This window comes from Chironomus tepperi, unplaced genomic scaffold (genome assembly GCF_022539635.2).
Source record: "Chironomus tepperi strain 1889 unplaced genomic scaffold, CSIRO-AGI_Ctep_v1 contig_171, whole genome shotgun sequence".
NCBI lineage: Eukaryota > Metazoa > Arthropoda > Insecta > Diptera > Chironomidae > Chironomus > Chironomus tepperi.
The window spans coordinates 1-118,213 of record NW_027226293.1 but is presented as its reverse complement, the minus strand read 5'-3'; the positions used below and the strand labels follow the sequence as shown (position 1 = coordinate 118,213).

General features: G+C 32.0%; 3 protein-coding genes and 1 long non-coding RNA gene across 4 annotated transcripts; 1 reads left to right on the top strand and 3 right to left on the bottom strand.

Annotated features, from left to right (window-relative positions):
- The first annotated feature begins 586 nt into the window (after positions 1 to 586).
- LOC139088860 (endoribonuclease Arlr-like) lies at positions 587 to 6,458 on the top strand. Its single transcript, XM_070638180.1, has 5 exons — positions 587 to 742; positions 2,714 to 3,635; positions 4,270 to 4,437; positions 4,512 to 4,773; positions 5,401 to 6,458. Exons 1-5 carry the CDS (start codon positions 691 to 693, stop codon positions 5,632 to 5,634), a joined length of 1,638 nt encoding a protein of 545 aa, XP_070494281.1. The 5' UTR covers positions 587 to 690; the 3' UTR covers positions 5,635 to 6,458.
- Positions 6,459 to 8,120: 1,662 nt separating this feature from the next.
- raskol (Ras GTPase-activating protein raskol) lies at positions 8,121 to 34,524 on the bottom strand. Its single transcript, XM_070638227.1, has 10 exons — positions 33,207 to 34,524; positions 28,713 to 29,770; positions 15,879 to 15,987; positions 14,109 to 14,260; positions 12,683 to 14,040; positions 12,261 to 12,617; positions 10,792 to 12,021; positions 10,117 to 10,288; positions 9,846 to 10,047; positions 8,121 to 9,177 (listed from the first exon to the last, which is right to left on the bottom strand). The coding sequence occupies exons 2-10, from the start codon at positions 29,635 to 29,637 to the stop codon at positions 8,940 to 8,942; spliced, it is 4,743 nt and encodes a 1,580-aa protein (XP_070494328.1). The 5' UTR covers positions 29,638 to 29,770; positions 33,207 to 34,524; the 3' UTR covers positions 8,121 to 8,939.
- Positions 34,525 to 48,039: 13,515 nt separating this feature from the next.
- LOC139088890 (uncharacterized) lies at positions 48,040 to 87,235 on the bottom strand. Its single transcript, XR_011544262.1, has 3 exons — positions 86,836 to 87,235; positions 60,069 to 60,472; positions 48,040 to 48,086 (listed from the first exon to the last, which is right to left on the bottom strand). It is a non-coding gene; the product is annotated as an uncharacterized lncRNA (long non-coding RNA).
- Positions 87,236 to 99,594: 12,359 nt separating this feature from the next.
- LOC139088852 (BOS complex subunit NOMO1) lies at positions 99,595 to 104,394 on the bottom strand. Its single transcript, XM_070638169.1, has 4 exons — positions 104,152 to 104,394; positions 102,441 to 104,064; positions 101,126 to 102,069; positions 99,595 to 101,057 (listed from the first exon to the last, which is right to left on the bottom strand). Exons 1-4 carry the CDS (start codon positions 104,289 to 104,291, stop codon positions 100,178 to 100,180), a joined length of 3,588 nt encoding a protein of 1,195 aa, XP_070494270.1. The 5' UTR covers positions 104,292 to 104,394; the 3' UTR covers positions 99,595 to 100,177.
- Between the last annotated feature and the right edge of the window lie 13,819 nt (positions 104,395 to 118,213).

Below are 118,213 nucleotides of genomic sequence, written 5' to 3'. Positions count from 1 at the left end.
ATGACGCTTATATCAGATTATTGTCTCTAGCCTACAAAGGGAGCCTGTGAGCAACTGCGTTTCCACTGCAAATCCCGATGGTCACAAATTGAAATGTTGCCATAACGGCGTCGAGGCGGTAGTATACTTAGAACTTAGTGGCAGTGACTTGGCGAAAACAATCGGATTTATGCAGTGACTGCTACTTGATTCTTAGTATACTGACACATTTCAAAATGTGCCGACCGGGTATGATCGGAAAAAGGACAGGTGAAAAAACTTCCCATGAAGAGTCTCGAACCCATGACCGCTAGGTCGGTATCATAATTAAGTCCCAAAGTACGAAACCATTCCGCAACCGAGCCACTTCGACTCACCTTGGTAATAAACCTCGATCAAAACTGCTCAAATTATACGGTTTATGGAATTTCCAAATATTTTGGGCTGCACACAGATTAGTAATCTGCGACACAAAGGTTGCCCACAATTAGTCCACTCTAATCTCTCCCAGACATTCCGTCAAAACAACCACAAACTCTCTCACTAAATACCTGAATTAAGTGACAAAAAAAAAAAAAAATATCAGCAATTATGTGAATTAAAAGTTTCTCCGATCTCAGTCAGGAGAGAAACTTCGAGTAGCAAACGTCGAGTTTCATAGCTTTCGGCTTATCAACTAAAATAATAAGCAACAAAAAATATTTAAAAAAAATGAAAATTTCACTATTTATTTTCATTTTTGTCATCTTCTGTGTGCATTCAAGTGAGTATTGTGACTTTTCATCCCTAATCAACGACATCCGTAATTCATATTTATTGATATGGATACGAAGTACATCTTTTTTTTAATAATTCATCTTTTTCGCGACACGAAAAAAAAATCCGTAGTGCTTTTTATGTCGAGGCTCTCATGAATATGTGAGTGAGTGTCAAGAGGTTATTTGTTTTGAATCCCCAAGTAAGTGCGATACTGCGTTGATCTCACAGAGGTCATCAATCATTTTCATGAGATGAATACGTAAAAAAATCAGACTGAAATATATACGGAATAAAAGTGAGGGCATAAGTTTGATGATGTATTGCGGGATGGTGGATTTGAGGCGTGGATTTTTTTGTATGTTGAGTTTTTTGACTTTGAATCTGAATTTTTGAGTGCTTTAAGAAATGTTTGAATTGAAAATTCGAATTTTAGAGCTTACCTTAGTTAGTTATGGCTTCCTGATGCTTAGCATTGAGAGATTTAAGTAATTTAGGCACAATTAAACTGTTTTAATGCAGAATAATCACTAGAAAAGTAGTAAATTCAATTAAATACATTATTTTAAGAATATTTTACTCAAACTGTAAACAAAGGGGTACGAAACTACATTCGTTGAATTTTAACGAATATGATTTGAATCTCAAATGACCGTTAAATTGATATTTGATGTTAAATGCAAATTTAACTGAGGAAACTGAGTTTTTCAAGCAATTCATCAGCATTTTACTTACTTTCTGGGTTGGGGCGCACGTTGGTCCTTTGCTGTTGGTCAAAATTCAGTTCTATCTTTCTGTCAGTTCGGAATGTTAAGCACTTTACCGTTCTCAGCAACATTTTTCATCAAATATCCTCAAAAACGTCTCCCATCTCTCAAAAATAGTCTAATATATTCCTTAAAAACCTCTTAAATCCCATAAAAAGATTTTCTTCAATCGATTTCATCCACAATGCTTATTTAGCATAAATAATAATACAAAAAACAGAATTTATTGGAACTCACCGAAGAAAAAGAAATCACTTAGAACAACAAGAGCAGACATTCAACTCTGGGTTAAACGTTAAAGCCAACCTTTTTTCTCTTTTTGCCCATGATGAAAATATTAAAACAATTTTCTACATGTAATGGCATTGAAAATATGTGGGATCGTACACAGAATCACGTGCTCAATCAATCAAACCTTTCACTCAATTTAACACGAACAATTTGATTTTATTTTGGAATTGCTTACGCTAATTTGTTATTTCATAAATTCATTGATCTTATTATATTTGATGTCTTTTGCTTTACATGTGTCTTATAAGGTAGAATGAGATATTAATGATGTAGAGATGAATCTGCATGATATTCAGAATTTTTTCAATTTGAAATGCTAATCGGATTGAGTATGAAATCTGTCAAGAATGGATAATTGAGATTGTTTTCTTTAAGTGGCGTCAGGTGGGAGGTCAGGAGCATTGAATTGAAGAATCAGGGGACTAGGAAGCTTCAACCAACATTCGAAACCCATCTCTGAAGTCTTCCTACAGCAGCACAATGCAAGGAACCGTAGTTTCAGTCATTATAATGTGTCAAAATAAGCCATTATGGTGCCTAGTTTCGTATCTTACCGTTAATAGAGCGACAAAGCCCTGCCTAAGCGAATACAGCATATTAATCGACTTCATTCCCTCAAATCACATAAATTTCAAGAGCAACAATCCAAATGCATCCAAAATAATCCAAAATTCACTATCCAAATTCAACTTGTGCTGATTATCAAGAATCAAATCACCAAATATCTCTAGGGACTATCAAATATTAGTCATTCCACCTCATTACTCTCATATTCTCATTACAATGTCCGTGCAAATAATTTTTGATGAATTTCTATACTAATTTCAACAAAAATTCATTATTGTAGCTCCTAGTTACGTAACGTTAATTATAAAGTCAATCTAAATTATGTTTTAATTAACATTTTATCTGATTTTAAGGCCACCAGCAATTTGGTCGTCAACAACAACCAAATATTCATTCATTGAGTTATTCAAATTCTGATTTTGATCCTGCGCCGCCTATGCGAACAACTCCAACAACAACAACGACTACTACAGAGGAGCCAGAATCTACGACAAAAAAGAAGGGGGGATTTTTCAGTGGAATTTCTGGATTTTTCAAAGGAAATAAGGATAAGGACAAGGATAAGACTACTACGACTACTACTACAACAACAAAGAAGCCTGTAACGACAACAATTACAACTACCAAGAAACCAGCAGCCGTTACAACACCAACTGCAGCTCCTACAACTGCTAAAATTGCAACTCCTCCAGCAGTTACTACAACTACAACCCAAAAGCCAATTCCAACAACAGCAAAGGCTGTCGTTCCTCAACAACCTCAACAACCAGTGACTCCACCAAAACAAAATGTTCCACCAACTCCCTCAACACCAACAAAGTCCACAGTAAAGGATGAATTTCCACCTTTACCAGGTGTAACTGGTCGTCCTCAACAGCCACCAACACCACCACAAAGATTTCCAATTCCAACAAGTACAGCTAAATCAACAATAAAGGATGATTTTCCACCATTGCCAGGTCGTCCACAACAGCCTGGAGTTCCAACATCATCAACACCCGCCGTTCCAAATGCATGGAATGTTAAGCCACAAATACCAACTGATAAGCCAGTTAGCTTTTTCACTCAACCACCACCAACGACTACAACGAGACGACCACAAATTCATACACAAGGATCAAAAGATACAAGTGATTCAAAAGTAACTGATGCTGAATTGTTAACATTATCTGATTCATTGTTTAGCAAGGACATATATAATCCGTTTAAATTCGTTACTGTGAATTATCAAGGTCGTACACAATCAAGTGCCACTACAGATGAAGCATCACAACCGTAAGTTCTTCCTATATAACTCAATTAAATTTTATAGAATTGGTAGAGCATTGGAAGGGATATTATTAGAGTTTATTGTCGTACAACAAAAAATCTCGGTCAGTTAACGTCTATGGTGAATTTTCTCTTATGGGAAATGATGTGTTGATGATGTTTGCAATGAATTTTTGTGGTTTTATCATTGGATTTTGATGTTTTTTGTTGATAAAACAGTAGATGAAGTTTATTTTGTGGTTTTATTGAAATATTGAGTGAGTTGGGCAGTAATTTGTTGTTTAATTGATGTAATTCTTACCTTATATGATGGATATATTGAATTTATGGCTTGGAATTCACTAAAAGGTTTGAAATTATTGAAAATTATTCAATTTTGATTGAATGTAAACAATGCGTTTTCTGCATCATTTGACGAAGAAAATTTGAATCTCAACAATCCGTTAAATATTTATTGCCTTTCAAAATTGACTTTTCGATGAAATTCCAATGATTACTTTGATTTCTACCATAAAATATTGATGTACATAAACTTCAAATCCAATAACCATCCACAAACTCAATTAAATCCCATTGAATACCGATCATCATCAGATTAAAATTAATTCTACATTCCACCTCATTCTTTCCAATTTCACAGATTACTGCAAATCGATGAGAAATTATACAGTGTGAATACAGTTGAAAAAATGAAATTGATGTTCAACAATTATGAGCAGGACACGTCAATTAATGAATATGTCACACCAATTGAAAGGAAAGAGGAAAATGATTTTATCGATGCGGTTCTACTAACGCCTGTTATGAGGTTTCTATTCAATTTATTTTCAGAATTGACTTTTTAAAATAGACATTAATGCCACCATACACAATTACTTTTAGACATACGATGAACTTTTTAACCCAAAAAGGAGTTGTTACAGCTGATCCAGCAACACATAAGGAACTTTTGAAGACAATATGGTTTGGAATGTATTCGAGAGGTCATGGAAAGATAAGTAGTTCTGGATTTGAGCATGTATTCATGTCAGAAGTCAAGGATGGTAATGTGATTGGATTACATAACTACATTTATTTGGCTGAGGAGGAGAAGTCAAGGGATGTTGACTACAAAGGATGGCTTAAGAAAATTGATTTAGGAAATGTAAGGATGGATGTGTAGATGGAATTGAGATTTTGGGTATTTTGGGAGTCTTTATCATATTGGAAAAGTCGTTGATCAGTGGTGTGCAACCTTTTATATTTCGCGGGACACCATAGTGGTAAGCCTGGACCAAAACCGCACACGGGCATTTTCTGAAATTTTTGACGGCATACTAGTGTTTCGCGGCACACAGATTGCCCACCACTGTCATAGATTGACAGATTGACCCTTAATTGGAATCGAACCCATGTTATCTTGATAGAAAAGGGCTGCAGACCATTGATCTGATGTCTAGACAATGGTTTTATGACAAGTCGATCTATTTATGGCTTCATGCTCCTGATTCGATTGATATCCATTACCACGTGTGTCACTTTTGGCGGGAAAATCCAAAAAGCTCCTCTTTATCAAGCTTTTCTATCCAAAAATCTGCCAATATCACCAAAAAGTCAAAGATTGAACCAAATTCTACCCTTTAAAGTGCGAACGATGCAAAAACTCTTAAAGACATCCTTAAACAATCCCAAAATTGTATCTAAAATCTCAATTCCTTAACATTTTTTTATTTCTTCTTATGACTCTGTTGCTCACAATCTCTACATTTTTTTTATATCTTTTTATAAACAGAAAGGACAAATCGCAAAGATTCGTTTTGCCTTGAATGGCCTTGATAAACCATCAAATTCGTTATTCATCGGTACATCACCGGAATTGGAACTTGCTTTATATACCGTATGCTTTGAATTGAGAGCAGATCAAGAGTGTCGAATGGCTTACGGCGGTAAAGATTTTAATATTGTCACGCATACGTTCAGATATAGAGGAACGAATTACATTGGAAGTGCTTATCCTGAAATTTAGATATGAAATGAATTGAATTGTGGGGGTTGGGGGGATTGAAGGTTGAAATGTGGTGCTTTTGGAAGATTTTTTTTTTGATTGAATTGAGAGGTAAGGATGTGAATATTGAGGTAGATTGTTCTGATAGTTGGAGGAGTCATGACTTTTGATGACTTTTTGTCTGACTAAAATGATTCTGCATTTTTGATTTAATCTGAGCACATCTTGTTAGGAATCGTTCATTTATGGTAGGAGCGTATCCAATCTCTCTGGACAATCTACGTCAATCCTTGCTTCTCAGTAAATAGTTACCATGACTTCTTAATGTAAGTCTTCATAATTTAAAATACTCAAAATTTTAGGAGAAAGAATCAACAAAATTCAACAAAAGCATTACAATTCAACATTGAATCACTTTTGGTCTGTTGTTTGGTTTATTCTAGTAAATACTCTAGACTCTGCGGCATACTGCAATGGTTGGCCATACTTAGGTCAGAGCTTGAAGAAGACTCGGATTTTGTGTGGAACTCTAACAGACAAAGAACATGCCTTTACGATACAGAATGACAATTACTGTACCGAAAAGTGGTCTCTTTGTCTGCCAGGGGAAAAGTCGACTTTGGTCGACTCGACTCCATTTACAATTCTAGTCGACTTCGAGCTCTGACTTTGGCTATACTCTAATGAAGTGAGCTTGACCTAATCGAACTCTTGTGTACTTTTTGAATCTCGAAATTGAATCTCAATCCTTATTAGAGTTCCTAATATCCTAAACAGATAAAGAACACGCTCAAATAGGTCCCGCGATGTCATTATGAAAGTATACTAGCATGGTTATTGTCTGTTCAGGCTTTCCATCTTCCTCACTAACACAAAAATTGTGCATTCTCTTTTTGACATCTTGAAGACCACATTTTCACGAATTTTAGATGTGCAGGACTGCAGTCTTAGGCTGTATCTTATAGTTCGTCCAAGACTGCAGAATTTTTTTTTGTCTGGAAGCATGAAGTTTGGGATCAATCTTAGTTTTTATCAAGCTTATATCCAATCTGAGTTCATAAAAATTTGTTCAAAATTACGTTTTTAACTGTCTGCTTACTAAAGCTTATATTGCTTCAAAGATACACCAAGCAACCAATATTTACACTCTTCCAACCCCCACTGAAATTCAAAAATAAGATAAAAGACATTTTGCATTTTTAATTTTTTGATGTGTCTGCATGTATTGTACTCTGCACTTTATTTTTCATGCATTTTTTGCGCAAAAAAAAACTCGACAATATGTAATAATAATAAGAATAATAATTTTTTTCTTCATAGATTATACAAATCTGCATTAATAATACTCGCATTTTTGTTTATTAATTTTTTTTATCTTCCATTTTTCTCAATAATTAAATATCTAACAAAAAAATAAGGAAATTATTGAAGAAAATAATAATAAAAAACAGTGAATTTTTAAAGACTAAAAAAGATTTTTAATATAAAAAAAATTATTTAAATTTTCTACATTCAATCAAATTGCTACAAATTTTATAAATTACAGTGACAGCGACTTCCTTTTTTTGTATTGCGACGAGATTTTACTGATTATACATTTTTTTATGCTCAGCACTTCTACTATTAGTTAAGTTTATTTGTTAAGAAAATTTTACAAAGTGATTTTTTTTTTGGCTGTCAAGAAGCAATCGAGACCCAATTTGCACAGTTTGGCAGCGAAAAAATATAAAATTTTATAATTTAGGGGGTCTTAGGTTGAAATAATTGAGGTTTTGATGATTTTTTGCTATTTTTTTTGGATTTCTGTAAAAATTTATAATTCAAATTTAAACTTTTTTGTCATGATGAAGCTTTGGTAGCCAACACAACCCTTCAAAAGGTCTAAATTATAGCTTCAACAAGCATAAAACCATAAATTATCTTTAAACCTCAATTTTTCAATCTCAAGACCCCCCAAAAATTTTAACTATTTATAAGAATTTAATATATTATATTCATATATTCATGAAGTATTTGCTTTTAAGTTTCTTTCAATTATTTCTTTTTTGTTTCTTTTTACTATGAAATAGAAATTTGTTCTTTGGTCGATAAGGAAAAGCTCAAGACTGACATAAAGTTTTTTATTCTTTTTTTATAGAAATTGTTATTATTATTTTGTATGGGGATTGATTTTTGATTATTATTATTTAGTCATGACATGACCTTGCTGAGATGATTGTTTTTGGAAGGTCAATGGACTGCAGAGCTTTAAGTCGATTCGAATTTTGGATGGAGTTGAGTCGATTTGAGTCGACATTTTCATTAAGTCGAGCCATTTGAGTTGACATTTTCATGGAGTCGAGCATTTGAGTCGACAATTATACTACGAGCTCTGCAATTGACAGATGTATTGGACCTTTTGGATTGTAATTGAGCACTATAGTTGGATTAGGATGAGATTGAATAAGATGAAAGCTACAATTTTGTAGAAAACTGGACCTAATCCTCCATTTCTAATTAGAGAACCTTGAATCAGAGCAGGATATGTATACGAGGTATTCCTAGTTATTATATGCGTCGAACTGGCTCGGTGGTGTAGTGGTTTAGTTCATTGGGACTTATTTAGTATACACCAACCAAGTTGTTATGGGTTCGAGTCTCAACATGAGAAACTAATCTCAATGTCCTCTTTCAAATTCTACAAACTGGAAACGTGGCTCAAAACCATCTTATGAAGACTACAGGCACTAATGTTATGAATCTTAAGGTCCAAAGAGCAAGCCTACTAAATGTTAGAATAGCTTTGAAGAGGAAATGCCTATGAACCATATGTCATGTGCAATTTTGTTCCAATGCTCTTAATGAAGTGTGTTTAACCTAAGAGAGCACCTTCTCCATCAAGCAAGGCCAATAATCAATCATATTTCATAATACCAAAGATCTAAGGCTCCTCCCAACAATCTCATTCCCCTGGGTCAGACAATTCTTTTGTCATTCCACATAATGCACTAAAATACAAAACTTATGAACCGGATTTCTATAAGCCTTAAAATTAAATACATTTTATATCATGTCAGTGGTCTAAGTAAGTTACAAGATGGAAAGGAGAAAGAAATAAAATTTATGGTTCTTTTTTTGGGGGAATTTTGGTGAATAATTTGTTATGAATTTAAATGTACATTGCAGTAAAGAATTCATGAATTATTTATCAACTCTATTTCAGCTTGTTTTTTTAAAAATTTTTGGCATTTTTTCCTGGTTCCACAAAATTAACATTAATTCTTGTCGTCATCTACACTTAATTAACTACTTAAACATTTGTGAATTTATCTCTTTTCATATATATTTTAAAAATTGGTCGTGTCATCATCCTCCGTTACAGCCAACACTTGTTTCTCGGTGAAAGTTCCATTTTTCATCTCATATCGATTTCTTAAGCATGTCAATTCGGATAATAGACGATTATTGGCAGCATCTAGCTCTGCAATTTGTTGACCTTGTGCCTCGATAACGCGTTGCTTGTGATTTATTATTAGAGACATTTTGTATTGTTCACGTCGAAGTTCCTCTTCCATTGCCAGCAATCTAGAATGTAGAATGATAAAAAAGGGAAATGGAAAATTAGTGGTTTTTCGGTGAATTTTCTTTAAAGAGTCATTATGGAGGAATTGAAGGGCTTTTTATGGTATTTAAAATGAAAGAAAATTAAATTCCATTGTAACGGTTTTCCAGAATTCAAAATTTTCTAAGAAAATTTTTCCTCACTTCAAAAAGTTTTTCTCAAATAATTTCAAAAAGAAGCCAACCTGGATCAAATTGAGTAGATTTTCTGGTAGAAAAACATGGCAAAATTAATGTCGCATTCAAATTTTCCTTGATATTTCCTTATCTTAAGAAAAATCCACATTTCAATGTAATTTACCAAGACAACAAGCGTCTTGACACAAATTGGATGAAGCACTTTAGCAAAAATTTTATTTAAAAAAAATCAAGCACTTCTAGTGATTTTGCAAAACAAAAAACACATTATCAAGGTCAATGATGTTTACACTTTTTTTGATAGAAATCATTTTAATTTAATTCCAACTCTTAACCCAGACCTTCTTGGAAGTTTCTTAAGATATCATATTAAAATCATGGTAAGGCATTGCACGTACCATTTTTTTTTTTTTTGGAAATAAAAATATTTTCATTTCAATTCCTCTTGAAACGTAAATAGCAACCAAAATACTTGTGGAAAAAAAATAACATACCTTGATATAATACTTCTAATTTTATTGTCACTCTGGTTCGCTAATGCGTCAATACTATCGCTCGTCTCCTTTAACTCAGATTCTTCCAATTTTTGACGTAAAATATCAACACTCGATTGTAATCGATGAATTTCTTTCTCGCATTGTTCGATTGACGATTTGTTCATGTTACGACGTCGTTTGCCTTCTTTATGATGATGAACTGTGAAGATAAACATATTTTTTACGTATATTAAATTTTTCCCTTACGGAATTTCTTTCTATTTCTTACCTTCTGTATCACTTGAACTGTCTGATAATGTCCTTGCCGACTCAACACTAAGACGACGCTCATATCGATTGTTGAAATATGCCAACTGATTATTGTTATTATTGTTGATGTTGGGAATATTATTGTTATTATTATTATGATGATTGTCGTAAATTCCATCATCACGTTTATACTGCAAAAGGGTAAGAATAGGAAACATGTAGAATGCGTATAATTTGATCAAAATTGTAAGTTGATTATGATGTATGCGGATCTATTTTTATGATGGCATGTGGTGGAATTGAGTAGAGCTTAACTACATTTGACTTTGCTATATTGTTGGCAATACTGTAAATAGTGCTGAATTCAGCTTTGCTGAGTAGAACTGAATTCAGCTCAGCTGAATAGTAGTGAATTAATTTCAGCAGAATTCAGCTAATTTATCAAACACTGAATTCAGTCCAGCAGCATGAATGCTGAATTCAGATGAATAGCAACGAATTCAGCTAAGCTGAACAATGTTGAATTCAGTTCTGCTGAGTTCAGCTAATTTGCCAAACACTGAATTCAGCTCAGCTGAACGGCGCTGAATTCAGCTCCGCTGAATAAACTGTATTCTTTATAGCCACCACAATACAGTCCTTAAGATACCTCAACTAACAAACCCACAATAATAAACATGACTCATTTCCTTACCTGAACAAGTGGATTTGTTCTTGGCATTCGATTACTGCCCATTCTACGTCCATTAAGCGATGATGTATCGATGACACCCGGCACGTTTGTCGATGATGATACTAAATTATTATTATTTAATACATTTTGTCTCTCATCAATTGTTATCCTCTCCTCACTACTTGATGGTGTCAGCGATGAACTCTTTGCATCAATATTATTGCCATTTTGTAGTTGATAAAGTGGATTCTTGAACGCGAGTGGTGGATTGACTGAATATTTTGGACTTATATAACCGTATTTTCCATTTAATTTTGTAGGACGTGTTGTTGTGCTTGCGTTACTTGATGAACTTGAATTTTGAATTTTCGCATTAAAGAACTCAATATTTTGCTGAATAATTGACTGTCCATTTACACTTTGGTGGCCATTTGATGAAATAATCACATTTTCAATTGGACTGGAACTCTGTGATTGCGTTTGAATTGATTGATATCCAGACGAATGACCAATTGAGACATTACTACCTTTTGCCTTTAAATTTGGATGATGATGGATACCATGTGGATCCTGTTGTTTTTGTTGTCGCTGTTCCATCTCCTCACTATATTTAATTAAGTCATCAAAATCTTCGAGATCACGTGGCATATTACTATTTGGTGATTCATATGATGATGAACCAGCTTCGGTATGTGGTATGCCTAAATTCAATGCATTTGTACGTTGAATATGATGTTGTTGTTGCTGTTGCTGAATATGATAATATTGATTCTGTGATCGATCACTTATTAAACTCAATTGTGAGCCATTTAATTGACGTCCATTTGTGTATACGGATGGTTGAGCTTTTGCATTTGCTGTTGTCAATAAGCCTTGATGCATACGTGGTGTTGGACTCTTTCTTGAGAATGGATTACTCGGATCAAGTCCAATTTGTATGATATTAGTCTCATCATTTTGAATTTGTTGATTATTTCTTGGCAGTGTACTTGCTCGCATCGATGATGATGCCGGACTCTTTGGCTCATTACGAGCCAAACTGCTTGTAATTTGATAATAATTATCACGTTTAGTGCTAGTTATATTATGATGTTGAATACTGTTTGTATTATTATTATTCATGATTGAATTGTTATGAAGATGAGATGATTGGATACTTGATGTTGAATGTGAATGCTGGAGTGGATTGAAGCTCATTTTTTGTTGTTCACCGTTTAGGAGGGAGTAGACAGTTGGATCGTTGTAGCAAAACTAAAAAAAATGGTAAAAATAAAGTCAGAAGATTCTCAAATATGTTCTTAATATCTATAGGATTTGAACCTCTGACAATCGTCATTTTCTTGTCATTTTCAAATTAACATGAATTTAAAATTGACAAACCCCGATTTTAAACCCTTCTATTTTACTTTACTTCGCTGGCCGTATAGATCAAATGTGATCCATGGAAACCCTCAACCCTTTAAACCTTTCTACATCCAATAAATACTTACAATATTTTTCTGCAATGAATTTGGTGTCAATACACCACGAATAATTCCTCGTTCGGGATTTGGTTGACATGGTAGTCCATGTAATGAGCTCATCGATGGTTGTCGTCCATTCAACTTGTCCATTGATTGGAAATTCTGTTCCGATAAGTGCCGTTGGTAATTATTCTCCGTTGATTCTTTAATTTGACTAACACGATCGAGTATTGATGTCAATTGTGTCATTTCATTTTGCTTTTGTGGTGGTAATTTTGGGAGATTCTCGGTGAGAAGTGAGTGTAAGACTGACAGTTGTTTGCCTTGGTCGATGTAGCCTGACCATTCAAGGATTGTATCGGTGTGATTGAGTTCTGAGCGTGTCTAAAATTGGAAATGAAATTGATTAATTAATGGACTTAAAGATGTCATAGATTAAAGCTACTCACCGAAATCTTATTAAGGAAGTCCTTCATACGAGGAGCTTCCTGCTCAAGGAAATCATTCAAGAATTCCATAAAATTCTCCTTGCCCTGGAATCTCGTAAAGTTTGCAAGTGTCTGAAGTGTCTTAGCGACAAGTGTCAAGTTTCTTGTCGCACGTTGTGATGGCAATTCATTCGTAATATTGAATAGACTCGGCGATAAAATAGCAGGACAAAGGAATCTTAAGAATATACTTGCTGATATTAAATTATCAGCCATGTCCTCACGATTTATGTTTAATAAACGTTCACGGAAGGTGGCAAAGCACTCCCGAAGTTGTGATGGAAATTGTCGATGACTGTCGTAAATAGCATTCCATGCAAGCTTAACAGCACTCCTCAAGGACTGTTGTTGACGTGATAGAGAGCCACTTGCCTTTAGTGGATCAACTTCACAATCACGTTCTGATGTAATTATTTCAGTTATTGGTGACGAGAGTGTATCCTGAAGGTATTGTTCACCGGTTAATTTAAGGAAAGCTTCCATACTCTTTGTGGCTAGAGAATTTCCACGGAATGTCAACCGTTGATCACCGACACGAAGTAAATCGAGTGTTATAATTTCTGTTAAAAATTCAGCTGCCATGCCTTGATGATGCATAAATAGTACTAAAGCCTGTCCAATATCCTCTTTGGCTTTAACTCCAATCACTGGCTCTAAACATTCACAAATTTTTTTGTAATGCTCCTTAAGATATGCTTGAAATGGTGAATATACATCTATTGGTAGAATATCAATGCTTTGGAATCGACACTTAATCCTCAATGTTGGTATTGGTTCCTTTGTTGAATTTTTACTTAAACTATCATGCTTATCGGCTATAATTGGATACCAATCTTCCGAAAATGTTCGACTTGTGACTTCATGTATTGGAATTTTAACAGTACCAACCAGTACATGCTTATCACGTTTCTTCTTCTTTTCACATTCACGAAATACGTTGACATAAATGACATTAATTTCGGGTATATCCGGAAAATCAAAATGTTCACCCCAAAATAATAAATCGGTTCGTAATTTCACCGATGTACGTCCGTAAAGTGTCTTATCGAGACATATCTCACAAAAATATTTTTTCTTTGGTGGCAGTGCTTTCGCCTCATAAATCCACATTTTTAATGAGTTGTCTGTTCGTCGTATACCTTCAGCATTTGGTTGAATTGATTTTCTTAGACTATAAATCCATAGGTCACGTTCTTGACGTGATCCACAGCTGTAATAGCGTTCACCACGTGGTCCTCCACGAACTTGAAAACAATGACGTCGTCCGAGCACGGATGAATGAACGGGTGCGACTCCTACTGCTCCAATTACTGATAAATCTGTTGTGGATTAAAAGGGAAATTTGATTATCCAATGAATTTATTAAGTAATGAATTGCTAGACTCACCGATTGTCGACATTACAGCATGATTGGATAACAGACTCTCATGCGATCGTGATCCACGAATTCCTCCACCGCTTCCATTGCCTCGTTTCGTTCTCTCCAATTTTGTCACCGATTTTGTGCGTTTTAATGGATTTGATCTAAACGAGCTCAGACTGTTAATTATATATGGTAGGCATAAAAAGAAGAAGAAAAAAAAGTGGCGGATGGGGGGAAATGGAAATTAGAATGTTAATTGAGTTTATGATAAATGTGCAATAAAAATGTGAATTGAAAATTGATTTTTGAAGAACTATATTAAATGCTATTTACAAAACAAAACGTTACATACTAATTTTACTTGCTACTACTTGAGGACGAAGACTTTATTTTTATGGTATATGGAAATGTAGTTTTATTGTACAATATGATTTTATTGCAATGATTGGAAGTATTGTAGCGTCTATAAATAGTTGGTGAGTTTGAAAATCTGAATAATCAGCTTTGGTTCGAAAAGAGCAACATCGGCTCTGGATCTACTACAGTTCCAGAAGTCATATGACGTGAAAAAGTCAAAGAACAGTGAACCTAGGACAGGGCTTCTTTTGGTTAAACCAGATTTTGCTGAATTCGACTCGAAGGCAGAGTCACACGTCTGTCTATCAACACTTTTTCCGAATTCTTAAGACCGTGTGCCTTTCGGGAATACGTTATAAACTTCTGAATGATTAATTAACAGAAAATATGTCTATTTAGATTATTAGAAGAATGGTTCTTGTGTGGGATTCGATCCAATATTCTGCGAATCCTTCTTATGTGTTTCTACAACTGAGCTACCACAAGATTTTAGCTTTGTGACTAAATTTAATCTACAAAGAAAAAGGCGACCAGGAGCTCCAAAAGCTACTTGGCGCAGAACAGTAATGAAAGAATGTCAGCTCAACGTGCGGACAGAGAATTTGTACAAACTAGATGACATAGCCAGCAACAGAGTCAGATGGAAAGCCTTCTGTTGTATCCTAAGCTCCACATAGGAACATGGTTGCAGTAAATGTGACAAAATTCTTATATCTATTTGAAAAAGTTCGATTGATTGGATTATTTCAATGAAATTGTTGGAAGTTTCCAAACTAGCTGCATACTTTGGTAGCTAATGCATCTTGTATGATTGAACACTTTGAAAGTCAGCATATGATTTCTCGTTAATGAGGGTATCAAGCAGTCTTATCGCGGTATGAGCCCAATCGGACACATATTTTATATGCTGAATTACATCGTCAATAAGTCTCAGTTACTTAATAATCATGCAAAAGTGATTTCTACTAAATTATGCTCTTAAAGGTTGAATTAGTTACAATGTATTATGAGGTGTCATGCTATCTAAAAATTGGTATTTTACTTCTTCGAGATATACTGCATCTCAACTAATTCGCCATAAAATTATCAATAATTCTACACAAATTACAAACTCATTATCATCAATTTCAAGTCCAAAACTACACAATCATATACCAAAAAAATTACTTCGTTTTGTTAAAAAATTCTTCAAATCAATTTTCTTTTTACTTCAAATTCCAAAAAATTATAATGAACGTGCGTGATCATGTGCTCGATTAATTTTTTCACCCATAATTAATGTATTCCATCCAAAACAAAACAAAAAATACAAAAATAATTGTAAATGCCTCACACATTAAAACCACCCCGAATTGAGTCATTCCACAACTTTTTTATTTATTTAAATTTAAACTTAACCTAGAAATTTGTCACGAAAATGGAAAATTTGTCACCTACCGTTTTGAGAAAAATATTGTGAATCGTGAGGCTGATGATTCAGGTTTTTGAGTAAGCATCGGTGTGCTGGGTGCTGATCCGCGTCGGCATGCTTTCTCGTAAGATGTGTCTGTAAAAAAAAGGAATTAAAATTAGTAAAAATTGACAAAATTTTTGGTATTTTAGATGAGAAAAGATAAATTTAATTAGGATGTCAACTGGCTAGTGGCTGTTATAGACAGAAGAATGATCGTCGCACATTAACAGTATTCTTAGTAAAACATGATGGTATTTTAAATAAATTGTTCAGCAGGAAGGGACAGTTAATTAATTTTTATTCTTTATTTTATTTCTTGCTCTTTCTAATTTTGTCATTTATTGGAATGGATGAGGAGACTTTCTGTTATTTATAGTCACGAATGTGTTTGCTACACATTTATTTTAATGATGTAAATTAATCAATCTTCCTTCTATTCGTTTTGTTGTTCATAACGTATAAATTATTTTGATGAGTTTTGGGGGCATTTAAGGATGAGTGGCTGGCTGTTTATGATAGATTGGTAATATTTTGATAGTTTTATTCCAGTTTTATTGCATATTAAAAATTTTTTAATTGTTTGTTTTATGTAAAATTATATTTTTGAATATATTGTGTAAATTAATGAGCTGGACTCGCTCAATATGTTGTTGTTCAACCTTTGCCATGCTATAGAATTTTATGGTTTTATTAGTTTATTAAAATATGCTTTTAAACTCGAGAATTATTCAAAAAACTTTTCGAAGTGAGAAAAAAAAATCTGAAAAATGTTGAATTTTAGAAAACCGTTAAATTTTGCTCAGAAATTGATCAAAGTTAATTGAAATTTTAATATTTAATAAAAATGCGCATTAAATTCCCAAAATTTAAATTCAAATTTTTCAACCAAATCTCTCTCAAGACTACCGGAAGAAAAAGGGAATCGACAGGAGTATTTATTACACCAAATAAAGATTAATCAAGACGATGACTTCAGCTTCTGTTCGTCTATTTTTATTATAAAATTAGGAAGTCAAAAAAAGACATTTTAATTTGATAATGAAAATCATTCAATTTAAGATGAATCGAGTCAATTAAAATTGAGTTGTTTTTAATTTTTGATGACTTTAATGGGAAGAAATGTTAACTTTTGTCTTGACTCTGATGGAATTGAATTGATTGTGAATTATTTTTATTAATTGTAGGAGATTATCTGTTAATTTTGATGAATTTAAATTAACTTAAACTGGATTATAAAGAGAAAGATTTGAATAAAATAACAAAATGATTTAATTGCACAACTTGAACTGCATTTTAAATAGACTATTGTGAACAAATACGGAACTTTAAATTCGATTGATGTTAATCCGACAAAATCCCATCACAATACCTAACACTCAATGAATTTTTGATTAATATTCGCAATAGAAACCATTAACAGTAATTGAATTTTGTTTCCTTAATTATAATACTCGATTGTTTGGCTGCAAAAAGTTATGAATCGTTTAGTTCATAATTAAAGAGATTTTAACGGAAATTTTGAATTTAAATTGTGTCAAACTTTTGTATTTTTTGCAAATTTTTCAATGCTTAATCAACTAGATCGGTGATTTATTGTCTAGCATGAACTACTCTATTGTATTTTAATTACGAAACTAGATTACTGCAGATTATATTCTTTTAATACGATTTAAATATCATAACTCGTCCGTTAATTTAAATTCAAATTTAATTTGACCGTTAATTATATTCAAAATACCGTAAATAACAATTTAATTGAGTTATGCTGAATGATTCTTAACTAGACGTTTATGACCATCAAAGTGAATTAGACCATTAGCCATATGGCTCATCACATGAACTTTTATCATTTAAAATTTATATAATTTTCTTAAAATTGCCAAGTCACATTTCGTGACTTTCCGTCTTAAAAGCGCCTGACTGTATTGTTGTCTCTAAAAAAAATTATTAAAAATTCAACACTTCAAGGCCGAAACTAAATTAGCATGCATTATATACTGTAGAACATATGTATGATAAGCATTTTACATTTTTTCGTCACATTATTTTATTTTACATGAATTTTTTTCAAACATTCTAATTTTTTTCTTATTATTCCCCGAAAAACACATTAAATTGTTCAAGAATTTCAAGTATTTTTTTATATACGACCAAAAAAATAATAAAAACATCACTTTTTTCATAATTCTTGTTCGTTTTTTGAGCAACAAAAAAAATTGCACACTTCACATCATAATTGGTTTTTCATTCAAGACGGAGACCAAAGAAGAAGAGAATTTGAGGACAAAAGAAGGAGCCAAAAAAGAATCAGGGCATAAACAGGTAAAAATTTAAATTTCTAACACGCAAAAAAGGTTTTTTTCTAAACAATTGCCAAAAAAAATAAGATTATCTTAAGTGCCATAGCATATTCAGGATTTTTTCTAATATAATCATCATGTACAGCTCCCTTTAGCATCCTTATTTGACCTTCTCGCATGAATCATCAATGTCACATTTTACTGCGTGTGAAACAATTTTAACCCTTCTTACTCTTTTTTTCACATTTTTTTTTATTCACCAAACCCTCAACACAAAAAAAAAATTGCATATAAATTTCATTAATAAATTATTGTGACGTTCTTTTTTATTCATATTCATTCGCGCTTATGTGATAACTCCATTTGTGAAGAACTATTTTCTTATGCTAATATGCTTAGATGAATTAGGAAGGAGACAACCGGCATGTACACAGCATGAATGCTACAGTTTGTAAATGGGGTCAATTTTGGATTTGTGGATAAGGCGCATTTATGGTTTTTAACGGATTTTGATATAGTTTTGCATATTTCTATGTGATTTAGGAATCAAAAAGTTCAAAACAAAATTTCAAAAATTTTAACGGTTTTTTGAATTTAAAATTTTTGGCTTCCACCTCGAAAAGTTTTTTGCGATTTTTGAGCTAGTGTTTCATTCATTTTCGATTATTTTTTCATAAAATTGTTTAAAAAAGTGGCAAGACTATTTTCAAATATCATTTGAGTTGTTCACATGTAACATAACCTCAAAAATTACAAAAGCCAAATGTAACCAAACATTCTTTGAACTGTTTCAAAACATAAAACTGATTGTTTAAATGACACCCTATCCCTAAATCTAATAATCCAATAATTACTCGATAATATTCATCCAATAAATTTCTTATAGTTCACTGACTCAGCCAATAAGTCATAAACCGATGAATCTCTTACAAAATCTTAAATTTTCCAAGAAATTATGCTATAAAGTCGTCTCTTTTCTAATTTTAAACATGAATCAGCCCGAATGGTCAACATATGTGTGACAGTTGAACAACAAACTTAATGCGTCTTCATCTTTCTTCTTCATTTCCCTCAATTTTTAGCCTTTCCTTCCCATTAGGTTGAATTTTTTATTTCTTTATGCAATTCACTTTCATTTACTCGTCATTTTTCCAAATCACTGAATCTAATCATTATTAAAATGATGATGGTAGGAAGAGTAAGGAACAACTTTCTCCATAGACGCAAAAAAGAGTAGTTTAAGAGCAGGAAAAGAATAAGTTTTGAACAGGCTTTAAAGAACCGCATGCACATAATAAAAACCTGAAAGAAAACCCTTTCATCTTCTTTTGTTGTTGACTCAGATGAATAAGAAGCACAACAAAAAAAATTATATGTATCTGGGCTGTAAACGGGAACAGAGAGAAATATGCAGTCACACAGTATAAAGTGAAATCAACACATTCCAAGATGTCCACAACAAGACAAGCAGACATCCCTTTATCTTAGTCAGTTATGTTCTCATCATCTCCTCTACGTATGCCTTGATTGTCATTGTTTTGAGGTCATAAATAATGAATGCCATCATAAGATTATTTCTTTACATAATAATAACAATAATAATCGTGATCGCATGATGTTGATATAATCAAACATGTCCATTTTTCGTAATAGTAAATGATCCACATCTGCCTTGGATTCCCTTTTTTGTCAATTAATTACTTCTTTACCAGCATAATTGTCAAAACTGTCAAAAACTCTCAAATCTACCGCAATGTGCTTCTATTTTAGAATTTTGTGTTAATCTCCTCCCGGCATGTCCATACAGCAGATGTAAACAACTGGATGTTTCACAAATTACAGATCAAATGTGGCTATAAAGATACACATAATGTGTACATCTAATGACTTTTCGAAACGAAAACATCGCGTACATATTGGGAACTGCTAATTTTATCCAGCCTCAAGCTGCAAAAAAAATTTGTGATTATATGCCACATGGTGACCACATTTTTTTTTTGTCTTTTCGATCATAAACTTTTTTTTTATTAATTAATATTATTTTTCTCTAAAAATCCGCTATTGTTAATTTTTTTTGGAAGTGCTGGTTAAAGAGAATCGAATTTTGATAGTCAATATACGGTACTAATTAGCCTTCTATAGAACAATATTCATTTTTGAACGGGAGTTTATGGGAATTTTGTGGTTTGCATTGTTCTATAGCTGGATTAGTAAATGTGTTTGAGTTCAATTGAGTTATTGGAAGCGCAGTTTTGAGGAATGAGAAATTAACGGGTTTTTAAAATTTGAATAAATAAAATGGTGGATTTTGTCACCTCGAAAAGTTTTTTTGGCCTAATTAGCTATAGAATAAGGTATTTGTGAGTTTAAATGATTAGAAATATTCAAAAAAGTGGCAAGAATCGATTGATCATAGTCTAGAAGAAGTTAAAGGTCAACTTTTATAAAAATTTGACCCAAATTCACAAATTTTCTACTAAAATTCCCAAAATAAATCAAAAAAACCATATTGCAGCATAATTACTGCTAAAAAGATAAGCACAGGCATAAAATGAAACATATTCATCGACATTGTGACCGATGTTGCTTGCAATAAGGTCCGGAAATCGAAAAAAAAAAAATGTTATTTAATGTGTCCGGCTATTGTTATTGTTTTTCTCTCTCCTCTTCATCCACATATTTACATACATTTCTAGTTAACTGGATCTCGAAGCAGTTAATTAACTGGCAGTGTCTAAATATCGATATGCACATCAATTAGCAGCATTTGTGTGTCAGATGTTTTTGTATTCGGGAGTGAGGAACAAATATATCACTGATATTGTATTGCGAAATAGGAAGACAAAATGCTGACGTGATTTGTAAATTATTTAAAAAGTTTTTTTTTTCGACTTTATTGTTTCTTCTTTTTAGAGCTGGCTAACAGACACGGTCGATTACAAATTTGTGATAGTGTATGCGATGTGAAAATTATATCTGTAAAAATGGCAGTTGATGTTCGGCTGACTCAATAGTCATTAATTAGCTTTTAATTTATTACTTTTTCTATATTTTTCTTTGTGAGACTTAATATAATTACTTTTGTTCATTAGGTGGATGGATTAGAGTGAACTTATCGTAAATTTTTAGGTTATGTTGGCAGATTTCATGTTATTTGCTAGCTTAAGTTGACAATTTAAATAAAAATCATTCGAAATTTAACGAATATTATCATTTTGAATCTGAAGATAACAAAATTCAAGATGGCGAATTTTTCTCACTTCAGAAAGTAATTTGCATTAAATTAACACAAAAAGTAAGCTTTACTAAAATATTAAGATGTAAATCTATCCAAAAAAGTGGCAAGCATCAAGTCAAATAACTCTCATACTTTGATTGATTAAAATTCATTAAAAAACATAAATCATAGTAATCCGGTCATTTGCTCGGCTGAGCAAAATCATTTGCAAATCAATTAAGTATTCACAGTCTTTATCATCTGGTCAATTACAGACAATTTCTCAGTTAGTAACCTCTTTCAATACTGCGAAACGACACATTTCATAAATGTCAACAATTAACACAATGTATGTCCACTCACACTTGATACATAAAATCAACAGAATCGGCACAAATTTCCTTTCATCTCAATTGAATGCAAGTTTAAAAGACAAATAAACAAAAGACAGCGACATACATAAATATTTCATGTACATAAATAACACATCATGTGTGAATGACATAGTGTCGAGCGTGAAAGTTGGCAACAAAGCCATACACATCTATATGTGATTAGTTCATCAGCTTCTGCTTATCTCGCATCGACAAAATAATCAAATTGACCATGCTGTACATCGCAATTTCGTTTTATGATTGTTGATCGTATCGACAACGTTGTTGCTTCTTTTCAATATAGAATGGATTAATTTACCATTTATTTGCTTAACTACTGGCTATTGATTGCGCAGATTTATGAATATTAGCTTCCTCAACTTTCCCCTTAATTTTCTAATTTTTTAGATGAGAAAGCAACAATTTTTGTTGTTCATTAATCGAGTATTCATTGTAGAAACAATTTGCATAACTCATACACATTATCTAAACGACCACAACGGTCGGATCCAATCGACACATTTCTTCTTTGTTTGTCAACAGATTAACTTACAATTATAAAGTTAAAAGATATTACGGCAATCATTTTAGTTATACATTATTAAGTTTACTAGCTGTCGAGACGGTGAGCATACAGATATGAGATATGCTGAATATGTGTCCATATACAGAGAAAGTTTTTTGTCTCTTTTTTTGCTCAGCATAAATTAATGTGCTATTAATAACTGTAGCGATTTCTTTGCATGGGATCATAAAGTGAATGAGAACTGGATGTGTCTGGATGGAATAAAAGGAGATTTTGATGGAATTTTGCAAAAAAAAAAAAAATAAATTTTATTTCGAATCTCCAAAAAACACTTCTTGTGAGAGGGGGGGATTCGAACCTTCGCCCCTTTGGGCATGAAATTGATATCAAACGATTGCTTATGCAATCGTCTATATCTCAATTTTTTTGAACATATACATTTCGCTAATTTACTAATTTAAATACATCCAAATTCAATAGAAACTCCAAGTCACCATTTTTCACACTAAATATATTGCGTTAATCATCATTTAATCGAAAATTTCTTTTTACTTTAACTCTTATTTTCATCTAAAAGAGAATTCGCAATGTTCGTTGAACGTTAAACTGAATAAAATGGCAATAAAGTCCAATGATTATCATCTATGATCTATTCAATGAACGTTATAGAATTATATACTGCAGTGAAAATTTTCACTTTACATCTTTCGACTTAATAAATTTATTAAGTCCATGTTGGGAGAATTGTTTATGCGGAGAAACAGATCGGACGGAATGAGATGAGATATTCTCATTCATTATACATTCAGAAACATATTTTTATTTTATTATTCAATCAAGAATGTAAATAAAAATTATTTAATTCGGTCCTTTATAACCGTGAAATTTCTTTGACTATTGAAACTAATTTTTTAATTTTTTTTTTTTTCATAAGAAGTTTAAGATTTGTAAGAATTGATTTTGTTAGGAATGTTGAAATGTTTGTTTATGTTAATGTAGCGCTCTTTTTGAGTAAATTCTATGAATTATGTCCAGTTTTACAACGAGAAATTTAAATTTTTAACAATTTTTTTGTTTTTGTCTCCACTTCGAAAAGTAATTTTAAAAATTCTCAAGCTACAGACACAATAATGTTAAAAGTTACATAAATTAAGCAAATAGACGATGGCAACGATAGTTTGAAACAACTTTTAGAAGTTTTAACTTCTTTATTTACTTAAAATAACAAATTTTCAAAATTAGTCCGCCATTTTGAATTTTCAACTATATTTTTACAAGCTCATAATCCCAGCCAACCAAACCTTGAACTCAGCAAATCAATACCCTTCTAAAACTCGCTCAATAAAAGTGTTTTCTTGACAAATAATACAAATTCCATTGCGTAAACCTTTAGCTCGGCACCATATCGAATCTAATTATAAGACACAAAATATACATGTTGGTATTAAGTTTGAAATTTTTGCCCAACACAAAAGGCTGAATTTGATTCCAGCTTCTATAAGTACAGGTATGACAGCCTCCAAAACCTCTAAACAAGTTCACCAGCATGAAAAATGTGAAATCAGAAAAAAGAGCGAGTAAGTTTGAATGACGAAGTGAAGGAAAATAAATAGAAAAAAAAATTTTGTCATGAGTGACAGGCAGTAACAATAATAACAATAATAATCCTTATTTTTCATCCATATGCTCAATATCACTCTTCTTTTTTATGTCGTTTTACTTTCAATGGTTCCATCCAAAATTAAATAATACGATATACATTTTTTGATGGACATGTAAGAGACCGCGCTTAATTTAGGTTTCATTCAACATAATCTCATCAAATGCGTATATTTCGTCTGTAATTTAATCAAAATAATTCCCATTTTTATTCTGTCGCTTCTTCTACGTTCTTTTTTCTATTTTATTTCTAAATTTTATATGCTTGGTATGAATAGAATAATTAGAAGTATATCAAGGTGTAGATGAAGATGGAATTTAGCTTTTTTTTTGAAGTACGGGAAGAAGGTATTGTAATTGTTATGGTTATTAAATAGCTTATTTGTTGATTGGATAATAAGTATTTAAGGGAGATGAAATTGAGTTTTTGTGGAATTTAGCTGGATGGAGTTCTATTCTTGGATGGTAAGCTGGAGAATATTTTATTTTTTTCTGTCAATATGGATCAAAAAGTGCCGTCAGGGGGTCATTAAGGTAGCTATAAGGATTGTTGTCAATGAGGTCATGACGCTGTATTCAAATGGAATGATCGTAGTTGAAGTTCATTAGAAGTTGATAGTTCGATTCCTTCATTCAAATGGTTTTGTGTATCCGAAGAATATTAGTTGGTTTGAGTCTAGATCTCATGAGATTACTCTGCTAGTAACGATGTAAAAGTGCGATGCTGGGAATTAGAGACGACAGTAGTAATCTAAAGACAAGATCCAGGTTTCGACGAAAATGTCAATGCGGCAATGATTTGATTTATATTGTCAATTTATCCAAATTCCAATGCAACTGAGTTAAATACATATTTAAAGAATTGATAAAATGCAATTTCTTAACATGGTTCGAATCCTATCCATGGAACACTATAAATAATTTCTAATGTTCGTAACTTATTTTATATCATTCGTCTTTTTTGTTATTTTTTTTTATCAAAATAATATTTTTGTTTCAAATTAGAACTCACAATCACCTCCAACTCAGCTCCTTTCTACTCTACTCTCAATATTTTTCATGATTTCATTTTCTCATGATCTATTTAAAGACATTTCGTCACATTAATTTAACAACATTTTTAACAGTTTCACTAATTTCTATTCTCACTCTAAAAAAAAAATTTTATATTTTTATATTTCACCCAAACAAAAGAAAAAACGAATAAGAACAAGAAGAAGAATGTCGACGACTGCATTTCATTTTCAATAGAATAAGAATAAAATTGTGTAAAGAGATGAAGAAGAACGAAAGAAGCATCAACAACAATGACAAGTTTCATCTTAATCTCATCTCATATGTTATTCTTATAACTCATAAAGTTGCATGCATTGAAACCCTTCTCCTTGAGTCAAACTCGACACACAATTTCTTGTATCTTTACATCTTCATGTAAGTGTCTCATTAATTGAAAATTACTATTGTTGAAATATATAAAGTTGTTCGTTATGTATGATGGAAAATTAGATTGGGACGTTTATTATTAGACATGATTGCATGTTGAAGATGGAATATTTTTTCGATCATGGTGTCAAATTATGGAACCAGATGGTGAGTTATTGTCTTATTTTTACATTTTTTTCTGCTCAACTGAATTCTGACTTGTGCAATTGCCTGATTAAAATGTGAAATATTTAAGAATGAATGGTTTTGGACATGTCAAACGGTAAAATTGTTTAATGTGTGACCAACGGAACGGTAAAATGGGAGGTTTTTCGGTGAAGTTTGGAATTTAAATTAGGAGGTAGTTTGTGACGCATTTTAAAGGAGATTTTAGAAGGAAATTTAGAAAAAAAAAAATAAAAAGGTAATCATATACTCAGATATGAATCAGATTTTCAATTAAAATGTATTATGAGATTTGAACTTGCACTTTATGATGATTATTATTATTTTACTAAATTTCCATATTGTGTTGTTCTACAAAAGACATATTTGAATTATTATTTCTAGGATGTATATTAAAACATGAATTTATATAAGATAACATGGAATCTCACTGTCTTTTAGTTAAAGTCCTAGAGAAAATCAGAATTTTCAATTCAAGCAACATTCTACAGAATTTATATACTTTTTTCCACGAATATATAAACTCTTCAAAAATAATTCAATTCAGTAAGGTACCAGCCAATTCAGGTAGATCAATCGCCATAAACAGCAATAAATTTTAGTAATAAATTTGTCAACGTTCTCAATTTTCTAGGAAGTCTTATAAATCATGAGAAAGAATTTTTTTTAATTTTTGTCAACGAACATTCGGTCAAAATGTCCCAAACATCAATGTCGTCCCTCCCTTTCTTTAGAAAATTTCACTTAATTTCTACCATTTGCGACAATAAAATTCAAATTTGTGTGACTTCTCCATATCTCATGGAAATAGTTTTGAATAAATTAACAATAATTTCTTATTTTTGTTCGGACGATTAAAATTAAAGAAATGTGAAATGAGAGACGAAAAAAAAGGAACAAAAGTAAGGGACAGAGGTCTGAAAAACATTATAATTGATTTTCATTTCACTGCAAATGGGATATGCACACATAATAACAATAATAATACGATAATGATGAATAGGGAGATCCCAAAAAAAAAAAAAAAATAGTAGAAAGGTCCTCTCTTCTGTTTACGATTGTTGATGATGATGTAATTTACCGGCTAAACGGAAATAATTGTACGTTAGAGCTATGCATCAATGAGAGAAGAAGAAGACTTAAAAATTGGTCAAATGCAACGAGGGGTGAACATTTAGTTCTAAAAAAAAAAATCATCTATTGTTTATAAGTGGCACTTGAAAACATCTCTAATTGATCCTTTCGTTATTGTGATGCTTGATGCACTAAGATGATTATTGGGACCCTTGTGAATGAAAAATCTCGGATTTTTTTGCTCTTGGTGTGCATGCTGTAGAGTTTAAGCTAATTTATACGAATAAGGATACAGAGTTGTCACTTTGACTGATTTTGAACATTATAATGTCTTTTTATATCATTTTTGTTTATTACATCTCAAAATTACAAAGAATTTTAAAAAAAGTTCAGAGTTCGAATCTCTTTGAATCCTCAATATAAATTCATTCGGTTTTTTTCTAATTGTATTTCTTTTTTGGCACCAAAAATGCTCAGCTTTTATTTTTTTAACATTCCAATTCCTAACTTGCCGCTGAGATCCAAAACACATTTCTTATACTTTTAATCCAGCATGCTATACACAGCATAAAAAAAAGTATGATGCATCTCGAAAGAATTCTATTCAAAGCATAGGAGAGTGGAAAATGAGGAGATAAGTATCATCGTCAGCAAAGCAACGGGAATGAAGAAGAGATTCAACGAGCTAATGGAAAGAAACTCGATAAATGCAATGCCATAAAAGTTCAAAACACATTCGTGTGTATGTTAAAGAAATTAGTGTGAAAAATTGAATGGATGCTGATTGGGTTTGGAATGGATTAAGACGCTTTTTGGTATTTCAAAAATTTAACGGTTTTTTGGAATTTAAAATTATTTTTCTCACTTCGAAAAGTTTTTATTGATTTTTGAGGACCAGCAGGCAATGCTACTCAAATTTCAATGTTATTCAGCATGAGAAAAGTGGCAACGATCATCTGCTCATGATTCTAACAGTCACAATTGCCTATTTCATCAGTATTCTCAATATTAATCTAGTCAGTCACACAAACCAAACTAAAACATTCTCAAATAGAAGAAAAAAATCCAATTCCATTATGAAATTTATCACACTACCATAGATGGAACGTCCAATTCTACACGGTAAAGTTCAATATTTGTCTTCATTTTATGACGTTTAATACTCCGACATTATAAGCATGAGAGTCTGGTTGTTGTGGATCTTTACGGTACTATTAAAAATATTTATGGAAATTTCATTCATGCTGTTATGGATTGACGCGATTATTTATCTTTTCTATTTCATTTGATGGACTTTCTTCTTCTTCCCATAATCCCACCAACACATCAAACATTCCATAAGGCAGCACAACAGCAAGAACGAAAATGAAAATCAATTTCATCTTCATCCTCTGCATTTTTTTTTTTGTCTGATTAGAGATTGTTGATCTTCTTCATATTTATTCTCATCTTTTAATGTGAGGGTGTCGTGTGTACATACATTAAATTATGCATTCATGGGTTCTTTTACTTCCATCTATGGAACCGTCTTTTAACTCAGTATTTTAAAGTAGACAGAGAAGTAAGAAGAAGATAAATGGTTAAAAAACATATCGGATTACAAATGAAGAAAACATCTTTTCATGCTGACAATGTGAATTGACGGTTGAGAATGCTTGTTTTTGCTGGGTCTGTTTAGTGAGTTGAGAGTGTTTATGGACATAAATGTTTGGGAATTTGAAGGGAAATTGGATGATTCAGATTCGATTTGTAAATTCAGATTTTGTAAGGATTCGAACCAACTTCTAAGTTGTGAATTGATTGACATTTGGTGTACCAAGCGAAACATCAATGCCCTAAAGACTATGCTGTGCCAAACTCAGTATGAACAGCAAAATCATAACTTAATATCTTCAAAAATCCTAAAAATCACAAAAAGCATAAAGCCACTACCCAAATACAATGACAAAAAACTCATTACAACCACTTAATCCCCTTTTCCCAACCACATCAAAGAGAGCCCTCAAAGTCAAAACTCAAAAGGACATATTTATTAAGTTTGATAAAGTAGTTCTTCTTACCAGAATGTACGTCATCATCGTCATCATTGTCCTTATTATGATTATTATGATTTGCATTATTATTATTTTTCTCGCAACTATCCGACGACGATATATCAAGTGGTTCACGTAAGAACAGCTCCTTCATCAAATCATCACAATTTTCAGCCTTAATATACAATTCGAGTCTCTCAACAGTCAAGTCATAAACATTTACCGGTAGACTCTCATTTGAATGCTCAACACATTTTGACGTCAGCGATTTGAGTAGCGAATTGTTACGTGATAATTTTGTTGAATGTGTACGCCGGATGAAGCTCAATGATTTCTTTGGCGATGCAGTTGGCTTATGTTCATGTGGAAATAGAGCCGATGAATCTGAGAGTGATGTATAGTTGATTGACGATGATATTTTTGGTGTTGACTTGAGAATGAATGAATTTTTTGGTGGAAATGTTTGCGGCTGTGTTTCTTTTACCGGTAATGTCTTTGATTTTTCCTTTATTGGACTGGTTATTGTTACTGTTATGGGCAACGCTGGCTCAACAATTTCTTTACATTTTACAATTTCCTTTATAGGTGTTGAGGATGTAATATTTTTGGTCTTGGTACGTTTATGATTTGCATGAACTTCTAAATTACTATCGTCTATATTTACACTACCATTCAGTACAATACCATAACGTTTTAATCGATTACTATCATCTGATGTGTAATTTGATTTCTCTCTTAACATCTCGGAACTCTCAATTGAGTCATTAAGACTCCAATCACATGAATATCCACTCAAATTTGGATTATAAATATTTTCATTTGACTTTTTAACATCATCATCATCCTCACGTGATGTCAAGTCTTCCGTTGATAATGCGACATAAAATGTCGATCGACGACGTGATGAATCATCGCCGAATGTTTGGTCAGCTGTCTGTAGTATCAGTGCCATTATAATTTCCTTTAATCACTAATAATAAGCGTGTTTGCAACCTTCTTATCAGCCTTCTACTTTTTTATTATTTCTCCTTACATTCAGTTAAGTTTATTTTTGTCAGTCGTGATATCAATGCTTACGCTGTTATCTGTAAGTAATTTTACTGTTGAATGAAAGAAATCGCGCTGTATTAGAACGGAATGGGTCGCTTGTCATAAATACACATGTTCTTTCACTGCTCTCGTGTGTGTATTATTTATTATCAGCAGCAATAATATTATGTATGTATGTCTGCTCATGGCTTATCACATCAACAGACTATCCATCCATACATGACATGTATATTTACTTATTTGTTTGATGTACAGCAAAACATATTACTTGCAATAATTCATCAGAAATTCTACAACAGACTTGCATATTTTTTTTACTGTTAGTTTGGGACTTTATGACGATGGGATGGCCATAAATTTATTTTTGCTACTTTTTTGAAGTAAAATTAAGTGGAAAGTCATTTAAATTTGTGAGAAAATTGATGCTTTGAAGATGAAAACTTTTTGAAGTGAGAAAATAGGAAGAAACATTTGAATTTCAAAAAGTCGTTAAATTTGAACATGTGCTTTAAAGTAAAAATTGATTTATTATTAGTTTTGTCTATTTAATTGCGACAAATCTAACAATTTTGGTTGCTTGCCACTTTTTTCTATCTGAAATCATCATCAGTAGCAATCAATAACAATAAATTTAGTCAAATTTAAGCGAAAAACTTTTCGAGGTGAGAAAAAAAAACATTTGAATTCCAAAAATTCGTTAAATTTTTCAATTATGCGTCTTGGGCAGTCAATACATAATTTATTACTTCCTGTCATTTCAATTCATTTTGTTTATTAGATGCCAGATGTAAATGAAGATAATTATTCATGTAAAGCAAAAAAAAAGAGGCAAAAAAAAGCCAGCAGTGCAGTCTAAAAAAGGGTTGATGATGTTTATTGCAATGCTCTCATAATGCATCATATTTAATCATTAAATTGATGAAGAAATGTCAAATCAAATATTGTTAAGTAACTATTCGATAAGGTTAATCAACTGTTAATAATAATCCATCAAAAATTGACAATAAAGCTATGTTCAACATGCATAAAATTTGCATCATTTAAGGGGACCTATCAATGACTTAATTTCAGTCAATGCAAATGGAATCAATGTCATGAATTTACAATTATGATACCACTCGAATGAATGTGAGTCTAACGATCAGAAGCACTTCAACACAGCATGAGAATGCATGCATGCTGCAACATATAACCCCTTTTTAGTATTATTGTTCTTAAGCTCCGGATCTCCCTCTATAGCCTCTTTAAATATATGATCATAAAATTTCATCATGATCCTTTTTTTTCTATTTTTATTATATTTGAGAATAAAGTCATAAAAATTTATGAAAACCAAAAAAATTGATTATGCATTCTATTGAGACATTGGAACTGACTGATGTGAATATTTATTCATCCCATGGTTATTGAAATTTCATTCATAGATTTTTTTTTTGCTTTACTGCTGTGGCATTTTTGTTATTTGTTAGGTCGATGGATAATGATTGTTTTATATCTAAAACTACAAATTGGCAGCTGGCATTGACTGCCTTATTTTAATCTCGATATTTTATTAAAATTTCTTTTATTGCGTGCAACAACAATATTTTTTTTATTACACTTTCTTGTGTGCGTAAAGACAGACAATAAAATGTGTATAAGCTACAATGATGTGATTTTTAATGTAAAAATCCTTATTTATAGCTTTTTGAGTTTTTTTTTTGCTTCTTTTTATCTTACATTACTTCTTCTTGTGTTTATTGCACTTAGATGTGTATATTGTTTCTGCCCATATGCATTTTTTATTGCATTTTATGAGAAGTCTTTAAAAGTTATTTTTATCGTTGTAATTTTATTGCTTCTGATTTTTTGAGATCAGATAAAGAATATGACAGATAGAATTTATTTTGGAGATATGAGGAATGTAGGAATTTATATTGTTGATTTTGCAACGAATCATTTAAGGATGATAAGAAGATTTGTTAAAATAAGAAGGAAAATCTAAGTTCGAATCTTTTACAATTCATAAGTTTTCACTACGGGAGCGTTGTCTGTTTTTTTTTTGCTTTATATTAGTCATGTATTCTATTTTTCTCAAAGATTTTACTGATTATTGACAAACCGAAATCAGCAATAAAGCTGTCATTTAAAGGAAGCCATGGATCAAAGCTGATCTGTGTCTTCAATATTTTTTGAACTTTAAAAAGATCAACATTCAATCAAAATAATAAAAGTTATGAAAGGAAGAAAGGTTTTATCGCTTATAAACCAGAAGTTCGAATCTCAGTAAATTAATATTTCTTATAATCGCCACTTACAACTCGATTCTTTTTGCAAAAATTTACTTTTTTTTACACTCAAATAATCTCTCCCATGCGGCGCAAATGAACAAAGCTCCGTCACGGAACCCTTAAGACTCCATTGAACCTCTTTTATTAATACCAAATGGAAGCCGCTACCGTTTGTCGTTCATATGACTGCCAAATTTAGGCGGCTTCTATTTTGCGTTAATAAAAGAGGTTTAGCGGCGCCCTACAAGCTTCCTGATTTAGCCTTCTTCATTTGTGTCGCTCGGGTTCCTAACCTCCAAACTCTCCTCCAATTCTCAAACCCACCAAAATCACCAATTTTCCACACATTCGTCCAAAAAAAGTAATTCAACCCCAAAATGACATTGAAGCCAAAAACTCATAATCAACTAAGGAAATGAAACAAGTTTCACACATTTCATACCAAATATCTTGATAAACTGCATAATGATAAGAAATTGCAGCTGTATAAGTGATCACTTGACGTTGTTTGATGGATCATCGATACAGTTTTGGTAAGGCTTGATAAAAAGATATTTGATTAATCGATTTTCAGTGGAAAGTGGTGAAATTGGATTGTCTCTGTGGACTTAATGATAAGAAGAATGAGAATAAGGCTGCATTGGAAGTGGTGAATTTGGATTGTCTGTAGACTTAATGATAAGTAAATTAAGGCTGAAACTGCAGCTGGCCTTGGATTTTGCAGCAATAAAAAAATAAAAATTCTTGAGAATCGAACCAAAAAATTGAAGATTTTTTCCCATAAAGTCATTGAAAGTGGAATTTACAGTTCGATCAAGGTCCACTTTTATTGCTCATTGACTCTAAAGAAATCAGCAAAATTGAGCACTTTAAAGCCTCTTGTTCACTCCTATTGTTCCTCGATTTCCGTTCTTCTTTTCATCTTCTTAGGCAGCAAAAATTTTTTTCTTAGTCATAAAGCTAATTTTCTCAATTTTTCTCATCGTCGTCGTCATCATAGAAGCAATAAAAATTTTTATGACTTTTCATTCAATTAAAATAGCAGCAAAAAGTAAAAATAATATTTTTCTACGGATTCCCTTGCAAATTTCTGTTGTTTACATAAGAATGCAGCCTGAGCATGCATATGTATGTATGTGTGTGTGTACATCAAACAAATCATTGTCCCATTCGTCATAGTTAATCATAAAAATTAAATTACCGTTGAATTTTCTCAGTCAAAAATCAATGAATCAATTCCAAAATAATCATGTTCCTGCTTTTTATTTTCGCGCTTTAAAAATTCTTCACACTTATTTTTTTGTGTGTGCTCCAGCGTCGAAAAAAAGGCACGGCAAAAAAAATTAAGCCTCGTAGTAACTCAAGTTGAGTTCAGAAGGTAAATAAACACAACGAGGCACAACAAAGGCACAACACAACACCAGCGAAACGATATGTTTTCTTCGTTTTATTCCTTTAACCAATTCAAATTCAAAACCGGATTCACAAGTTAGTTCTCTTGATCGTTTTTCTTGTGTTTTTGCGTCTATACCGAAATAAAAAATATCAACACAATTGAGTCTTTTTGGAATGTTTTTTTATTTGTGTCGCTGCACTTAATGTTTTGAGATAATTTTCTGTGTTTGTGGGATTTTTCAATGTTTTTTGGATATGAAAAATGTCCGTTAAAATTTTTTGAATTTTTTCTTCGTTTGAATCTTAAAAGTTCGTTAGAATTTGGATTATTTTTCGTTGAATCAAATTTTCAAATCTAAGAAGTCCTTTAAAATTTGAATCTTTCTTCGTCAAAATTTCGTTCAAATTTTTTCAAATCTCAAAAGTCCGTTAAAGTTTGAATTTTAAAAATTCGTTAATTATTCAATAAAATAATATTATTTATTTTTTTAACTAGAGAGCACAAACACTCGACCTTTAAATCGTCACCTTTGTATCACAATTCTTGACGGTAAACCAACACTAGTTGCTGAACATTTTAAGTCGTGATTCAACTTTATTTTTTTGTCATTTAAATATTTCTTTCTCTTCCCAATTATGCTGCATTATCTCACATTATGTTCATTGCGTTTACTCATAATTAGCTTGATATTTTCAATTTTCACATTTAATATATATTTTTCTTTGTGGGTGATTTGTTGTTCAAATGTCGTACCCAACCAGATTACAATTTGACCCTTTTTAACGATCACTTTACGATTATTTCATATTCTACGTGTGTATTCACTTCCACTATACTGATTTATTTTTTACAACAACAACAAAAAAAAAAACATTAAATTTTATATGCAGTCAGCAGAATTGATGAATTATTAATTACACTTAGTATCACGCAATAAATATATTTTAATATAAACTTTTTATCGATCTTTTTTCCGTATTTTACAGTTCTTTTTTTTTGTTACTAAAATAATAAAAAGTTACAAACGCGAATGAACAAAAAAAAAACAAAAGAATTTCAAAATCTTTTTAAGAATCAGGCAGAAATTCAAGTCACACGAAGACGTAACGTCCACTCGACTCGAGATGTATTTCAAGACTAAAATAAAAAACTTTTTCTATTCCTTCTTTCTACTTTAATTATCGTATTATTTACTACATATGTGTGTGTGACACAAGCACATGTGTCCACATAGACATAAGAAATTTATGTGTTGTGGCAATTGCATTTATTTGTATGTATTGTGTGTTGTGTCACATGGTCACATGGTCACACGAATGTTGTACGTTGTAGCATTTAAAGAACCAAAACTAATTTTTTTTACTTCTTTTTTTTGTTGCTGATAAAATAAGGAAGAGCAACAACAAAAAGAAGAAGACGGAAGGATCTTTGAAGAGAAAAAAATAATATTTTAATAATAGTGAATTGTATATAGGCAGGACATGGAAAGGAAGAGAGCTAATAGAAATGTAGGAAGTGATCGTATTATTGATGTTGTTGCTGTTCTTTTTTGTGGATGAATATAAAATGAGATTTGGTTTGGAATTCTTTTAGGGAATTTAAAGGAATTTTGAAAATTTGCAAAAAAAGGATAAAAAAGCGCAGGTTTATTTTTAGAATTGCAAAGACATATTTATGATAGGAATTGAACCTTTGATTATCAGAATTAATTAGCAATATTTGTTATTTTTAAGTACTGAACATTGGCAAAATTGCTTTATTATTGAACAATTTGCTATATTTTAATATAACTTCTAACGAATATTGTATAAAAGTTGTGGATTTATAGCAAAAAGCTAGTAAAATGTTTAAATTGAATCAAATATTCAACAAATAAAAAAAAACTCAATTTTATTTTAAAAAATACCAAAAAAGTTTGACTATTAAATATATCTCCGATGAAAAACTCGCCATAAATCTCTTAAAGAATCGAACCTATTACTTCATCGCAATTTCATTAAATCCCAAACTTCATTCTTACTCCTCATTTAACATTTCCCATTACCCATCTCACAAATCCATTCAATTTCTAAACGTGACATTTTAAAATAATAACAAATCTCTCAAAAACCTTCTGCATATTTAAACAAATCGAGCATATGCATTCAAATTGCAGCAGCAAAAAAATAATGCCACGACCTTCCGCGACAGTTAAGAGAACCTCGTTTACATATCTCATACATACTCACGATGATTTGCATAAATTAATGACTGATTTTGATTCGTCTTGATTAAATGAAAAATACGTGAAGAAATGCGAGGAGGAATTGTGCAGCATTAGCGCGCCGCAGCATATGACGATGTAACAAAAGAAAGTGAAATGTTTTTCTTTTATGTCATAGAATTTCTATTGCAAGCGCAGTTGTTGACGGGATTTTATTTTCATTATTTTTTTTCCAATGAAGATCGGCTGCAAATGCTCATTTTTGCTTGAGCGTGAAGACGTGATGTGATGTAGAATTGTCGTGGATTGTCTGTTGTATTGGAATTATTGTTGTAATATATGAGGAAATTGGCTATAGATTTGGGGGCAATTTTTGAACCTTTCTTGCTAATGTGTAGCAAAGAGAGGCTATTAGAAAAGACAGCATAAGTTAACAGTTTTTGAATTGTATAATTGTCATAATCCAAAGAAAGAAGATCAAATAATTCCAGGAATGTAAGTTTACAATAGAAAAGAACTTAAAAGTACTTAACATTCCGAATTAGCTGAAGTTCATCAAGCATAGGATCTGCTTTAGGCATTCTTTTCGCGCGGCAGTGGACTTAAGTACGCCATAGTCAAGGAAGTAGATAAGGAGTAATTGTCATGATGTAATAAAAGGAAATTTGGCTCCTTTTGGGCCCAGTAGAAGTAATGTCATCAAAAAAGTGGTTCGAATCCCACTTTAGGAGCCCAATACTTCTTAGAGGGATTACAAGGAACTATTCGTGATCAAGAATTGAACCTAAACTGGACCATTTTAGCAGTAAACTTGCCAAATGAAATGAGGTCATGTAGGCGGGAAGAATCCTTATAAGAAGCTGGATGTTAAAAGAGACAGCAATGAAGTCTAGTCCTGGTAATGTCTAATAATATAGCAAGTATTATAATCAGCTTAAGACGCAATGCAAGGGAATTCATGGATAAACAACTGTTTTGTAAGGTCTGCAAAAAGAAAGCAAGCTGCTGGAATCTAGAACTAGCAAATCTTTGATTAAATTTAATTTCCAGAAATTTAGATTCCTTCCCAAAACCTGTTTCTTGTAATTATTATGTAATCCAGAAGTATCAGATTACAATCCTGATAAAATTACATCAAAAATAAGCCACAAAACTAGTTCAAAATCCTTCAAAACTAAACGCAGCCTCAAAACTAGTTCGAACAGCAACATTGTAATAGGAAAGTGATCTCCATAAATCATAAAAATGTTGCTTTCCATTCATTTCATATTTCATAAATCTCATTGTAAGGAACAGAAAAAAAATCATAAATTATTAATTACCAACTTATGGACACATTTCTTCTCATTCCTCTGGTTCCATTCAATGTGTTGTAATAAATATCATAAAATAATCCTATTATGACTCTTTTTTTACATCACATAAAAAGGGATGTGCATTGCTCCAGGTAATGCAATGCACATAAGAGAGAAAAGTATAATTAAAAAGCAACATCGTCCATAAATTGGGATGCAAACAATGGAAAGGATGAAAGGAATCCTTTCTCTTTTTTTTGTTCATAATATCGTACAGCATACGAGAAAGTAAAGGACGATTCTTAAGAAGCTGAACGAATCTATGTCATGGGACCCTTATTTAAAACCAAAATAAGCATGTATAGACATACAATAAAGACCGAGATCTTTCCCGCAGCGGAGAAATTGCATAATAATTTGCTTATTAGGATGTTCTTTTCGTCAACATCCAATTCCTTACTTTTTTACTAATTTTAAAAGAAATGAGAACGTCTCGACATGGATAAATTGACAATTTCCAGTGAAATAGTTCCGGATCTATCGACATGGGGTCCATTTCACTCAGATTACATGAGAGAATCTCTTTACGGTTCAACAGTCTTCAATTGTTGAGCTATTTTTCATGTACATACTTATGGAACAATGAAACACATCTAAAAAAAATTGGATTTTAAGTTACTTGTTTTGTTTGTGTGTCGTCGGAAGGGAAACGAAAAAAAAAGTGATGAAAAATTAGCTTAAAAATTAAATTGACATTACTTCTACTTCTTCCTTTATGAACTTTAAGATTTATTTTTTTATTGCAGACTTTTTTTTTTGTGAGATTTTTAGGTAAATTATTTTTTTTTTGTGCAAGAATTTTGTATAGGGGTCAGTTTTAAGTTGTGATTTATTGTTTATTTTCGTGCATGACTGAAAGTTTGCATATGTTTTGGTCTTATTGAAGTTAATCTGTTGATTTTTGAACAATTTTATGCAAAATTAGTGAGAATGTTGCTTTCTTTGTGAGATAATTTGTGATTTAAAATGCATTTTACATGTCATTACATATGGCTTACACATTGCTACACATGGGCTTACTCATCGTTTTGCAATGATATCTACTACTATGGGAATCATAAATGAAAATATTTATATCATATGGATTGATATGTAATTCATGTGTACTAATGTGTAATTTACATGTAACAATGTGTAATCTATATGTAACGATGTGTACTTTCATTATGTCCATCATATGTGACAATTTGTTCATACACAATAATATCGACATATTTAATGAAAATGCGGACGTCATAAAGATTGATATGTATTTCATATGTATCAACTTGTACTTCAAATGTAAAAATGTGTACTTCATAAATAATGTGAATACTTCATATGTCTCAATATGTACTTTATACACTGCCAAATATGTATTTTATACCTCCTTCTATTCTATTTACATTCCTGAATGCGTTCATTTTACATATTGATATGTAATCTTCATTTGTTTGATATGTACTTCCTTTATTTGATATGTACTTCATTTACTTGATATGTACTTCTTTTATTTGATTTCCTTCTTTCAAACCTTCAAAAATTTCGCAAAAAATTCAACAAAAAATTAAATTTCCCAATTTTAAAAATCAGTTATTTCCAAGAAACAACCATTTGTCATCCCTATCAGGATTAACATCATAACTTCCCATTGCCAAAAAAAGATTCTATTTTTATTTACATCGCAAACTTCCTTTTTTTCGTCCTATTATTCTATTAAAAGCTGAAAAACTTCACGCAGTTACTATTTTTGTTGTCGACGCGAAAATTGTTATTATTTTGCCATTAAATCATCATTATTAATTGATTTATTGAACTCTCTCTCTCTCGATTCCCCCTTGTAGCTAAGCTATTGTATGTGCAATTTTCTCTTCCTTACTCCGTAGTTCTTGTGACAGCAGTGTGAAGTACTGTAATTGGATATGTCTTCTATTTCCTATTGTGATTTTAAAATGTACTAACAGAAGGAATCGTTTAAAAAAAGGTGAGAAATAGATGCAGCAGTAACTGTCACATTTCGCACATTTGAACGGCATGAATAATTTAGAAAGACTTTCTACGGTTGATGGTCCTGACAGGGATTTTTAATCCTTTTCACCGTCAATTATTGTGTCCGATTTACTTCCTTTAAAAAGTAACATAAACGAAATTTGACAATTATTCACGCAACATAAAATGTGCGATTATGCTTCTTACTTCCATAAACATTTCATCCTTCTTCCTGCATTCCTTTTTTTTATGATACGGAGAAAGGTTTAAGGATATTTTTAATGATGAGATTTCTCATGCATTTAAAACCCGTTCTATATTCTTCATCCAGTTGCCTTTCTCCTATATCCTTTCACCATGGTCAATTGTTTATTTATTGAAGTCGTCTACTTTCTACATCTTATTGTAATTTTAATTCCCATATTGCAGTTTACTATTGTGATTAAAAATCATTTCTCCTTGTCTTTTTTATGTGCTGGATTTGGGAGAAATTGTGGTTTTTTGTTTACGTTTTGACTTTTGGTTCTTTGAGAAGCGTTAAAGGATTTTTTAGTGAGAATGTTGAGTTTTAAGATTTAATATTGATTGTAGCTTACTCTTGCCACTTTTTTGTTGTTAATTAGTTTAAAAAGAACTAGATTAAATTAAATTTAGACAGTTTAAATTGAAAAAAACTTTTCGAAGTGAGAAATTTTTGCACCAAAACTTTTGAATTTTTCAAAAACCGTTAAAAATTATTCTTTCATTTTGATGACATTTTTGACTTTAATTTTGATATTAAAGTCAATTCTGATTGAATTTCATGAAATTTACAGCCAATAAAATGCGCTTAATGCTCGACAACCTCAATCTGCCTCTCAAACTTCCCCTTAATACTTTCAGCATCTGCATTTTATTATATTATTTTTGCTCCTCATCTCATTTTTTACACTAAAAAATAATAATTACATATTTTAGCAATAAAAAAACCAGAAATTCCTTTAAACGTTCAAACACGATCACATAAATGCACGCATATGGACGAAAATAAAAATATTCACATTTCATGAGTCATCTGGCATGCAAGCAGCCTCCATAACTGCAGGATTCATTTCCGATAGCAATCAAGCATCATCGTCACGAAGGAGAGAGCAGAAGAGAAGGACTAAAAATAGAAAATTTATTGCATCCAAAATGGACAAAGAGAAAAAATGTAGGAGAACCGCAAATTGTTATTGTTCCATAGCAATTTTTCATTGCCAAAAATGATATTGAATAAGGAATATTGTTGCCTTTGAGTTTTTAAATGGAAAGGATGGTTGGAATACGTGAGATGTCAATAATTGTGAGGTTTTAGAGGTATGAGTGGTTGCAGTTGGTGGATTTGGAGCATATTGAGGAGTTTGGATGAGGTTTATGATGAATTTAGCTGGATTTTGATAGGAATTGATCAGTTGCAAGTTAGTAAGGACCGATTCTCAGACACAACATGGCATGGTATGGCAAAATATATGCTCATCACTAGTATCATGCAATTTTATACCTGGCACGTCAAATATTGTCCTATTGCATGCTTATACTGTTCCATACAGTGGTTCAACTATGCAATAACATATATGCACCCAGCATAAAATTGAATTCCAGACCAACATGTCTTTGAGTCTAGATTCGGTAGAATCCGGTATCAAGCCAAGCTACCGTCACATCTGAATTTCATCGAATCTGGACAATGACAAGAGTCATACCGGATTGGAACCCGATCTTTCATTATTTCTACACCTGGTATCTTCCAGGTTACCATGACTGTACCAAACAACTCGGTGTCAGAAGGATATTTTGGCGGAAAGTAGAAATTAAGGCGATTCAGCCTAGACAACAGCAATTATTGAGTCTAAAATATCCAAAATCCACGGCCCACAATGACAATAGAAAAGAAATTGCATCCAGAAACCCAAAATTTTTGCTTTGTAATTCGATCTATAAATATTTTCAATATTTAGCACATCCAATCCCTCACAAATCTTTATCTCAAAAAACTGTAAATTCAGTCAAATCGGCCCAGATCCTCCCAAAATAACAGCACAATAAAATGATATTTCAGTCAATTGTGCCTATAAAGAGGAGCAAAAAAAGCAAAAAAAGACAATGAAAAAAGAAATGTTTTTATTTTTTCTGTGGTTATTTCCATTTTTATGTGTTTTTAGGTAGGAATGAAAAAAAGAAAGAAATTTATGCATCATTCAATGAATTTTGAGGTTTGCTACACCTGTCTTGCATCTGGTTTAATTTCTTATTTTTTTTTCGGGTTCTCTTTCCCATTTCTACTTCTTGTTCCAACTCGTAGAACATGAACCATAAATTAAAAATGCATACAAAATTTTTAATTCATTTAACTTCATGAATTATTCTGGAATGTAATTTGAATTTTTTAAAAGAACTAAAAATTCCCTCATTTTGCAGATAGAAATTGTAAAAAAGGACTCAAATTTCATGTTGTGAATCCTTTGAGCATTCCGGTTTTTTGTATATTCTAAATGCATCTGAATTGTGAACGATAATTGTTATTATTATTCCTTAAAAAACCTCAAAGTAAATAAATTCCAATAAAAACGAGAATATTCTTTGGGTGTAATTTTGAATGAGAGGTAATCATGGGCTGTAGATTGGCTGGATGGCTGACAATCAGGCTGATAAACAAATAAGCAAGTAGGCTAGCAAAGAATCTACTTGAATTTATCATGATATGACATTTATCATGACATACCAAGTTAGAATTGACAATTCATTTGCCTAAAAACCGTTAAAATTTGAATTCATAATTTTAAAATTTTGAAAACGGCTAAAATTTTTGAATCACAAATCACCAAATTTTGTTCAAATTTTTGAAAAACCATTGAAATTTTGAATCACAAATCACCAAATTTTACTTCGTTTTTCCAAATTTTTGTAAATTATTGTAAATTTTGAATCATAAGTCGTAAAACTTTGTTCAAATTTTTGAAAAACGTTGCAATTTTGATTGAAGATTTACAAAAGTTTGTTCAATTTCTTCAAACTTTTGAAAAACGTTGAAAATTTGGAATCACAAATCGACAAAAATTCATCTTTTGAAAACAAAAATTTGAGTCAAAAATCACAAAATTTCAAATTTATTGAAAACCGTTAAAATTTGAATCTGAAAAATCCGTTAAATTTTTGAAAACCGTTGAAATTTGTCAATTTTTCAAATTTCCCAAATTTTGAAAACCGTTGGAATGTGAGTCAAAAATCACATAAATTCGTTCAAGTTTTTGAAAACCGTTAAAATTTGAATCTGAAAAATCCGTTAAAAAATCAATAAATTTTTATTGTGATTTAAAAGCAAGTTATTGCAATACAAATGCTGCTCATTCCCAACAAAATGCGCACAAGTCATTCAATCCCATTTCTCCAGGACTTTTTCATAATTTTTCAATTGCCAGTTCAGTTCAAAAGATGGAATTTTTAATTTTTTCAACACTTTTCATTGTTGTTGTGCTGCTGCTGCTGCTCACTTTAATTAAATGTATTGAAAGTGATATAAGGGAAATAACATAAAAAAGACGGTTTGAATTAATTATCATCAGCAACATCTCTCGAGTCAACAAGTTTCAGTTTACATGAAGTAAAAAAATAGTTAAAATTCATTGACGCGTAAAAATCATTTCTTTAAGCATGTCTAGGCTCGTTTATGAGAGAATTTATTGAAGCAATGAACAAGGTTCAGTAAAAAAGAACAATTCATCGTGTCCGGAAGTGAAATAAAAAAAAATGAAGAAAACCAAAATTGTCAGCAATTGACGAAAAAGAAATCAAAAATATCGGATATTTCCCATGATTTTTATGTGTCTTTTTGAATTGTTTCCGGCAAATCCCTCCAACGATGATGACTCTCCGAGATGTCATTGATGTTCTTCACTTGGTTTTAAATTTTAAAATATATAAAAAATTCTTAAGGGAATTTTAGTTTAATTCGATACGATTTGGATGTGATTGAATGTGCGTAGAGGATTGAAATTGATATCTAGTCAGACCTTGAGAATAAAAATGTACGTTTGAGGCTAAATTATCCTTTGCTACTTAAGATAAATGAGATTTGTGGATGTTTAGTCGAGTAGAATGTTTGATTTATTTGCTTGCTAATTTGATGGATTTTGAGTTTCGAGAGCCTTAAATTTTGATTTTTTAAATGTGTAGTATATTAGGAGATTAAGGTATTGAAGCTCAAAAATCGAGAATACTGAAAATTTTAGATATACCTAGAATAATTGATACATTGATGGGTATACATAGACCAAACTAGAGTCTACCAAAGCAGTATCTATGCCTTGCTATGCTCAGGTCTAGAAGATGCGTAGGCAAAAAAAACATTTTCATGATACAGCTAGTCTTAACAGGCAAATAGAATGCTTTCATGGTGCACAAAGACCACTACGGTACATAAATACGGTCTTTTTGCCTGTTAAGATAGACGACTCTCTGACAATTCTAGAAACTTGAAAGTAAGTCTTTAAAGTAGTGCAAAATATGAAATTTGAATACTTTATAGAGTCAGATCTGTTTAATGATCGAACAATGCCTCTGTGGCCGAATTGCTAGATAACTACAAATTTTGAACGAATGGAAGGTTTGATTCTCAATTTAAGCAAGTTAGTAATCATTTGTCACTATATATAAGTAAACTTAGATTAGTCCCTTATGCCATTCTCTAACAGTAGCTGGAGTATGTACTACTCTTGGTATACACACCCTAGTGCTGATGATTTGATAAAGTAATGATACGACTGTTGTAAGATGTAATGCACCCGCTTTAAGACAGTGTTAGACAACATTGAAAAATTCCTAGAATTAAGGTGTATCGAGGACCAAAAAAGGTTTAAGGGTTTCCCGAAGTTTCAATTTCGACGAATTTTAGAGACCAATATCAAGACTAGAAGAGAATTCTTCCAAGTCTCGATTTTGTCAAATCTCGAGATCGAGACTGGGAAGCCTAGAAAGCCTTGAGAAGCCTTGGTCTCAGTCTTGAGAATCTTTATACGGTAGATACCCGTATTCCAGCATATAACCAATTCCTAAGCCAAAAATCGAGATCAGATAATCATAAATCAACAAAGAAATTATCCAAAACGATTTAACCAAAATTTCATAATGATACAAAAAAAAATTCAATCATCTCAATAAAATTGCTTCTCACTCTCCAAATCTACAACAAACAAGCTTGTATAAAATTAAATTCTTCCAATATTTAAATTAACGGCTCAAATATCATCATTAATTTTATTTTTTTCGAATAGATAAATTGTATTATTACGAAAATTATGGTAAGAACAAGCAGCATTGATTATTAAATTAAATTACTGTTTTGGAACCGAAAAAATCATTTATCATCGCATTTACTGTGAATTCACTTTATATAGCAAATAAGAAGAAGCCAAAGATGCATCGTCATGACAAATGTCTTTTTTAGGTACAATGTCACCTTAGTGTCAACAAGATTATGATTTTCAAATTCTTTGTTGTTTGTTATATCGGAAATCTTAGGGCTGGTTTTCTTTCCGGATTTGCACAAAATAGAACGGAACTGACATAGTCAGCTGATGATAAATTGCATCTTGTCGATAATTAATTGAAATCATACGAAAATTGATGAATTCTGTGACTTATTAAGATTTCAGATGGTTATATAACAATAAGTCACACATGAAGTAGCAAGAAGCATGAAGAATTTTTGTTTAAAATACAGCAACGGCTTCGTTATCAGCATGCGGGCTAATAACAGAATGAGGGCGTTTTCTTCAATTCTTTCAAGTCTTTTGTGCCGGCACAAGATATATATTATTTCTGTTACAAAAAATTTATGTGTTTTTGTACTCATTTTTATCAAATAACAACGTTTTTTTTGAATGAGAAGGGAACAAATATGAGGCACAACAATTTAGTTATTATAAGGGACATATGCATTTTGTAAAGTCAAGGTTACTCGTTGTTTGTTGTTCTTGCCTTAATTTTTTCGTCATTTTTAATGTATTTTTGAAATTATTGTTGATGATTAGTGTGGTGATTTTGAAGTTTTTTTGGGTTAGATTCATTGTGACGTGGAATTTTTGGGAAGTTTTAACCGTTTATTATTGCCGGTGGCAAAATAGAAACTTCTAAGAGAATTTTAGAACTTCTAAGCATATTAATCTATAAATTTTTTAAATTTAGTTTATTTTTGACTTCTTTAAATGATTTTTCTATGGCAATACAACCTTAAAATACTACAAAAATTGATTTTTTGTCAAATTTCATGCAGAAAATCCAACCATTTGAATGCTAAACAACTTTTGCCACTTTTTTGTACCAGAAAAACATAAAAATTAGTCCAAATACATTGAATTTTTGAAATTATGTCAAAATTACTTTTTGAAGTGAGGAAATAAAAGGGCAGTAAACTATGCTGCACTTAAATATTGTTTTTGGCTTTTTTACTCCAGTTATTTGGTTGAAATTCATAAAATAGTCTAAGAATTGATTAAAAATATTATGTAAAACTTGAAATTCATTAAATTTCTCACAATTTTACACTTTTTAGAGTTAAAATTGAGTAAAGGTTACTAAATTGCTTAAAATAAAGGACTTTAAGCTATGCGGTTTGCAAAAATTCAAATTGAATCTTCAAAATCCAATGATTAATATCACTGATTGAGCCTCCATTTAAAAAATCATGAAAAAAGTCAAAAACTAGTATAATTAGACAAAAGTAACTTTAGTTACGAATGATAGTATGCAAAAATTTAAACGATCCGCATCATTTTCAGATATTCCAGCATTTCTAAGTATTCCTATGAAATGTCAGTTGCCGAGTTACTGCGATCCAATTCTCAAAAAAATTGCAAATCATTTTGACTTAAAAATCCAAATTTTTCCAACCTAAACAAAACTTTTGTAAACACAAAACCCAAAAAACTGGCCATTTCTTACGCAACATTCTACTTTCACGAACATTTAGGTAGTTACAAAATCAAAACACATTTATCTCAACCTCCCCGAGACTACACCAGACATGTTTAGTCTACATAAAAAGGTCTTATCTAGATCTAACGTATTTTTTTACGTATACAGTTCTGGTTGTAGATTTTCGCATGTTAATAAAATCATTCAAGATTCTTCAAAGACTTCCTGCCTGCCTGCTAATCATCCAGAATTTATAATAGATCAATCAACCTCGAGTGCGTCTTTATCACCTTGAACAGTAACGGCGACATCAAAACAAACTGAAAATTCAAACTGATTGTCTTGACTTACGATAAGCACAACACCACGTGCGGTCTTTCCCTAATCGATTAATGCCTCGAGTCACTTAAAACGTATTCTGATGTAAATAATATGGTCAAACGAAACAAATAAACTCAACAGCATTTCCTGTCCGACTGTTTATTTCGATTTAGACTCATGCATGCATTAGGTATGAATGCAGCACATTTTGTTCAATTTTCCATTCATTAATGTTGCATGTTAAATGTTGTATTTTTACACTTTTTTAGCCTTAATTGTTTATGTATTATAAATATTGATGGAATTGGTTATTGAAAATTTCTGTAAAAATGTAATCATTAAAAGCAGCAGGGAACTGAAATATGAATATTTATACATTCTGCATATTCAGTCATTTAAATAATTTAATGAACGGTCTTTGATTCTTTCAGTTGCGTATGATTTTGCAACTTTTTTTATATGGTGACCTTCTACATGCTCATTATAACGAGAGGATTATAATTTAGTTAATATGTGTTTAATGAGGGAGAAAAAAGTTGAAGATGAAAATAACGGTCGTTAGAAATTTGAAATATTGAAACGTTTTGAATTTCTTTGAAAACCTCACAAATGTTTTTGAATTTTTCAAAGTCGTTAATCGTAGATGGCTTTGTGGTTTGGATTTTTAAAATTTGAATTTTTTCGACAAATCTTGTTGAACTGTTAAAGGATTTATTTTGTTATAGTTAATTACAATTATTTAGTCATGTCTGGGCAGGTTAAGGTATGAAAAATTGTAATTAATTTAGAGTATTTGATTTTTGTTAATTGTTCAATTTTGCAGACTAAAGCAAATACTCAAAATGAACGTTTCAATCTATTTATTGGCGGACCTGATGGAAAATTGCGAGTGTTTCGGACACAGTCGAGCATACCTCTTATAAAGATAAGGAAGAGAGTAGCAAAAATTGTCAAATTAAAGAATGAGGTTAGTTTTTAGTGAATTTCAATGATTTCTGAGTATTTGAAGATTTTGAGTCTGAATTCCATGTAAATTCTGATTAGATTCCTTTGTTCGCTTTGTACCATTTATGTTAAAGCCTTTAAATCAGTAGTGGACAATCTGTGCGCCGCTAAAAATGCTAGGAATCTCTATGAACCGTATAAATTGTAAGTTTTCGATCGAAGCATATCACCAAAGTGTGCCTTGAGAAATAAAAGGTTACCCACCACTGATCTAATGGATTCCTTTTGGATTCTCTTTAGATTTTGTAAGAATCCAGTCTGAATTCTGACAAATTACTTCATTTTCTTAATAGTATTCATATCAACACCTCATAAGTCTTTAAAACACCCCCTTCATTCCCACAGGACCTCCTAATATTTCACAACAACCACGAGCTATCCCTCAAATCATCCGACGGAAAGCCAACAACACCGCAAACTTTTGGACTTTCTGAGAATAATTATCTCATAATTTACAAGAAATCAGACCTTTTCGTCACCAAACGAGCCTCAACATTAACTTAAACATCAACATTTGTGATTCATCATTTGTATCGATTTAATCATAAATACTTCCATGTATTCCCAATTTATTTATTTTATACATAATCCAAGATTGAATGATGAATAATTCGTGACCTCATCACAATAACCACGAAAATCTCTTTTACTTCTTTCGTTCTGCATAACAGCCACTACGATCTTTGACATCAATTAATACATCTATCATGTCAATTAAATCATGTTACATAATAATCGTTGGATATTGTATGTATTGTGGATATATAAAAATTCTCAAAAATATCACAAATAGGTACCTTGAAATCCAATTTAACATTATCCATTTTTTCCCATATTAATTTACTTGTAATGTATTCTCATCTATGTAAATTCGCGGAAGAGTTTTTGACTTAGACTCACCTGAAAATAAACATGAAAAAAAAAGAGACACAATGAATAAAATGGAAATAAAATTTATGGTTTTTGTTGTTGTTTTGTTCTGTACATTTCTACTCTGGTTGACGGATTTAATGATATATTTGAGATATTCAAATGTTTTCGGATGGAGTGTTGACTGGTATTGGAAGCACGTTTTAGTTTCCAAATTTGCTGAGATTTGAATTTGAAGGTACTTCATTGTCCAGGTTCGTGAGATTGTGCATTCATCATTAATTTTTATTAATACTGGCTGGTTACTTTTGGTAATAAATGATGTTAGTTTTGGTGTACATTTTTTGACTATCCATGAGCTGATTTTTTGTGCTCATTGAATGCATCATCAGCATATAGGAATTTTTCCCGATAGTCCTTCAAGCTTTGAATGAAAAATATATTAAAAAGTAGACTGCCTAGCTCAACATTATTACTGAATACACTGAAATTATTGGTATCTCTTAGACATTACTGAAATACATTCAGTCCATCTTGTTTAGCATATTCATGAGTATTGTCCTGTCGACTAGATCGAATGCCTTTGATATGTCCAAAAAGACAACTGAAGATATTTTCTTTTTATCCAGCGACTTTTCAAAGCACTAACTAGTTCCGAATAAATAATTGAAAGTTTGAATTTTAGGACATAGTTCATAATTCGATTATATAGGAATTTTTCAACAATTTATTAAATGTTACTGAATTGTTGACGTAATTTTTGCCTCTTAATCACTTTTAATTTAAGGGCTTACTGAATACATTTAATTAGGTGACATAACTGGACATTTTTGTGCTCAATTTTTTAACATGAATATTATCATACCCTGGGGCAGACTTTTTCATATTCCTTATAATATCGGCAATTTTCAGCATGAAGCATTAATGAGTGTGGCACGGATGAAAATTTTAGGCTTTTTGTTTTTTTACTGTGGTCGTTTAATCCGTTACACTATTAATGAGGAATTCGTTCACTGCAATCACTCTTTATGTTACATTTTCATGGTAATTATTTCATCATCACTTTTAAAAATTCCATTTTTGATTTTGAGTTTCTACCTAGAATGTTTAGACCATAGTGCACGTGGGTTGTTGTTTTGCAGATGAAATGTAGAATTTTCTTTTTTCATTTTCGATTGTTTTACTAAGTTTCCTTGACTCAATTTTCAGCATATTATTCAGCTTAATTTTTGTTTTATGATTACTCTTAATTTTCCTTATCACTCTGTTTCCGTTTAATTGTTACTGAACCATGGACAGTCTTTTTGTTTGGCTTTAGTTTTATTCATCGTATTTGTACTGAATGCATCTTGTGTACATTTAATTGTTACTGTAATTAAATCTCTTTAAGCTTCATACTGAATTTTCAAAAGAGCTACTTATCTTTTTTTCAGCTATTTTGTAGTTAGTGCGTTTTATGCATTTAAATCTAGATACATTTTTTACTTTTGCATCACTAACGCTCGATATTATAATGTTGTGATCCGATAAATTAGTGTGTATTGAGAGTTTGAAATTGATGTCTCATCATAGAAGTTGCATGCAAAATGATCGATATTTTCCCACTGATGTTTCTTGTTGCTATGTCACATTACTTGGATATTATATGATCTCAGTGTATATTCATTCGTTGTAATTCCTTACAATATTTATCTCCCATGATCTCATGAGATTGATCTTTGATTTCGTTTTCTAGATCGTAAAATTTCATATTGTCAGGTTTTGGGGGACGAAATAAGCAATTAATTTGTAGCTTCCTTAAATATTATAGATATTCTTTCAAAATCATTTTCCACTTTAATAATTAAAAGACCTCAATCTATACTCAAGACCTCCTCCGCTGCATCAAGCATACATATTTATTATAGCATGATAAACCATGGGGAAATGACACACTTCACTAAGAATAATAATCTCAGGGCTACCAAGATTAGACAGCAGAAAACATAAATTTGCTGGTTTTATTTAATCCCTGGATGTTTAATTGAAGAAGCGATAGATTTATAGTTTTGTTAACTATATCTTTGAATTGTTTAGCTCTCCATAGTATGTGTTTATGTTTGTAATTGATGGCGGAGGTTTATGACTTGATTGCTATATTTGAGTATTCCTGGATCAGCTCAAAATGATTTCCTTTTCATCTTTTTTCAAGACTCGAACACTGCCACGTGCAAATACTTTAAGCCTCTTCCCAACTATTGTCTTAGCTTTATTTGTCTAACGATTAAAATATATGGAAGCAATCTCTTTTAGAGGAGTTGAAAAAAATTAGTGAGAATTTTTTTTGTCGATCCATTAAATGGTCTTTTGAGGTTGATTCCTTCACGATGCGTGCTCTATTTCCTTTGGGTCTATACATATTCCAAAAGATTGAATGGTTTCAATTGCCAACTGTTTGCTGTCAATAAATTATCATTGTTTAATCCCATCTATTTCCATATATTTGTCAAATAGGAGTATCATCTTGCATTTGGCTATTTTTGTGACGACATCAACTCTAGCATCTAGACTTTCGATAGTGATGAACTTACAGCTTCCACCGAGTTTTTTACTTCAGTTATTTGATGAATCACACCTTCTCTTAGTGTTGCAATGTCTTGTCTTACAATTTTCTGGTTGCTTCAAGCTTTTAGCTCTTTCATACTGCTAAAGTTATTGGTGTGTTTCATCATTCAACATAAAACCCCATATCGAGCGCAGTTCTTTTATTAACTCTTATTGCATGTGATGTCGGAGTTTGCATTTGTGATTGGATATGGTTGGCTCTCCATCATTTGGTGATTTTGAGGTAGCATATTGGTATATTATAGACTCTCACTGCTGAAACAGAGTTATTACAGAGCTTCAGAAGATTTATAAATATTTTTTTAAGAGAATTCGACTGCCTGGACAATAATTATTTAAAAAGTCACACATGCATAGTGAGAGTCTAATACCGTCAATATTTATTTCCCCAATCTCAAAACGCAGAAAAATCGTTAGAAATTTAAATGTTTTTGACTTTTATTCACCACCTAACCTTGATGGAAATTTTGGAATTGGCGGGGTGTTTTGATTTGCTGGATCCTTTTGTTGAGCTTCAAATTCAATTAAGTTGCTGATTCGATGAGATTTGCTTTTTTGACAAATTCTTATAGGTTCTCAAATAAGGCTTGTTATATGCTATAGAATAATGTGTGTCTCAATTTGTCAAATGTGTCATTAAGTTACGGCACATTTTCATCTAGTTCAGTTGGTTTTTTAATTTAATGCACTTCCTATGTCACTATTTGATGTTGATGCTGAAAAGCCTGTCAGTGCACAATTTTGTAGCTTATATTTGCTATAAAACTCACTGGTAAATTAAGTCAGACCGATATTTAACTTTATTCTCCTTCTTTCGTTCTGCATGCCACAACGATCTTTGACATCAATTAATACATCTATCATGTAATAATAATCGTTGGATATTGTATGTATTGTGGATATATAAAAAAATTTACCTTCATTCTCATTTAAATTCGCGGATTTTGAAAATAAACATGAAAAAAAAAGAGACACAATGAATAAAATGGAAATAAAATTTATGGTTTTTGTTGTTGTTTTGTTCGCCTGGTTGACGGATTTAATGATATATTTGAGATATTCAAATGTTTTCGGATGGAGTGTTGACTAGTTTTGTAACGGAAATTTTGAGATTTGAATTTGAAGGTTTTTGGGAAGAAGTTTGGTTACTGAATGAGATTTTTTGACTGAATGTATTGGAAAAGTCATTAATGCACTCAAATTTTAACTGTTGAAATTTTGTACTGAATGAACGAACTCAATTTTTCCTGAATATAATTGAAATGTAGCTGAATGCAGTTAAATGTTACTGAATACACTTTTTGTTACTGAATACATTCAAAGTTTTTTTTACTGAACGAGCTCGAATTTTACTGAATGCAACTAATTCACTCTTTATATTACTGAATACAACTGAATGCACTTTTTATGTTACTGAATGCACTCTTAATGTTACTGAATGCACTTCAATTGTTACTGAACAATCTTAATCTTACTGAATACATTCTGATTTTTACTGAATGCTCTTCAAAATTTACTGAATACACTCTAAATGTCACTGAACGAATTCAGCAAATTCTTTACAAAATCCAGTCTCAAAAACCTCTCAAAATCCTCCAAAACCACTTCCATACATCCTCATCCACATAACTCATCTTCTCAAGTCGTGTCAACTCACAGCATGATCGATGCACAGCCCGTTCGAAAACATATATCGAATCTCGAGAATAAATTTAAACAATTTATCATTTCTTATGCTAATATTGAGGAAATCAGCCGTCACGATCAGATTACCAAAAAAACTATTCTGTCATAACGTAAGCAATGCCGAGGAGAAAAGCGAGAAGCGATCGAGTGATGATACATCCACATCTTCAACCTTTTCAAGGTCGCATAAATACGTTATGTTAGTAAATTAGCATTTTTCGTGTTGTTTGTGTGACTAAGAGCCGCTCTCTTTGTAAACAATTAAGTTTCATACATTTTTTTGTTCAAGCTAAAAAAGTAGCAGCATTTATCATCGTCTTGCGATGATGAACGTGAGAATTCGACTTCTTTTTTACTTTTTTTTGCTACAATAATATTTTAAAAATAAGAAAACAAAAAAAATACTAAAGTTATTTTTAAAACGCCTTGTTTAAATGTTTACATCAGTAAAAAAGTTATTCTTTATTCCCGTCGATCGCGTAGACTTTCCGTAGATTGGCGAATATTTATTAAACTTAGATTTTTTTTTCATGCATTTGAAGTCGTTGGGTAAACAGAGAAATAATTTGTGTAAATTAATACGATAAATACTTTGCAAATTTAGTATACGGTAATTTATTTCCAGGGTCTGTGGGATGGGTGACATTAATCTGATTTATTTTGGTGAATTTAGCTATATTCAGCTGAGGTGAGATCATTTCAGGTGAATTTAAGGAAGTTGAGTTTAGTACAGGTAATTTAAATTCCATTAGGCTGATTTAAGGACTTTTAATTTTAGTTGAGATCAGCATAACTAAACTAAGATGAATTTATGACTGCTTAGCTTAGCTGAATTTATCCCCATTGAGCTTAGCTGAATTCAGAGTTTACGAGTTTTGCTGAATTCATCACTTTCAAGCTTTGCATTGCTTATTGGATTAAACTGAATTCAGCAACACTTAGCTAAACTGAATTCGGCACGTTTAAGTTGAACTGAATTAAGCAATATTTGGGTCAAAATTATTAAGATTGTCTGAATTCAGCACTGTGCTAAGCTAAGTTGAATAGTTTTAAGCTTTATTTAGACGATTTGGACCAAACACTGCTAAACTTAGTAGAGTTTGGTCAATTTTCAACTCTGCTAAATTCAGTCCTATTCACTTTAGCTGAATTCAATTAAACTATTCAATTTATCTGAGCTCATCATTCCTCAGTTTGATTGAATTCTGTACAGTTCAGTTCAGCTGAATTCAGTGCAGTTAAGCTCAGCTGAATTCAGTATAGTTCAGTTCAATAGAATCCAGTTCAGTTCAGCTCAGCTGAATTGAGAATAGTTCAGCACAGCTGAATTGAGAATAGTTCAGCAAAGCTGAATTCAGAATATTTCAGCTCAGCTGAATTCAGTATATTTCAGCTCAGCTGAATTATATTCAGTTCAGCTCAGCTAAATTCAGTACAGTTAGGGTTAGCTCAGCATAATTAAGCAGTTTTTAAAAGATGCAATTTTAACGCTGAATGTCCAAGTCAATTAAATTAACCTTCTATGAGCAAAAAAACCTAATAAAATTGAATTTACATCTACTATTTCTAAGAAAATAAAGATGATAAATATTTTACAATTTCTTCATATACTTTCTAAGTGAAACACTCTTCATGCAATTGATATACTGACTCATCCACTTACTCATTGCATAAACTTGAAAAGGAAACAAGTATTAGCATGCATGAGAAAAAACTGCCAGTAGACACATCATTTGCATATAACAACTGCACCACCACAACCGCATCCTTTGCCAAAAATTATTGTATGACTCATAAACCATCAAGTAAAATTTGTTCTCATCACAACCTCCTAAATACAGAAATAATTGAAGCTAATTGGCTCAAATGCTGCCGCGGCGCGCCTATGAATTAAAATAATAACAACAAAAACTGTTCTTGATACATTTCTGCTTATTTATGATACATACATCATGAAGATTTTCGCACACGAAAAAGTTATTGCAGACTGAAACACGAAAAGCAATTCGTTTCTGTTTTTGCCTGCTTTTTTGCTTTATTTACAATGTGAAATGAAGTAGCTATTGCAAAAAAAAAGAACTATAGAGAAAAAAAACTACAATGACAGTAAAATGATGATCCATCATAAAGATAAATTGTTATTATTTAGTGCCTTTATTTCATTCGCTTCCGGGTGCTAGCTTAATGGGAACTCTATCATACGAGAACATACAAACTCTCTCTTTCTTGATCTAGTCATCAATGATCCGTGAATAATTTCATATGCGCCACAATTTTTCACGGCTTTTGAGAAGTAAGAATTAAATTCCTACACATTTTTTAGAGATTAGATGAAGTTGAGGTAGATTTGGTTCATAATTCATCTAAAGCAGGTTAAATTGATGATCAATAAATGGAAAAATTGGAGTTTTTAAGGAATTTCTTGATTTAAATGACCAGAAGCTTTTTTAGATATACCTTTGCCACTTTTTTCTTCAATTTGCAATGTTTACTTGATGATTTATCTTTGTTTTTGTCGAAATATTCAAGAATTACTTTTTGAGGTGGGAAAATTTAGCCTTAAAATATTTTCAAATTCCAAAAAACCGTTAAATTTGATCGATTGCCATTTACTAGCTTCACATAATTACAATATCAGAAAAATCAGATAATCAAGACAATTCCACGATTATTCTCGATCAATCAACCAAAAATGCGTCAATTTCAATCGAAAACCAAACCTTTTCCCATCAATTTCTCTCTCAAAACCACAAAAAAACTAAAATTCACTGTCAGACGATCCAGTTATAATGAAGAAAATTCTTTAATTTATTGCCGATGCTCAACATCATCAACATCATCAAGATAATAGTAACAATAAATGATGCAATTTATGAACATGAGTCAGCATCAGAACTTAATAATGCTGCTCCCTTCTTAATTCAATAATCAGTAAATAAAAATCAACAAATACAAATAAACTTAAAAATAATATTTCAGAAGCATAAATACAATACATATCCATCAGTATGTGTTGCATGATTGAAAATTGATCTATTTAATGGATGATACACATTACAAATTATAGTCATAAAAACACACATATGTGTGTAGATGCAGCTAGAAGCGGGGGTGCAATGAAACTAGTTTAATTTCAAGTTTAAATGCCGTTTTGACAGATATTATTGCTGTTTTTGTTTAGATGAGGGTTCGGTTTAAGAATGTTTTGATGAGATCTGAATGCGCAGCTTTGAATTCAGCTTTGTTTAGCACGGCTAAATTGAAATTCCTACTGTGACTTATGATTCAGCGGCTCTAAATTCAGCATTATTCAGAAACGTTAAATTAAGCTTTATTAAGCAACGCTTAATTCAGCTTTATTAAGCAACGCTTAATTCAGCTTTATTAAGCAACGTTTAATTCAACTTTATTCTGTAACGCTGAATTCAGTTTCATTCAGCAGTTTTATTCTGAATTCAGTTTTCATTCAGCAGTGACAAAATTCAATTTAGCTTTATTTAGCAGCACTGAATTAAATTTTATTCAGCAAAACTAATTCTCAGTTTAATTCAGCAACGCTGAAATTCAGTTTTATTCAGCAGTGCTTAATTCAATGTTATTTCACAGCATTGAATTCAACTGCGCTAAATTCAGCTTTATTAAGCAGTACTGAATTTAAACTTATTCAGCAGCGAATGAATTCAGTTTTATTCAGCAACGCTGAAATCAGTTCTATTCAGCATCTCTTAATTCGGCACCAATCGACTGGAATCTAGATCAAATCACTGAAAATTCAGATAATCTGAATCTAATTAAAATTAAATTACAATGACTTTCTAACTTTGAAAAATTCAAAGAAGAAGTCTTAATAACAAACAAAATTTCTCTTTGTGGGTGGCTCAGACACAGAAAAAAAAACAAAAGAGAATGCAAGAAGAAGAAGGAATGAAAAAGATTTCTTGAAAGATGAATTGAGATTTTTTTTGTCTAATAACAGCCAGAACAAAAAGGTTCACGAACATAAATAAACACCATAAAATATTATAATTTATAGATTAGAAAGGAAATCAACAAAATAATAATAATAATAATTTCAGGCCCCGACAGGCTCGATGTCTTCACACTGATTTCTTTCAATGTTAAAGTTTTTAATATTTCTATTGTTCGAGCATGTCATAAATTAAGCCGCGTACAAACAACAAAAAATACATATTTTTTAATTGTCATGAAACAAGTTAATTAAAGTCGTGGGGCAAATGAATCAACAATAATTTTGATGCTGTCATTATGCCTGTACTTTTTTTTAATAGTTCGATTGCCAAATGACAAAAAAATAAAATAAATTAACCGTATTTCTCATCATTATTAAATTAATATTATTATTTTGGTTTAATATTATTATTATTCAATGTGCATAAAATTATTAAGTTCAATACACCGTAATGCGATGTGTATGAATCATAAATAAACATACCATGACAAATGCTCGATGTCGAGTTTTCGCGCACAAGAGAGAGTGCAGAAATGAGTTTTTGGGTAATTTGGCGGGGATGCCGAATATTGCGCATTTCTTTAGAAGATATGACGTTTATTTGGTAAAGTAAGCATTGAAAAACATCGAAAATATTAAATTTTGATCATTTTTTGATTGATTTGTTAAGTTAGGTTGAGTTTATCTGACTCTTGCCACTTTTTTCTACAATTTAAAACCAATAAATATTGAATATTCATCATAATTACGAAAATATCAAAGAAAAACTTTTCGAAGTGACAAAAGTCCGCCATGTTTTCTTCTCAACACTTCCTCCACAAAGTGATTCATTTAAATTCCTAAAAAGCCGTTAAATTCCAATGACAAATTTAAAATTCCAATTTAAATGAATCTAATAAATATTTATTGGAAAAGTACGTGCATTCTGACAAATATTTAACATTACAGATAAGTCTCAGTCAACAATCCAAAATATTTGCAACAAAGAACTCGTTTCAGTTTAAAAACAAGCCTCAAAAAAACGCATGAAAAACCGCTACAGCTTAAATTATTTCATTTTCGGAAATAATATATATATACTTTTTTACAGCTGTTAGCACATTCTCATACATGACAATTATGGACTGTTTAGCGGGTTCTGTCGTTTTAAGTAAAACAAAAAAAAAAAAAATGGCATAAAAAGAAGAAGAGAAGCAGCCGCGACATTTGCAATGCCATTTGTCATAATAACAGCAATTTTCATGATTATATGAAATAGAAAACAGTCTTTTTTTCATTCTTCTGTCAAAATGACGACGATGATGATGATGATGATAATAATGATGATGAACTCTGAGCGTTACGAATTCAATTGAGTTAAATTAAATCACTTGAAATGGCATAAATAAAATAAAATAAAAAAAGTATTCTTAGCATCGCTTGCTGCTTTTTCTGTTTGTTAGAAGAAGGAAAGTAACAAGTAAGAGCTTGATTTATAGCATACATCAGTTGATATCATCATATGTTGTAGTTGGATAAAAATAAAAGTTGAAATTCTTTAAGAATGTCTTTTACTGAGCATTTTTATTAGCGGTTTGCATATGCTTGGGTGTGGATGATTTGATGATCAATTTGGGCTGGATATGTAGTTATACTGAATGAAATCAGCACTATTCTGCTTAATAATGTATATCTCAGCTGAATTCAGCACAGCTTAGTTTAGCTCAGCTGAATTTGGTTCTGTTCAGCACAGCTGAATTCAATCTTGTACAGCACTCTTCAGCTCAGCTGAACTCGTCACTCTTCAGCTCAGTTGAACTCAGCACTTTTCAGCTCAGCTGAATTCAGCAATTTTCTGCTCAGCTAAATTGAGCACTGTTTAACTCAGCAAAATTCTGCTCTATTTAGCTCAGAACTTTTTAGATGAGCTGAATTCAGCTCTATTTAGTTCAATTGAATCCAGTTCTTTTTAGTTTATATGAATTCAGCACAATTTAGCTCAGTTGTGTTCATCACTTTTAAGCCCAGTTGAACTCAGCATTGACAAGCTCAGCTGAAATCAGCACTGTTCAGCTCAGCTAAATTAAATTCTTTTCAGCTCAATTAAACTCAATCCTACTCAGATCAGCTGAACAATTGAGTACTGTGCAGCAGAACAATTCAGCACTGCTCAGCTTAGCTGAATTCAGCACTGTTCTGCTCAACTAAATTCAGTACAGCTTAATTAAGCAATGACAAGATCAGCAGCGCTTTAAGTACTTTAACCTAAAATCCATCCAACTTTCATTCTTCCTATGCACATGCTATCTTTACATTTGATGCTACATATTTGCATTTCCTTACACCAAGATCAGGTTACAAAGTTAAACAACAATATTTGTGTCAGATTACAACGGCGGCACCAAGTTGATAAACTTAACATCAATCTCAAGATTGTTGTAAATTAGTTGAGGAGGTTGGCTTGGATTAATTCAAATAATTTGTAGCTTAGTGAATTTTTACGATGTGAAAATTATGGCATGAATCATGGATTGATTTCCAAAGATGAAACACAATCTTAAGGAGATTTTGAAATTCGAGACTGGCAGCAAATTAATCATAATCTAATGAAGTGGGGAATCTTTCAAAATAAAGCTACTTAATTAATGATGAAAATTTATGGAAATACTTAGCAGCAATTCTAGGAATTTTTGTGTATTAATGAGAATATTTTGGGTTGTTTTACTTGAGATTCCATTCATTAATAAGTTGAAAATATTTTAAAATGAAAGTATTTTTGTAAATAGTAAATAGAGAAGATGAGCAGCTGGGGTTTGGGTGCATTTTTGAGAGAGTAAGTGGATTAAGAACTTAATTATTGGAGATAATGAACTGAATTGAGTTGGTTCTAATTGATTTGATAAATGACTTTTGAGTTTTAAAGAAGAATTTTTGTATAGTTTGAGGTTCGATTCTCAAATATATGCAAAATTTAAAATTTGAACTTTAAAAGCAGAAATGTAAAAAAAAACCGTTAGAATTTTCAAATTTAAAAATATTGATAAATTTTCAATTTTGCAAAATTCAAATCTTAAGTTTAAAAAGTAAAATTTCAAATTTGAAAATTCAAATTTTAAATTTTCCGGTAAATTTTCAATTTAAAATTTCAAAATTAAAAATCCGTTAAAATTTCAAAATTAAAAAATACGTTAAAATTTCAAAATTAAAAAATCTGTTAAAATTATGAAATTTAAATTGAATACTCAAATTTTGTTAAACTTCAAATTCGAAAAATTCGTTTCAGCTTTTAAACTCGAAAATTCAATTTTTAAAGTCCGGGAAGTTTTCAATATTGAAAAATCCGTTAAAATTTCAAATTTGTAAAATCTGTTAAACTTTTAAATTTGAAAATTCCATTAAAGTTTCAAATTGGAATTGAATTTAAATTCATCAATTAATATTTTTAAATTCATAAATCAGTTTGTATTTTCAATTTTCAGAATTCCTGTAAAAAATTTCAAATTTAAATTGAATTTTCAAATTCTCCTAAAGTTTCAAAATCGAAAAATACATTAAAATTCTCAAATTGATAATTTCATTTAAATTTGAAATTCAATAAATCCGTTAAAATTTTAAATTTTTCAAAAATCAATTAAAAATATTTCTAAGCCGCTATTATTGTGACATTACATTTGCATGATCATAAAACCTTATAATAAGTTGCAAAATCTCATCTAAAATGTAATTTAAAAAAAAAAAAGAAATAAAAAAATTTTCCATTTCTTTAATCTTACTTTCCGCTTCTTCAATTTCAATTCCACCTCTCAAACACGATCGCAATCCAACACGCGATGTAGTCGATGATGTAGAGGTGTTATGCTTATCAGCTGTAATAATTTGTTGATGGTGGTTCCGCTGAAAGGTTTTCTTGTCTTGCTGCACTGACATACAATTCATGTTGGAAGATTTTCACTTATTTTCACTCACAAAATTATTTTATTTTTTTTTTCGGATTGTTAATTTTCTTTTATGCAATTAAAAGCAGTTTTCATTTTCATATGCTGCTGCTTCTTATTTTAATTGATTGCTTTCGATTTTTTTTACTTTCTTGTTTTTTTTCAACTCATTTCACTATTGTTTACAGCCACAAAAATATTAGCTTTAAAGATTTTTTATCATTTCACGATTATTTTTTTTGCTAAAAAAATAGAAAAATAAAAATGAATAAAATAAATAATTGAGAGTCGATGACCGACCACATGATAGCTAATGCTGACTGTCTTCCTTTCAAATGGTCAGTTTACTCTCTCCAAAACACAAAACCTTGCGATGAACAACAGACTGTACCTTTAAGTAATCTACTCGCATATCTATATCAGAAATAAATTCCATTTCCAATTTTTTAAGGAACATAAAACTCATCGAAGCATTGAATAATTCAAAAAAAGTGTGTTTAAGTATGTCTAGCGATGTATATAAAAATTGTTGAGCTCATAAATTGCTTGCCATACAATGTATGATGAAAAAAAATGCTTGCAAATATTGACTGAAAATTGATATCGCGCGAGCAGAGTTGCTGAGTGAGTGGAATTCTTTTGAGTATCGTATGAGAATTTTTTTTGAGGTTATGGAGTCGTTTTTTGAATTTAAATGAATTAATATCATTTGCTGAATTGATATGCAAATTGGAAATTGCATGGGGAGGCTTAGAGGCTGAGGTTCGAATCCTTTTCGGTCAAGTCACACTCAGTAGTAAACTTTGGGTGGCATATGATGCCCACACCTCAAAAAAGTCTACCCTGGGAGAAATATGGCGCCATAAACCTAAAAATTTGGCATGGGGAGTAATTTAACCATGATAAGATGGTAAGCTCCATACATAGTCGTGGAGTTGAGAGCAATTTTCGACCTACTTCCTTCCCAAATTCCTGCAAAATTAGTCCCGAACTGCCCCAAGAATGACTATTCAAGTCAAATTCTGCATTAAACCAACTTTTGTCACCTGATTTTGCATTTCTTGCCACTTATTCCTCCACATTCTTTGCTAATCCCACCCACCAACCCTGACCGACCTTAAACCCATCCAAAACCATATTAAATTTCATCTCTTTTATTCCACTTACATCAAAAATAATTTCAATTGAAAATTCCTTGAAAAAAAAAGTGAATTAAATGCAAGTAATGGAAATGATGCAGAGGAGTAATGTGAAATGTACATGTAATGCCTGTTAAAAATGTGAATAAAGCTACTCAAGTTTATTTATTTTATTGTTTTACTCAATCATTTTCAAGGCAAACAAAATCAAATAAATTTTCTACGAAATTGAGAATTTTTATATGAATTGTTTGGAGATTTTTGAGAGATTTTATGAATGTGGGTTGGATGGGTTGAATTGGAGGGGTCAGTTAGGCTGGATAATTGGTAATTTGGGAGAAGCTAGAAGCAGAAGAATGGAAATTGCTTGATATGGATTGCAATAAATTAGGAAGAGCGAGTTGGAATACAAGAAGAGGTAAGAGGTGGTTGGAAGAGGTTCCAGAGGGGTGGTTGGTATATGGAGTCATGGTATGGTATGGTTGGTGTACCTGAAATAACCCAAGATGTGAAACTGTTCAAAAATTCTGAATTCTAACCTTTAATAGTCCATTTATGCGAATTTTGTCCAAATTAAACTAATTGGTACAAAACATAACCTCAAAATTCTGAGACAACCTCTACAAACCCTGGGGTAGGAGGGAAGGGAACAACCAACAACAATAACTCCACCAAAAATCATAATTAAATCGTGATTTAACAGCATGTTCATTCATCAAATTAGTCAAGTATACATTTATCTTTAACACATTAATTTTAAGTCACTGTAACTGCTGACAACCTCCCCAATTTCACGAAAATACGTGTTAATTTAATTAGTGTCATTAAACTTTCACAGTTAACTGTTGACGCAGAAAATAAAGTGAAAAAAGAAGAAAAAACTTGTTGACCAATCAATTACCGACAAAAATCAACAGTCAGTGTCTATTTTTGTGCACCAACGCATTTGTTGAATTAAAAAAATATTCAATAATAATGTCCACGACATGTGTTAAGCAATCACTTTATCGACGAGTATATTCAAGAGTAAATCATTACAACACGAGTCTCTCATTTTTTATGAATGATAAATTAAAATTACAGCCGTGCTACCGGCAGTTGAGCTTGCAATTTTATTATTTCATTTTATTCATCGATACCTGTGCCTGTACGATGCAGAATAAGAGACGAAAGAAGAATGAAAAGCAAATTGTATTGAATCGACAATGAATATCCGGTAATACGGTAAAGAAATTCTTTATATAAACATGTGAAGCTTCCATGATGCCGGCGAAAGAACGGCTTAAAAGAAAATTCCATTAGATGCCGAACTTCCTCTCTCAGAGCTTGCCAACAAATATCTCGATTAATTCTTATTTTGTTGCCTTTTTTTTGTTGTGTCGCAAATGTTGATGATCATCATCCGTTACGTAATGACTGTTTTTGTGCGGATTGCTGATCTTTGTAAATGGTAATTTTTTGAACTGTAATTGAATTTTTCTGTTTGCTTCTTGTTGTTTATCCAAAAAAAAAGCCGCAGAAAAATCATTTTCTGTCGTGACATTTAGTGAGAAGCTATTCTGTGCTTTTGTGGGGGTTATTTGGGTATGATGTGTAAAATAATGGGTTAAATGACTAGTAGACTTTAGGTATATGCGACTACAAATCATATGGTGGTCCTGATAGCCCTCCCAGTATGTGGACAAGTCGTCCGAACCTCTTAACATCCCCCTGACTTCAACCAATAAAATTCCCATTACCCTATAGACAAAACCTACAAATAACCCCCCTATGCTGCCTAACTACATAGAAACTATATTAATTTATCACTCTCTGCTCATAAATGTCTGCCTTGTAAAGGTTAAATGATTTGTACAGTTTTTCAATATAATTTTAATATGCGAATGATGAACAGTCAGTTACACATCTTCATAAGCATAACTCAAAATAACTAATTGAATCTTTTTTTCATATTTTGTCGATGACAGACGCGAAATAAAAAAAATCAGAAGAACAGTCATCATCATCGGATTGAAATTGAGTACCAAATGTGACTAAACGGAGTGACAAGATGAATGATGAAACAATTAAAATCGCATTTTGGATGTCTTTTTTTGCGGTATTGTTTGAAACTGGTGGGTTTGAATGCATTATGAGTCATAAATTTGTCATTTTTTGACGTCTTGGAGATGTTTTTGTGAGAATTTATGAAGTTTGGGAGACAATTTATTGGTTTGATGAATTTTATATTATTTTTGCCACTTTTTTATGCAGCATGTCGCTTTTAGTTCAGTAAAATAGCTGATCTAAGAGAAATTATATCGAAAATACTTTTCGAAGTGAAAAAATTTCATCAAATTTATTTTTAATGACATTTAAATTAGAAAATTCCGTTACAAAAATCATGAATGTTTTCCCTTGATGATCCAATTTGCTAAATATGTCCATCACAAATTTATCATTTCATTATCTACCCTACAAAATCATGACAAATTCACATCCCACATGAAGCAAAATCATTCCCAATGTACACAATGCTCTTAATTCATCATGTGAAATAAAAATAAAAATTTTTGTGCTTTAATTCTTATGAAAAAATAAAAACGAAACATAAAGTCGCGATTCGAGTCATTTCATGATGATGAGATTTATTTATTTTCCCTCCAGCATGTCGAGCAAAGATGCATCATGAATAAAATGAGAATGAAAAACTTTCCAGTCTGAAGAAAAATTGTGAAAAGTTAAACACGAAGTTTTATTTTGTCACACGTTTTTTGTACTTTTTGTGAATTTTAATGACTAGAAAAAGTTGATTTTAGGGATTATTTGGAATATGTTGTTGAATTTATGGCATTCCTGTACAGAAATAAAATTTTCTAGAAATTAAAAAAATTCTCAGTTGAGTGAAAATTTTCAAAAGTCTTCCTCGACTCATAAAAAATCAGAACCTCCTTTGAACTAGACGTTGAAAAAAAGTCCTCATAAATTTCCAGTTAACTCAATTCTATGAAACATCACGTAAGAACTTACATGCATATTTAAATAGTCATGAACATCCACATGTGCAGACGATCAAGTGAAGAATTTTCCTTTTCATTCCTTGCATCTCAAATTAACTCTTTGCGTTTGTGTTTTCATTTCATCTTCACATGCCGGGATGAATTGTGAATATGTTGTTGTTTTTTTATGTTATTAAACTGGATTTTAAGGGAAAAGATGGGGATGGTTTATGTTGACATTTTGTCTGGAATTTTTTCAATATAATGTTGTAAATGAGTACAAAATCGATGTGGTATTAGGTTCGAATCCTGTACTTAATAAATATCATAAAAAACAGACCAAGACATTTTTTGAACCCTTTTTGATTAATTTTTTTGAAAGAATACTCTTGAAATATTAAAATAATTAAATTTTTGTCCAACTTCTATTTTGCCAGATTGACTTTTTATTTGCTGATTCCCAAGTCTACCCGTCCACTGAAGTTTATTACTGCATAATGTCAATCTTAAACCAAGTATAAATTGTAATTTGTTTGAAAATTCAGTAAATTTTCAAGTTCAATTCCTAATTTTTCTAAAACAAAATGGGTGAAAAGTCGCTGCCTGATTTCTTTTTGCCTCGGCCACATCCAACCATATTCAAAAGTGTTAAATTTACTCTCTTAAAAGTAAATTGCGCCTTTAACTCCGTTCCCTCATTGCCATCCCAACTCTCATTCACTTTTCCTGATTCTTGACTCTTGACGCATAAATACATAAAAATTCAAAAAGAATTTTTTCGTCGCATATGTTGTCGCTCATGTGTTTGTACTTTCAGTATTGTACAAAAAGAGACACAGAGAATTATGAATATAAATGATGTGATTCAGTTTTCTGTTTATAGATTAGGTTTCTGATTTTTATTAGACAATATCTCATGGGGTATAGTCATCGTCATGATTTCCATTTTTATCTCACTTGAATGTTTGTTTATTTCCCTTTTTTTTTATTTTGAAGACATTATGAAGAAAAGGAAGCCGCAAATGCTGTGAGTAAGAGATAAAAATAATCACAAACACAAAGAGACAGACAACGGTGTCAACGTCTTACTTCAATGTCAAAGCGCAACTTAATTATTTCCATTAACTCATTTTTAAAAAGTCATTTACTTCTCATTTCTTTTGCTGCATTTTCTAATCCACTTAACGTCTCTATTTCCATTTCTTTTATATTATGATAAACTACACACGCATCACAATCTATCGCGTTTCATGAGAAAACATCATTTTTGACATTTCTTTCTAGAAATCTGTTAAGTTGGAATGTGATCCAAAATTTATCATTCTTGGGAATAAATTCTTAGATTTTTAATGAGTGATGGGCTTTTGTTTGAGCTCATAACTCTATTTGATTGTTTATTTAGGTTACAAATTTTTTGTTATCTTATTTTGTATCCTTTTGAAGAGTCATATCCACTTGAAATTTTTTGGAGATTACATGCTCCGGATGATAATTTAGTAATTTGTAGTCGTTATGTGTTTACAAGTGGATTTTAGGGGTGAAATTTGAGTTTGAAATCTCGAAGTGGGAATTTTTTTTATTTAAAATTTCAAAAACCGTTAAATTTAAATTTGAAAATTTGAAATTTTTTGACCGTTTTTTTCTATTTTTCATGAAAATTTCAATTTTCATCCCAAAATTCAATTTTCTCTTCAATTTCCACGTCTAGAACATTCCACTCCAACTCTTCAACCATCTCAATCCATAAATAACTTCCTAGACAGATACAAACATATCTTCATGACCGATATCCATAAAGTAAAATATTTTCCATCTTCCATGCTCCCTCGAGAATTTTCAGTTTCCCTTTAATTCAGATTAATGATATTGAAATGAATTTTTATTTCTCATTTGAAATCGAAAGTTGTTATTGCTCTTGTGTATATATCTGTTCCTTGAAAATGACTCACATTCTGTTTACATGCAATCGGTATCAGTAACGAAAAATCATACAAGTTTGATGAGTCAATGGCCGTAAGAAGAAAAGAAGGGATTCCCGAGAATAATGTTTATTGTATGTGGCATGGTAGGATGGACAGATGGGATGAAAGAGGGAATGATTGTGGATATTAGACGTTGTGTGGTCAAGCATGGCAAGTTGAGAGTGAGGTTTTGGATTTTTTAAGGTTATAATTTTGATTTTTAAGGTTAGAATTTTGAAAAAAATTCAAAAAAAAATTTGATAAAAATCAAGAAAAATTGACAAATCTTCAATTTGCCTCAACATAACCTCAAAATCATTAAAAATCCTAATCAATTCCAAAACATAACCTCAAATTTTTTTAAAAACCCTTCATTTTTTTTACAATTTATACAGCATAACCTCAAAATAATTCATAAAACCTCAATCTAAACCCTTCCAATCCCACAAACTAACAATGAATCACCAAGAATCTATGCCTTGTTATTAAAAATAATATTGGAATGGGTGCAGTTCAATTTAATCCAATTTAATACATGCACACGAAAAAAGATCAACAAACGTGAGATATAATTCCTAAAAAAGGTAAAAATTTCTAGATCATGTCATCCCTAATTCCCATTCCATGTCTATTTTTACACATGCACGCGCAGAACGGGAAGAACTGCATGGACAAAAATAAGCAAAGGAAGGAAGGAATAATTTCTCTTCTTTTTCCTTCCCCAGAAACATATTTTTATCATGTTTAAATATTTAATGCACTTTCTCTCGTCTTCCTTGCATGAAATGAACAATATTGAATTGGTTGGTTGGATGAGTCATCGTACCTTACAAACACATATGTGCGTGCAGTTTTATGTGCTCGATGAAAGGGAAATTCGAAGTTTAGCCGTAAAAACCACGACAAAAAAAAATGTATTGAAATGAAATTTAATATTTGTATGAAAAAATTGGAGAACCTCAAGAGAACCTTGAGATGATTTTGTGGGAAAAATGGTTAATTTTGGAGGTTGGAGTTGGACTGGATGACAAGATGTTGGAGAAGAATTGATATTTAGCTTTATGTAGTTCAATTTGTCATTGAATGAGCAAGGCCTTAGCGGTCGAGAGGATAAGGATGCTGATCATAATTTGCAATCTTCACTGTTAAGTCGTGGGTTCGATTCTCATTGTCTTAATCGCAATCTTGACTAGGTAATTGCCTCTAATTTCAAGTGATAACTTGAAGGTTGGCCGGTTCGAATCCTAAATTCTTTAAATGCTTATCGTATCCAAGTCTAAGACATTGCAGCTCAGAGTAGCTCTGGATTAGATAGCGAGCCAGGAATTTGAAGAGAATCTCGAAAATCCGGAACAAAAGTTCCAAAATTAACCTCAATACCTTCCTGATCAGCACATCAACCCAACCAAAACAAACCTCAAACTCTCTAACAAAAGCTTCCTACACCACCAGCCAAGCATCAATGCGCATAAAGGAAGTATCAAAGATTTCAGACAACAATTGACAACCAATTCCTTTTGTTGTTATTTTTACTTCATCGATGACTTTTCAGACCTCAAAAAAAGTATAAAGCTGATTACATTTTGAGGTCGCATTTATGCTGCTTGCCGCTTGATGACTTCTTTCTCAATCGACACAAAAGAATCGCAATTTTTATTTTTCGTACGCGACTGATCAATGAATGTCTCTTATTCATCGATTGTCATTATGATCGCATCATTAAAGTAATGCGATATGAGTATATGAGATTGAAGTTCCAACATAACATGATGGATATATCTAATAAAAATTAATCTCTTCCGCATATTGCTAACTACGAATATTACATAAATTGCGAGATGATTTAATAAAAGAAAAAAAAATTGAATAATTTTTCATTTTTTTGGATTTGTTTTGTTTTGTACAGGAATAAGAAGAAGCAGTAGAAGCTCGTGGAGAAATTTCTCAGTTTTATGGGTTAATGTGTGAAGCGCATATGATTATGATGGATTGAATTTTGTAATTAAGTTGCGGATTATGATGGTATTCTGGTAATTATCCGTAACATCATAGATGTAAGGTGGGGATATGGTGAATGTTGAGATAAATGTTTTGTAACTTGATTAGCACAAAAGTTTGTGTGATGTGTGGAATTTTTTGGCAAGTTGTTTGATTGCTTTGAGTTGGTTAATTGAATAATCGTGCGTTTTTTTTTGAGGCTGTGGGTTTATTGGATTTGGTATGCTGGGTGCAAAATGCGTGATTTCAAGGATAGTGTAGTAATAATTAGGTGTGAAATGAGAATTTTTTATTCTTTGATACAAATGGTGTACGCCGTGAAGTTGGCTCTCTATTTAAAATGAATTTAGCATCAATTTACGTGAAGTTAGCGTCAATTCAGTCAAAATTGGCATCAAGTAACTTGCAATTAGTGTCATTTCATGCAGAATTGGCATCAATTAACGTAAAAGAGGCTCTAATCAGCATGAAGTTGACATCAATTGAGTTGACAGCAATTGACTTGAAGTTGGCACAAACATCAACTTTGAAGTTAGCCCTTTAAAATTATTGACAAATTAATATAACATTAACATGAAGTTAGCATCAATTGACATGAAGTTGGCTTCAATAGAATCAGTGGCAAATTAGCATAAAATTGACATGAAGTTGGCATCAATTGACTTGAAGTTAGCATCAATTGACATGAAGTTAGCTTCAATTGCCATGAAGTTAGCTCCAATTAAACAATCCTAACCTCAAAATTCTCAATTAAAAGTCAACCCGATCACATCCGACAGCAAATTTCCTTAATATTCTCACTCAAAAGACAGCTCATCACGACATGATAAAAAATTGCACGCATTAAAGAGGAAGTTTGTTCAACTTTTATCTCATCATTCCAAAAGGCTAATCATTAATAACAATATTTTTTTTTTTGCATAAAGACATTATCATGATAATCGCCATTATTACAATGAATCATCATTATGCACATGCAATGCCACAGAATCAAATTAATGCATCAAACCGGGGAATGTGAAAAATGAATTTAATTCCACTGAAAAATGCTGTTCACTGTGTAGAGTTTGAATAATGTTTTAATCCATTAATTTAAATACATTGCATTCATCTTTTCCTACTTTTGTGTTTATGCTTTCTTTATGCCTCACATCATAAATTTCATCGTTTTTCTTTTAGAACTATGCGACAACTGTTTAGACTTTTAATTTTTTCAAAGATGTGCATCAACTTTTGTCACATTTCATTCATTTGATTTTCTAGTATTTTTTCATGAAAATCTTTTCTTTTTGAGTGAGTTTGAATGCGTTTGAAGTGTGGATTGGAAATGATCTGATTGGCAAGTGTTGGAGCGCATTATGTATTTTGAGGTTAGAATTTGATGAACTTTGAGGTTACTTTCGAATTTTTGGGGATATGTTGAAAAAATTAAGAAAATTGAAGATGAATTTTGGAAATTGAAATTTTTTAAAATTTTGAGGTTACAATACTAAAATTTGAGATTAAATTTCTGAAGTTTGAGGTTATGATTTGAAATTTTAAGGTTAGTTCAGTATATGTTTCAAAATTTTGAGGTTATGATACTAAAGTTTAAGATTTTCCTTCAGAATTTTAAGAGGTTATGATTTGAAAATTTGAGGTTAGTTCAGAATATGTAAAAGAAAGTTAGTTTTCTGTATTTTGAGGTTAGGTTCTTATTTTTTGAGGTTAGATTCTTGTATTTTGAGATTAGATTCTTGTATTTTGAGGTTAGGTTCTTAAATTTTGAGGTTATGTTTTAAATTTAGTCCTTAATATTTGAGGTTAAGCTGAGAATTTTAACTTCAAAGCTGTCTTTTTGAGATAATTTTGTAATTTGTAATTTTGAGGTTAGAAAACAAAATCCATTAAATCTTCAGACAAACTGAACACGACACTCAACCTCCCAAAAAACATCACCGCATCAATAAATCTCACATTCTTACTACTTAGCGAGAAAGCATACTTAAGAAGTTTTTCTGTCAATTTCATCAACAAAAAAAAAAGAAGTCTGTTAAGTGTGGAAATGAATGATGAACGCTTGACTTATGTGGAATAAAATTTTAAGACGATTTATTCATTAAATTGTTTAAAACGAGATTTCATTTCTGGAAATTGAAGTTAAATTGAGCTTATGTCGAATTATTTTAGGGAGACTATATTTTTTTATTGCTCAATTTAAATTTGAATTATAGCGGAAAGCTCTAAAATTTGTAAATATATTAAATTATACTTGATAGTTTATGATTTTTTTACGATCAAATTTAAAAAATGTCGTCATGAGTTACAGAAACTAGTCAGGTATATTAAGAAATATGGATCAACATAGAAGTCGTTAATTAACCTGCCTACAGATTAACTCGTTAATTGGAAACTCAAGCTCATTCGGAGGAAGTAAAAGAGTTTCAGTGTCAACTAATTAATTTTTTTAAGTCTTACAAAAACTACAGTTGAAATATTTTTATCATCTTCCATCTGAGTTGTGTATTTAGTTGCGACGTAGTTGTTAGCAGAATTTTGCAATGTGGATGTATGTTTATGTATTCAGTTGGTATTGGCATAGTCTTGAAAATGTGGTTTGGAAAGTTAAGGTTGGAGGAAGTTTGTATTGTGTGCAATTGATGTTTGCCACTTTTTTAAAAACAAAATGCATGCAAATTTGATGAAATTTGTAGATTTAGTTAGTTTAATTTAAGAATAACTTTCCGAAGTGGGGAAAAAAAATTCAAATTTTGAAATTCCGTTAAATTTTTGAAAGATTGAAGTCGCAATTGATGCTTGCTACTTTTTTAAACACAAAATTTATCAAAAATTGATAAAATGTGCAGATTTAGTAAGTTTAAATTGAGAAAAACTTTTCGAGGTGGACAAAAAAAATTCAAATTTCAAAGTTCCGTTAAATTTTTGAAAAATAAAAGTTGTAACTGCTTGAAGTTATGCTTGCCACTTTTTTAATCACAAAATTTATCAAAATTTGATGAATTTTGCAAATTTTGTGTGTTTTAATTGAGAAAAACTTTTCGAAGTGAGAGAAAAAAATTTAAATTTTGAAAGTCCGTTAAATTGTAAATGCGTTTTGCTTCTAAATCTCAACTCCAACACAAGCTTGATTTTCTTTATTTCAAAACACAAGAAGCAAATAGAAATTAATCATGAATCATTGTAAAATATCATCAGCATCAAAAGAAGCTACGGTTGAATTATAAAACTCTCTTCACATATGTAGGAAAGAAAAATGTTAAGGAAATCCCACAGACAGTCACATGTACACAATATTCTATTTTTACCATAGTCAACAATATTCACATCATAAGTCATAAAGTCCACAATCTCATCTAAATGGAGGTTTAATGAAAATATTTATATGACATACTTGTAACAGAAAGTCTAGTTCCATTTTTTTTCGGAATGAATTATTAAAAGAGAATAAATCGTTGGGCGCAATTCACAACCGTTAATGTGTGACTTTATAGCACCTACGAAATTAAAATATTTTGTACGACATTAAGAGAACCTTTTTTATTACGTCTTGCCAAAAATTAAATCTCTTGTCATATGTTTTCCATTTATTACAAGACGTGAGACTTTTATGTATTTACATGAGAGGCGATACTCTTATTATAAGTGATGTTTTTAATACCTCAGACATGTGGATGTATAAATATTCGACATTATAATTGAATTAATCGTTCAAATAATGGAAACAGCTCAATTTGATTATTAACAGATTATATTTCCGTTCAATTTCTTGTTAAATTTTGTGGAAACAATATCCAAAATATAAACAATACAGCTTCAATTTAAAGCTGATTTGATGGCTACTATTCATTCATACTTTAAATAATCTTATTGATTACTTAATCTTCTTATCATCTTTTGATTTGCTTTTGATATTTATGATGTGTAGGTCTTTGAGGAATAATAATGTAAATGTTGGTAAATAAACAGATTTAATTAGTAGCTGAATTGTATGGATGCTGTATAAGTAGCTGAATTATGTAGATGCTGTAGAGATATAGATTGATGGACTTGATACCAAATTTGAATATCAATTTTGAAAGGGATATCAGTTTATATATGTAGGCGTTTTAGGAGCTTATGATTAAGGAGGATAGATGCTTCTGTTGGCTGTAGAGTTAATATTGTTGTTTTCTAAGTGATGCCAAAGTTCGAATCCTTGTTTAACCCATACTTATAATATAAAGCGATAAAGCAACAGCAACGTAAGTGTGACTAGCAAAGCTTCGAAGTCGACTCGAATTTTGTATTGAAAAAGTTACGTCTTAAGTTGACAAGATTTGAGTGTTTCGTATGAAATTTAACTCTAATCGACTCAATTTCGTATAAAATTAGACTCAAATTGACTCGACTCTATAAAATTTAGTCAACTTGAGCTATGGTGACTAGAGTGTCGTCCAATTGTCATGACCCGGGTTCGATCCCAATGAAAATCTAGCAATTGTCAGGACTTCATTCTAGTGACAATGTCGTCACTTAAACATTAGAATAGTGATGGACAACCTGTGTGCTGTCCTAGTTTTAATTTAGATGCCTTGAATCGTTTGCCATGTGGGGTTTTAGATGACGCTTAACTAACAATGTGCGCTGTGAAAAATATACGACTGTTTACTGCTTCTGTACGGTATCTAGATCGTGTTCTGGACTCTACAATTTAGAACATTTCTAAAGTATGTCACTCAAACTAGCCGATTTTACCTCAATACTCCCAGGATACACTATCTAGTCCCATAAATCTACCTCATTACTCCCAATTCTACGCTTTTTAATTAGTCTGACTCTATATCCATTAAAAATAGGCAATCCAACAGAACATTTCTATAATCCACTTTAACAGCATCTTAAAGCAGCCAGTCAATTCACATTTATAACTCCAATAAAAATTTATCTAACTCTTCCTCAATTCCGCTATATTCTAAATATAATTTCAAAAACTCACATCCTGATACTAAAAAGCATTCCGTTACTCTCCACAAAAAGCGACATCACCAGTTCCCATAAAAACGATAATATTATAAATATATATGCACAGAATTGACATGAGAACGACATTGGAAGGCATTCAACAAGCATTACATCTCATTCTTAAGTGTATTGAATTTTGGGGATAATCATCATATTGCTCAACAAATTGTTGAATTGTGAGTGACGCATAAAAGGCAGTCAGTTAGGCGTCGTCAACAAGAAGCTTTTCGTCAATTGTTCGTGACAATTGCATTATTTATAGTCAAAAAAGAAAAGATTTTCTCATGTCTCAAGAATTTCACGGTTTTATGCTCATTATTGTTCATAGAACTCTGCCATGATGATGATGATGTTCCTCATGAAAAACGAGATAATGAACTTGTATACCCGTAAAAAGCCAGTGACTTTAATTGAATTTTTCGCAAAAAAAAAAATCTCTTTTTTTTGGCTGTTTTTTGTCGCTTTTTACAGTTAAGCTCTAAATATTTTTGTTATTTTAATTTCTATAGCATCAAGCATATCAAAAAGGTAACAAGAAACATGAAGATTCTCTTAATTTGATGAACAGGAAAGCAATTTTTATTCATTTTGCTAATGTAAATGCGGATCATTAAGTTGCGGAAAGAATAGAGTTAAAAAAGATACATAAATATAAAATGAAGTGAGGAAGAAATTTTAATGAAGAATCTTCTCAGCGCCTTCTTTCTAATTTAAATGGGGGGAAAAATAGAGACAAGAAATGCTTAAAAGAGGAACGATTATTTTTATTTGGAGTAGATGGAAGTCCGATAACAATTAATTATTGGAATTTATATTAGGTTGGAGGTTTTTTTTTTGCGATGAATAAAGCAGGAACTGTAGAAATGGCAAGAACTGTTAACTCAGGCCAGTGTGACTCTGACGTAAAGGCAAGATTCAGTTATTCTATTTGTTGATTCAAGATTTTACTAAATACGGTCCTATGATCCTGTAGACAATGAGCTAAACTCTCCTATATGAGCGTATTCATGAGTATACTCAATCAATATAATTAAGCATGCTTAATTTTGTAAGCATACTCATGAGCCTGCTCCTTATCTGTTCGGGTGTCAGAGTAATATTGACCTGATGCAACAGTTTCTGACTTTACTACTGTGTGTCCCTTTCAGGTATTTTAATCAAGTTTTGCTGTACAGATACTAGAATTTGACAAGCAACAACTAATAGCAACTGATAGAGCTTGAGATATAGCCAGCTTCAAGTGTCATCTAATGGAAGTTATACATCACAATTGATCTATAAGACCAGCTAAGTAAGTAGAGTTCAAGAATTAAGATGGTTGTCTTTAGATTAGGCTCTGAGTAATGTTGAAGTATTGTGGAATCTAGAACCTCACTATATCCTAAACGGTGTCGTAACCAAACTCATTGTGCTGTTCTAGTTATGTAGATGAATCTGTCTGTGCAAAAGTGAGACTTAGATGGTCTTGTGGCTAAGTAAATAACCTAAATCTATGAATGATTTTCACTTTTGTGAGAACTTGTGTTTGATTCTCATCAGAAGCCAATCTCTCTAAGTCACTTCATAGAATGATGTTCGATTCCTTGTCATATCAGCAACGATCAATATGTATATCTTGCATTCTCGGTATGACAATAATTCGAGAACGCTAGATATATTGAGTGTTGCTGATATGACAAGGATTAGAACAGCACCCACAACATCAAATACTCTCCATACTCTTCACCAGCTCTGCCCTAACTCAACCAAAAATACTTTCAAACCCTAAATATCCATCAAACTGTTTAAAAAGTCTTAATTTAATTTTTCAACATTCGCAAAAAAATACTTAGAATTTAATTATAAATTTTTTGCAAGCTCTTAAACTTGACGTAATAATCATATTTTGGATGAAAATTTTAATTACTACTCAAAAGTTTCCATTAGACTGTTGATTCTGTCTGTTGTTTCTGACATTTGAGTTTAATTGTTGAGTCAAAATTCATAAATTCTTGCTGCGAATTTCTCATGAAGAGGATCTTGAATTGATGTGCAGTTTTTGGTTTGTAATGGTGTGTAATTAAGATATGATTGAAGAGACACAGAATTTTTGGTAAGGAATGTGAAGGTCAGGGGGATGGTAGAGGGTATTGATTGAGGTATTCAGGAGCATAAAGGCTAGTAAACGTTCGCGCTTTAAAGAGAGGCAGTTTAGGGTCAGCATGGAATAAGAAGCCATCTAAGGAAGAGTTAACAAGAAGCCAGGGCCTCCCTTAGATGACTCCTGGCTCCAAACTGTCTTTATCTATAGAGAAAAGGTTTAGAGACATCCAAATGAACCACAATTGATCTGTCCGCTAAGCGCAGCAACTCGAAGAGCACAAAGTGTTCTCTATGGCACCACTGCGTCGTCGTATTAACGCCATGACTGGGTCATGATCTAAAGTGGCATTGACGGCTGATTTCGATCAATTTTTACGGCAAAATAAGCAATTCTCCGCATTGTGCCGCAAAAATAATCCACATTCAACCCAAAGTTACAAAGTGCTACAAAGCTACAAACTGGGAAGCCCCATAACAATGTGAACAAAAGTCAAACAATGAGAACAAAAGCACAAAATTTTAATCAAATATTGCATCATGATTCATTTCATCGTTTTTCTGATTAAATTGGAAATGCCAAGTTTATTAATATTTTAAATTTATTATTAATTTCATTGCGTCTCTGATGCTTCTTCTTATTCTACCCCGGAGTGTCGATTTACCACAAAATGTCATGATGAGTGCTACACATTGAGTATCTATGCATGTGCAATCAGCTACAGAAATTGTTTTTTTATTCATTAATCTTCCAGCAGAAATTCCGACCATTTTTTGTGCTTCTTAATTCATAAATTGAGATTTTTTTGTATTTTTAATTTCACATTTTCGCAAAAAAAAAACAAACAAGCTAAACATTCAGCCTCCGCCACTTTAAAACACTTCGTAAGCCACATTTTAATTTTAAATGAAATCGATACATCCACTTCCAAAAAATTATTATTATATCTCTCACTGTGTGCATTAACGTGGTATGAAAAATTGATCACCGCAAGCTACAACAAAACTTTAAATCAGAGTTGCAAAGCAGGCACCTGTCACAGGCAAAAACTGTACAAATTCTTGGTAATTTATATGGTTTTGTATGAAAAACCTTACAAATTACCTGTCGCAGGAAAAAACCTTACAAATTATTGGTAATTTGTAAGGTTTTTCTTACAAAACCATATAAATTATCAAGAATTTGTACGATTTTTGCCTGTCACCTGTGCCTGTTTTCCAACTCTGCTTTAAATTGCCTTCTTTCGTCAGCATCCCAAAAAACAGAAAGAGGTGTTTTTAAAAAGACAAATAATAGACATACTGGATTATTTATAAATAATTGAAGGTCGAAATGTTCTCATAATCTCATCTCATTCATCTTGTTGCTGTTCATTTGTACAGTAACATATTTTATTGAGAGCACCAGATCCTTCAAATTAAATAAAAATGCCGAAACATGCAAGAATGCCGTACAATCTACTAACTATGGCTATTAAATAAAATAAAAACTTGAATTTCATTCATCGGTGCGACTTTCGATCAGGTTGACTTGATTACTGTCGATGATGTCGTCAAGTTAGCGGGAGTAATTAAATTGTAATCAAGTGGGTTTATTTGTTTTTTTGTTGTTGTTGTTGCTGTGAGGAGAACGGATGGAATTAAATACCGATATGGGTACTATTTAGGCTAATCTGTGAGTTTGTTGTGAGTGGATTGAAAGTGTTTTGAATTGAGATTTGATGGAAGTGATTTAGGTTAGATTGAAGTGATTGCTGTTTGGTGGATTTAGATTTGAGTCTTGTTAGTATGTCAAAGGGATAACTAGAAGATTGTTCAAAGGTTCGAATCCTTGTGTAAAAGGGAAAAACATGAACAAAACTCCGTCATGGCTTGTTGAAGGCCTGTGGAAGCTTCATTCAATTGCTTCGCTTAAAGAAGTGCTGATTTGAAAGGCAAATGTCAGATTCTGATGCTGACTTAATTGCAAGTGTGATCGTTCTCATGATAGCCTTAAATCAACCTCTGGCGTCCAACTTGTGTACTGGGATACGCACGTTAAAGTACAAACTAAGAGCATCTCTAAGTTGCCTTATCTGAAGCATTATAGCTTGATTTACAGCCTCATTATCAGGCTAGGGATGGTAAAGTCTACAACAAACCATTCCCAAAATCAACATCCACAAAAAAAGCAGCATATGTAAGGTAAAAACTCCATTGCCGCCTTCAAAATTCAATACAATTGCTCTAAATATCAACCAGCCTCCAAAGTACGAATCCCAAAAAATTCATCAAAAATCCCAATTTCTCTACACCAACTCCAACACATTTCTAAGCATTCAACAGCCCACAAACCCCAATAAGCACCCATCTCTTGCAAATCTATGAATATTCAATGAGGAAATCACTTCCAAAAATCCACAACTCAAAACTCATTCATTCAATTTAGTTATTTTTTGAAAAAAATCAAAAATTCATTTTCACAAATTAAAATTTAAATTAGAAAGAAGAAGAATTTTGATCAGCGAAGCTCAATCGGCCTGTCTTAAATAAATTTCAAGGTCATTAATTAAAAAAAATAGAAAAAAAAGAATCGATTTCGTAAAAAATGAAATAACGGAGAAATTCCTGCTTGTAGGTGCTGGAAATGAATTTTCAATATTTATGTAGTTATTGCTACTGCTGCTCTTCTGCTTTTTTTTAACAATAAAAAAAAATTTGTAATTAAAAATTCTTCAAGCGATGAATAATTAATGATATAAAACATGAATTGTACAGTTTTTTTGCTACATACATAATATGTAGCTTCTTGTCTGATTTTTGTTGTTTTTAAAAGAATTTTCTCAATAAAGATCATTTTGTGTATTAGGTAGGTATATAAAAATATATATTATATGCTATGCTAAGCATTAGAGTCAATAAATTGTTTTAATTACTTGGAAAGATGGGATAGGTTCGGGTGGTTTTGAGGTTTAGATGGGGTAGAATACATGGAATTGTTCGGTCAAAATCGGTTGCACTGATATTGCTTTTTTTTGAATTTGGTCATCTCGAAATTCGGTCTTCTTGGAAATTTAAGGTTCAATTTGAAATTTTAATAAATTGTGTCAGCTTAGAAATTTAAAAATTTGAAAATTGTGATTTTAAAATAAGTAATATTGAAAAACTTGTCTACTCGGATATTTGGTCTACTCGGAAATTGGGTCTTCTCTGAAATTTAGAATTCAAGAATTTGTTTATTTTAAAGTTGGCACAACTGAAAAATTTTAATAATTTTTGTCATATCAGTCTTCGCAGAAATTAGATCATCCCAAAAAATTATTCTTCTCAGAAACTTGATCTTTTCAAAAATTTAATCATGTTCAAAAATTTTTGTTTTTACAGAAAATTCTGAAATCTCAAAATTTTCTGGCAGTTTGGAAATTTGGCTTTCAAAAAAATAAAAATTTGTCATCTGGGAAACTTTCTGTCATCCCGGAAATTTAATCATGTTTTAAATATTTATTAATCTCAAAAATTGTGATAAGTTGGAAAATTTGAATGAATAATTTTAAACATTATGTAATGTCGGAAATTTTAAATATCTCAAAAACTTGGTAATCTTGAAAATTTGGTCACCTCGGAAATTTAGTCATCTCGGAAATTTTTATATTTATTTAATTTTTAACCTTAACAATTTCGATGTTTTTTTTCGGAATTTGATTGTAAATTTCCACTTGAATAATTCTATGTATTGATATTGATATTCTCAGAAGAATTTAGTCTTCTTGGAAGTCTTTTAGCTCAGTTGTTTAAAAATCAGTCTATATGCATCTCTCTACCCTACCCCACATTTACTTCCACACATTTAAATTCATCCATATTTTTTTCATTTAAAAATTTTTACTACAAAGACATAAAAAAAATTAATCGAGCAATAACAATAAAGCTCAAGAAGAAGTTTATGCTGTGTTTTACTGCTGAGTGTAGATGTGCCTAATGACCCACAAATTTGTAAATAAGTAAAACGCGCAGTTCGGGATGGTCAATTGATAATTGATTTCCACTTCAATAGTCATTGCTGACTTACAGTTAAAAAGTAACAAAATAAAGAAATTCTAAAAATATTCAAAATTGGTCACATTAATTGCTCCACTCAGTCTCAACATCCAAATTAAGCACATCTCGCTATAATCACGATTTTTGTGTTTTAGAATCTCTTTTCAGTTTGAATCTCATCTCAGATTTTATGAAGTATTGAGGCATTCGAAATATAGAAATTAAAGAGATTGAAGGAAAAAAATTATAAACAGTTAAACTTGCGTACACAGTACACGATGGATGAACAAAACAAAATATATAAAGATACATAAAAATTCCAAGTCCATCAAGATTTTTTTGAAATAAATGAAAAAAGTTTCTTAATTTGACTCGCAATAAAGTAAGTTGGTGGACAGCTGTGGGGGAATTTTCGGGTTTTTATGGTTTTGATTCTGATGGCGCATTGTCTGCTCGGCAAACGATTGCTTGGCAAACGATTGTCTGCTCGGCAAACGATTGTCTGCTCGGCAAACGATTTTGCTCGGCAAACGATTCAAACGATTGTCTGCTCGGCAAACGATTGTCAGCTCGGCAAACGATTGTCAGCTCGGCAAACGATTGTCTGCTCGGCAAACGATTGTCTGCTCGGCAAACGATTGTCTGCTCGGCAAACGATTGTCTGCTCGGCAAACGATTGTCTGCTCGGCAAACGATTGTCTGCTCGGCAAACGATTGTCTGCTCGGCAAACGATTGTCAGCTCGGCAAACGATTGTCTGCTCGGCAAACGATTGTCTGCTCGGCAAACGATTGTCTGCTCGGCAAATGATTGTCTGCTCGGCAAAAGAATTGTCTGCTCGGCAAAAGAATTGTCTGCTCGGCAAAAGAATTGTCTGCTCGGCAAAAGAATTGTCTGCTCGGCAAAAGAATTGTCTGCTCGGCAAAATTTTGTCATCTCAGAGTTTTTTCTTCCAATTTCCATCCCCTCAGTCTCATCACTTCATCATCCTCATCCTCACAAAAACAAATCACGTCATTTATTCATTTTTATCGTCTCCAAAATTAACCACAAAAAGAACAACTTATTTACACAAAGACATAAGATCATTTCCATTTTTTCTGAATGTCAAATGCGCGTGGACGTTGAACAGAATATATTCTGCAAGTGAGTCCATCAAAAAGTATATAAAATACAAAAAAAGTTTCCGGTTTAACTGTGTTTAAATGTCATTAATATTCATACGAGCAAATAGAAACAAGTTCAGGCTCGTTCTCGATACATTAATGCATTAATAGACACACAGACAGAACAGCACCAAGCATCAAGCTGTGAATATGAAACGCTTTCTATTCCGAATAATTATGTAATTTTCATATTATGTGTGTATCATCATCGTCAATTCTATCTTGATCCATTGAATAATGTGCTTCATATTCAATCCGCTTGGCAATTGACACTATGGAAAAAAAAATATGAAATTTTCGTTTCATGTCAGCAAATCAATGTCAATGAACGAGCACAAAAAAAAAAGAAAATTTATACTTTTTTTCAGCTTCTGACTTATTTTAATGTCCACGAAAAGCTTGAATGCGCCCATTCAAATGCAATATTTTTAAAAATAAACAAAATGTAATAAAAAAAAGAAAATAAGGTTGGGGAATTTAGTGAGAGAATATAATGAGTAGTCGATGAAATGCAGCACAAAATGGCAATTGCAACAGATCGCTGTTTTTTTAACATTTCATTTTCATTACATGACATGTATAGCATTAGAGTACAATAGAAATGAAAATTTTACTCTCTTTTTTGTTGCTGTGCCTTTTGTGCTGACTATTTTCACTCTAACGATCGCTATTGCAAGCTGAGATTTAACAATGTTGAGACTTTTTTTTGTTTGTGAATAAATGATGCTTTTTTGTAGGGTATGCGTGTGGATTATGGTGTATCATTATGGGAATTATAGTGTACTGGATGTGGACTTTTGAGAATCTAATTTTTGGGGTTTTGACGCATTTTGTTGAATCATTGGGAAAGAGAAGTAAACTTTAGAGTCTGTTTTAGTTTGCTGGGTGACTAAGGCAGTTCTAGGCATTAACTGAGATAAGCCATGGATTACAACTGATCTGTACAGCCAAAGAAGTTAGTAAAGTACCCGGTAAAGTACATTTTGTTGACTCTTGTAATTGAAATTATGAACAATTATTGATTGGGGATGGAGTAGGTTGGTGGACTAATTAGTCTGGAGCTTTGGAAACCGAGAGATTTCATAATGATCTTTTAGGGTTCAAATCCCAAAAAATCTTGAAATCTCAAAAAAAAAAAATTGAGAAAATAGTCCAAAAAAATTGAAGGATGTAGTTTCACACAATAATTTGTCTCAAGCGGGAATCGAACCGCTTACTTTTTGATTGAGAGTCACATGCTCAGACCACTAGGCTATTGAGCTATTTACGGTAAAGTTGACAATTTGTCATAATATATCTGGAAATACTGTGATTTTTTCAGTGCCTATTACTTTTGATATTTTCATCAATCAGTTCATGATCAGTTTGCATTCATGCTCACTTAGTTCCACACCCCTGACAACTCCCATCATCATCACCCCAAACTCCAAATCATCACAAAAAAATTTACTAAATAATCATCACAAATCTTTAAAATAAACACATACTGACTAGGCATCAATTTAGTCAGCTGTTTTAGTCACCTTTCTGACCCGATTTCTCAGTCGGTTCCGGTAACTTTACTATGCTCACTAACATCTACCACGAAATAAATGACCTCACTAACCGTAAAATCTCACTGACTAAGCTTCATGCTGATTTCACAGCAATAAGTTTCAACATCTCATAAGCATCTGCAAAATCATCCAAAAATCTGACGAAACAGCACCAAGAGAATCGCATGAATCTCTTAAAGAGTGAACAAAACAAAAAAGTCAGCATGTCGCATAAAGTCTCTTAATTCCATGTCTGCAATGACATAATCTCATATCTCACATGCCATGACACGGAGATTTTTTATTCAGCTATTTAAATGGAAATGCCCAAGCTATAATTATCATGTACTTAAGTATGAAATTCCTTTAGAAATGCTTGGTATATGGAATGAATTATGCTGCGGATCTGATGTGGGTTTATGATTATTTGCCAAAAAAAAGAGGCAGCATAACATATGAGGAGCTTATAATGCAACAATTACAATAAAACTCCATTAACAATTATTCCGTTGTGTCCAAATACTTTCGCATGTATGCTCTATGCCTGCTTGTTGATTTTTTTCATTGTTACACAGATGAATTTTCATACTTTATGATTATCTCATTCATTTATCCATAATGAGCACATCAAATATGAATAATTCATATTATCTCACTTATGATTTGTTTTATTTCTTTACATGCCTTGCTACTCATATGAATGGATAATGGTAGCAATACTTTATAACCGTTGATTTGCAATTATTACGTTTTTGTGGCTGCATTGTTTGAGCTTGAATGGTTGATATAGCTTTTTTTTGTGAAGTGACTTGGGGGGCTAATGGAGATAAAGCTGACATTTGTTAGGGAAATTTATGGATTTAACAGCTGGCTTTATCGAGTTAGTGTGTCTTTGAGTTGATGTGGTGACATTATTTATGAAGTGTAGAGTTCGTGTGTCTTTTGGGAGTGGAGTGGGGGATAAAGTGCCATAGAGTCTTGTGTATTGATGGAATTCTTGTTGAATTGACAGCTATTGTTCTAATGGGAATCGAACTCATGCTCTATCAAATTGAGAGTTAGGGATATCAAATTTGGTAACTAAACCACTCAACTATAGTGACTTTAATGGATTTTCTGACTCATTCATGTACGCATGATGCTCAAAGGTTTGCGGTGCATCATCATACTTTGACATCTTACACCTAACTATCTCTAACTGCACAGTGTAGTTGGTAGGTTAACACTACGTCGTCGAGTGAACGTCAAGACGTGTAGGTGACCTGATGACTTTGTGATGGCTTATTTTGATCCATTTAAATGGCGAAGAACTCTTGGAAGGAAGCTATCGATAGAGATAGTAATGCACTTGGTATCGGAAATTAGCAAGTGGAAGCCAGCGATAGAGCCAGCTTCATGCGACTCCTGTGTAAGGTCATGGATCACAATTGATCTGTACGTCCAGCGAAGTAAGTAAGTAAGTAAATGACGAAGAATGAAATTTGCTTACATTAATATTACAATATTGTCCTTAAATATGTACTGAAGAGTATGAAACATGGGTTTACACAGGCTAGACAGAGAGTTAAGTGAGAACAGGTCCTTAAAGATGTACGATACAGTGTGAAACAAGAGGTTATACAGCATGGAAAGGTAGGGTTGGTCTACAACGGATTATATTGGATTGCAGTCGAGTTATTGATTTAAAATTCGAGTCTAATTGACTTTTCAATACAAAATCTAAATCAATTTCAAGCTTAACTTAAGCAACTCTTTAAAATTCCAAAACAATCCAATAAATTTCACAAAACTCGAAAGTACTTCCTATATACCCCTCTAAAATATTCAAATTGTTTCAACGACATTGAATAAATTCTCATGATTTCCACAAACTTCCGAACTTAATTCACAGTCCACGGCAACAACACTTAATGTAAACAAAACATCATTATGGGAGATATGCGAGTACGGCATTGTCAATCACATGTTATTCGTCTTCACATTATACACGAATGTTAAGTACTAGCAAATTAAAAAATTTCATAAGTCTCACGATAACAATAACATGACATTGTTAAGCGATCATTGTTGCTTGTTATAATTAATATAGTCAACTGTTGACTCGTGCAGGATGGAGATTGAGATCATTAAAATCCAATTGCACATTTTTTTAAAACTAGAATTACAGTTCAAGCTTAATTTTTGATGTCAATTTTTAAGGTCTGTATCCGTGCGTACAGTACGACTTTTTTATTGTGTCAAGGAATGTAATTTGTGGCGACTTGGAATTTACATTAAAACATTTTTGTTGTTGCTGTATTTTATTGCATTTTAAACAACACATAAGTCGCATTGCAGTCATTGTGTGTTGAGTTATTATGGATGCAATCTATGTATGACGGTGCGACTGCTCTAAATTATTATGCAGATCAGGATTGATTTATGATGTTTTTAAATGTTGCTGCATTTGTCAGACTTCCTTGCATGTATTGGGGGGATATTGTGTCGGAAGTTGTCTGCGAGTGGTGTGGATTGATTTGGGGGAAATTTTGAGGTTAGGTATTGAAAAGATGGAGTTTTGAGTGGAATTTTGGAGAAAAGATTTTTGAGGATTTGAGAGCTTTTTACTGATTTTAGTGAAATTTAGGTATGGACTCTATGGATACCCTGACAAGATGACCCCATCATGGTACCATGTGAGGGCAAGTGAGCATACCCAATGTACATTAAGAACACCCCCCAAATACCCAAAAATACTCAAAATTAATTAAAAAATCAGCTTAAAATCCCCAAAAATCTCTTAAAACTTTCAAAAAACCTAATAAAAATATCAAATAAAGCAAAATTTCCGCACATTTATTAAGAAAAAATGAAAATGATGAAATCTCTTTTTTACTCAATGAACTCTGCGGGAAGTAAACATGAGTCACATTAAAATCTCTGTATTGCTTAGTTTCTTCAAGTAAATAATTGAAGATTTTGATTCATGGTTTACATTTAGAATTGAAATTAAGTATCTAGTGAAATATCGATGAAAATTTTTCTAAGTGAAATAAAATATATGAAAATGAGGAACTCAAGGAAAATGAGGAGATAATTGAGTTATTTTTGGGATTTTTTTGAGGGAAATTATTGTCGATTTTTCTAGAATTTGTAGTGTATTTTGTTGAATTGAGTTTGAAGTTATTGAGGAGAGTGAGATAGTCGTGTGGTTTGCTTTAGGATTAATTAATGAAGTTTGAGTTCAAATCCTAATGAAAACACAAAGAAGTTAGGTTCAAATCCTACAATTCTGGAGTAAAGAAATTTGAGAAGCCCCAACTCTTTTTTTTTTGGAAATTATCATGATTATCTCCATTTTAAGCCATTTTCAATTCGATATTTTTGAACAAAATTCAAATATTTATCGACCGTTACAAGAAAATTCAGCTTAAAATCGAAAAAGCTTATCAATTTATTTCTTTAAGGACATTTCCTCTTCCTAAAATCACTATAAAATCTACAATTAAATCCTCATTAACATACCCCCACCCCATCCATAACTCCCTTCATAACCCTTCAAATCTTTTTCATCATCATTCCTCAACCCAAATTCCTTACATTCATTCTCATCCGATGCAACAACAATAAATAAACATAATCATCATCAACATCATAGTAGAGTCTATTTTTATATTTATAAATAGACATAAAAATGCTGTTGCGGGTGCCAGCAATACGGAACATTAAATGCAAGCAATTTTCATTTTTTTTTTCTTCTTTTCTTCTATTGCAATTTTGCGGAACAAATGTTCTTTTTTTGTTATATTTGAATTAAAATAAATTTCTTTTATTGATTCATAAGCACAGTTATCAATTTTTCTATTGTTGGTTTTCATCACAAGGTTGAGTTTTTTTTGTTTTGTTTTGGAGAAAATAATTATTTTTTTTTTTTGAGGTTATTGAGGGGGTTATTTTGGTGGATTTTTGAATTTTTAGAATTTTTTTAATTTTTTGAATTTTTTGAAATTTTTGAATTTTTTTAAAAATTCTTGAATTTTAAATTTTTTTTAATTTTTTAATTTTTTTTAATTTTTAAATTTTTGAATTTTTAAAACTTTTGCATTTTTGACTTAAATTGCAAAAATTAAGGTAAAAATTAAAAACAATGTTAATTTCAAGTTAATTCAATATAAATTTTAATCGATATTTCCATATAAAATCTGAGTCGACTTCAAATTCTGAGAAATTCAAGGTTCTTAACCAATTCGGGATGCCCTACCCTTCCCTGCTCTACACTACCATTATTTTAGGGTACCCCTCTTACTCTAGCCCTAGAGTAGTTTGGATATAATGAGATTTGATAGCCTAGAGTACCTTGGACAGGGTAGAGTAGAGTAGGGTATCCTGGGTAGGTTAAGAAACCGGCTTCAAGTTAATTCGTAAATTCTAATTTTTGGAATTTTTTTTTGAAATTTTAAACTTAAAATTTACTAAATTACTGAATTGTCATCACAAGTTTATAGCAAATATTAAATATTTTTAAAAATGAATAAATGACGAAAGTTTTAATCTTGATAAAATTTTATTCGGAATTCATTGACTTTGGTGTATCCCCTTTTAAACTTTTTGGTAAAATTATATTTTATTTTTTCACAAAATTCTTATTTTTTTTTTGTTTTCATTAAATTCAAATTAATCCATTCAAATATCCATCAAACTCCTCCGCACTCAACAACCTCACAATAAATAAATATATAAAATATTTCATTACTTGCTCTTCTATTCTGCTTATTTTTCTGATTATCAAACATCAGTTAAGTAAAAAAAATATAAATTTCATGACAACAATTAGCACTGAGCACTTCAAATACATTTATCACTAATTGGAACTGACATCAGAGAGTCAGCTAATGAGGCATATTCTGTATAATTTTTTATACCTTTTTTTTCACTTTTGCCTTGTAAAATATTTCACAAAAAATTTTAAAATCCACAAATTATTATTAATTTTTTATATATTGTTGTGCGATTATTTATTTTTTTAAAATCCAAATGGAAGTACACAAAAAAATGTCAAAAAAAAAATAAATTTATTAAAAAAAAACACAAGATTCTTCAAGTTCCACACGCGAATCAACGAGCAGAAAAAAATAATTAACCGACTATCTCACAACGACCGTAACTCAATGAATGAATGAAAGTTATTTTGTGTATAAGCGAGAATGCGATACGATTGAGAGACATTTTGTGAGAAGAATGAGAGAAAAAGAGACGAACGGTGAGGCTCTGTTTGCATGCAGACATGAGAAACATTTTCATTATTCCTTTGTTTGTTGATATTTTGTTACACAAATACATAAGTTTTTTTTGGAGATTCTCGACGTTATTTTGAGATGTAATGTCGCACTGATCAGTGTTGGATGTTTGTTTATAAGAAAATTGAGAGGAGAGGAATCGGAGGTTGTTGAGAGGGAATTTCTGTGATTTTGAGATGAAAAATAAGTGAAAATTGAATAAAAAATTGGGAAATTTTCATGAGTTTGATGAATTTAAAAGCAGGTAGACAGGATTGCAATTGGAAGTTGGAAATTGGAAGATGCAAATCAGCTTTAGACACCAACTGAGGAAGGCCAAGGATCACAGCTTATCGGAACGGCTTAAGAAGTAATCTAATGATGAATTTGGAGTAGCTAGTTAAGCCGGAAGCATTGTCATCATTATTGCTTGAGCTTCAGCACTTCAAGTGCAATATAACAGCCATTTTGGAGAGAATATAAGCTTTATGCTTTTAAAATTTATAATAAAGTTGAAAAGAATTGTTAAATGTTATAATTTTCATAAAAGTTAAGAGTTCGAATCTCAGTTTTTGAATTGATCATTTTTTTATTTCGAAGAATATTTTTTTTTATTTTAACCCATTTCAAATCCCAAATTTTTCACATGAGAATTGCAAAACATACACCTGTCACAGACAAAAAACCCTACAATTTTCTGATAATTTGTATGGTTTTGTAAGAAAACCATACAAATTATTAACAAATTGTAAGGTTTTTGTCTGTTCCGCAACTCTGTTTCACACAAATTTGCCTCATTCATCCCTATTCTTCCTCTTATCTCCCTTAATTAGATTCTCACTTTCTTCTCTCTGGCAATCAAGTTCATAGCCACTTTCATCATGCACACATAAAAATAATCTACAATGGAGTGTTTGTTCATCTCTACTCGTGTCACTCTTTTCTTTTGTTGACTTTTAATTACTAACGAAACATCGCTTTTTTTTGTGTTTCACAATTGTATACATAACTAGGCTTATACTATATAGTTGGAGATGCAAACAGATTTATTGGGTCATAGAGTTTTTTGTTTTATTTCCTATAATTTTTAATTTAATTTCTCAATTTTAGAGAAAGACTTTTTTTAATTTAATGTCGTGTGATAATTAGCATCTTTTATGCAATGGAATCGATTTTATTGCAAATTGTGCAAGACTGTCAAGAGTTATATAGCTAATTAGATAAGTAATTAAATCTGATTTTAAATTTATTGAAATTCCGCGTATGGTAATTGAAAATATGGGATTGTCTTGTCACCTTTTTGCTATGATTCATGCTTGAATCGATGATTTGTTAATGTTTTGAAATTGTGCTGGTTTTGACCGGGGCAAATTGAGTTGGATTAGATTGGACACATTTGAAAGGTTGCCATCGCTTTCCTACAAAACCATACAAATTATCAAGAATTTGTACGGTTTTTGCCTGTCACAAGCACCTGTTTTGCTACTCTGGTTGTGAAGAGATGGCTATGATAAAGATTCTGTTAGAGCCAGGAGTGGACATCTGATCCAAAAAGTACAAATAAGTATAATTTATCCGTTTTTTATCCGTGACAAGAGCCAGAAGCGCATCCAGAGGGCAAAACCTCATTCGACATACGGTTCATGACAATTTAAAAAACTTTTGGTGACTCATTATTGTGCCGTTGCACACACGTTTCCCACCATTGGATCAGCTACTAACTTGAGTATCTAATGCTCTAAGTAAATTTTTGGGATTCGATTTTAGAAAAGAAAATTAAAAAAAAAAATAAATAAATTCAACAATATAATCAATTATAGTAAGACAAAATTATTTAATGTTCTTTGAGATTCGAACTCATGACTCATCTCAAACTTTATTCATTTCTCAGAATCACTTAATACCATTTCTTACAATCCTTATATATAATAAATTCAAAGCTAATCCTCAAGCCACATGACATTAATTACTCAACACAATTCAAGTACATGAATTATTATTGACGCATTTGACTTGTGTCGATATAATATCCAAGTGTCAATACAATAAACTTTTCAAATTCAATTCCTATTGAAATGAACCTTTTTCTTTATTATTAAATTGCATAATCTGCATTGAATAATGTTAGTTTTTATGTTTATTATTAGACATATCATATTTATGAATCAAGCTCATATTGAATGACATATTCATTAAACTATGTATTGATATCATTGGCTTTCAGCCCTAAAAAAGCCACTTTGATCACTAATATTGATATCTGTTTTGACATTTATGTTCCGACCTGAGTGTGGCCGTCTCAAATTCGAGTTTTTCGACATTAGAATGGCGAAAAATTCGAACTTTTCGAACCCAACTTATTTTAAAATAAAAATTTACGTTACAAAGAAAAATAGAAGAAACGGTCAAAAAAAATTTGAATTTTAACCTCCAAAAAAATTTTTTTTGAAAAAAATTAACGGTCGTTTTTGAGGCAGCCACACTCTGGTTCCGACAATTTCAATTGTTTTCAATGACATGAAAATTTTGCTAGACTGAACAGCTTTTTTCGGTCATTGAAATTGTCATTTTTGGTGATGATTTAAGGGCAACAATTCAAAACCTTCAAAAAAATATTCAATATAATTATCTATAGGTCAGTCAGCTGATCACTCAACACAGTAATCCTCTAATAGCACCAATTCCATTTCAACTAATGATACCCGCCACACAATAATCCATAAAAAACACTTAAAAACGCATAATAAGCTTAAAAACATCTTGAAGTAATGATTTTCATGCCACTGATTTCATCGCAGTGGCCAATTTGTAACTAAACGGCTTAAAGATAAATTTATTGAGGTTTTTGTATGATCGTTGCCAAACTTTAAAAAAGTATGAGCGGTGTTTTGTCTAAAAGAAATTGAAAATTGAGGTAATTATTTGCATAAATGGATTAAATTTGGTGGAAAATAATAATATTAGACTGGATTAGATGTGTAATGATGTGGGATTTTTATGTGTAAATTTGATGACAAGTAAGACAGTATGTAGAGCTATTTGTAGACGTTTAAGAGACATAGACAGTAGGATAACAACGGGTTTTTGGCATTTGAATCAAAATTTTGATATGTTTTGATATTAAACATTGTGGCTTGAAGTCAATTCAAGGCGGTTCAGTTATGTCAATCGATGTAGAGCAGTGGTGGACAACCTTTAATTTCTTTAAGCACACCTTGGTGGTTAGTCTTGACAAAACTGTCCACAGCAACAGTTAATGGCATTACCAAATTTTTTTGGAAGCACACTAGTGTTTCGCGGAACACAGGTTGCCCACCACTGATTTAGAGTCATCTGAAGTGAATTTTGTGGTCTTCATCAACTCAGATGCATCTTTTGTATCAAAATTTTGCTTCAAGCCGAGTCAAAGTGAGAAAATTGAGGCAATTTAAACTGAATATAGTATATGCAACTTTGTGGTCTTGGCGAATGTTCTAAGGTCCATCACGGGTACCATAAGGCTCTATTTGACAGTAATTTGACAGTTCTAACTGGTTCTACCGAGTTATAAGTCTATTAGGACTCTTTATGGATTCAATTTCAACTCAACTCCCAAATTGACTGACATATGATGAAACCTCGTTGATCCATGCATTTATATCCTCAGTGTCATGCTGTGTAGGACAAAGAAATCATAAAAAGCTGCGATAGAGATAGTGTCATAGAAATTAGGAATTGATAATTGGCAAGCGAGAGTCAGCAATAGAGCCAGTTTCAGGCGCCGACTGAAGGAGGCCATGGATCACACTTGATCTGTACGGCCAGCGAAGTAAGTAGGTAAGTCATGCTGTGTTGCCCACTTTGTTTAGCTCAAGAACCAAATTTGATGATCTATACATCAAAATATATACGAACTATACAGCATAAACATGGCATTTAATAAAACAACATCCAACTACACTAATTCAAACATCCACATCAAATTTATGCATAAATATAAATATTTCAAAACATAACTGGAACTATATTCAAAAATTGCACAGTACATTTGATTTTGCTTAGTCTAAATGCTCAATATTATTCTCTGTTATAAAGTATTAAAGTATAAATGAAAAACTAATTACTGAGAATTGTAAATGCCTACGAACATTAAAAACATTTTTAGCGGTTTTCCTACATTATTAATTAAATAATAGGAAGTTATTGCCATCATCAATCTTATGATATAATATGAATCTACATCTACAAAAATTGTTGAAAATTACCACCATCAATGTGCACTTTAAATGGATCTAAGTCTGACTTTTAATTACCACTAATTTATATCAATCTTAAGTATTTGAAATTGATTGATCTGCTTGCTGGCTGTCTATTAAGGAGAATGAGTATAAAAATTATGCAAATGAGTTTGAGATAAAGACAAGCTTCTTATTTTAGTCACAGCATTTGTGTAGCATTCCCAACCTACACTAAATCATTATTGACTCTCGTGGTTTTTTCTTTATCATGGGATCTTAAATTATTGTTGCTTTTGATTCTCTCAGTAGCTTGCAAATGTGTATGGTAAATAAAATGTAAGTGATGTCAGTGTTGGGTAAGTGATGGGGTAAGTGGTGTTTAAGAGATGCCAGTGGTGGGTAACTTAAGTGATGGATAATCGGAGAGTAAGCGGTGGGCAAATTTTGAGGATGAAAGCTAGCAATAGTGCGATTAGGAGTCAGAACTTAAGACTATTTATGCATCTCTTGGATCTACAATTAGGAATCGAACTTATGGCCATTTAAACATCCCTTGATTCTACAATTAGGAATGGGAACTTAAGACCATTTAGACACTCTTGGTTCTAACAATTAGGAATCAAACTTTATCTTTTGGATCTTCAATTAGGAATCAAACTCATGACCATTTATATCTCATGACCAACTCCTCTTGGTTCACAATCGAAGTCTACCATGTAAGCCACATTTGCAATTCTACAATATCCAACTTTTCTACCAAAACCCTAAAAAACTCAAAATCCCCATCCAGAGTTGCCAAACAGACACCTGTGACAGTCAAAAACCGTACAAATTCTCGATAATTTTTATGGTTTTTCTAACAAATTCATACAAATTTTTAAGAATTTTTACGGTTTTTGCCTTCACAGGTGCCTGTTTTGCAACTCTTCTCCCATCCATTGCACATACTATACAGCCAATAAAATCACAGCAGAAAAATAATGAAGTAGGATAAATTGAGAAAAAAAGTAATTTTTTTAGTGTTGGAGAAGAAAAGCAGCAGCTCCAGTAAAAAATATGCGATTATGCAATTTTGCGGTTATTTCTCTTACTAGCTCATGTGCGGCCGTTTGAAATTATAGCGTGAAAATGTTAATTGAAGCGATGTGAAAAGCAAAATAAAAAAATTATGAGTACAATTTCGGCATGTAATCAATTGTTCATCAGAGGCTTGCTCATTCGGGTCGATATTGCGTGTTAATAAATATTTTGTGCATTATAGGATGCCACAGAAGCCCAAATTCTCTCTTTCATACGCACTGGTCCGTAATGATTAATTAATAGTAATCACATGAGTGCCTCACAACTTTGTTTATGCTTTTCTTGTGAATTAATTGAAACAATTGAGTCTTTGCATGTCGCAGAGTGCATTTTGATGATTAAATTCAGTCACTTGAACAATGAGGTAAACAATCATAATTTTAAATTAAAGCAAACAATAAAATGATTATTAAGGTCAAGAGTAGTTCCACTGATTTTGTAATATTGCTTATTAACCAAATTTATTCAAATATATGTACTTATATGGAAGGCAAGGGGTGGAAATTGATGGGTTGATTTTTATTGGGGGTTTGAATGAGTTGCTTCCATTAGGGCAAAAGCCAGAGTCTGTTCGAGTTTTATATGGAGTTTAGTCGACTTAATTCGACTTTTCCATACAAAATCTGAGTTAACTTCGAGCTCTGCATTAGGGACCATTCGGTTATTACGTTCATTTCTTAGAGGAAATTGGGGGGTCTACGATTTTCTAAAAGTTTAATTCAGTAAAGGGCAATATGTGTGCTGTGTACGGTTTCGTTCGAGGCTTATCATCAAGGTGTGTCGCGAAAAATCAAAGGTTGCCCACGTTAGGTTTAAATAAAGGAAAATTGGGAAGGAAGAAGAAAGGAAAAAAGGAGGAAAGGAGGAGGAAAGGAGGTGGAAAGGAGGTGGAAAGGAGGAGGAAAGGAAGGAAGGTGGAAGGGAGGAAGATGGGTTCTGAATATTTTCTGTAGCTTAATAACTGATAAAGGCTCCTTGTCATTATGTAATTTAGCAATAAATTCAATATTATTGATTTTCATGTGAAATTTCTAAAGGATGAAGGTTCAAATCCTTAAAATGACAACAAAACTAATAAAGTCATTCATATACCACCTGTTAAATATTTATTTTTTTTGATTTATACACTATTTTACCCACTTCCACAATATATATCAACACATATTCACTCAATATGTGTCAACTTCAATTCCAAATGCATAAATATACAAAATTAATTGCTGTACTGTAATGTCACATTTAATAATCAGCTTAGAATATTCATTTTTAAAAATTTCACTTTATTCCTTATTGAGGTCAATATTTCCTCAAAAGCTTGCCATTGTTTATCCATATTTTGCGAAAATACATTTTATCAATGGAACAGCTAGTTTTTCAACTACATGTCAGTTAGGTTCAATAAAAATATGAAATGTATGGCTCTAAATTCATTTATTGACGTTTGATTTCCTCAATAAAGTTTTTTATTCAGGCACGAACAAAACTTTTTTTAATTTTTCGTGTCACATGACATAAAAAGACATAATTTGCAACTCACCTAAACAATTCTGCAGTTCTGTATTCAGCTCAATGTTTGATGAATTGAAGAGCATTTCGTCCTCAGCCTCTTCATGAATTGTTGATGGTGACGGTTCCCAAATGGCTTTTCGTGTACGCGGTCGTGACTCATTTGACCGTCCATCAAGTCTGATGCGTGGCAGTTCCGCAAAGAATACATCTGCTAGCTGTTTAATTTGGAAATGATTTGAATTTAATTAGCTTTTTTGTTGTTTTGAAGTAGTTTGGTGGGAAAATGAGGATGAAGAGTGATAGCGACTGGCAGATTGTCTGATGAGTTCGGTGGGAAGTCAGATTCAGCACAGCTCAAGCTTGGCTCAGTCAATCTGAATATACTGAATTGCTGAACTAAGCGGAATTTAGGTTAAGAAAGGCTTACTCAATTCAGCTAAGCTGAACTTGCTGAATTTAATCAATTCAGCTAAGCTGAACTTGCTGAATTGTTCAATTCAGCTAAGTTGAACTTGCTAAATATCATCTGAACAAAAGTTGTTGAATTTTAGAATTTACTGAATTCAATGTAGCTTAACTTGCTGAATTCAGTAAAGCTTAACTTGCTGAATTCAGGAAAGCTTAACTTGCTGAATTCAGAAAAGCTTAACTTGCTGAATTCAGGAAAGCCTAACTTGATTAATTCAGTGAAGTTTAATTTGCTGAATTATGTGAAGCTTAACTTGCTGATTCAGTAGCTCAATTCATCTATTTTGACTGAATTCGTCAAGTTCAGCTCAGCTGAATTCAGCAAGTTAACTTTTACTGAATTCAGCTGAGCTGAATTAGACAAATTCAATCAAAATAGTGCATGCTCAATTCAGCTGAGCTGAACTTGTTGAATTCAGCGTAATTCAACTGAGCTGAATTTGTGTAATTCAGCACAATTCGTTTCTATAGTTCTATAAAATGCGCTCCCTTCATCCTCATTTCATTCAAAAAATATTTATAACTTTATAAAAACAAAAGTAATCAAAACAGCCAAAATTAAATTTAGAAAACCGAAAGAAAATTAAGCACTGATGAAACATAAGAAAATTAACAAAAGAAGTCAAATTAAATCCACAAATCAACTCACCCGAATTTCCCGATTTGGTGTTACGGGAATTATCTGTGATTTTTATTATAATTTAGATTTGTGTGTTATTTCATTTCATGTATTAATATTGACATAAAGGAAAAGAAGGTTTTAATTTATAGATAAACAAGACAAAAAGTAGGGAAAGCATGGAAATAGACAAAGAAATTTTATTGTTAAGTAAATTTTTGTTCTAGAATCTTTCAATATTATTGTTCTGCACACATTAATCTCATTTGAGGGTGAGCATTGAAAGATAGGATAGAAAATTTAATTTTGCACGTATTTTCCGTACACAAATTTTGCAGATAAATAAGAGTATGACTCACCGATAATTCCTCGGAGCAATATGCTGTGAATGTTTGTTCCTCTTGTTGCAGTACACAATAAAAGGGCGACCAAATTAAATTTCTGTTACACCTGAGGTCATCGTCAGATTCTGAAATTAAATTGATTGACGATTTTTGAGGTTAGAATTTTTTTAGGTTAGAATTTATAGGGTTACTTTGATTAAAAAATGAAGTTGTGTGAGAAATGAGCAAGCTTTGATATATTTTATTCCTGAAAATTTGAATTTGGTAAGTTTTTAAATTTTGAGTTTAGCTGTTCAGCTATAGCTGAATTCAACTAATTCAACATCATACAATTTAAGAAGTCCATAATACCACTAAAAACAAGATCTTAATTGTTGCGCAATTCTGTTTATTCAGTACAGCTGAATTCAGATAATTCTGAACTGATAAATTCAACTTATTCAGCATCATGTACAGTACTGAATTCAGTGTATTCAGCATTGCTGAATTTCTCAATTTATAAAGCATTCCCCGCATAATTTTATATCATTCAGCACTGCTGAATTCTGTGTATTCAGCACACTACATAATTTTGTATATTCAGCACTGCTGAATTCAGTTTGAGTGACAAAACGCCAAATCGACGTAGAATTGCATTATCGACACTGTGACGCCTGCATAGTCTATTTTGATGACGAAAAATAAGATTGCACTCAACATGTCTCTTATTTGCTTACTTCACTGACCTTGCAGATCAAATTTCATCTAAGTATCTCTTTAGATGGCGCCTGAAACTGATTCTATAACTGTCTACAACTTCACAATTTCCAGAATCATGTACAGTACTGAAATGTCTTCAAATTGTATTATTCAACATCTTTTAAGATGTAAGCTCAACTTCTCAATTTAATGAAATTTCTCTTTAATTCCCCGACCGATAACATGCTTTGTGATCATCACAAAGAAGTAATTGACTCTTCAAAAATGCTCCAAAAATTCACTTTGTTCTCCAAACAAAATTATTCTCCTATTCATCACTCAAATGAATGTAAATTGTCTATAACAAAAAACGATAAATTTCAAAAAAAGAAGTGAAAGAAGCTACAAGATACTCGTGAAAGCCCTCCAGGCAGTATAGACATAGAAGCTATACCGTGTATGCTGCAAGGCAAATTTAAAAGAAATCAAAAAGAGTGAAAATTGGACCAAATTTTGTTTCTTCAAATAAAAAGGGCATGAAGCATTTTACGTGCGTATTATTAGGGATATAAATGTAAGCCTTGAGGTTATTTTACAGACTTTAAAATGTGAAGAATTTTAATCTGCAAAAAGTATATTTTAACGCGATTTATATCCGATAGAATTGTTATTAGGTGCCAGCATTGCCTGTATCGTAAACAACTTAACTTAATGAGTTGTATAAGTCACATTCAAGTGTACTTTTAAGCTACAATAAGCTTGAAATTGTTATCAAAATATTTTTATGGATTTTTAAATACTTTAAGGGTCATTTAGGAATGCTGATGATGCTTCAGTTGTACGCATATACCCGTGAATCTATAAAATCAGCTATCAGCCACAACCATCTATAATCATCCAAAATCAATACAAGAATGTCGACATTTTAAGAGCCATAAAAACGTCGGACTTAATTTCATGACTTAAGCATCACAAACGATAGTTGAAGAGACATTAAACTTACTTTATATGCTGTTAACGACTTTTGTTGTGGGCATCGAATATTTGTCACTAAAAATTTTATTGTCTATTCTAGTAATTTTTTTATATTTTGGTCATTTGTCGAGGGTATTTTATGGATTTTTGTTAATTTTTGAGATTTTATTGACTTAGACTCGTGTCGGAAATGTTGGAGGAGTAGCTTGATCTGATATAAAATTGGAAATTTTTATTTCATTGGTGCTGAATTTGAGAAATTTTCGGAATTTCACCTGAGCTAGTTTCATTTAAGTAGGCAGTGATAAAATTGATGAATTCAGCATTCAGCAGTGCTGAGTAAACTTAATTCAGTAGTGCTGAATAAACTAAATTCAGTAGTGCTGAATAAACTAAATTCAGCAGTGCTGAATAAACTAAATTCAGTAGTGCTGAATAAACTAAATTCAGTAGTGCTGAATAAACTAAATTCAGTAGTGCTGAATAAACTAAATTCAGCAGTGCTAAATAAACTAAATTCAGCAGTGCTGAGTAAACTTAATTCAGTAGTGCTGAATAAACTAAATTCAGCAGTGCTAAATAAACTAAATTCTTCTATATTTTGATTCATCAGAACTGCTGTATTCAATTGATTCATCATTGCTGAATTTAGTGGTTTCAGTATTGCTGAATTCAGCTGATTCAGTACTGCTGAATTCAGCTGATTTAGTACTGTTGAATTTAGTTGATTTAGTATTGTTGAATTCAGTAGATCTGAAGCCACTTTCACCTTGATCAACCTCTCTTCTTTCCCTGCTTACAACTACACCACTCTAAGCTTAATCGATAAGAAAATAGCTCCAAAAAATACTAAAAATATCCATAAAAATCGCCTCACGTGAGGTGTAAATTAATCGTCAATCAGCATATAATATCAATATATTAATAATATCCGCTCAAGGTGCAACCCAAACACACATCTATGCCAATATTTGTAACACATAAATTATATAAGCAGCTTTAAAAAACTTTTACGGAATATATTAAATACAATTAAACTCAATCCAATCATCATTACAGATCGCATCCATATGCTATTAAGTAATTAGGCAATTAATCATATTTTAACATCACATGAAGATTATGAGATCGTTTCAATAAACAGTGAGATCGTTTCATGTGTGGCTGAAAAATCTTAAAATATTAAATATTTTTTTTATCTTAAACGGAAGATTTTTTTGTGCTGCTTTTTTGTCTGTTGACCGAACAACAGACTGGAGTGAAATTTATTAATGAAAATAAACAAAAGAAGCAGAATTAGGTCGATTGGATGGAAAATGGATGAATTTTTATGAGCCACTAAAACAGCGGGTCGGCAAAATAATAAGTTTGTATGGATATTTTTAGAGTAGAATAAGCAGGTTGGAAATGACAGTAATTATATGGGACAGTTCTTAGTATGATTTGTGTTGGTTTTGGACGATATTGTTCGTTAAGTGATGCTGAATTGGATGCACTTTAGTGTTTGTTGATGTAAAGTTGTTCGTTCTGTATGGCGTCAGTATGACGATATGGTGTCCGGAATAATAAATGGTGTACATATGTATATTAACATCTATATTATTATTATTATTATCATCTTTGGATGATACATGTAAGGTCACAATGATACATGATAGAATTAAGAATGTAATTTTTATGAACATCCATTTACTTAAATCGAGCGACAACGTTTCAAGAATCTTTAAAGCGCAACGAAATCGAGTATATATTTCAAGTATGTAACTCATAGTCTTAGTTTAGTGATTGTTGTATAGTAGACAATTGATGTATTTTAGCATGACTTAGAATCTTAGAATCTCAGCACTGCACTTTATGAACCCGAATTCAATTAGACGTTCCCCCCTAGGATCGAATCAGGAACCTTTGTGTAGATTGCTTAACTTGCCAACCAATTCCAGACTATTGCCTCTTTTTCACTGCTCCAGTAAAATCCCTTAATGGTGAATTTACAGCTCAAAAATCTTAATCATTCTAACATCTCATGTTGGCTCAATTCTTAATTCTCGTCATTAAGTTGTTACACATACTTAATTACTGGAACCATGCTCTAACTTAGTTACTGTTTGTTTGTTTCCGGCTAAGGCAAAAGTTAAAGAACATCTTTAGACAGCTCTATCTTTGATATAAATTGAGTTACTAAGCACCATGAGAATCTAAACATCCGAAAAATTAAAGGGCTGATGTTGGGTTTCGAACTCGAGAGTTCAAATTCAAAACCAATTTTCGTGACTCGCATTTTACTACGTGAGCTATTGGTTATTAATATGCAGCTAGAAGCGATGATTTATCAATTAAAACTCTAAATTTTCTTACAATTTGTATCAATTCTTTAAAATTTATTTATTTTTTTTTCATCTCAAATTTTTTTTTAATTTCCTTTAATTCACCCAAAGTGGATTTAATTCTTTGATTTGATTTGCTGTATATTCAAGATCCAAGGCAAGTGACATCTTACAACTTCTGTCATCAAATAACATCTCCTTTTACCCGAGTGGAGACAAAAATACGTTATGACTAGCTAATGGCAAGTTAATGTCTAGTTGATGATTTGTTCTAACGTCAAGTTGACTAGTTCTAATGTCTAGTTGACTAGCTTTAACGTCAACTGAGCATTAACTTACCCACAATTAATTATAACGTATTTTTGTTCACTCGGGCCACCGTCTAGACTCTCTATCCACATCTTACATCCTTAATAAATGCAGATGAGCATCCACTCCACTAAAACCTTGAATCTACAGCTGATTGTGTCTTTTTTTTTTGAGTACTCAAAAATCTTTTTATGCGTTCATCAATTAAATAATTCCTAGCAACAAATAAAAATTGTTTTATAATTTAATAACTACTTATATCCCCCACAATGGGTATGTCCCATATCCACTAATGACTAATTGTTCTTCTTAGACTTCTTTTTCTTCTTTTCCTCTATAAACTCCGCGAGTTCATCAATTTCTTTAGCATCAATAAATTTATCAGCCTTTCCTTCAGTCTTCTTGACTGGCTGCTTACTAGTCTCATTATTTAACTTTGCAATCAAGTTCTTGACAACCTCAAAGACAAGTTCCTGCTTGAGGAAGACAAATGCAACGGTGAAGATGAGTAAAAGTGCAGCAAGTGAATTTTTATTTAATTCTGTTTCGGCTTGCTTTAAAATTGGATTGAATTCAACCTCAAAGTAGAGATTGGTTGTATTTGCTGTGAACTGGATGGACGGTAACTTATAGTTGTAGTTCTTCTCACTTAAAGTCGTCGTGAACTCAATGAAGAATACTTTATAGAAGTCATTGACATTAATGCGTGGCAAAAATACCATAATGTCATCATTGTGTTTACTCTTTGGCAGCATAAGATTCTCAATACGTTGTGTATAGACTGGTGAGTCTGGCGATTCCTTCTTAAACATTTGAATCTTTAATGTCTTGTAATGATCATTAGTCTTTGACTTAATCTTGACAATCACATCACAAATATTGATTGGATTGATGGCAATGAAGTTGACATTTTGTGCATCTGTTGTATCCACATGTACAGTCCTTTCTGATGGCAATGAACGATCAACATTGGAATTCTTTTGTAATCGAATTTTATAATCGCAGCCTGTTTGTAAGCCACGAATTCTATAAAGTCCATTAAATTCTGTTGTTGATTCCTCTTGATGATTGCTACATGCTTCTGATGTTGATACAGCCTCGACCATAACATTGGCAAATGCGTCACCGCTAAGTGTCGTAATTTTACCAAATACTGAATATGCTACACGCTTAGCACTGTAAAGGAAGAGAAGTAGAAAGTTATTAAGCATGAAAATTACATTTTAATAGCACTTGATGCTTACCTCAAATCAATATTAAGCGTCTCACCATCTTTAATGTCGATTGTCTGTGAATTTGGCTTAAATTCATATTCCTTCATCATTGCCCGCAAGAAATATTTGCCTGGCTTTAATGAATGGAATTTTATTTCACCGTTGACTGCCGTCTGGAGATTTTTACGATAATTTTCACCGCTCAATGAGATCACAGCATTTGGCAGTTCCTTTGCCTCTTCGTCTTTAACTTTAACAATAATTTCACACAATTTGTGACCTTCAAAGACATTTCTTGTTGCATCATAGTCTTGGAATACATAACTTTCCTTTTCGGCTTTCAATTCGTAGTCTAATGTTGGATCTACTGTGGGAAATTTGAATTCACCGACGGCATTTGTTAGAGTCGTGATTGGTGAAAGTTCGTTGTTCTTTGGGAATGAAAGTGTCACAAGTGCTTCAGCGATTTTCGGTTCTGTTCTGCCTGTGATCACTAATCCTTTTGTGGCAATAAAGTTAAGAGCAACTTCAACGCAGTCTTTAGCACCTTTCAAGTCCATCGATGGTGGCTTGAACAGCATTTGTTCACTTTTTGGTGTCAATTTGACAATTTCGCCAAATTTGAGATCAAGATTGAGATTATATGCTGCATATCCATCAACACGTTCTGCTTGCTCAACAAGCTTAAGCACTTCCTTACGTTCATCCTCATATTGCACTTCAATTGTGAATTGTTCCTTCATTTCACTCAAAATTCTAACTCCATTTTTATGCTTAATGGCATTAATGTAAATTGGTTGTGTACTCTTTGTCGATAATATTTTTGTGCTTTCCTCATAGACATGACATCCGCTAACTTTGAGATCATATGTTCCTGCTTTTGGTACACAAATGTCATTTGCACCGGTTGAGAATTCAATTTTTGTATCTTTTGATGGCTTTGTTTTGTCGGATGATTGGAATTTGTAGATGCCCTAAAAATTGAGAGGTGATGGATTAAAACTATGGATATAAGAGTCAGCAGGAACTAGAATGTAGCAGTTTATGGAATTTTGGGCATTGAAATCAAGTGAAAAAGTAGAAATTTGTATGGAAATTCAATGAATTTTGCTGACTAAACTAAGTCCATCAGCTGCCAATTGACAAGCAGCAGGTCAAGTAATGCTTAATATGTTTATGTAATCAACTTATCTGGGACACTCGTAATGGGTCCCTTCAGGAGAAATTCAAAAGAAAAAAAATTTTTAATTATCGAATATGATAAGTCCATACATTCTAGTTCCTTATATAGACCACTGATTTCTGCGACCTCTTGTGAAGTATATCGCCCAAAATTTATTCTTACCTGAACATCATGTGAAGAAATGATTGGACCAATTTTATATCCACTCTGTACGAATTTTGGTACATTCTCAATTGTTGATTTGACAACAATCTTATGCTGATGATTTTCCCAACATAATTTATCATTTGGAACTGACAATTGATATCGTCCGGGCAAGATTTCATTAAATGTGTAAATTCCATTTGTTAATTTTGACTTTAATGATGATGTTTGATGGCCATGCTCATCTAATGAACTTAATGTAATTTCAATATCACGACAGCTATTGTCGTCGTCAGACAGACACTTAACATCTCCTGTTACTTTAGCACGTAATTGTGAGAAAATGATATCAGATACAGCGGCTGCATTAACCTCGATTGTCTGTTGAATTGGATAGAATTGTAAGCCATTCTTACGTTCTGATTCCTCAATTTGGACTTCCAATGAATATTTGCCATTTCCTAAGAATGTACAGAAGGAACCGCCTTGTGATGGATCTGATGTGGCATAGACAGTTTGTGATGAGTCAGTCTTTTTGATGCCAACTTTGAAGCTGCTGCCGGACACAACTTTTCCACAAACTTTAAAGCCACTGACAAAAATGTCGGAAATTTTTGGACTTGCCATTGAAATTTTTACATTTTCATCCTTAAATTCTAAGTCTGTAGCTGCAACTTGAACTGTGTAGCTGCCGTCCTTAATATTTTTCAATGTGTAACTTCCATCGCTGCTTGTTGTGGCTACATTTTTGCCATCAATTTTAATTGTTGCTCCACTGACTCCGACTTTCTTGGTCTCGGACAGTAAAACTCTTCCAGATGCAGTAAATCCAGTAATGGCAAATGACTGATCAAGCTTTAAGTTGTCTGTTGTGATTGCTGCCTCAATAAATGATGGACTGATGTTGAATTCAATTGAATTTGAGTCTACATAAGGAACAATTAAGTAACTTCCAGTTGCTAATTTCTCAAATGTAAATTGTCCGTTCTTGTTTGCATATTGGATACAGAATGGCTGTGCTTCATAATCCTTAGATACTGATTGCTGAATCTCAGTCTTTGGTAACTTACTGATCTCATTTCCACATGTCAAGCTTGGCTGTTGCTTCAATTTATTATAAATTAAGAATCCCATTTTGACTGCTGGCTGAGCAATTGAACCTTCAAGATTAAATCCAGCAACAGTAAGAGTTCCAGCATCTAATTTAGTGTTTCCAGTTGTGACAGTTACTGGATATTCAGACTTTGAGAATGACCATGATGGATGTGAGGCTTGTACACGATAAGATCCAGGCACGATTGGACTAAATGTAAAGACACCAGAATCGTCAGTCACTGTTGTGGCAATGACTGCATTTTTATCACTAAATAGCTTAATAGTCACGCCCTTGGCACCGACATTAGTTGGATTTCTCTCAATGTTCACCATTCCGGTGATTCCAAATCCACGAAATTTGAAGTTCATGTCAACTGAATGACTACATGCTGCTTCAAAATCAAAAGGAATTACTTCAGGTTCAAATGAGTATCCAGCAGGTGCTTGAACCTTTATCGTGTAATCACCCTTATCATAAATTGGAATGATGAAGAATCCAGTTTCGGATATTGCTGTTTTATCTTTCAAGTTTCCTTGTTTATTGAATCTAAAATGTATTAAATTGATCAATGACCTCGTTTTTAAGCACAACTGGAACTGCTTTTATTGATTTTAATGAATATTAAGTACTTACAGTGTAACAAAAATGGAGGAAAAGTCTGACTGATCACTTAAACCTTTTACATTTCCCGAAATCGTACAAAATTCCTCAAATTCAGCATAGACTCCTAATATTAAGAGACTAGCGAATATAGTTAAACTTCTTATGTCCATTTTCAGTTAGTAAATGCGACATAAAATTAATTAAAAAAAGTTTCTCCTAAAAATCGTGACCTGAAATTTTTTTTTGGTCGCGACTGTCAAATGAGTTCTGAACCGGTTCAAAAAATGAGTGACGTATCACTATTCAGGCTGTGTATAGTGAGAATTTTGGATATTTTGAGGTTATGTTATTGGATTTTTATGAATTAAAATGTTAATGTCATCTGATAACTTCCACAAAATCTTCAATTTTTGATGGTAAGTTATCAATTTCTCCATTGGAACTCCACCAAGCATTCCGATTAGCATCAAATCCCCCATACATTCTCATACAATTGCAACCTCGGATTCACAGCAACTTTTCAGTTTAAAAATTGAACCGACCGTTAAAGTTATGTAAATATTAAGTTTGTAAGCATAATAAGATTCAAGACATATTTCGGAAACATTCCAGAACGGCACACCTCATAAAAATGATTATAAAGTTTATGAAATAATTCCGTTTATGCTTCTATGATCACAATGCTCTTATGATATGTAATTTAATATGCATAAAAATATGTATGACTTATGGTTTAGCATAGCATTTTATTAAAAAATATGAGTAGTGTAAATTTTGGGTATTTTTGGATGGAAATTTGAGATAGTATTGTACTTGATATTGTTAATTGGGAGACACACGAAAGATAGAGATAAAAAGCTAGCCTTAAAGACCATCTAAGGGAGGCAGTAAATCATAATTGATCAGTACTGTCAGCGAAAGAAGCAGGTTGAAGAATTAATAGTTAGGGAATTTGAGGTTTAAATTGCAACGATTGGCAATTTATTTGCAGTTTTGAGATTTGAACCTTTGATTTTTCCAGGAAAAAATTTTGAACATTTTTGAGATTTGAACCTTTGATTTCTTCGACAAAAAAGTAAACAGCTACAAAAAGAATATTAATGCATGATATGAATTGGATTAAAATACTAATTCTAACAATTTGAAATAAAAGCATTATATTAAGCATGACTTTGTTCACAATCATAATCAAAATAGAATCATTATTAGTAATATCAAATCACTTCTTTATGAGTAAACTTCTGAGAATTGTCAAAAAAACAATATGACTGATATTTTTGATGACTTTTTATTGTGAGCGTATCCATGTAAAGGGTAACCATGGGGCGAGAAGGTGGGTTGATAGTCAATCCAAACTCCTCTGTTTTTCAGCAACCCTCCCCTTTTTTGAACAGAATTCTCAATTTTAGTAGGAAAAATTTTTTATTTTCATCAAATGAGGAAAAAACCGTTCAATCATTGCCAGTTTTTCAATATTTAAATTATTTTATATAAAATTGAAGAATTTGGTTAAATTCTTCTATGTCTCCCTTCGTAAGCCAGCTGTCAACTTTTACTTAAAACGTGATGCATTAAGTAATCCGGAGGTTCCTGGGATGAGGCTTCATCGCTTGACCTTCATCAACCCTCAGAGTATGACAAGCTCCAAGTCAACGCATATAGACTAATAATAATGCCACAATTGAACAGTTTGTTACCAAAAAAAACAAACTCCATTATTATTTATTAAATTTATTTAAATCCATAAAATATTTATTTTAAAAGCACAGGCAGCATCAATAGCATTAAAATTCTTCACAATAAGCTATAAAACTGCGCTTTTTAATCTCAATTCAACAAGTCTTCATCACCACTCTTAATTCATTCATCCATTAACCATATTATGCATGAAAAAAAATATAAATAAAAATTCATACAATTAAATTGAAAAAGAAATCTTATAACAGCATCAAGACACAAAAGAACAATAAATGTAAATTATCGCCAGTAAAATAAAAAATGTCGCTAAAGGAAGGAAATAAAGAGACATAATGTTGTGTGCCGCTAACTTATGTATGTACAATTCAAGAGAAATTCTTTTCACATTAATGGATTCTCTCTTTTATTGAAACATCCTCTAAGAAAACAATTTTAAAAAGAATTTTCATTCTATGTGTGGAATCAGAACGTAAAAAAAAATCAATAAAATTCTTCTTATTCTTCCTCAATTTCATTCATAATTTCTTCATCGTAGAATTTCTTACGCGAGTGATTTTCTCTCTCTCTTGCGATTCTTTTGCTTTCTCATCCATGTTCTCTTCTTCTTATTCGTCGAGAAACTCATTATTATGCTGAATAATATTGCTGTTATTTAATTGAACGCATAAAGTGTGAAGATTCTTCTTTTTTTCTAAGTCTAATCTTGAATTAATTTTTTTCTATCAAATCATGCATGAGAAATGAGTTTTTTGAAGGTTTTGTGGATGGTGAGGTACTTGGTATTTTGTAAAAATAATAAAAAAATTTAAGAAAAAAAAATGAAATTGTAAAAATGAACAAAGAAACTCTTCTCACATTAAAGTTTGAACACAATTAATAATTTGAGATTTGAACTCTCGACTTTCATGAATTTCTAATTATTTTTACTGAATTTCTTTAAGACATTTCGACAAAAATGATTGCAAAATTTTTAATGCATTTTTGAAAAAAATTAGGCTGGCTTGCTTGTTGCCTGACTAGCTTGCTGCCTGGTTGGTTTTCTTCCTGACTGGCTGGGAAAGGACGAGAGATCCCAGCAACCAGTCATCGTAGAAAGCTCTAGTTTGCAGCACTAGCTCAGTACTATCTTGTTATTCTGCATATAGGAAATACGGAAACTTCTAAAATTGAATTTTGCAGCAAACATAATTTATGTTAATAAAAATTAGGGCGGCCATCTGCTGTACTTTTCAGCCTTGCTGCTGTGTCCCGACAAAGCCTCAAAATGTCCCGATTTTTCAAGAAGCCCAAAACTCCATACAAATATTGGAATTTTTGACAAATTTTGAACATTTTCGTTTTGAAGGTCCGGGTTCACGCCCAGGACTGAAATTTTTTTGGAATTTCAATTATTTTCTGCACTTTTTTGCAAGTTTCTTACCTAATTTAACTAGTTATTTGAATATTAAGACTCAAAATAGACCAAAACCACTCTGAAAGTGCCAAACTTAGAAGTGTGTCGATATTTTGCGAAAATCCTCTAGCCACCCTAATAAAAATCAATTTAATTAAAAAAATTAAATCAAATAAAATTAATTTCCAAAAAAAAAAAAAATAATCGCTTTAAACCAACAACCAACCAATGGCATTAATATCTTTAAACTTGAAGATTCGAACTTATTCATTCACTGAGCATATCAATATTTTCCATATTTCTATAAAATCATATTAGGCTAAAATGTTAATATAGCCATCATGTCCTCAAACACCTCAAGCTTGAATCAAAAATCACCAAATTTCCATCAAATCACACTCATTTTTTATCCCACCATATTCAACATCATGTCTCTTTTTACGATGCGTGAAAACTTTTATTCCATATTTTATTGACTGAAATTGATGGCGTGATGAAAATGATTAAAAGATTTAATTTCCAGTAAATATGACTTCATGAATAATCAATGACTACAAAACTGATGTGTCTCTTTAATTCCATTTTTTCCATCAACATCTAACTGCTCCAGGCATTTATAATGAAATGTCAACAATTCTTTATATTCCTTATCTCAAGTGAAGCTAGAAGGTTTAATGTAATTAAATATTTAAACGATATTCTTTAATTACATTTGCAAAGTAATTTTTATTTTAAAATGTCGTTGATATCCAGTGGCTTATTATTCATAGTATTAAGGGGATTAGTTGAGTTATGGGGGTATGGAAGTGATCCGGGGGTGTGATGGGAATATTTTTTGTAAGGAACATGTGGTATAAGATTAAATAGGATTCAAACAGTTGCTAGGGAATAAATTTCATAAATTTTCGTCAATTCCGCAGTCTATCCTCCTCTATTCCACCTCATAGTCTCCTCCACAGCACCAACTCCACTCATGCCTCACGCTCAACGCTATCGCATTACCAAGACGCAAAAAATTTCTTCCTTAAAACTTCAAAAACAAAAGCACAAGCAGCAATACAACATCCAATAAGTAGTATTATAAATCCACCGGTAAGATGCTCAATTTTTATTGGCTTCGGCTCGTCTGACTCTTTAATATTCAAATATCTTTCATCAAATATCTCAGAATGCCAATATTCAATCAAGCCGGCTGCTTGTAGCTGCTCAATTTTATCATTTAATTGTTCGAGTAAGTAAAAACCTTTACGAACGTATATAACGACCGGAAGGGTCATGAATTTCTCTTTACAGATCAAAAAGACGGATGTGTTGTAATTTTTTTGATTTGAATAAAGAACGCCAGTCAGTGAGCGTAGAAATACTCCTTTAAATGATGGATCAAATGACTTATTGTAGAGAAGATTTCGTTTTTCCAAATCCATTAAGACTCGTCTATAAACAAAGAGTTACGTTTGTTAATAGATTTGATTATGTAAGATGTGGTCAGCGTGTGCTTTGTAATCTAATATGACTTTGGATAGGATGTTTTTGAGTGTTATTTGTGGATTTAGGAATTTTTATGGATATATTTTGATGATTTGCATTTTTTAGAATTTAGCTGAACTGAATTGAGTATTTTCAGCAATGCTGAGTTAAGATTGTTCAGCAGTGCTGAATTTGAATTACTTAGCAGTGCTGAATTTAAATTGCTCAGCAATGCTGAATTTAGATTGCTCATCAATATTGAATTCAAATTTCTCAGTAGTACCAAATTCAGTTTATTCAGCAGTGCTGAATTCAGGTTGTTCAGCATTGTTGAATTTAGTTTATTCAGCAGTGCTGAATTCTACACTGTTCAACAATGTTGAGTTCAAGCTGTCCAGTAAAATTGAATTCAATTTACTCGCCAGTGCTAGTTTTAAGTTCGTTCAGCAGGGATGAATTCAGCAGCTTATTCAGTATTACTGAATCCAGATTGTTCAGCACTGCTGAATTTATGTTGCTTAGCAATTCTGAGTTCAACTTGTCCAGTTTGGCTGAATTCAATTTGTAACGCAGTGCTGAATTCGGCTTATTAAGGAATGCTGAATTTAAAGTGCTTAATATTTATAAATTCAGCTTGTTCAGCAGTGCTGAATTCAGCATGTTAAGCAATGCTGAGTCAAATTGTTCAGTAGAGCTGAATTCTAATTGCATCGCAAGCTGAATTCATCTTGTTCAGCAATACTGAATTCAGTACTGTTCAGCAACGCTGAATTCAACTATTCACAACCCATATCCACATCACTCTTCAAGCACCTTTCAACAATAAATCACTCAAAATATGTATATTCTCATATGAAACTACATAAAGCACACAATTGACATAGATAATCTCATTAACCTCTCATAAATTCTCGGTTGACCTTCAACCAAGTCAAGAATTGATGGCACAATATAGAACTTATAGTCACGTTCAATCATCTCATTTATTGATTGTGCTTCCTTATGACGTATTGTTTTTTGCAAAAAGCGATAAAGTGAACCTTGATAGATTGTTCGCATGACCAAGCAGAACAAAAGAAACATCATCAGGAGATACCGAGAAAAATTCCTTCGTGGTAAGACTGGTTGTGAGCCACCAATAACAGCAGTTAATACATTCATGTACGGGTCACTAACTCCTTTACCAAACATAAAATTTTGTGCATATTGTGACATTTTCTTAACTTTGTATATGACAATAAATGCTATGGCTATTGTGGTCAGCAACAATATCCAAGTGTAGTTGTCCAATGGCTTTCCGTACTTTTCAAATGATGTAAAATTTGCACCGGGTGGAATGACAAATGCAATTGTCTGTACGATGTATGAGGATGTTGCATCAATGAACTTTAAGCGATTTGCTTTAAGCCATAGGTCAGCGATTGCCATGTCAGTTGTGCCATGGAGGAGTGTCTCTAGAGCACCTGATGCTGTTCCGTTTTCGTACAGCACACCTTCTTTGCCTGGTGATGGGAATTTTGTGGTTAAAAAATTGAAATAAATTTTCATAACCTCAAAAAAATTTCATAACCTCAAAATTTATTTTTTTTTTTGCTACGTCTACACCTTATGTCAGTGATGCGCAACCTTGTGACGCGGCACATTTTGTGGCAAAATATCATGAATCGTATACAGTGTGCGGTTTTGGTCTAGAATGACCACCATGGTATGCCGCATAAAACCAAAGGTTGCACACCACTGCCTTACATCCTTACCAATATAAGTGAAATTAATGTGAAAATTTAATGCACCAGCAATTGTTTTAAGGAGTGTCATGTCTCGTCCACGAATACTATAACTTCCATTAGCTAGTTGCTTCACAAATATATAAGGTCGTGCATCACTCGCGGTTGCAATATTAATTGGACAATTCTGCAGATCTTTGAACTTGTTAGGAAAGAAATCCGTTGTAGAATTTATAAATTGTCCATTAAAAAATCGATTGACTATGACAGGAGTTGTGTCACTGCAGTAGTGCCGTTGAAATGGAAAGTATGTAACAACAGTCATATCATTTTGTAATACATTAACATTATACACGTTTGCATGCCATAAAATGTTGAATATTTCTGATATTTTATTACTCTCATGATAATCCATAAGAACGATGACTAGTGGATGATCATGATGCATTGTGATATTCGGACCATTCAATATTGCATTATAAATAGTCATAAAATTACTACAAATACTAATCATAATGATATTGCACTTTTTATAGTCATAAACAGCTGTATTAGCTGTTTGTCGTAAATTTTCCATCTCAATTTGAAGTGAGACATTATGTGTCTGCGAACTTTCATGTACAATACTATTAATTGTATCCATGAAGGTGAAATTATTCAAGCAATTTGTCTCAAATATGATACTTGATGTTATTTTATCACTACTTCCACAAATGTCGGTAATTATATTCACAATAGCATTTGTTAATTCACAATTATTACATGTTGTTGTTGTTGTGATGTTTATGGAAGTGCCACTACATGTTAATAGCAACATTTTAAATAACATTTGTAACATTTTATGCGTCTGGTGGGCACAAAGTGACTTAGACAACTGGAATAGCTGCTAGTTGAAGGTGTGAAAAGAAAATGCCAAGGAAAAAGACTTTCTAGCTGTTCATTTTGATTGTGATTTATGGGTTTTGTGATTTGACTCAATCAATTATGGTGAAGGTGGCCCTTGTGGGAATTTTTTGGGTATGCTTTTTGGGATTTGAATTGAGTTTTGGGCAGGATTAAAGGGAAATTGAGAACAAGGAGTTGAATCTGAGGAAGGAATTGATAAATGATCAAGTATCAAGAAATGATGCAATTTTTGAAAAATAAATTAAGTATTAAGTATGAGTGCATTACATGATGCTCTTTGAGTATTAAATACAAAAAAAAAATAACCAATTACTATTGATCAAAAAAAATACAAATAAGCGATATTTTAAATTTAAACTTTTGGGATTTGAACCCTTTACTATTTCGATTTTTGCAACTTAAGGCTGTCAACAAACAATTCATATAAATGACAATCTGGACTATATAATTTTATAAATAATTGTAGAAAATTTGTGCCGTTGCTGTCAACGCGGTGACATTAGGGTACCTGAAGTACAACAACAGTGGTTGGAAACGTTGGTGAAGCAACAGTTAAGGAACGTTGAGGAACGGTGCTCAAGAACATTTCTATACCTGAGGTGAATAGACTTGTTGAAGCTCCAATTAATAACTTACTTATTTCCTTAGCTGGGGCGTACAAGGGCCCATTGCCGCGCGTAAGGAATGTCTGAAGACAACTCTATCCTTAGATACCTTCCATGAGTTCGAGATTTCAATTATTTTTAAGGCAAACGATCGCGAGTGCTCACCAAGAACTCATGGAAAGATGCAGTCGATAAAGATAATAATCCATTTAGCATCGGTAAATGACAAGCGATTGCCAACGATAGAGATCAGATTCAGACTCAAACTAAGGAAGGCCATGGATCAAAATTGATCTGTATGACCAGCAAAGTAAGTCATTAAGTATATCTAACATGGACCATAACACAGGAAAAGACTGTCGACCCTTAGACTACATTGTGCTCTGTTCAAGTATTCAATTCCTTAAACAGTCCCAAATAAATTAAAAATCTCTTTAAATCTGACTAAATTCTCATAATATCTACCCAAAATCATTAATTGTAATAAATGTCATATACTTCTATTGCAGTATTTATTGACAAAATAAAAATATTTCTTTTACGACACTCTGTCTGCGTCATGTTTACACTTCCTTTATAAGATTTCCTAGAACCGTGTAAAAATTTTTTCATCTATTAATAAAAAAATACAGAAGATTGATTGCATAGAATTAAGAACGTATTACGTTAGGAAGGCAGGTCAGAGACTTTACGTATAAAATTAATCACCTTTATATTGTTTGGAGATTATTTACTGTCAATATTGTTAGATTTATAAATAAAAAATTATTAATGCTGACATAATTTATGGTGGAATTTTTATGAGCATCGATTAGTGACAGAGAAAGTTGATTTTATTATTTTTTTTTTTTTTTGGTGCTAAATTTGTAATTTTTTAATATTTTTTGGTATTTTTTAGGTAACTAAACTAAACTTCGCCATCTCTTAAACAACTCCTGGAAGGAAGCTGTTGATAGAGACAGTAATGCAATTGATATTGGTAATTGACAAACGGAATCCAGCTTAAGGCATCATATGAGAGAGACAACGGATCACAGTTGAATTGTACGCCCAAAAAAGTAAGTAGCCAAGTAACCCAAACAGAATGCAATTCACTAGAGCATCGCTACGCCACTGTATTAGCGCTAACACATTAAGTCGTCCAGGTAGCACCATGACAACTGATTTCTATTAATTTTTGAGTATTTAAATCCGATTCATAGCACTGTGTCGCTCGGATTAGACTTTTACAGTGGTGGGCAACTAACAGTGCACCGCAGCACACAGGTTGCCCAAAATTGGTCTAAAGACATTGCTACGTCACTGAATTAGAAGGAACACACCAATTTGCCATGAAGATTGATTTCGATAAATTTTTGAGTCGAAAAGCGTGATTCTCCATACTGTGCTACATTGGAACTACTAGTATGCCAGTTGTCCACCACTGGACTATTAGATTGACTAATTTAGAGATTACCTAAATATATGGAAGATTCCAAGAAAATTCTGAGATACCCAGACATCAAATTAGCTAAAAATACACCACAACTGATTCAAAATTGATCCAACTGTGCACCACACTGTGTCTACAGCCCTATACAACAGACAGCCTCATAAAAAATCAATTTTCCCAATCTAAAATCCCTGTAATCAACCCCCAAAAATAACATAATCAAAATGTCATCAAAAGGATTTAATTCAGCTATTATATGCGTAATAACAGATATGTACATGCTCTGTCACATTAAATTCGTCCTTGAACATGAAATATTAATATCAACCTCAGTATTCATAACATATATGACATGTCATCATCATTGTCGTAATAACAAAAAAAATTTGATGCGTAGATAGTCTTCAACCTTAATGCTCTTGACAAGTTTCTAAGGACTTGTGGAGGATTTTTTTCATTTTATATAGAAACATTGTCGTAAATCTGTAAACAGATGGCTGTAATTGAAGATATTTTAAGATTGTTGTAGAGTAAAATTGAAAAAAATGTGATGAGTTTTTAAGACATGAAGTTTGTCGAGAGATTTTGTAGTAATAACGGATGTGGGTAGAGTGGGTTATTGGATTTTAAAGACAATAAGGAATTTTCTAGGATCGTTTTGTAGTCAATTCAGAGAATATTAATATCTAGATTGCTTTTGATTAGAGATTATTTGATGTGTACTTAAATTAAGGTATTAAGTAGTAGCGACTAGTCATTAAGGAAGTCGCTCAAAAATGATAATTATTAACAAATCATATTTTGATGATTCGCCTAGTTCAAATGAAACATACTAGATCTTAGAAGTAGATCAAATGCAGGATCAAATGTCTATTTATGAACTGGACACATCAGAGCCTGATTTCTCAGGTGCTGGTATGCTACAGTAGTCGAGTACAGAGCACGAAAGCGTCTAAAGGATTCTTGGAAGGTGGTTTCTTAAAAGCGACATTGTAGCACTTGGTATAGGCAATTGGCAAAGGATAGCCAGCAATAGAGCCTGTTTTAGACGTCAACTGAGAGAGGCAATGGATCATTGTTGATATGTACGGTCAACGAAGTATGTATGGAACAGTACAGGTATACCACATTACCAGTAGGCATCCTGCATCCAGTATAGAAGATTATTTAATTCTTTATAGCTTTTGAACCCAAGCTTCTTCACTTCAAATGCCATTTATTCAAATTATGCTATTCCAACTTCTTGTTATTTTCAAGTTATTTCTAACTAAATCCATAACATGACCATCGAACATGAAAAATCAATGTTCAACCATAAGGACATCCTAGAATTGCAAAACTTTCCATGTTTAAAATGTACTTTTTTTATTCACAATAATATTTTAATAAATAAAAACTAAACTTTTTGGCTATAAAAAGCTTCATTTCCATACAGGAAAGACATGCTTGAATAACCCCTTTTTATGCTTTTGGGATATTAATCCTTTGAAATACCAGCAGTTACCAAAAGAAATTACAATATATGGAATAGTGTTCCGCGGTAGCCAAAAATGTTTAGAAATGCTATGAACCGTGTGTTGTGTGCGATTTAGGTCGAGGATTACTGCCAAAGATGTGCCGCGACACTGTCGGTTGCCCACCACTGATACAGACAGAAATACTGGTCAATTGAGGATTAAAACATAAGTTTTTATGAGAAATCATATGTTCAGGATTACTTTTGGATGTTGTAAGCATATGAAGCTTCATGTTATAGCTTCCTTTAATTCACAATATCAAGTCTCATTCACTGAACTTTCCTGAACATCCTTTTTCTTCATAATCTAATTCCCAATCAACCCAATCCATGGATATCTTATCACAGACTATCCAAAAATAGCATAAATGCCATTCCTAAATGATTTCCAATTTTATTGTGGCTTGACTAATTAATTAATTACATTTACAACAAAAAGCAACATCAACGATACAATTTTTTGTATCCGATAACAAATTCGATAAAGAAAACAACAAAAGCGACTCCACAACCGAATGTTAATAGCTGAAAACTGCCCATTAATTGACTCAATGTAAGCGTTCGCGGATGGTTTATGTGTTCATTAATATTTTGATAGTTTGCATCGATAAATGTCGAGTGCCAAAATGTTATTAATCCAGACGAATGAAAAAGATCAATTTTATGGTTCAAGGCATCGATGAGGAAGGAATACTTTGCTGTATAAATTACAATTGGATTTGCTCTTACTCGTTCCTTGCAGATTTTGAGGTTATGACTGAATTTTTGACTTTGGTATAGAGCGATTTCCTTTCCAATTGCGACTGCTCCTTTGAAGTTTGCGTCTCGAGTTGCTAGGAGGGCTTTTGGTCGGTCTTTGTTGGATAGAATGACAGTTCTGGAATATTAATTTATGAATCTCTGAGAGTCAGCACTACTAACTTTATTCAGTTAAGCTGAGTTCTGCTCTATTCAGCTAAGCTGAGTTGTGCACTATGCAGCTGAGCTGAGTTCTGCTCTATTCAGCTAAGCTGAGTTGTGCACTATGCAGCTGAGCTGAGTTCAGCTCTATTCAGCTGAGCTGAGTTCAGCTCTATTCAGCTGAGCTGAGCTCAGCTCTATTCAGCTCAATTGAATTCAGCTCTATTCAGCTATGCTGAGTTAGACTCTATTCAGCTGAACTGAGTATGGCTCTATTCAGCTAAGCTGAGTTTGGGTTTATTCAGCTGAGCTGAATTCATCTCTATTCAGCTGAGCTGAGTTCAGCACTGTTCAGCTAAGCTAAACTCAATAATTCCCAAAATTTATCAACAAACCTTCCTTTCATCGCTTCAAAATGTGCCAGCACTTCCATATTAATTGCCAGAATATAGAATTTAAAGTCCTTCTGTTCAAATAACTTGTCAATTGTCTGTATTTCCTTATTCTTAGCATTCGATCTCATAATCTTAAACATAGATCCTTGATAAGCATTTCTAATGATTAATGAAAATATCAAGAATATGATGAGAATAAATCTTGAAAAATTTCTAGTTGGCATCCGATGTTGTGGAACACCCAACAATCCAGCCCACATGTTGAGATATTGATATCTTACACGACTTCCAAAAAAGAATTTTTGAACCACTTTCGAATGACGTTTAATGATGAAAATGATGAAATAACCAACAACAAAGCATGCAAGCAATAAAATCCATACACGGACATTAAGTGGACGAACAAGTTTATCAACTGAACTCAATTCCGATCCTGGTGGTATGACGAAGATCAAATCATCATCTAAATACGATTTTGTAGCACTAAAATATTTTACACGATTTTTCGTCAGCCATAAATCGTTTATAGCCAAATCAGCACTACGATTTTGGAGATACTTAAACATGCCACCGGCCGTACCGTTGTCCGATAGAAATCCTTTATCATCCAAAATAATATAATTAATACGAAAATTCAATGACTTTGATAATTCCTCAATTAAACTGATGTCACGCCCGCTATAATTTACATATCCATTCGGTTGCCTTACTATAAATACAAATGGTTCACTTCCAGTCGTTATAACTACACGTATGGGACAACTTTGTAAATCTTTCAATTTATCTTGAGTTAAATGTGACATTGCATTTATAAAATTGCCATTTTTGTAGTAATTTACGATGACTGGTGATGTATTATTGCATGTATTTGCTGTAAATGGCTCAAATGTGGTCACTGACATGCCACATGATGAATCATCATCGATCGTGACAAGATTTACATACAATATGAATTTCTTCCATAATTGTTGGAATATTTTCGTCGCATTTAGACGAAATGGGCTGGAATTGATCTTTGAATGTTTGGGTTGAGTCATGGTGACGGAATTTTGAGGAATTGGCAGTGACTCTAATGTGCTAGATGAGTTTAGTGACTTATTGGTGTCTATAAATAGGAAATCTTTGTTGAAATTGAATAGCTGTGGTGTCATGACTTCATAAACTTTGTCAAACTCGTCCATAGAATTTATGATAAAGACACTGCATGACCTGACTGTCGTCTCGTCCATCATCTCATAGTCCTCGATGTGCACTGACATTTCAAGGCTTTTTGTCACTTTTTTGACAATTTCGTTGATAAATTCCTGATTTTTTGGTTCTAAATGGAATATTAGATATCCAGTATGCTCACTTCTCTCACAGACTTTAAGCATTATTTGAGCTATGCCTGTGGATAGACAATCGATTCTTGTGGATCTGATTGAGTTTTTGAGGAACTTGTTGTAGAGTTTTGAGTCACAATTTGATGAATTTTGGGGTTTTATGGATTTTAGGTTTTTAGGATTCAAACTTGAACCTTCAAGACTTTCATCTAGTTCCTCAATTTTCTGTAACTTTGATTCTACATCAAAATCGAACAATTCACCAATTTCACTGCCAAAATGCTCATAACTCAAACTAACTTTTGGACTATCCACATCATTGTCCATTCTTGACCCACATAAGCATTGCCAAAAAAGTGAAAATTGAATAATTAATTTAATTTGACGGAACAGCATGTCTACGCGTGCATCAGGTTTTATTGACACTGTTGCTATTAAAAAATTATTTACTGTTCAAGAGTTAATTATGAGCAGCATAGCTGCTTTTTCAACAGGTCATCAATAATAATAATATTTATTATTATAGAATTTATTTGTATAATTAATTATTTTCATATTTTGGATATCAATGTGTATTGTGTCTTTTTGAGCTACCTAGAAATTTGTCTGCGCTGTTGTTTCGTGGATAGAATGAAATGAGAGAAATAAAAAGAAAATAATTAACGAAACTCTTTTTTTTTTTTTTTTTTCGTTAGTCGATACTGAACGGGAGTGGAATTAATTATAATATTTTG

What these genes read in the sequence shown, in the direction of transcription:
- LOC139088860 (XM_070638180.1), top strand. Translation starts at nt 691, where the DNA reads ATGAAAATTTCACTATTTATTTTCATTTTTGTCATCTTCTGTGTGCAT. An exon ending in CATCTTCTGTGTGCATTCAA is followed by an intron (nt 743 to 2,713) that starts GTGAGTATTGTG and finishes TCTGATTTTAAG; the next exon opens with GCCACCAGCAATTTGGTCGT. An exon ending in ACAGATGAAGCATCACAACC is followed by an intron (nt 3,636 to 4,269) that starts GTAAGTTCTTCC and finishes CCAATTTCACAG; the next exon opens with ATTACTGCAAATCGATGAGA.
- raskol (XM_070638227.1), bottom strand. Translation starts at nt 29,637, where the DNA reads ATGGCACTGATACTACAGACAGCTGACCAAACATTCGGCGATGATTCA. An exon ending in TGCTGTAATGTCGACAATCG is followed by an intron (nt 14,041 to 14,108) that starts GTGAGTCTAGCA and finishes AATCCACAACAG; the next exon opens with ATTTATCAGTAATTGGAGCA. An exon ending in ACTTCCTTAATAAGATTTCG is followed by an intron (nt 12,618 to 12,682) that starts GTGAGTAGCTTT and finishes TTCCAATTTTAG; the next exon opens with ACACGCTCAGAACTCAATCA.
- LOC139088852 (XM_070638169.1), bottom strand. Translation starts at nt 104,291, where the DNA reads ATGGACATAAGAAGTTTAACTATATTCGCTAGTCTCTTAATATTAGGA. An exon ending in TCCTCCATTTTTGTTACACT is followed by an intron (nt 104,065 to 104,151) that starts GTAAGTACTTAA and finishes AATACATTTTAG; the next exon opens with ATTCAATAAACAAGGAAACT. An exon ending in ACGCTTAATATTGATTTGAG is followed by an intron (nt 101,058 to 101,125) that starts GTAAGCATCAAG and finishes CTTCCTTTACAG; the next exon opens with TGCTAAGCGTGTAGCATATT.